Source organism: Simochromis diagramma, unplaced genomic scaffold (genome assembly GCF_900408965.1).
Source record: "Simochromis diagramma unplaced genomic scaffold, fSimDia1.1 OVJJ01000084.1, whole genome shotgun sequence".
Lineage (NCBI taxonomy): Eukaryota > Metazoa > Chordata > Actinopteri > Cichliformes > Cichlidae > Simochromis > Simochromis diagramma.
The window spans coordinates 233,578-377,756 of NW_024386906.1; the positions used below are offsets into that span (position 1 = coordinate 233,578).

General features: G+C 43.2%; 3 protein-coding genes and 2 long non-coding RNA genes across 7 annotated transcripts; 2 read left to right on the top strand and 3 right to left on the bottom strand.

Moving 5' to 3' along the window:
* Positions 1–19,044: 19,044 nt before the first annotated feature.
* On the bottom strand, positions 19,045–25,192 carry LOC120735528. The gene is made up of 5 exons (XR_005696293.1): positions 23,486–25,192; positions 21,176–21,277; positions 20,459–21,100; positions 20,224–20,367; positions 19,045–20,005 (listed from the first exon to the last, which is right to left on the bottom strand). It is a non-coding gene; the product is annotated as an uncharacterized LOC120735528 (long non-coding RNA).
* Positions 25,193–29,689: 4,497 nt separating this feature from the next.
* On the top strand, positions 29,690–43,843 carry nod1 (nucleotide-binding oligomerization domain containing 1). Of its 3 annotated transcripts, XM_040034902.1 has the most exons (13): positions 29,690–29,867; positions 29,978–30,061; positions 32,155–32,353; positions 32,788–32,962; positions 35,043–36,855; positions 36,927–37,010; positions 38,980–39,063; positions 39,169–39,252; positions 39,529–39,612; positions 39,708–39,791; positions 39,984–40,067; positions 40,171–40,254; positions 42,208–43,843. In XM_040034902.1, the coding sequence occupies exons 3-13, from the start codon at positions 32,177–32,179 to the stop codon at positions 42,278–42,280; spliced, it is 2,826 nt and encodes a 941-aa protein (XP_039890836.1). In that variant the 5' UTR covers positions 29,690–29,867; positions 29,978–30,061; positions 32,155–32,176; the 3' UTR covers positions 42,281–43,843. The 3 variants fall into 3 exon arrangements, with proteins under 3 accessions (XP_039890836.1, XP_039890838.1, XP_039890837.1); XM_040034904.1 differs by lacking the exon at positions 29,978–30,061; XM_040034903.1 differs by lacking the exon at positions 29,690–29,867 and having other exon boundaries at positions 29,874–30,061.
* Positions 43,844–44,965: 1,122 nt separating this feature from the next.
* znrf2b (zinc and ring finger 2b) lies at positions 44,966–92,949 on the bottom strand. The gene is made up of 5 exons (XM_040034905.1): positions 91,983–92,949; positions 64,885–64,980; positions 50,495–50,600; positions 48,612–48,685; positions 44,966–48,537 (listed from the first exon to the last, which is right to left on the bottom strand). The coding sequence occupies exons 1-4, from the start codon at positions 92,371–92,373 to the stop codon at positions 48,628–48,630; spliced, it is 651 nt and encodes a 216-aa protein (XP_039890839.1). The 5' UTR covers positions 92,374–92,949; the 3' UTR covers positions 44,966–48,537; positions 48,612–48,627.
* Positions 92,950–130,116: 37,167 nt separating this feature from the next.
* On the bottom strand, positions 130,117–133,126 carry LOC120735527. Its single transcript, XM_040034917.1, has 3 exons — positions 132,759–133,126; positions 130,821–131,102; positions 130,117–130,716 (listed from the first exon to the last, which is right to left on the bottom strand). Exons 2-3 carry the CDS (start codon positions 130,893–130,895, stop codon positions 130,117–130,119), a joined length of 675 nt encoding a protein of 224 aa, XP_039890851.1. The 5' UTR covers positions 130,896–131,102; positions 132,759–133,126.
* Positions 133,127–137,213: 4,087 nt separating this feature from the next.
* LOC120735512 lies at positions 137,214–141,094 on the top strand. The gene is made up of 2 exons (XR_005696285.1): positions 137,214–138,292; positions 139,552–141,094. It is a non-coding gene; the product is annotated as an uncharacterized LOC120735512 (long non-coding RNA).
* Positions 141,095–144,179: the final 3,085 nt, after the last annotated feature.

Sequence of the window (144,179 nt, forward strand, 5' to 3'; positions counted from 1 at the left end):
CGTTTTTTTTAAAAGCCGAGAAATGCGCCGTATTTGATAGCTTGCTGTGAGACCTCACACCGAGCACATCTACTGCGGGTGTGGTGCCTGTTATCGGACCCGGAGTTAGCAACATCCCCCAAAAAACACGAAGAGGAGAGTCCTGGCCCCGAGCCCTGCCAGTGTAGCAGAAATGATGAGGATGATGATGCAGCAGCAGCCGTTCTTCTCTGTAGCTTAATGTTGTTCGTGTGTGATTTACGTTGAGTAGGCTAACCACGTTATTACATTAATGCAGGTAAGGTGAACTAGCAAACATCATCATAGCTACATGCGGCTGTCTTCTTGTTTGATGGCAGATGCTCCCTTCACCCTGGCCAAAAAGGCTAAAATGACCAAAGAAAAAGTGGAAAACAGTTAAACATGAGAGGTTTTTGGACAAAGTTTGTGTTTTTTCCATTGTTTAAGCACTGCTTCCAGCCAAGAGTGATACCATATATGCCCCATAGCTGCAGAAAAGGCTAACATTGTTATCTTTTTACAAAAAAACAGCTGAACATGAGAGGTTTTTGGACCAATTTTGTGTTCTCCATTCTTTAAGCACCGGTTTGAGCACCGTTTAAGCACCGACACCGTTTCAAAAGTACCGATTTGGCACCGGTATCGGATAAAAACCTAAACGATACCCATCCCGGGTACAGGCATCTTTGTTAGCCAGGGGTGCAGGTCTGAGTGGTGGTGTTATATATGATCTGCCACACCGCAGGTCCTTTTGAGGACCTGAGAAATGGTCAACCAGCGGCAGCTCAGGGTTAGTTGACCTCTTACAGTGACCACAGGAGCCCCTTAAGCAACTATGTCCCAAATGTGGTCTTTCGCTGGGCCTGACAACCTTGTCGGTTTGAGAACCCCAGATTATTGTTTTCAAATCAGGCCTTCCTTCCTTCGGATGCGCTTTTCGCTTGAGTGCCAGTTTCACACAATTAGCAACTACATGGCAGGCTTGTGGCAGAAGAAACAGTTTGGCCCTAGATCTTAAAACCACAACTGCATTAGCCTTGTTAGCTGGCCCACTGCTAGCTTTCCAAGATGTATTATAGTGAGAAGGGATGTCACGTTCTACAGCATTTGTTTTTTATGAGTTAGGGTAAACTCATCTGCCAGAGTGGCAGCCTGCTGTAAAGTGGAAACCCTTTGATCACTTAAATAAAGAGCAATACACTCAGGAACTGCACTCTTAAAGTCCTCCACCAGCATAAGCTTACGTAACTACACCACATTGTTAACCTGGCTTGCAGAACACCATCTATCAAAGAGCTTCGCCTTCTCCCTAGCAAAGTCAAGGTAGGACTGACCCTGTGCCAACTCCAAACCTCGAATATGCCACCTATAGGCTTCGGGTACAAGTTCATAGGCTTTGAGGACAGCACCTTTAATAAGCTAGGCAGTCATCCCCAGACAGACTAGAACAAGCTTCCTGAGCCTTACCTGTAAATTTACACAGCAACATCACCCCCCACATGTCTTGAGGCCACTGTAATGCAGTTGCTATGCTTTCAAACACACTGAAGAAGCTCTCAACACTGGATTCACAGAAAACTGGAACCAGGTGGATGTTATTACTTACAAACGAGCCTCTGGACACCTGTTCACCAACAGCTGTAGGTCCAGCACTCGTCGGCTCCAGCTGATTCAACTTGAACGCCATTTCAGCCTCAAGAAAACCACCGCACACCTGTGCCAACTCTCTCACAGGTTAGCCAACAATTAATGTTCTCACCCGTGTGAACACCTGTGAGCATGAGCGTGCTGTTAATCATTCATGTGTTTTATATTCTATACTATACAGTCAGACTTCATTGAAACGGCAAGATTGATCTTATTCACGTTTTGGGGATCCTGTTCTAACTCCTGTCCCAGCTAGGATCTCCTTCCTCTATGATGGGTCATCAGATACTTTTTCTTACTGTAGACCCATTGTAATGTTTTATAGTAGATAGAAAATAAAGAGAACTTTTCTGTCATTTAGTTGTTTATCTTTCACTTAATTACTTTGCTAAAGCATGAACAGCCATAAGAGAAGGTCATGCTGTAACACTTAAGAAACAGTTAAAATCCAAAATGTTTCTCTCCTGGCATTCAACAGCTGTCAAACCTTTTTGTAAACCTCGAAGTCATTTTCATCTTTATTTGCATTTCTGCTCTTATTCACAAACACTTTGTTATTTGACCTCCATCAGTTTCCAGTTTCTGTAATAGATCTGTCCTTCTGATGGCCTTGTGAGGATTATCACCACTTCTGGTTTAACTCTCCTTGCCTCTGATGGCCCTCAGGCTTTTATTCGAGGCTTTGTCTTGTCTCTCCTGACATCTTCAAGTCTTCCTGAAGCCTTTTTGCCATCAGTTTCAATCTGTATCCTTCTCACTAACTTCTCCTCCCCATATTCTCTTCACGTATTATGTCAGTCTGTCTTTAACGTTGAGCTGCAGCTAATGTCATGTGACTTATTTTTCTTAGAGTTGTTTCTCCCTGCCACGGTATGACTGGTCTTATTTTTTGGCGGAGGGACTCCACTTTGCTCTGTAGCTTCATCAGACTTCAATCAACAGCTACTTCCTTACTTACATCTTTTCTTCTCAACTCTTATCAGTCACTCAATGTTTAAATTCTTAGTATTTTTTAAAAACTGCTTCTCAGGTGGGGTATCAGCCCCTAAATGATGCTCAGATCACACTTTTGGAATAGATGCTGCTATTTCTGCAACCAGATTTCCTCAATATTTAATGACTGAGCTGCTGGTCATCATCAAGCTATTTGTCCTACATCAGTTTTGACTCTGATGTCATATTTTTACCTCAAGTCCTGATAAGTCATGACATGGAGCTGGTGGTGGTAACAAACTCTTTTCCATTTTTATCCACATTTCTGTTCGTCTTTACAAAAACTTTGTTCTCTAAACTTTGTATAATAGCCTCTCCTGGCCTCCAATTACCTCTGAGCCTTATTACAGGCTCTCTTCTTATCTCTCTTTATGGACTGATAGCTCTCAAGCCTTTGTTTCATTGCTGACTTCATTACTATACTCCAGTCATTGTCTTGCCCACCTTGTGTGAGCTAATCAGCTCCCATTCCATATACTTTAAATCTCACTGCTCTTCTGTCATCCTGCCTGTCAGACTCTCGTTTGTGTAACCTTTGTCTCACCGCTTTCCCTCAGAGCTCCATCCAAGCCTCCATCTTCATCTCTGGGGGAGTCCCATCCTAAATCCTATCACTGCTGGGATCCTGTTGTGATTTGTCCTGCTAGAAGGTGAACCTCCGTCCCAGTCTCAAGTCTTTCACAGAGTCCAAGAGGCTTTCTTCCAAGATTGTCCTGTATTTGGCTCCATCCATCTTCCCATCAACTCTGACCAGCTTCCCTGTCCCTGCTGAAGAGAAGCACCCCCAGAGCATGATGCTGCCACCACCATATCTGACAGTGGGGATGGTGTGTTCAGAGTGATGTGCAGTGTTAGTTTTCCGCCACACATGGCGTTTTGCATTTTGGCCAAAAAGTTCCATTTTGGTCTATTTAAGACAGCACAACTGATCAGATGAGAAGTCAGCTCACCTGATCAGTTGTGCTGCCGATGTGGGCTTTGCCTGGGCGGGGTTGGGTCTGGGCGTGGCAGTCCTTTTAATTTTTGATCCACTGAGTTTTGTAACTTACTTGGCCACTGGTAATATAAAGAAAAATCTTTATATTGGTATTCTGGTTTATTGCCAGTTTACAGGACGGTCCTTTGGGCCTTTGATGACCTTGAGTCTGCTTTCCCTACAAAAACAGAAGAAAAAAAATTAAATCTTCAACAGTTATTAACAGTAGAAAATGTGAAGGCTAATTTCAACAAACTACTGAATTAAAATCAGTTCATTAATATAATATAGCTATAATATAGCACCAAATAACAACAACAGTCCCCTAAAGGCACTTTATATTGTAAAGTAAAGACCCTACAACAGGCTAAACCCATAGAGAAAGAAACAAAACAATAATTAGATGACCTGTTAATGAGCAAGCACTTGATGACAGTGGGAAGGAAAAAAATCCCAGAAGAGGAGGAAAACAGAACAGAAGACACACTATGAAAGAGAACTCTATTAAATTTTCCAATATTAGAGACTGCATTACCCACCATGCCTTTCACGTATTATTCAAAGGTGCTTAAAGACACCCTGTCACTCACACTTTGATGGTTCCGGTCTGACTCAGGTGACTCCTGCTCAGGTGATGTGGCTAAATGAAGTTGAGCCAGTCTTTCTTCCAGACAGCTCACTGTACCTGCAAACACAAATCACTAACCATCAGCAAACCCAACACTTTACTCTCAGCTACTACTTTATAACACTATTTTTCTGCATTCAAACTCACCAAATCGATCGATAATTCCGCACGGACCATCTGCAGCCTGTCTCATTTGCTTTCAAAGTGAAAGACCTAGCTAATGCGTGATAGTGGTCCGATGCCTGGAAGGCAGGACTAATATTGCTTCTAAACAAATGAAACTATTAACACCAAATGTGATCCACTCTCTAACTTTAGAGAGAGGATCAGAGAGAGAATCACATTTCGCTTTTCAAAATAAATATTTTTTCAAAATAAAAGAGTGAAAATGCATTTATACAAATAAAAAGATTTGTACAAATCATTTATATGAATAAAAAGAATAAAAAGAGCCGTTTGACGATAAAGTTCAAGTCCTCACTCGAAGAAAACTGAGGAAGGGCCTTGGAAATCTGGACCAGGGTGCCTAGGGTCCTAAGGCTGTAGGTTATATACTATTAATTAAAACTTTCCAATCACCAACTTCTCACTGTTTGTAGATGCTGACGGATTCCTACAGCAAACTGTAAAACACCAAAATCAAGATGTTTTTGATAGATGATGTACTCAGTGTTGAAGGGGGCTATGTGAATGGGAAGGTTACTGCCAAATGACTTGTACAAAGCTCATGCAGGGTCAACCTAAGAAATGACATGGGGCTGCCTCGCCTTGGAGTTGACTTTGGACTTCTGAAATCCAAGAAGTCCAACAAATCTTGATATTAATCTTCCAAATGCAAAATTGAATATGAAACAACCCCAGATGAAGGGACATATATCAGGCCCAAGGGTTAGTGCTCCAAAGGTGGAACTCAACATGCCCAAAGTAACAATGCACAGCAGCATCTGAGATCTTCAGGTCTTAGTATTGATGATCCTTCATTGTATTTCCAAACACCCTCACGATCTCTGGAGAACCGCCTCTTCCTCGTCCCTGTCGTTGGTCCAGGGTTGTGAGGGCGGGGGGACAGCGCTCCACGCTGACACTGGCACATATGATGCGTCTTCAAGCCAGTTTTCAAACGTGGAGGAATCGTGGATGAATCTCGGGAGTCAGAAGATCGCCCAGAGTCAGGGTTCACACGAAGGATATCAGTGTGCTGGATTGAGGGCTTATGTATTGTGTTGGGCGTAATAAAGCGCTGTTACTCAGACATCACATTCACACCGCCCTTTTCTTCGATGTTGAATAGTGACCACTGTGAAAAGTTCTAATGTACATAAAGTTTGTCTTTTTCTCAATCTAATTGTTTTTTCATAAAAACATGATTATTGAACAATAAACAAAATGAGATTAAATATTTTATTTGAGCAAGCAGACAGGCACCAACAGAGCCGTGTGAATAATCACCACATAACGCAAGCTATGCAGCTTTAAAAAGGTTGCCTGTTGTCCTTTTTCCCCACTTTTCCAGGTATCTTTATATCCACATCAAGTTTCATGTTTTTTTTTAATGTTTATCTTCAGTTTCCCCGGTTTGGGTTATTGTTTAGCTTCACCTTTGCCTTTGTTTTTTAATCTTTTATCATCCTCAATAAATGGCTTATGGAGCCCCGCAGGGGACATGGAAGAAAAAAAAAATTAAGACGGACTTTTGCGAGATCTTGCAAAACTAACTCGGGATCTCGCAAAACTTTTGCGAGATCTCGCAAAAGTTTTAGCCGCCAGCTCGAAGCCGACCGGGAGGTCGAGGCACGATGTGCCAGGAAAGCGGTGTTCCCCCCGGCTGTAGTAGGTCTCGACCTCCCGTTAGCTTCGAGATGGTGGGTGTCAGATCTCCGAAAACGTTGGAGCACTTTTGCAAATATGTGATGTCTTGTAAACCGAGCAGATATCTGACGTTTACACAACTACATTCATGCCTCAAAATATCTTAAAAGTGTATTTTTTGACCCAGAAAGAGTAATATTACAACTAAGTAGCTGCCGCCATTGTTGGAATTCAACTTTTGCGAGATCTTGCAAAAGTTTTGCGAGATCCCGAGTTTGTTTTGCAAGATCTCGCAAAGGTCCGTCTTAATTTTCTTTTCTCCCATGTCCCCTGCGGGGCTCCGTAATGGCTCGCTTTCTGTTAACATTTACGTTTTTTTTCCATGTTCCTTGGTGTCTGCATTTTGGGTCCACTCCTCAAAATCATACAGTGTGCTGCTGCTACTGTGACAGATCAGGGAGGGGCGGGCATCTGCCGGCACCAGTTTGGGTGAGAGAAGGAAGACAGAACAAAAGACATGCTGTGAGAGCCAGAGATGAATAAATAGTATGATGAAGTGTACCCAGAGGTTGCCCTTTGTTCAAAATTAAAGTCTACAAATCAATGACATCACACTGGCCTATGTTTATATACAGTCTATGATTACATGCCATTGAGATCTTAGAGCTGCCGTATGCAAAGCTGCAGCTTTAGAATTTAGGCTCTAATCCTTTTTTTCTTCCTTTGCTTTTCTCAGCCATATGTTTTTTTTCTCCCTTCATTTCCTCTTATTGTCCCTTTACATACTCTTTGCCTCGCTCCAGTCTATTGCCAGAATAGCACACCGAGCTTCAAGGAGAGTGAAATGAACGCCATCGCCATCACCTCTCTCTTTCTCGTCCCTGTCAGTACTCTTGCTGCAACCTTTTGGATTAACTGAAGTCTTTTCAAGGTGTTTTTATGACAACCTGATAATAATGAATTACAGTAGTCCAGCCTAGAAGTAACATATGCATGAACTAGTTCTTCAGCATCACTCTGAGACAGGATAAAGCAGTGCTACATACTTGTTTAATATGTGCATTAAAGGACATTTCCTGGTCAAAAATGACTCAGTTTCCTCACAGTGTTACTGGAGGCCAAGGTAATGCCATCCAGAGTAAGAATCTGTGTGAAGAGGACTCTCCATTTACATGAACAAATTGGAGACTGTTAGATAGATATGATTCAAACCACTGCAGCGCAGTACCTGTAATACCTACAGCGTGCTCTAATCGCTCTAATATGATCTTATGGTCGACAGTATCGAACGCTGCACTGAGGTCTAGCAGGACAAGCACAGAGATGAGTCCACTGTCAGAGGCCATAAGAAGATCATTTGTAACCTTCACTAAAGCTGTTTCTGTGCTGTGATGAGCTCTGAAACCTGACTGAAACTCTTCAAATAAACCATTCCTCTGCAGATGATCTGTTAGCTGTTTGACAACTACTCTTTCAAGGATGTTTGATATAAAGTAAGGTTGGAGATTGGCCTATAATTAGCTAAGACTGCTGGGTCTAGAGATGCTTTTTGAGTAAAGGTTTAACTACTGCCAGCTTGAAGGCCTGTGGTACATAGCTGATCATTAGAGATAGGTTGATTATATTTAAGAGTGAAGCATTAATTAATGCCTCTCCGTGAATCGCTACCTTATCGTGGTGGAGGGGTTTGTGTGTCCCAGGGATCCCAGGGGCTATGTTGTCTGGGGACTTTTGCCCCCTGGTAGGGTCTCCCATGGCAAATTGGTCCTGGGTGAGGGACCAGACAAAGAGCAACTCAGAAGACCCTTATGAGAAAAACATCGAGGGAACAGTTTACCCTGCCCGGGATAGTTTGTGCCCCCCCTTTCCCTGTTAATGCCCTACCTGGCCCCCTGGCAACACTTTGCTAGACCCGCCCCTGCACAGTCACCAGCTGTCAGCTACTTAGAAAAGGATCCTGGTGTTAATTATCTCTCAGAAACAGTTCATAACTTCAACTCAACTCATCCATGTCACCTAAAAGGTAAACCTGTTTCTCCATCACCTGTTCAGCTCTGATGATTCAGTAAGGACATCTCCTGGTTTCATCTTCATGTTTCCCTCTCACCACATATCCAAACTGACATCATGACCAGCAGCTTTACAGCTGTGGCTCCAGCAAACATCAGCTGATACTAGAAATTACTATTAAATAAATTCTAACAACAGCTGATCAAGCTTAAACGTGCTGCTGTTGTTTAGCGCGACATCCGCTGGTTTCCTCTTTCTGGCACAAAGTGGACGATAAATAAACAAGAGAGAAAAGCTGATCAATCAGCTGATCATTGATCAGTTTCATGATTAAAGTAGTAACAGGAGAGGGAGGGGGAGAGAATGAAAGAAGAAGAGGCAGCTGTGTGGTGTAAACACAGAATAACTCCAGCTTTGTGCCTTTTTCATTGTAGCTGAAGTCCGGGACAAACTGTTCCTTTTCACCTCAATGAGAAACGCGTAATAATTTCTCTGAATACCAGACGATTCCGTTTTTTACGGGACGGTTGGCAACTCTAGTAATTAACCTTATGAACAAAATAAAGTTCAACATCAGTAACATCATAGCACCACCCAGCTGTGTAGAAACTCTGTCATGCTAGCTAGCACGCAGTACGAAAAAGTCAGCACAACGAAAATAAACTCCACCTAAACTTGGTTCATATCTGACCCAGAGAGACTGCAGGTCATAACTTCTTACCTGAAGTTCAGTTCACCTGACACACTCGGACGGGCGGCCGCTTCGGGTCTCTCCTCCTCCTGCGTCCCCTTTCCCTCCTCCACCTGCTGGCCTCCACCACTTGCTAATGTTATTGAATCTGTGGAAGCTCCGCAATAGCCACCACACGAAGTAACAAATAACGAGCCTATCTAAATCCCAGTAACGACTAACGCGTTCCTGATTGTGGCATAATAACTAGTTACCGTACTCGTTACCACAATAATAACGTAGTTACTGTAACGCGTTACTTAATAACGCGTTAGTCCCAACACTGCATTTAACCCTTGTGCGCCCTGGACCAAAAAAAAAAAAAAGCGGGGGGGGGGGGGGGGGGGGGGGTCACGCAGACCCCGGCAGCGCAGACCCAGGTCTCGTCGCGAAACAGGGCTCCGGTTCGCGGTGGGGGCAGATGGGGGTCAGGCGGACCCCTGGCTATGTATGGTTTTCCAAGATGGCGGCGCGTGCACACGCAGCGGCTTCTCTCTCTCCCAAACAAACTACTTTTTCGTGTTTTTCGTCCTGTAAGTTGCAGTGTTTTTGTAAGACTTTGTCGCGTCTATCTGTGTGCAAGCGAGGATATGCCCGAACACTTCTTCTCGACATCGGCAGAAACAAACCTTTTAAGTTAAACTCTGTGGACACCGAGAAGCTGAAAGATCTGGGTCTGCTCCGAAGGCCTACTAAATCACCGACCCCCACTCCCGCACTTCGCCCACAATGGATGCGCCTCAAGCGGTGTGAGAGGAAGCAGAAGAGGGGTAAGCGCGGTGGCATCCGAGCTAGGCTAGCGGCTAGCCCACACAAACCCGCCATCCCCTCTATCGTTCTGGCCAACGTACGCTCGCTAGAAAATAAACTGGACGACATCCGACTGCTACGTTCATCTCAAAGGAATGTAAAGGACTGCTGTGCTTTTGTGTTCCCGGAAACATGGCTCAGCGACAGTGTCCCGGACCGCGCCATTCAGCTCGACCAGCTAACATGCTACCGTGCTGACAGAGTCATCGTCGCGGGAGGTAAGACCCGCGGGGGAGGACTTTGTGTTTACATCAATGATGCCTGGTGTCGCGATGCTGTTGCGGTCTGCAAACACTGCTCACCAGTGTTGGAGTTAATGGTTATTAAGTGCCGGCCATTCTATCTACCGAGGGAATATACAGCCATACTACTGTGCGCTGTGTACATCCCTCCCTCCTCCAATGTCAACAACAGGAATGAGGCACTGAATGAACTGTACCAGCACATCAGTGAGCAGCAGACAGCCCATCCTGATGCTTTTCTCATCCTGGCTGGGGATTTCAATCATGCAGACTTAAAGTGCGTGTTTCCAAAAATACAACAACACATTGACTTTCCAACAAGGGGAAATAACACACTGGACTTTGTTTACACCACCCAGAGAGGAGCTTACAAAGCTTTTCCCCTCCCCCACCTCGGCGCCTCAGACCATATCACTGTCATGCTAATGCCTGCCTACAGACCGCTCGTTAAAGTCACCAAACCGGTTCGTAAGCAGATAAAAGTGTGGCCAGAAGGGTCTTCAGAGGCTTTACGGGACTGCTTCAACACCACAGACTGGAACATGTTTAAGCAGGCTGCCACCTATAACAACACCACTGACCTCCAGGAGTACGCAGAGTCTGTTACTGCCTACATCAACAAGTGTATTGAGGATGTAACAGTCACGAAAACCATAACTGTCCGGGCCAATCAAAAACCATGGATGACAGGAGAGGTCTACAGGCTGCTGAAAGCTCGGAATGTTGCCTTCAGAGATGGAGACGAGGCAAGCCTGAGGACAGCTAGGGCCAACCTTTCCCGTGGCATCAGAGAGGCTAAGAGACAGTACTCCAGGAAAATATCGCATCACTTCAAAGACAGCAGAGACTCACGGAGCCTGTGGCGGGGCATTCAGACCATCACAGATTACAAGCCCCCACCACAGACCTGTGATAGCACTATCCCCCTGCTGAACGAGCTGAACACTTTCTTTGCTCGCTTTGAAGTCCAAAACAGCACCACTGCACAGAAGACCCCACCCCCTCCTGGTGACCAGGTGATGACCCTGTCCCCGGACAGCGTGAGGAGATCCCTCAGCAGGATCAATGCACGTAAAGCTCCGGGTCCTGACAACATTCCTGGTCGTGTACTGAGAGACTGTGCAGTGGAACTCACTGATGTCTTCACAGACATCTTCAACATATCACTCATCCAGGCTGTCGTCCCCACATGTTTTAAAGCCACCACAATCATTCCGGTTCCAAAAAAGTCATCTCCCTCCTGCTTTAATGACTACCGTCCGGTTGCACTTACTCCCATCCTGATGAAGTGCTTCGAACGACTAGTCATGCAACACATCAAGACTGTCCTGCCCCCCTCCCTGGATCCCTTCCAGTTTGCGTATCGGCCCAACCGCTCAACCGATGATGCCATCTCCACTGCACTCCACTCAGCACTCACACACCTGGACAATAAAGACTCATATGTTCGAATGCTGTTCATAGATTTCAGTTCAGCATTCAACACTATAATCCCCCAACAGCTCACCCAAAAACTGGTCCAGCTGGGGCTCAACACCTCACTGTGCAACTGGCTGTTGGATTTCCTCACCGGAAGACCTCAAACAGTACGGGTTGGCAGTAACACATCCAGCACCATCATTTTAAACACGGGGGCCCCGCAGGGATGTGTGCTGAGCCCCCTCCTCTTCACTCTGCTGACCCATGACTGTACTCCATCATACAGCTCCAACCTCTTCATCAAGTTTGCGGACGACACAACGGTGGTGGGTCTCATTAGCAACAGGGATGAGACCGACTACAGAAGTGAGGTGAGACGCCTGGCCACGTGGTGTGCTGACAACAATCTCTCTCTGAATGTGGAGAAGACAAAGGAGATTGTTGTGGACTTCAGGAGAATGCACACCCAACATGCTCCTCTGACCATTGACGGAGCGTCTGTGGAGAGAGTGAGCAGCACCAAGTTCTTGGGTGTGCACATCACAGAGGATCTCTCCTGGACGTACAACACCACAGCACTGGCCAAGAAATCACAGCAGCGTCTCTTCTTTCTCCGCAAACTAAGAAGAGCAGGAGCACCAGCCCCCATCATGCACACTTTCTACAGAGGCACCATCGAGAGCATCCTGTCGAGCTGCATCACTGTGTGGTTTGGAGCCTGCAATGCGTCCTGTCATAGAACCCTCCAACGCATAGTGAGAGCTGCAGAGAGGATCATTGGTGTCTCTCTCCCCTCCCTCCAGGACATTTACAGCACCCGTCTCACTAAAAAAGCCCTTTGCATAGCGGCTGATCCCACGCACCCAATGCAAAGCTTCTTCAAGCTGCTGCCGTCGGGGAGGAGACTGTGGAGTCTCCAGGCCAGGACCAGCAGGCTGAAGGACAGCTTCATCCATCAGGCTGTCAGGAAGCTTAACTCCCTCCCGATTCTGCCCCCTCTCCCCTCTCTCCTCCACGGTCTCACTGAACTCTGTCACACACACTCACACACACACACTCTCTGACTCACTCACTGGCCTGCACCAGTTACCAGTCACTTTGTGGAGCATTGGACTGCCATTACCTCATAAGACTTTGTTGTTACACTATCTCTTACCGTACATTACTATATCTCCATTTGCACTATTTGCCTATTTGCACTACTCTGCCTGGTTTGCACTCAATGTCATTTACCCTTATATTGTATATTGTATAGCTTTCTTGTTATATGTAAAATTGTATTATATTATTTAATTTTATTTAATTTTTTTTTACTTTAAAATATTTTACTTGCATTTTTAATCACTCTTATATTTAAATGTTCATTTTCTATTTTATCTAGGGATTGAGAGTAACGAAGTTTCTATTCTCTGTATGTCCTGTACATGTGGCAGAATTGACAATAAAGTTGACTTTGACTTTGACTTTGACTATAGCGGGTCTCGTCACAGCGTCGGACAAAGGCACCTAATTGGTTGTAACCCTCCATCGATCGCGTAAATTACGATGGCAAACCTTGGGGTCTGGAGGGATCCCAAAGCGCCACGGCAACAACTCTCAACTTCACATCATCATCATCATCATCGTCGTCGTCGTCTCCTTCTCGGCAGTGTTCGCGTAAACGGGCCTAAGTGAGGACCTCGGACTCTCCCTGCCTCCTAGTCCTCCTTCCTCCTTCTGCTCCGTTCTCCTGCTCCTCGCAGGAGAGTGCTTAGCCTTATGGGCCTCGGGTTACGCGTAAACCAGCCTTCGCGAGGACCGGGGGTGCTTTCTACTCCGTGGGTACACTGTGACCCCTTAGTAATCGCGATGGGGTATTTCGCAACCCCAATGCACATTCGTAAGTTACGATGGCAAACACTGGGGTATGGAGGGACCCCGAAACGTCGGAGAAAACAACTCAACTTCACATCATCATCATCATCGTCTCCTTCTCGAGAGTGTTCGCGTAAACCAGCCTAAGTGAGGACCTCGGACTCTCCCTGCCTCCCCGTCCTCCTTCCTCCTTCTGCTCCGTTCTCCTGCTCCTCGCAGGGGAGGGCTTAGCCGGACGGGCCCCGGGTTACGCGTAAACCGGCCTAAGCGAGGACTTCGGACTCTCACAGCCTCCCCGTCCTCCTACCTCCTTCTGCTCCGTTCTCCTGCTCCTCGCAGGGGAGGGCTTAGCCGGACGGGCCCCGGGTTATGCGTAAACCGGCCTAAGTGAGGACCTCGGACTCTCACAGCCTCCTAGTTCTCCATCCTCCTTCTGCTCCGTTCTCCTGTTCCTCGCAGGCAAGCGCTTAGCCGAATGGGCCCCGAGTTATGCTTAAACCGGCCTTCATGAGGACCGGGGGTGCTCTCTGCTCCGTGGGTACACTGTGACCCCTTTGTAATCGCGATGGGGTAATTCGCAACCCCAATGCACATTCGTAAGTTACGATGGCAAACACTGGGGTCTGGAGGGACCCCGAACTGCCGGAGCAAACAACTCTCAACTTCACATCATCATCATCATCATCATTATCAATGTCTCCTTCTCGGCAGTGTTCGCATAAACCGGCCTAAGTGAGGACCTCGGACTCTCCCTGCCTCCCCGTCCTGCGACCTCCTTCTGCTCAGTTCTCCTGCTCCTCGCAGGTGAGCGCTTTGCCGGATGGGCCTTGGGTTACGCGTAAATGGGCCTAAGTGATGACCTTGGGCTCTCCATTGCTCCTTCTCCATTGTCCTCCTGCGCCTCGCTAGTGAAAGAGCAGCTGCTTGGCCTGCCTATTACGTGAACACCGCCCTCCAGTTGGACCTCAGGCTCTCCGTGCCTCCTCGTCCTCCTTGCTCCCTCTACATCCTTGTCACGCTCCTCGCTAGAGTACGCTTAGGTTTGCAGAGGGTGGGTTTCGCGAACACCCCCTTCGGTGAAGACCTTGGGATCTCCGTTGCTCCCCGTCTTCCTTGCCCCCTCTACATCGTTCTCATGCTCCTCGCTAGCGTACGCTTAGGTCTCCGGAGGGCTGGTTTCGCGAACACCCCCTTCGGTGAGGACCTCGGGCTCTCCGTTGCTCCTCGTACTCCTTACTCCCTCTCTACTGTTGTCATGCGCCTCGCTAGTGAAAGAGAAGCTGTTTGGCCTGCCTATTACGCTAACACCGCCCTCCATTTGGACTTCAGACACTCCTTGCCTCCTCCTCATCCTTGCTCCCTCTACATCGTTCTCAAGCGCCTCGGTAGCGTAGGCTTAGGTCTGTGGAGGGCGGGTTACGCACAGCCCTCCATTTGGACCTCGGACCCTCGCTCTCACGGGCCCCGCTGGCGAGCCCTTAGCTTTGGGGAGGGTGAGTTTTGCGAACATCACCGTCTGTGAGGAACCCAGTACCTCCCACACACACACACACACACACACACACACACACAGGAGGCAGTGAGGAGTAGAAGGAGGTTGTTGCTACGCCTGCGTCGCGAAACCAGGGCTCATTGTGTGTGCGCCCGGAGCAGCTACGGGGGAAATACGTTCCTTGAATGTGCCTTAATTTCACCTCTTTTTTCTTTCTTCTTTTCTTAGCTTACTGAAAATGTTGGCGACCAAAGGCCGGATCCAGGGATGTGTGCTGCTTGTGCTACTGGCGTTATGTGGGCAAACTGCTCGCTGTCAACATCGATACAAAGGTAAAGTGCAATCCCAGGGTTGTGTGCTGCTTGTGGTACTCGCTTTATGTGGACAAACTGCTTGCTGTCAACATCAATACAAAGATAACAAAAGAATAGCCTAGTGTAACGTAGTGTTTTATGGGGTTTTTTTTTTCTGGAATGATTCAAATGTTACCATCATTTCCCCAACCCCGCAGGCTCTGCGACCCGTGAAGAACTGAGACTCCTTCTGGTCGATAAAACAGGATTGGGAAAGAGTGCGTCCGGAAACACCATCCTGGGGGATGCGAACGCTTTCAAAGAAGACGTTTTGCCCGAGTCTGTCACCGACGGCTGTCTCAGAAAAGAGGCAGAGGGCAAAGATGGAAGAAATATCGCTGTGATTGACACTCTGGGGCTGTCTTCTGGATGAAATAGATGAAATGGTGGATTTCAGTGGAGGAAACCACTACACCGACGAGATGTATAAGGCGGCCCAGAAGAAACTCGAAGGAGAAAGGCTGAAGAGGAGAAAGGAGGAAGAACAAAGAAAAAGGGAAGAAGAGGAGAGGATCGAATTGAAGGAGCGGTGTAAATTCTTCCGCCTCGCTTCCCTGGGATTATTTGGCGCAGGAGCGTACTTTACATCTTATGTTCTCATGGGGCTCGGTGGAGCCCTTGGATAGTCTCAGTTAAATTGTACACTGTCAATGTTCGCTTAGCTAAACCCACCCCGTTTCTCCTTGTTAAACTATGAAGGCTGAGTTTCATTTCACTTGTTTTCTAGGATTTCTAGTTCCAGTGCAGTCTATGTACTTACTTACTTACTCACTGAATGTTTGCCTATGCTGTAGCTGTTCTATGAAGTCGCTATAAAACAACAAAAAAAAATAGAAAAAGATGGACTCTGCACCCCTAAGTCGCGACGAGGAGGACCGTTCCTCGGACGGTACAACTGACAGTTCCTCGGAAGAGGGGGAGATACTGTCCGACGCGGAGTGTGATGCGGCGGCGGCGGGCGAGCGGCAAGACGCCAAGCTTGACGGTTGGGCGTCTTTTTTACTCGTCGATACCGTGAAAACTGCAGTGTATCACCTACTCGACCTAGTGATCGACGAGTACCGCACCGAATCGTGCAACGGGTGCAAGACCAATCACCCCAGCCAGAGACAACACGAGTGTCTGCGAGTCTTGGACGATGACTTTTACGCTGAACATTATTACAGCATCAGGAAAAGACTCCTCACGCCTCGTTTCATTCCTTCCATTCAACGTCTCCTGATCGCCCGCAACATGGAAGCGGACGACGTCAAGGTCGGCACCGTGGCTGAGACGCTGTTGCATGAGCTGAAATCGGCGAGGAAAATCTTCGACGCCATCACCGAGGCCTATGACAAACTGGTGGGAGAGGATGTGGTGAAAATCGGCCAGCTGCGGCTGGTCACAGAGTGTTACAAAGGAGATTGCTGAGATTCGTTTGTCACGAAAGGCTGATTCTTTCAACGCACGCATCCTACGGTGACATTTTTATCATGTATTCACAGCCACCGGAGGCGCTGTACAGCACCGAGCGCCTGAAACACGGACAGTTTGTTGATATTGTAATCAAAAATACAGCCCCGGGGGGGAGGGGGGCGTTTTAAAAACACCCCCCCCCCTATTGCGGATGTCCCTAAATGGTATGGCCTGGATAGGTCATCATTTCCCTCTGTGGCTGCCACTCCCGTTTCAATTTTTCTCCTAGTTTCGGGCAGGCTCTATGACGTTCGTCCACAGGAGGCGCTGTACAGCACCGAGCGCCTGAAACACGGACAGTTTGTTGATATCTTTTCATGTAAACCTTTTTTTTTTTCATGTAAACCTGTTCTTGACATATCTACTGAGATTCGTTTGTCTTGAAAGGCTGATTCAACCCCGTTGTTGACTTTTATTTTGCCTTCCAGATTAGACTCACGATACAACTGAGGCAATTTCAAATAAAATAAAATAAAACTCAGAAGCGTCTGTGTGCTGTATTCTTCTTCTTCTTCTTCTTCTTCTTATTATTATTATTATTATGCTTCATTTTCATGTACTGGGGTATCAATGACCCCCACGCTGCCGCAGCAGCTTCTGTGCGTGGCCCCCAAGTGCTACGTTTTCTTTCCCGATCCCCTGACGAAACCCATTAGAATCGCTCTGGGGCACTCGACGACCCCAAATGATCGTTCTGGGTTTTTTTTTTTCATTTCACCTGTCTCTACTGAGGGTGGGGTACTCTGGGACCCCCGGGGTCTGGGGCTGCCCCGAAGGGGAGCACAAGGGTTAACAGCGGCCTCCCATGGACGAACGTGATAGAGCCTGCCTGAAACTAGGAGAAAAATTGAAACGGGAGTGGCATTCAGGGAGGGAAACGTGGGTGTACGGGGCGCGGGAGCCAACCCTGATGCGCGGCCTGTGAAATGCGACCCAGGGGTACTCTGGGACCCCCGGGGTCCGGAGCTGCCCCGAAGGGGAGCACAAGGGTTAAGTCATGTTTTTGTTGGTTTTTAGTTTGTTTTTTTGTCTGTTTGGGAGCTGACACAGTCTCAATGGAGATGGGGTGTTAGGGGGATAACAGGAGGAGAGAAGCTGCAGAGGTGTGTGAGACTGCAACTGATTGGGGAGGGGACCAGAGAAAACTACAGAGTCTGACATTGTTTTGGCAAAGTTACACACTGATTCAATATTGATTTTAGTGACATCTGATTGATGTAACCGGGTGTCATTATTGCTGATGTGAATTATACTTTTACTGAATTCAGGTTTACCCTCAGTGTCGCCTGCTCTGGCCCCTGGAAGACAATTGACTATGGTTGCTGCTGTCTTCACGTGTCTCAGAACGGAATCAGCAATTACCAGAGTTTGATCCCTGGCGGGTGTGTCGCCGAGTGGAGGAAACAGTTAGACACATGAACACGTTGGTGGTGTTCCAGGGCTTCTGTTTAAGACTATGCTCCCTCCTCACCGTCACCCAGCCATCATGTTTTCCCATCTGCTCAGGATAACCTGCTGGGGGACAGTTAGCAGGGCCTACGCCACCTTCCGCTGCTCCTGCTACAGGGGCCTGACCAGCTACAGGGTTTCCAAGGGTGGGATTTCGAGTGTCCAATTCAGCGATCCAGGCCTCCAGAGCTGCATAAAGGCTACATTTATTACAAGTATCATTACTGCTCATTTAAAAAAACAGAAAGCATAACTCTTCTTCAGAGTCGGAGCAGTCTTCCACAATAATTGGGTTTGACATATCAGGTTAAATAAAGACTGCTGAGGAGCAAGCATGGCTTGGGTCCATCTCAGAGCTCACCCTTGCAGCAGGATAACCATGAAAGAAATTTTGCACAGTCTGAGGAATAAATTCTCCTTTGTTGATGAAACACTGGGAAACACTGTGAGGAAACCTCCGTTCTTTTCACTGGTAAAAACTTCAGGGGCCTCTCCAGAGGTACAACCTCCCTGAGCTGTGCTGCTGACCATGCCCATCGTTTTATGACCACAGTATACTCATCTTATAACAGATGTCAATCCAGCAGATTATCTTTGGCATGTGGTGGACCAGGAGATTTGCAACATGGATGCACAGCCGACAAATCTGAAGCAACTGTGTGATGCTATCATGTCAATATGAAACTGAATCTGTGAGGAATGTTTCCAGGTCTTTGTTGAATCTGCGCCACAAAGAATTAAGGCAGTTCTGAAGGTGAAAGAAGGTCCAAAACAGTACTGGCAACTAATGAAGTGGCCAGTGACTGTATTTAGTGTCTAGATGTTTTTTCAGTATTTTATTCACTTAATAGCAGGACAGAATACCACATGACTGTGGCCTTGTGTTATACCCTCTCTGCTGCAGTGATGCTGCAGACAAACACAAACATCGTGATTAGACATTCAAGAAGAGCCTCTTGAAGATGAAGGTCTGTGTCTCTTGACCTAAACACATAATCCAGTTAAATCTGATTTATGTTCATCAATGCCCCTCACACTGTAACTTAAAGTAATAAATTGGTTACTGATTAATTACAGAAGTATATTTGTGAACTTAAAGATGTAAGCCTTGGACCATCGAGATGAAATGTGGTTGGGAAACGTAACAAGCATTAATAAAACTTCATCAGTAGCTCAAGCAAGACCTCAAAACCTTCGATCACCACGGGTGGTTAGCAGACTGTGGTTGTACCATGCAGCCTAACAACATGCAGTAAATTGCAGGTTAAAGCAGTCTGCTTGCTCGTTGTTAAACGAGGGAAGGGAACTAATGTGTCTGTCACATTACCCTTTTGTCCCATTTCATCTCAGGACTCGATTAAATTGCTGCTCACTTTCTACAGTACTTAAAACTGATCAGTAGGACCTGAAACTGCAAACATTCAAACATTCAGGCCAAGTAAGAATCAGCGGGTGAACGTATTAATCTTCTAAAAGTTCCTGACCAGGAGGTTAAACTCATACAAATTAGCTTCACCCAGGCTCATGAAAACATTTCCCTGCTTACAGATAGCAGATCATTTGTGCCACTAAGGTTTATATTTGAGCTTCTTGTTCACACAGAACAATTTTTCTTCATTTTTTTTAACGATTACCAAAGTCTGTGAATCCCCAAATTGTGCAGTTGTTCTTTTTGCTCCCCCTGAGGTCACTTTCACCATGTGACAAAAACAACACCCCGCTGTACACACTCGGGCCACCAGCAACTTTCTAAATCCTCAATAAAAAGCTGACAGGTTGCAATGATGTTCCAAATAACTTATTAAGAAAAAAAAACTAAAGAGACAGAAACTATATCTCCTAGTTTGAAATGAAGCAATAAAAACATGTATAAAACATCACAAACTGTAATATTATACAAATGCTTACGTCCTGATTGCAATGGAGACATCTTCCAGTGACAGCCTTCATCCGTGTGAGTGTGAGGAGGCTCCTAAACCCACCGACACAGAAGTGCATGTTCACAACTCCCTCTGTGCAGGCGGTGTCAGGACCCTCCTCACCCTGGGTGAAGAGGGGTGGTGCTGTGGCCAGTCAGGCATGAAGTGCTGAGAGTGGATCTTTGGTCCTCTGTGCAGCTCTGTCCACTCTCAGCTGCCCTGCAAAGCAATAACACAAGAAAGACGTAATTTTAACACAAAACAGCATTTCCATAGTAGGTAGCTGCAGCATGTTGTTAAAAAGCTATTTTAAACTCAACATATACACACAATAAATAAACTTAAACCTACAGTACTGTAGGACGATGATTTATACCAGCTTTTGGAAGGATTTAGTCTTCAAGACAGTTTGTAGCTAATGTGAGGTGATAACTTACATAGCTGGAACACAGCACCACTCTCCAGTTTGTCATTTGGTCATCCATCCTTCTCATTGGGTTGGGGTAAGGCTGTCTTCTGGGTGGAGCATCTCTCTGTGTTAGCGCCGTCTAGAATGCTGGGAGAGGACAAGTGTAAAGCACCTGAAGACAAAAAGACAGAGACAAAAGGATGAATTCACAGATCACTGATTTGTTCAATTTACTTTTCTTCTGTTATGTGTTTTTACCTTACCTCTGATCCCTGAGCCACAGGCTATACCTTATGTAAAAACAAGAGACTACAGTCAGTTCACAACATCATCTTTAAACCTTTTCTACTTATTTGTGTTGACATTAAGTACGGACTTACCTTTGTCCTGCATGGTGAGCTAGAGCTTGAGAAAAAATATGTAAGTCATTTCAACAGTTACCTGTGATATTAACAAAAATAGAAGTAACAACACCTAAAACACTACCTTACAGTCACACAGGCAATGTCACATATTAAGAAAAAAACAATACATTTCACATGTGTTAGTTAATATTCTTTAAAATATTCTTAGTTAGCTGTGTTACAAACATCACAAGACACAAAGGCTTAACTTAAACATTACAAAGTTAATTAAAAAGTAAAGCATATTTACAAGAAGCTGTCCTCAAAGCAAGAAAGTGTCTTACAAACACTGCAAGACGCAAAGGCCAACTTAGACGTTTAAAGTTTAAAAACAAGTTCTAACATTACCTATTCAGAGTCAGTGTCATCAAGTGAAAGGTTAAAAGGCCTTTCCCAGAAGCGTCTGACACCAAAAGAACCTGATGATGTTGAAGGGCCACAGAACGTGTCACCACTTACCTTGCACCTCTTCAGTGCAGATGTCTTCTCTGCTTCTCTTTGCTGAGGAGGTGAGAACTGAGGTTGAAGGAGAAGCTTCGTGAGAAGAGGGGGAGGATGAGAGAAGGATATACTCACCATAACTGACACTCTGGGTATCAGTGTCCTGTTCTTCATCAGAAGAGATGGTTCTCGGGAGACTGTCATCCAGGATCCTGATGACTTCAGGAAGGCCTTCTTCTGCAGGACGTTCAACCACGTAGTCAAGACGACATGTGAGGAAACAAGTTTAAAATAACATTAGGAATGTGATAAACACCAAGTGCTAAAGGAACAGAGCTACATCTGTTAGTTTCAGCAGATGATGAGAGAAAAGCATTTTAGGCTACATTTATGTCAGACTGAATGACACAAGTTTGACTTCATTTGACCTGGAAGGAGGGGTCAGAGGTCAGATGTAACATGATATTTTAAATCTTTACACAGTACCATTATATATTGACCACAGACTTCACACTTTTAAGAATCATAGCTTCTAAATTATAAAGGTTTTTGTTCATTTTTGACCAATAATAAAGTTAACCTTGAAGAAGATGTAAGCTAAATTTACATAACCCCACTCTACACCCCTACAAAGTTGGATCAGGGTTAATTCAATTTTTTTCAGCTATGATGTTTACAAAAAAATAACAGGCAAGCAAAAGTTACTAAAAACATAACCTCCTTGGCAGAAGTAAAAATTGCAAACACAAAGCTGTGCAGGTATGTCTCAAAACCATGGTCAAGCAAAAAACAAACAAATAAAAACTCTTAACACAAAATCTGCATTATTAGGAATGTGCACAAGGACTGTATCTGCCATAAGGACAGATACATGAAATCTTTTTACCACATGCTATCCCTGTGTAATACAATATATCTGTCTGCTATATAATAAGATATATTATAAAGTAATACCATAACATAAGGTCTTAATACCATTATTACTACTCTACTATGATTACTGTTTTCATATTCTTTTTTATATTCTTTTATTTTTATTATTTTTTATCATCACGTTTTGTAGCAGGGAAAAAGTTATAGTTTATTTCAATAAAGCCTTTGATCCGGAGAAGAACAGGATGTTAGGAGAAGACCGGGATCTGGTGTGTTTACACCTGTGTGTTCTGACGTCATGACATCCTGAAGATGCTGTTACCACAGAGACTGATTTTGGAGCATTTCACAAATTTTTGTCCATTAAGCTATTTTTAACCATTCACGTGATATAACTATATAAATGGAGCTCACCGCAATCTAATTTACAGTTAATTTATGATCATTTACACTTACTGCCTTTGTCAGCCTTTATGTAGCATGTATACTAACCACGTAGGTATAGGTATATCCAGAAATAAACACAGATATTAGAAAGCAGCAAATCACTCAAGCAAACATCTGGTGACTAACATTAGCATATAGCTCATGCTAATATTACATCTTCACATTTTTCTTTTCAAAGCTAACAATAACTTAACGCTCTCGCTACTCACCATGCTTTTAACCAGTTATATGCTAGCAATGACAACATTTAACAAATGTTTTTAAAATGCTAGCCATGCTAATTAGCCTTAGTAATTGCTTGAGGTCTTGTTTCCAGCTCTAGCGGTCATAAGCGAGCCAGCCTTTGGCACGAAAATCAATCTTGTAAAGCTCACTATTAAACTGACAAAAAGCCTTAGAACCTAGAAACTATGATACTTACAAGTTTGCTATGTTTGTGTCATAACATATAGCAAGACCCCATAACAATAACTGACCTTTGACCTCTTCTCAAGATTAATCTTAAGGTTAAAGAAATAATGCTATATAGAGCTATTTTAACACTATGTTTTACTGCCATTGTTTGACAACATATAAGCATAAAGGAAATGGGGATTCTAAATATCAGGTTATTATGACTTCATTAGGTTGACCCCGAAGGAAATTGGGTTAAGGCTGCCGACCTTTGCCAGCGCCGAGTTACCCTCCAACCATACATACATTACACAAACATCACATGGGGAAGACAGGTCAGAGAGGTATAACAATGGAAAATGCACAACATGAGGAGAGACGAGGAGAAACAAATAACTCCCCCCAGACTGAGCTCCAACAGGGAGATCAGTTTGAGAACAGAAAAAAACACCTCTGCACATGTGTGAACATATGTGGCTTAAGTAAGAAAGTAGCCGCTTCTGTCTTCTGTCTAATTTAACTATTTTTTTAAAATAAATTATTATTATTATTAACAAACAGGAAAAATGTAAGTAAACACATTTTCTTTTGGCAATTCACCGATCCAGTAAAAGAAAATGTAAGTTGTGTGGACAACAACGTGCCCAATTACAGCTTATGTCTTAACTTAATGTGATTCGCTTGAGCACAGCCTTTTTGCTAAAATAAATGTACAGGTTTCATTTAACTTACCTCTACATGGTTGCGCAGGTTTGATGTGGAATTTTTAAAAGCTGCTAACTCGGTCTCTCTGGCAAACACAGCTTGCACTGCATAATAAAGCTGCTGCCTTTCTTGCACTTGAAGCCGAAATGGTCCCTTAAACACGACCAGGGGTTCACATCGGTTTCCTCGAGTTCAGGGTCAGCAGAATTCGACGGGGCTTCTTTTTTCGCTGGATCCGTACCACCGATGTCAGACTCATCTTTATCGTGACCCAACGCCAATTTGTTCTACTACCCATCATTCCCTGCAGTATTTCCGAAGCGCAATGTTGGTTTTTTTGTTTGTTCTTTTAATTTACTCAGTAACGTGTGTGATTGAAAATGTAGCGAAGTACAATACTTTTTAAAAAAAAATATACTTAAGTAAAAGTAAAATTACCGACTTGAAAAATGACTTTAAAAAGTACAAACACACACAAAAAAAAACTACTCAATTACAGTAACGCAAGTAAATGTAATTCATTACTTTCCACCTTTGGTGATTGGCCACACCTGAAGACCACGACACACCTGCAGCTGATCAGCCTGATCGGAGGAGCTACTTGAGGATGTGGTGGAGCTCTCTCCGACGCGGGATCATTGCGTGGCTTCACGTTAGTCTCTTGACCAGTTGCCTAGTTTAAGTCTGCTGCATTATGGTGTGTCTGACGGCTGCCTCTCTGTTATTTTCCCAGGAGTAGCGGGAAGATGAGAGGGCAGTGAGCACGGGGTGCTCATCACTGAGGAGCGGAGACAGGAACACTAGCTCTGGGAAGAGGACACGTCACGGGAGTCGGGAGTGCACAGAGGATTTATTGTTATTTTCCTTATCGCTGTAAACAAACGCACTGCTTATTCACAGAGCTCCGCGCCTGGGTGCTCCTCCCTCACACCCCCACGGTTTGCCCTGGCAAACTGTGACAACAACACTGTCCATTAGAGACACATGAATGAAATGCAGTGTCAATAAAAACACTGATTTTTTTCATATTCTTCAATGATCTTTATTTGAAAATGTAATATTTTTACATCTGAATAAACTTTTGGGCATTACGCTGACTGATGGATGGACCATGAATGCTTCCTCATCCTTCTTGTCATGCACCGTGGAAGTGTCTGAGGAGCTTTTCCACTTGGAATCGGGATTCTGTGTCCACACTTCCCAGGTGGAGTTTCCAGCCTCTCACCTGGGCCTCATCTGCAAACAATCAGCAGGAGGGCTTCTTAAACCGGCGCTGCCTGCTACTCCTCGCCAGTTTGTTCTGCCATCTCCAGTGGTAACTAAGCTTCACCTCTGCTCCAATTCTCACTTGCTCCTTCCCTGTGTTTAACCTTGTTTTCCCTGTGTTTAGATCTCTTCTGCAAGCATACTCATCCTACCCTCAAACTCCCTTACTCGTCCAGCAACAACAACTCCCTCTGTTGCAGAATTCCCGTTGGATTGTTCCATCAGGAGCCAGGTGTTCAGTCTCTCGATAGCTTTTCCTCTGGTTCCTGCTCTCTGCTGACACTCCTAGCTCGAGCCACGTTCTCCATTCCCTCTCTTTAAACAAAGTCTTATAAATAGTTTAACCATGTGCATTGAATCTGCATTTGGGTCTAAGCCTTCTATGGAGGGAAGAAATCATCACAGTGACATCTATTCCATTTTCAACTCAATTCAATTTTATTTATACAGCGCCAAATCACGGCAACAATCACCTCAAGACGCTTTATATTGTAAGGTATACTTACAAAGAAAAACCCAACAATCATATGACCCCCTATTAGCAAGCACTTTGGCGACAGTGGGAAGGAAAAACTCCCTTTTAACAGGAAGAAACCTCCAGCAGAACCAGGCTCAGGGAGGGGCGGCCATCTGCTGCGATCGGTTGGGGTGAGAGAAGGAAGACAGGATAAAGACATGCTGTGGAAGAGAGACAGAGGTTAATAACAAGTAAGATTCAGCAGAGGTCTATTTACACATAGTGGGTGAAGAAGAAACACCCAGTGCATCATGGGAATCCCCCAGCAGCCTAATGCTGGGCATACACTGTGCAATTTTTGGCCCCTTTTTGAGACGATTTTTCAGTCATGTGACCGTTTTGGGGATCGGCCCGAGTTAATCATGTGTTGTGCGTCGTATACATGGGGTAACGAGAAGCGATTAACACCTCCCAATCAACAATCGTTTGGTCGTAAGAAAATCAAACCTGTTTGAAATCCTGTCGGCCGTTGTGAGGGTGTCACCGCAGCGTCTCACACTGCGCACGCACAAACACAGAAATGAAAGTGAAAAGATGGAGCTACACGGATGTGATCTGGACACAAGCGATGGAGGTTTGTAGAACTTTGGCAAGCTCGTCCGAACCTTTTCGATGTGGCCTCACAAAATTATGGACTGATTCTTATACAGCGCTTTTCTACTCTCCCGGAGTACTCAAAGCACTCTATACAACACGCCTCATTCACCCAATCACACCCATTCTCACAAACACTGTCTCTATACTTAGTGCTTTCTAACTACATTCACACTCCAATGGATGTATCAGAAAGCAACTTGGGGTTAGTATCTTGCTCAAGGATACTTGACGTGCTGACTGGAGGAGCCAGGGATCGAACCACCAACCAGTCAGTAGGTGACCTGCTCTACCTCCTGAGCTACAGCCACCCCAATTATCACGACCGCAACAACCGTGAAAATAGTGTAAAATTTTGTGTCATAACCTTCATGCTATGGACGCACAGTGTGAGCACTCAGGTCGCACAGAGCAGCGGGCCGTATAGTGTGAGACCCTGCATCGTGACCTACTACTCACCCCTGAGTCAATCATACAGTCTGAGCAGGAGCTGAATAACGCGACTGTACAAATTGCACAGTGTATAACCAGCTTATTGCAGCATAACTGAGGGAGGAATCAGGGTCACCTGAGTAGGCCATCAGCCTACTAAAAGGACAGAAAAAACCCATCGAAATAGTGATAGTAGTCATCACAGGTGCTGGTGGACTCATTTGAACACCTCCGAAATTTGCAAACATGCAAGTATTCCTCTTCTTCCTCAAAGTCCTCTCGGGAACGCTTCCTCGAGCCTCCAGTTTCATGGTTGTCAAGCTCTTCCTGCGCATCTTCAAAACGTTCATCACTGCTGCTCTCAGAGTGATCGTACACAGTTGAGCTGGTCCCTGAATCAGAGTTTGCAAGCCTGGAATTTTTGCTATCACGCTCTTCTTCATCTACATCTTCCTCTCTGGACCTTTTCGTGGATCCAACAGCCAGCGGCCCTTCTTCTGTTACCTGCTGATTGATGTCCTCATCAGCAATATTACCAAAACAGCCCTCGCTATCAGTGTCACAAGCAGAAAAGAAGTCAGAGTCATCATCAGAAAACTCCTCGCTCCATCTGATTCTTTTGTTTGGTTCCACATCTTCTTCATCCATCTCTCTAGACCTCCTCCTGGATACAGCCGGCTGAGGATCCTCTTCTGGGATGTACTGGTGAACATCCACACAGTCTTCAAATGCCTCATCAGAATCCTCATTTTCAACGCCAACAACAACAACAGCATTGTGATCATCATGCAGTTCATTGTTGTCAACATTGGCATTATTGTCTCTCACATTAATATTTTGAATGTTGACATTGTCGTTGTCAAAGTCAGTGTCAGTGTAATCATCATATCGTTCCTCTAATAATCTAATGGCTCATTCAGCCTCCAAAAAATTATAGAGAGCAAGACAAAGATTGTTCAGGAAGCCAAAGAGTCCACCTGTCACGACTGGGGCCGCAGCCGTGTGAAGTGTAGAAAGGAGGACTCAAATGCAGCACTTATTCAGATGTGAGGGTGGTTTATTAAGAATACTGAACATAAAGTGGGGATGGCAAAACAGAACTAAGGATAAACTAAACTGGGAGAAACTAAACCAAAGAGTAGCAAACCTGAACACGCAGGGAGGACATGCAGAAATGCAGGGTGACACAGAGGATGACCACAGACGACGCGACAAGGAACAGAGGCAAACACACACTATAAATACACAGAGGGACACTTGGAAATCACACACAGGTGGGAGACACAGCTGGACCTGATTAACCTGACGAGACAGGGGAACACTAACACCAGGGACCAACAGAGGGAGCACAAACCCAGAAACCCAGTATCTAAAATCCCAAAACACAAACCATCCCAAAACAGCCCACACAGAATAATGAAAATAATAACAATAAATACACCAAACACAAAATCACTGAGTCACGGACTCAGGATCATGACACCACCAATAGGTTCATAAGCTGGTTCCTGATCTCCACTTGGAAACATTTCTGGGTTAACCTGTCGGCCTGTAAGGTCATTTAATCTTTTAATGAGCATTCATAAATATCTGCTGAAAATCCGTTTTTCATCAATTCCAAGACTGAGTACATGTGCTTATACCATTACGGTTATTTTGTGATCCATCTCCTGTCCTCCAATAGCCAAACCCATCTGTTCTCTGATTGGATAGTTAAATTTGTGATTGACATGACATTGGCCAATCAAATGAAAGAAGAAAAATAGGGTCAAATTTCATAGCTGTACCTTGAAACTTGAGTGCAGAGTTTCACACGTATTTTTTGGCTAAGTCCACACAGAAATCTTTTTACACATACAAATCCTGATTTACAAGTACAAAATATTTATGACCACAATTTGAGCCCATACAATGTCCAAAGATTGAGCGGTGACCCCGACATCCTCGCGCTTAAATCCGCGCATACTGGAGGACAGACCTGTGCAGGACGGCGGCCCTCTCCTGGTCTGTGACGTTTCCACCAGCCGCCCTCGCCCGGTAGTTCCCGTTTTATGGCGTCGTCGTTTTTTTTGACTCGGTACATGCTCTCTCTCATCCGGGGGTCCGGGCCTCTGTTAAACTGGTCAGCTCTAAGTTTGTTTGCCCGAGCCTTCACAAATCGGTGAAGGAATGGGCGGTGGCGTGCATTCCATGCCAGCTCGCGAAGGTTCATAAACACACCAAGGCACCCCTGGAGCCGTTCTTCATCATCATTCATGTGCATGTTGTTCGTTCGTTTTAGTTCGTTTTAGAGCTTTGGTCAGCTATGGACTGGGGGCCAAGGTCCACCACACAACCGCATACAACCCGTAAGCTAATGTGAGCGGTTCCACAGGTCGCCCCCCAGGAGCATCCCCCCAACCGCCAGCGTTTCAAATTCCTCCTGCCTTTCCTGCTCGCCTACACCAGCCTCGTTCACAGGATGGACCTTCCTCTGCCAGTTCTCTCCCTCACAGGTTCAGTTGTTCTGGCCGTTTGCTTAGGCCCACACTGAGACCTCTCCTGTCATCTTTACATACCTCCACAATATTATTATAATTTATTATAATTATTACCATAAGTTAGAAGTTGTTGATGAATCACTGAGGATGTTACTCTTGAACTGCAGAATAATTTACCAATTCTATTCAGAATCACAGTCCAGAATGCTCATCACATTAATCCTGACACACTGCTCTCTCTTCCACCAGCTACCTTTACATGTTAAAAGTATGATGGAAGCAGGAGTAAGGCGAGTCGGCTCACAGTCAGGGTGTGTTTTCCTCCTCTCAGACTGTGCGCGCAGGTGACGATGAGTAACGGCGGCCACATGGGGGCGCTTTATCAACCTGCTGTGGTGGGTAGCTTGGTCAAAATAGTGTTTCCGATGTGACTTCGCTGTGATAATCAGATGTCTGAACGCACTTTTCCTTTACTAAATATTTATTTTTATTGGGCGATCCGAGTTTACTGAAAAACACGAGGAGGCAGAGAGGAGAACGCCCAGGACCAACCACGCGCCTGAGAGGACGGCGACAGTGATAGTTGTAGTTAATCAAATTAGCAGGCCTGTTATAAAAGAAGCCCCACTTCAACTTCAGCTGATATGCAATACAATACATTGGTCATAGTGTTGACTCTTATTCAAGTTGTAACACATTTATTTCATTTTAAAGATTTTAAACTGGGGCTTATTTACACATGGATTTATGGATTTATGCATTCATTCATAGATACACTTACACGACGTGTGCAAGGTGTACCACCACCCCGTCACCTCTCCTCCAGCAATTGGATAAGAGAATTAAAAATAGAGAGAGATGGGTGGACATACTAACGTGCAGGGCTCCACAGCTTTAGCGGGACCTTGAACGCAGCACGCATAGGTTGAGAAACCCCGTGAAGAAATGACGCATCCATTCACAGCGCTTTTACTTCCTGCATCTGTGGCTACAGCTGATGCTTTCTAAGGGGCGCGGCACAGGCACTAACTGTAGCCTAATGGGCTGTCGTGCATTTTAACAGAAGTTTTAGTTTTCTTTTCTAACCCGGCTGTAACTTTGGTGTGGACCCAGCACAATGGTAGGATTCATTTATGGTTCTGTACCTACGATACCGTCCAGTACGGCTAACTTTTCTGTGGGCTGCAATGAACTTCGGAGACATCATTTTTTCTTATTGGCACCTTTCAGGTGCTCTTTAACAGGGTCAGCACGGCTGAGGGAAGAGAGGTAGAGGCTAAGCGTTCATGCCAGTTACGGACTCTTCTTCACTAGGTTGGTATTTCCGTAAACAAAACAGAGCCATTCCAGGATTGAGGGTAAAAGCGGGAAAATACGCCCGAATGTTGTGTTACTTTGTGACTAAAGATGCGAAAGATATTTGTAGCACGAACTTCGGAAGTGATAAATCTGTAAACCGCGTTTGAAGAGCTGCAGGTCAGACAAGTTCTTGCCAGCCTTTGTGTGTTTACAGTATTTGTGAAATGCAGCCACCGGTACTCATGCACTGTGTTTCAGACCGAGCTCAGAGATGCAGGCTGCTCACGTGTGGTCAGAATCGGAAAGTTACCCCGCAAACGGTAACCTGCAGGGAACGGCCCCTTGCACGCGCGCACGCACACACACGCACACATTTTTAAAAACCTTTTTGCGTTTACGTGGACGAGGAATACAGAGTTCATCACACACCGTCAGAGGTATGAGCCTTTTTCCACGTCACGCTGTGGCCACGTTATTGTTTACATGGGATGAATTGCAGAATAGCAGATAGAGACAAAATACTGTTAATCTGACTGTCTGCAGGTTTACACGCAGTTACTGTCCCTCCATTTACAAAGGCAGAGGCGTCACGGTGGGATTATTTTACGTGTAGTTGTTTTTTCTGTGTAATAATATTCAACATTGCTATCAAATCAAAAAATGCCTCTCTGTGCAAAATGGGTTTAAAAACATAAACAGCTGTGGGATCCTGTTTGTCCGTGATTTGAAGAGCCCAGCGCTGCTCCCGACGCAGGGGAAACCAGTCCTGCAGGGAGACCTACCTCAGCACCTGTGCAGGTGAAGCCAAAGGGAAGATTTTCTTCACCATGTTTTCTAGTCTTTGGCTTAGAATGAAGTTGGTTTGGAAACATATTCAGCGACGCTTCATCTCCTGCTTTGCGTTTCTGTGGGCGCCCCGTGCTAGCAGTGTCCAAGCGTCCCCCCCCCCCCCCCTTTTCATCCGGCGCCCCCCTGCCATGGCTCTGCGCCCCACACTTTGGGAAGGTCTGGGTTACAGTGTCTGTATCTCTGTGATGACATTGGCAGATGCTGATGTTTTTTTTTCTTTTAGCTAATTTTCTTTTAGGTGACATTTTTTATGAAAAACAAACAAATACATGTTACAAAAACATTTTAGGACAGACAAAAACACAACCAGCTGATCCAGCAGAGTTGGCTGGAGCATAAACCAGGAAATAAATAACTACACATAACATGTCTGAGTAATCTGTGTGTTTGGAAGAAAAAAATAGCCAATGTCTGCAATATCCTTTGATACCAATGTTTGATTTTTAATCTTAAAGACACTTTATTGATTGGCCTGTAATTTAACCTGCTGATGTAATGATATTTTAGTATATATTTGATATTTTGGTGTATCCCTTGCTGAATTAACAGTTAGTTGACTGGCCAAAAAGGGGTAAAGTTAAAAAAAAAAAATAAAAAAAAAAAAATAGTGATAGGTGATGAACTGGTTCATAGTAATCTGGGTTTAGTAATGTCCTTTCTGTGCTGTAGTTTGGTGTGTATGGTGCAGACCACAGCTTTTGACAGATAAGGACTAAAGAAAACAAGCAATTTGGCATATTTTGACTTGGATTTCTTTTCTACACACAGAAAAAATCAGTCATCAGACTTTATTGATATTGAAAAGGGCAATTAGTCTGAACTGTTAAAGTGCTCTGAACACAGCTTTAAAAGAAAGGAGCCAATAAAACAGTCCTTACATTCACACAAAGGTTCGGCTGAAAGCACGAACGAGACCCTGCTGTTTGTACTCGAGCAATTTTGTAACTAAATTGTCATCAGTTTCAAATGATAAGAAGTGAACCTGTGTGAGTCCTGTTGCTCACTTTGTCCATTTGATTTAGCAAAAATCGTGTCACAGTGGTTACATGGTTAGCACGTGTTCCAAACACGAAGGGTGATGACAGGGTTCAAGAAATATCTGGGACGGCTGTGTCAGGAAGGGCATCGGGTGTGACCATCTGTGTCATGTGCAAGTCACAAAGGTGACCCCCTTGAGAATAAGGAAGGAGAAGAAAGAAACTTTCCATGTGATGTTGAAATGCTGTCAGCAGTGTCGTTTCTGATCTTTTGTTCCACAGAGCTGACTGTTGTCCTGTAAATATGGATCAGATAAAAGAAGCCAGGGTGCCGTGCTCCAGCCTGCTCACCTACCACAGAGAGCTGCTCGTGACCAGGCTGAGGAGCATTCAGTGCATCCTGGACAACCTGTTCACCTGTGGCTTCTTCTGTCAGGAGGATGTTGAGATTGTTCAGCAAACTGCCACCAAGGCTGATCAGGTAGAAAAAAGAAGATCCCAGACAAAAACTGTGCTCAAAAATCTCTGAATACGACTCCTGACTGCCTCACCGAGGAGGTGATGTTTGTGATAGTGTCTGCATGTGTGCGTGTCATCACTCTGTGTGTAAACGTGACAGCTTGAAAAGTTTGGATTGTGTGTTTGTAAAACGCTGTGGAGGGTGAGGTCATGCTAACGACCCACGTCAGCTATCGTCCATCAAGGTCTTCAAGGTCAACTTAGTAATTTATTGGTGGACAGCTATCATTCCTACAGGTGTTGTGTGTTTTGTGAATATATCGAAAGTACTGTATAAAATGACATTTGACCTCTGACCTCTCCTTCAAGGTCAGTAGATTGCATACATACTTCACAATTTAAAAACTTTAAATATAAATTTGAATTTCTTTCATGATTTCTTTTTCTTTTTTTTAGGTGCGCAAAGTCCTGGAGCTGGTCCAGTGCAAAGGGGAGGAGGCCTGTGACTATTTCATCTTCATAATTTATAAAGTATGTGATGCATACATAGACCTGCAGCCATGGCTGGAAGAGATCAACTACAACCCAAGTGAAGATGTAGCAGTGATGAAGGTGGTTAACACTGATCCAAGTAGGTGTCATTATCTTTGACCTCTTTCATACTTTACAGCTCTCACATCTGTAAGAAGTCAGTCTGCTGTTACCAGTTGAGCCGTTATGGTAGAATATAAGAATCTATAACAAGAGTAACAGTATATTTTCTACATGATTATACAGAAAGTGTAGTTATAATTCAAACTGAAATTGTAGAAACCAGCGAGTTTTTTTTGAGTGACTGAAGTTATGTGTAGAGTATGTGGGTGTTTTAAATGAATAACGACAGTAACCATCAGGCTGATGCAGCAGGATTAAAGGAGTCCCTGAGTGTTATTGACTTAAAGCTGTTTTATTTGTTATTTTTCACTTGAACTTGTAGAATTTTTGTTTGTGAGAGCATGAAACATGCGCAGCCTTACCACCTCCTCAAGTCTCAGAATATCTTAAAAGCACTTGAAAAGCAAAATATGTTCAGTATGCAAAGGTCTTAAATGTTAATAGTGATGCCACAATTTCGTGCACATTTCTGCCCACTTCACAGATTTAGATGATGTAACATGCACTGTAAAAGTAAATGATTTAGCTGGACATGAGACAAACGTTGTAAAGCAGCTCTGTCAGCCCTCACAGTTTATTTCTGTGTGGATAAAACAGGGTAACAGATACAGTAAGATAAGCTAGAGTAACTAACGCAGTGGTTAAAGCCAGTATCTAAGAAACAACTAATAACAGAAGGCAACCTGCACTCTGTCGCAAAACAGTATTTGATACAAAATATCCAGACAGTTAGCCATTTTTTAGGTGGGCACACTATTCTTTATGATTTCTTTTCACATTAAACACATTTGGACACATTTGTAACATTTTACCTTATTATTCATTTGAACTGATATCAGTTATCTTTAACTTTTGTTTGTATACTTTCAGGCTTTTGGTCTAAATTTCATGTAAGTTTAACTAAATGTAATTAAGCCACACAAAAGCTTCCCTACCTGGAACCAGTCAACGTCACGCTGCAATTCTCCCTTAAATCATGTGATGACCAATAAAACACGGTGCACTGAAATCATAAAGAACACACTTTTTTTCTCTTTAGAAACCCAGAAGAAATCCCCCGTCTGTAGCTACAGATAACGCACGCACGCACACACACACGCACACACGCACGCACACACACACACACACACGCACACGCACACGCACACACACACACACACACACACACACGCACACGCACACACACACACACAGCAGCGCTGCAAGATGAGCAGTCAGTCTTTATTTAAACGTTTGGAGCTTTCTCACACTGGGCCAGTTGCTCTTGTGTTTTCTTATTTAATCTGATCCACTTTTCTTGCTATTTTTGGTCATTTATGAAACAGCTGAGCAGTGGCGGCACTCGGGCTGTAAACACTCCACTCCCTCAGTTCTCTCTGCTTCACTTTTTTGTAGTTCTTACAAAGAACAACACCTCCTTATAAAACTCTAGATTTCCCCCCATGCTTATGCGTTCTCTACCCCTGTAAACTTGAACACATGGAAAATTGAATAGCTATGTTAGTGCGCATAATTCTTTTTTGCCTTTCTAGAGGAGTTTTGTCTTCTACAGTTAGATTAGAAGATCATAGTATTGCTGTGCTGGGATACCTGCTGTCATTGTGGTAGTGTTGTGAGTTACAGTGCATTTGGAAAGTATTCACAGTGCTTCACTGTGCAATGCTGTCTCAGAGGCCTGAAGATGATTCGTTCACTGGACTTCATGGCTGGCACTGACATGCTTAAACAGACAGCCGTGTGCCAGACCATGCCCAATCAGCTGAATTTACCACGGTGGAAACAGGATGCACCCGAGTGTCATGGAAAAAGTTACACATGTCAAGTTTTGTTTTTTATTTTCAATACATTTGCACCAGTTCTGAGTTTTTTCAGTCATTATGGACTACTGTGTTCAGGAATTTGAGCTGAACTTGACTGGAATTTACTTTGTTATCAGGCTGTAACATGGCAGCATGTGGAACCAGTGAAGTGCTGTGAATCCTGCACAGATGCACTGATCTAGATCTGTTTAAGAATGAGTTCGATCAAAGCTTTGACACTTTTTAATGTGCACTAAGTCAGCAGATACTGTGAGAAGTTAAGACATGACATGAGCCGGGACACCAGCTTCATCATGTCCTATGGCCAGCAAGAGGAGACGCGGCTGGAGGACCTCTACACTGACACTGTGATGGAACTGCTAAATGACTGCAACGAAAGCCTGGGCTTCTTAGAGAGTGTGGACCAGCTCCTGGGAGATCACGCAGCTTTCAACCCCCAAGGTGAAATCATCTACGTAATGGGGGACGCTGGTGTGGGAAAATCCATCCTTCTGCAGAAGCTCCAGAACCTCTGGTCCATAAAAGAGTTGCAGACGGATGCCGTCTTCTTCTTTAAGTTTCGCTGTAGGATGTTCAGCACCTTCAAGGACGCAGAACAAATCTCTCTCAGAGACCTTTTGTTCAAGCACAACTGCTACCCAGATCACGATCCAGACAATGAAGTGTTTGATTACATCCTGCGCTTCCCAGAGAAAGTCGTTTTTACCTTTGACGGCTACGATGAGATTCAGGAGGACGTCGACCTGATGAACCTGCCTGAGGTGGTTTCACCGGAGGATAAGGCCAACCCGCTCCAGCTGCTTATCAGCTTGCTCTGTGGGAAATTACTCAAGGGCTCTCAAAAAGTGCTGACGGCCCGGACAGGGATTGAGATCCAAAGCAGGGTGATCAGAAAGAAGGTGGCTCTGCGTGGGTTCTCCCCAGATCACCTGAAGACTTACACTGATTTGCACTTTAAGGAGCAGGAGCACAGAGAGCTGGTGTCCATTCAGCTGGATGCCAGCCCCCACCTCTGTGGGCTGTGCTCCACCCCGCTGTTCTGCTGGATTGTATTTAAGAGCTTTGGACACCTGCACACAATGCACGACAGCTTTCATCTGCCCGAAACCTGCATCACGCTCACCGACATCTTCCTCCTGCTGTCCGAAGTGTTCCTCAGTCGCTCTGCTACACCTGCTCCGTCTTTGCTGAAGAAAAGCACCCGCTGCACCTCGGAGACGTTCAAAGCAGGGCTCAGGCCTCTTGCTGTGTTTGCCAAGCTGGCGCTGCAGGGAATGGAGAGAGGCAGCTTCATTTCCAGCCAAGAGGAGATCAGTGAGTGTGGTGTGATGGAGGAAGATCTGACTCTCGGCTTTCTCAGACCTGTTAGTGAGGAGGGTGCCAGCGGGAGCTCCGCTACCTTTGAGTTCCTCCACATCACCCTTCAGTCTTTCCTGGCGGCTTTTGCTCTGGTGTTGGACGAGCAGGCTGCTGCCAGCTCCATCCTCAAGTTCTTCACAGAGTGCAGCAGGAGAAGGAAGGTGTCTTGTCTGCCTCTTGATTCCTGCATAAGTAGCTCTTCAAAGCCCAGTGAAAAGAAGCCGTTTGCAACCAACGAACACCTGCAGTTCACTAATCTGTTCCTGTGCGGCCTGCTGTCCAAGAGTCAAAGAGGCTTGATGGGACATCTGGTGTCTCCCGTCTTACTGAAGAAGAAACGGGCCCTGCTGAAGTCGTACCTTTCCACTAGTGTCAAGTTGCACCTGCGTGGCTTACCCCACTACGACGGCCAGGAAGGCAAGAAAGTTCACGTCTTGCCCAACTTCCTGTGGATGCTGAGGTGCATATTCGAGACGGGAAGCAAAGACATTGCTCAGATGACGGCGAAAGGCATCACGGCCGGCTTCATCAAGCTGGGTTACTGTAACGTGTACTCGGGTGACTGCACCGCCCTGAACTTTGTGCTGCAGCACCGTCAGAAAGTCCTGGGGCTCGACATGGATAACAACAACATCAGCGACTATGGGGTGAAGCAGCTCAAGCCTTCCTTTTGCAAGATGACCGTAGTGAGGTGAGTACGGCCGTGCTTTCAAACACGTGCTTCGTTTAACTCTGAGCTCTAATAAAAGTGTTCCCCTGCAGACTGTGTGTGAATCACCTGTCCGACAGCAGCATCGAGATTCTTGCAGAGGAGCTGTGCAAACACAAAGTTGTGGAGGTTTTGGGGTGAGTAAACGTTGTAAAGCCAGTCATTGTCGTAACAACAGACTATATCAGGGTGCTGGATGTGATTACATCAACATTTGGGAGCGACTGATCTGATTTTTGGATCGGTGACACCTCAGTAGCGCCCAGGGGCCCAGTCTGTTCAGTTCAGTTTTACATTGTGTATGTTCACTTCTTCACACTTCAGCAGCAGTGCACTGTTTGCTAATGATGTGGAAGTGCAAACACAGCATGGAGGAATCTGAAAGTAAAGGCTCAGCACTGTCTGCTCTCACTCAGCATTCACACTCTCTCTGATCCAGTTATCTGGGTGGTAGTTGTATAAAGTTATAAACTGATTTGTGTCATTGAGCGAAATAAGTAAGTCAGAAGCGCTCTGTGCTCGACACGTCCTGTTTCACATTGCCAAGGTTCAGAGATGTTACTAAACAACGGGTTGGCTCACTGTGCCTGCAACAGTCTGTAGGTTTTGCTGTTGTGACAGGATTTGTTCAGTGATACATTTAGGATCCACTTCCATGTTCTGCGTTGAACAGGCCACAGTGAATAAATATCCTTGGTTTGGTTTGTAGGCTCTGAGCTCATCACTCCAGCCACGTGTGGCAACAACAACAACTACAACTTTATTTATAGAGCACATTTAAAAACCAACGCTATACCAAAGTGCTTAACAAAAAAGACAGAAAATAGAACATAAATATTATAAGACCAACAAAGTACCAAATATGCTAACAGGTCAGTGTCACTGATACAGGAATAGCATGAAATGCAAATCAAATAAAAACAAAGCAAAAGCACAAAAAAAGATATGTATAAAAGAGAAACAGAGTAAGTCAAGAAATCAGATAGGCAAGGTTAAATAAATAGGTTTCTAACCGTGATTTAAATGATTGGATAGCAGTAGGTTACTCCACAAATCAGGTGCAGCCAAGGCAGACGCACGGTCAGCTCTAGACTTCAGCCGAGATCTTGGCTGCACCAAGAGTAACTGAGTAGATCATCTTAGTGCTCTAACAGGAATATACGATCGAAGGAGTTCAGTAAGGTAGCTCAGCGCTGTGTTGTTGATCATTTTAAAGTAAGCAGCAGTATTTTAATTTAGATTTAATGGGTAGCCAGTGCAGGTTAGCTAGAACAGGCGTAACAGAGGCAAACCTCCCAGCTCCAGTCTGAAGGCGTGCCGCCGCATTTTTGAACAGTTTGCAGTCTGTGAAGAAGAGCAGACTGAAGACCGAAATAAAGGGAATTGCAGTAATCCAGCCCAGAGGTCACAAAGGCCTGAATAAGCTTTTCCAGGTCCTTATGCGGAACGTAATGCCTGGTCTTGGAGATGAGACGCAGTTGGTAGAAACTAGATCTACAGCAGACACTTGTTTATCAAATTTAAAAGAGCTGTGCAGCAACTCGCCCAAATTGCTAACAGTATCAGAGGGAACTGGCAAGCGAACCAAAGGCATCACGAGGTTGGCCGCGAGGAATATTGCTGTCAATCACCACGATTTCAGTTTTCTTATCATTAAAGATAAGAGAGCTCATCACGCAGTAGATCCAGGTGGATGCTGGGATGGTGGAGGGGTTGACGCTGATGCAGGCAGCAGCAGCACTGCTGATGTTTCTGAGGCAGAGTTAGAAAACTGCTCAGTTTGGGCTGGAGTGTTTGGTGTCAGCGAGGACGTTGGTGTTTATATAGACACATATACTTTTACAAACAACTATGGATGTCTTACAGTGTTTGGAATAATGTTTTCATCTTATCTTCTGTAATTCTTTTTATTTGAGGATACTATCCCTCTGTTCAGCACTCCGCCGACACTTGATGTCCTTTAAATGTGCTATAACGCACCGCAGCTTCAGTTGCCTGCATGAAGCAGCTCGCTATGTTATTCCACTTTCTCCAAAACCTGTCTGAATCACTTTTTAAAAAACCAAAAACACACAGTGATTTATATTTTTACATTTGTGTCCTCAGGCTTTACAACAATAACATCACAGATGTTGGAGCCAGGCTTGTTGCTCAGATCATCGAAGAATGCCCCAAACTGCGAGTTCTCAAGTAAGTTAAAAATATCTCCATTTGGGGAAAAAACCAACATACCTTACTAACATTACTAACATTACTAACATTACTAACCTTGAATACTTTGACATTACTTTGTAGGATTGGTAAAAACAAGATCACCAGTGTTGGTGGGAGGCATCTGGCCAACGGCATAAAGAAGAGCTCGTCAATATTCGACGTTGGGTAAGAATTCAGTGTTCATCCAGGAAATTCAGCAAAGTGCTGAGGCGTAAGAAACAAAGTAAAAATGCAGCTTTAATGGTGACAGAGGAAGTTTCTAGCATTTATTCTGAGCGTTTGGGCACAACAGAAATAACCCTGGTGACTGAAACCAGATGTGACAAAGAGAGAAATCCCACCGAGCGGCATTTTTAGCTGTGTTGTTTAGCCCAGCTGCAAACATTTGAGGAAGGACTTGGTAACGAGGTGCCTGATCAGGCTTTCTGTGCATTTTTGCAGGATGTGGGGCAACAGTATCGGCGATGAGGGAGCAGAAGCATTTGGAGAAGCTTTGAGGAACCACCCGAGCCTCACCAACCTCAGGTAGGAAGTTATAAAAACGGCACAAAAATAAAAACGCCCATTCAGACTTACTGATTAAAATCTTTACTCTTTTTTTTTTTTTTTTTGTCTTCTAGTCTGTCGGCCAATTGCATTACATCCAGAGGTGGGCGGGGCCTGGCTGAAGCACTGAAAGAGAACACGGCACTCAGGATATTCTGGTACGTGCAGTCTGTATTATCCCAGTCGACATCAGTAATGTAGGAGAGCTGGGATGCGCCACCTGAACTCGCAGCGCAGCGCTTAAATGCATGGTTGACCTTATGGATGTGGAGCTACGTCAGTGTCAATGCTGCCTCTCCAGAGTGACTACAGTCTCAGGGCTGTGTGCCGTTACTGTTTGTGCTTTTCAGGTTGGTGGAGAATGAAATGACCGATGATGCAGCTCCACACCTGGCTGACATGATTCAGGCAAACACTGGTCTGACCCACCTGTGGTGAGGACAACACAGCATCAGTCTGCACCCCGTTTACACAGCATGGATCGGAGCTCTTACACAGCTCAGTGTCCTTTGTAAGTCACTGCTTGTTTGTCTGCAGGTTAATCAGCAACCGGTTCACTGTGGAAGGGATCAGGCAGCTCGCTGAGGCCCTCGCTCACAACAAAGCACTCAAAGAGATATGGTGAGCATCAGTTCAAATTGACATCTTGGTCTTTTGTTCTCCCCTCAAGGTTATGTCAGACCAAGCAGAGGGTGGGTGATTATTTGAAGTCCAACTTATTCTGGACACAAACTTAAGCTAGTTAGGGACGGATCGGTAACTGTGAGGCTGTTGAATGCTCTGCTATCACTTCCAACATGAACGAAGACAGGAAACTAAACAGCAGTGATGTTTGCAGGGTTACTGAAGTTGGGCTAGCTCAGACCTTCCCAAAGTGTGGGGCCCGCCCCCTAAGGGGGGCGCAGAGCCATTGCAGGGGGGGCGCGGTGTGAAAAGGGGAAAAAAAACAAACAACGCTTGGACACTGCTAGCACGGGGCGCCCACAGAAACACAAAGCAGGAGATGAAGCGTCGCTGAATATGTTTCCAAACCAACTTCATTCTAAGCCAAAGACTAGAAAACATGGTGAAGCAAATCTTCCCTTTGGCTTCACCTGCACAGGTGCCGAGGTAGGTCTCCCTGCAGGACTGGTTTCCCCTGCGTCAGGAGCAGCGCTGGGCTCTTCAAATCACGGACAAACAGGATCCCACAGCTGTTTATGTGTTTAAACCCATTTTGCACAGAGAGGCATTTTTTGATTTGATAGCAATGTTGAATATTATTACACAGGAAAAAACAACTACACGTAAAATAATCCCACCGTGACGCCTCTGCCTTTGTAAATGGAGGGACAGTAACTGCGTGTAAACCTGCAGACAGTCAGATTAACAGTATTTTGTCTCTATCTGCTATTCTGCAATTCATCCCATGTAAACAATAACGTGGCCACAGCGTGACGTGAAAAAGGCTCATACCTTTGACGTTGCGTGACGAACTCTGTATTCCTCGTCCACACGGAAACGCAAAAAAGGAGTTTTAGAAAATCTCCGTTTTCTGTGATTCGAAACGCCGTTTACGTGGACGAAACAGCTGCGTTTTCAAAATCACCCGTGCAGGTGCGGACGCAGCGTAACAGAGTTAGTAGTTTATTTTATTACTGCCTGTCATTTATTGCAGATTACTTGTATTTGCTTAATTATTTACTAAATGTTTGAGCAGTGAAATAAACCACAATGGAGCAAAACATTTTTCATGTAAAACAAAGGGGAGCCCAGCAAAAAAAGTTTGGGAACCACTGACTTAAAGATTGGATATCCCACCTGCTGTGATGGTTTAATGCGGTACAGATGTTTTTATTATCATCATGTCACATCCTGTTTATGACAGTTAAGATAAATAATATTCTTATAAGAAATAAAATTGTCTCATGTACACACTACTGTACTTTAATGCGGGTCATAAGGGTGGTACGTTAGATTTTATGAGGTGGTACTCATTGTGAAAAGTTTGAGAACCACTGATCTGATCATCAGGCGCCTCTACTGTAAGGTAGACCCTACAATAATGGACTAGCACGTAAATAGGCTCAAAGGGTGTAGCTCTGCTGATGGCCCTCATTTCTCTGTTGAAACAGACAGCGAGCGAATAAAATAGAGGAATGAAGCTGTCCCAAGTCATTTCAGGTTCAGTAAAAAAACCCAGGAAATTTCTGCTTTCTTTATTACTGAGGAGGAAGAAAAAACATCATTCAGATGTTCAGCGGAGACAGAATGTATTGATTCATCAGTAAAAGGTCTATTGAGATATTACAGATGATGAATGAAAGAAAAACACAGTATAAGCTAAAGTGTCGGGCCAGTACACGCCACCAGAAGTAACTGGTGGTGGGGACGTGTTGATCTCCTCGATCTGGAGCTGAGCTGGATCCACATTGGACCCAGACTAGCAGGGAGATGCCCTCTACAACACTAGGTCCAGCTTCTCCCCGTCACCCGTCTTTGACAGCATCCACAGAGTGAATTGCAGGTTACGTGGGGCCGTCGTTAACGTTGTCCCTGTGAATGCATGACTGGAGTCTGATTGTATTTCTACAGCGTGAAAGGAAACCGGCTCTCTGAAGAGGAAGAGCAGCAGTTTGTGTCGGAGAAGCGGCTGCGGTTCCACTGACTGGGCACCTCACATGACGCATGCACGGAGCTGAGTGAAGGAGGAAGTGCGCTCGGTCCGTGTGCTGGTGTCAGCAAACGGTTTCACCCGATGCTGCGGGGATAAAGTCGCACCACCTCCATTGTCTGTGTTTGTATTTATTTATTATTCTTAAGCGAAAAACCCAGAATGTTTCTTTTTGAAATCTCTGAACGACATCACCGCGTTTCATTTTGGGGACTTTCCCCTAAAATTTCAACAAGTGTTTCACAGTTTTCCACAAAAGTTAGGAAGTGGGAGCTTAAACAAGAAGTATACAGCATGCTGACTTCCTCACATGCACACCTTGTTTTCTGTGTACTGTAAATGCTCTTTTATATTCATCTTACTGTTACACAAGATGCTGTTTTTCACTTGATGGTGTTTCAAAGGTCTCGAACTCTTTCCTGTGTTCCTGCATAGATGTGACCTAAAGTGTTAAAAGTGTTACAAGAATAAATAAGTGGAGCCCAAACACTACCCGTGAGTGGCAAATGTGTGAATGCGGTTCCTGTGTCGAACACGGGCAAAGACTTTGATTCGACTGTTTCAGACGTGGCCAACACGTCAGTATATCACTACCAACGTGTTTTACACATGGCCTCAAGTCCTTGTGTTGGAATGTTTGTTTAGGAAGAAAACAAAGCAAAATGCTTCATTGTGGTCGATTCAGTTAAAAAACATTGTCCAAGCAGCCGTCTGATTGGTCCAGGTAATCTTTAATAAACAAACAGGCAGCGTGGTCGTTTCAGAGAGCCGGAGCTCCTTACACACAGGTGCCTTGATGTGCATACCAGTGCTGTTCAGTATGAACATTAACCCAGGCTGCTAGCTGCTTGGACCCCACAGGCTAACAGACCTACATGCTGTGAAATCCTGTTTCTATGGATGCACATACAGAAATATTCAAGCTTGCTATGATTCTTTTGTTGTACAGATTGTTTGTCGGGGCTCAGACCCGACAGTTTGCAGATAAAAAGCATGCTGGGACTGTTTCTCTCGGTGCACACTATCAAACACAGCAGCACCCAGCAGCTCAGAGCCTCTCGTTTGATCTTTGAGTGATTTCTTCTTTTTCTTATTGGTTTATTTGTCTCAGCTTTCTGCCACTTACCTGAGTTCAGGTATAAACACACCACACCTTCCCTCAGCAGGCTGTAGTCTGCACCACCACTTACTTTTATTTAGCTTCAGGTTCGTTCTCCTCCCTCGCTCACCATGTGTGGTTTCAAAATGAGAAGATGATGATGATGATGATGGCCAAAATGCTGGGAGCGTCATGAACCCAGCACATTTACCTTGTGCTTCTTCAGACAGTAGAGACCAAATAACTGGATAAAGTCTGAGACAGGACCGTCTCATATATTCACATTAGAACTTGCTTTCCTATGTATCAGTGACAGTTATCTGCTTGCATACTTAGTACTTGCTTTGGTCCTATTTCTATTATCCTCCTCCTATACTCCATCTTACTTGTTAAGCACCTTGGCATACCCTTGGTTTTTAAGTGTGCTTTATAAATAAAGTTTATTATTATTATTATTATTAGAACTGTTTTATTCTTTGGAATAAGCAAAGGTCCAGTATTGATCAGCCTCCATGTGCCTACAGTAATCAATAAGTGCCAGATTTTCTTTTCTTTCTTTCCAGCGAGTTGCAGGCTGTGCAGGGGATTTCTGCCTGCCAGTGCAAACAGGGGAAGCCCCATCGTGATGACCCAAGTTACACAATAATACAAAAAGCCATTGGAGAGAATCTGAGAATCTGAGGCTGGTCACTGAAAGAGTTCACCCAGCTCCCATCATGGTGTGGACTGTCATTTAGCATCTAATGGGGCGTCACTGCAACTAATAACACCTGTCATTAGTTTAACTTTATTAATCCCTCTGTAAGACAGATTTACAGGGCTCTGATTGGATGGCGTTCAGCTGACGTTAGGGTAGATCCTGGCTACAGCCTGGGCTGTGACACACCTCCGTCAGTGTAAATGTATCTAACCATGCAATGAATCCCTCACATATGCTCATATATGAAAGAAGAAGACGTACGTCAACATTATGTCTCAGTTCATCTATACGATCTTTATTGTGGTCTCTTAAAAATTTTGGAACTTTTCTCTTATTTATCTGTGGAGGTCTTTCTCACTAGGAAAGCTGTGAAACGTCAGAAAACAGCCACAGAGTCTGAATCGAGATTAAAGTGTCATCAGAGTATGAAAGGTCACTGACACTGGGTGATTTCGAGTGACGATGGGTGAAATGACAGCTGGTGACTTTGACTCCTCAGCTTGCTCTTGTACCAGCTGTAAAGCAAAGCCAGGCGTGTTTACGCGTGGGTCTGTGGGCTCTGATCAGGAACGAGCCTCACGTGACATTTGCAGGAGCTGTAGTTTTTGGATGTGTGCTGATGTAACCAAAGTCCCATACTGAGCTCAGATATAACGTCATCTCCTGAGGAAGACCACGCCACGTGGCAGAAAGCTCTGGAAATGTTTTGCTACAGAGTTGCAACTATAATTTAACTGCACTCGTAACATGCTCTCATTTAACGCCAGCCTTTCCCGTAAAAGTTCAAGGATTCAGCGTGGTGTCAGAGCCACTGTGGTATTAGAGGTGTCTGTGTTATTGCAAAATCATGGAAATACAAAAACCCACACGGACAGGAGAGTGAAACGTCAGAGTCATCTTTTAAGGCCAGATTTGTTGCACATTTCCTCATAAATTCACAGACAGAAATGAAAAGACAGGCGGCCCTGCTCACAGGAATCAGCTGCACGATCAGTCAGGGGAAAGTGGTTGTAATCTCTTGCAGAATTCAGATCAGAGAGAGATGACGGTACAGTCAAAGCCCCGTGAGATGTCCATCAAGCAGCCACGTGGTCGCTCTGTCGCTACAAACGCACCGATCCTGCCTCCACGCACTGTGCGAAGGGAGCGCGCCACCGGGCTCGGTTAATCTCCGTGTGGCCGTCGGATTTCCAGAATACAGTGTGACGATTCAGCAGTCATGAGTGCGCCGGGGTGGATCCCAAAACTCCAAACGCCCACCAGAGAACCACACTAGCTTCAATACATTCAACAACGACAGTAAAGCAGCTCAGCAGGACTCCCAGCTGACTCACGAGACCTGTGTGTGTTCAGTGAGGGACTGTGTGAAAATGGTCAGTGAGAGGAGGGGCTACAGGGGTCGGCGTGTTCTGCACTTCTGTCATTTGCTCATGAAAACTTTTAATGATGTAAAAAGTTTACATTTCACAGAGTCCAGTGTTTCATCTTAAAAAACGTCATACTTTCACAGAATACACCCCCAACACACACATTACATGTCACGGAAGACACGGTGAACGCAGCAAGAGTCACAATAAAAAGCAAAGTTAGCATGATCATAAAAAACATCATTATAAAATCTTTTCAGCCATTGAATCATTTTTGGGAGATACAAAAACCAAACAAACTGCTGCCTGTGATTCTTTTTACATATTTATATAAGCACAAAATGAATGTTGACTTAGCACAAATCAGTCGGCGTTTGAGGAATGTGTAGGAAAGCAATCATAAAACGTAAACCATGGTTATTCTATTAAAACCATTTTCCCTCCCTCCGCACCGCCATCATTTTCTCACGGTCTCTAAGATCACAGACGACACAGGAACCTTTCATGTCCTGCTTTCATGATAAAAATCTCAAAAATAGTTCAAGATCATAAGTGAGAGCGCACTGCCTCCCAGTGGTGGAGAGCAGCAACTACAGAAACTGCAAAACAAAAAGGATCCTGTCTCTACAGACTAGAAGGCACACATCTAAACAGACATGTTTCTGTCTCCCATTATTCTCATATTTAAAACAATATATTAATGTTTGATTTCAAACACTTTACTATGTAAATAAGTTCAATTACCAAAATGACAAATCTTAAAAAAACCTCTGGTTTGTAGCCAGTCTCCACCTCCATAACACGATGCAGCTTCTGCATGATTTCAAGCATAAAAAGAAAATCCCAAATATCACTTATAACTGCATATTGTTCATTTAATGATGATAATTACAAGATGAGAAACTAGTCACAGAAGCCTGGAGGTCACTGAGTGGCTGCCTGGTGTTGCGAGAGAAAAACGTGTGTTCTCTGATTGGTGGGTGAGTGGTAGTCAGTGGTCACAGAGAGGTACAGGCTGCTGCTGTGGTCACTCGCAGTTTGTATGGAGGTCGCTGACTTGTCTTCAGACATTCACTAACGACTTACGGATCATTTAAAGGTGGCCACGGCAATCTGCTCGCAACCAGAGCAAGTGGAAGGAGGTTTTTGGTGTAGCATCCTCTTTGCAACCCCCAGCAAACGCTCACAGACTGACTGGGCAATCAGGAGGGGGTGCATTTAGTCTTCACAGGCAAAAGAGACTGAGGGAAAAGGATGACAAGTTTCAGGTGTTTTGGAGCTTTGGGATCCACACAAGCCCTGGATCAGTAGATGGGTTTGAACTTAGCTCGTCCTCCAAGGCTGAGCGTGAGCTTGTTGGTGAAATCAGTATCAAGGACTTGACTGGTTCCTCAGTGAGGTCTTCAGGCACACCTAACCCCAAACAGACAGGTCCAGTTAGTCCCTCCAGTTCTGTTTAGCTTACGTTCCCTCAGCCTCAGCACCTGGACTGCTGCATTTGCCAGGATCGAGATCAAGTTGCTGACTCCCAGTGTGACGGTCAGTGCCTGAAAAAGCTTCACAGAGCTCACTGCTTTCCTGGGACCTTTATAGTCCTGCAGCTCCTCACAAGTAAACCGTCTCAGTCTGGTGCAACACTGTACTGTGAGGGCTCGGTTTACCTGCAGCTGCTACGGTTATGATGCAGAAATGAACACGAGCTGACAGAAGTGATAAAAAAAACTGAAGCTCATTTTTACAGGAAGGAACACAAAGCTAAAAACTGAAGGTCTTGAAAGGTTTTCCCACATTGTCTCGTTACCAGATCCCGTCCATGATGGAACGAGACATTATTTATGTCGAGACATATTCTGTTCACACGCTCTTTACCCTGGTGTTGAATAAGCAGGTTCATGCAGGTTCTGCAGCATGCACTGGAGCCGTTTGCAGCCACGTGTACGGCAGCCTGGATGTTATACCTCAAGATCCTGGTGCTTTGCTGGAAAACTACAGACTGACATCTGCTGGTGGGGACAAAGTATTTCAGGTCCTGATGAAGTTGAGTCTGGTCTGTGGAGGTGAACGTGATGCTGAGTCTGAAAGTGAAGCTCCAGCTTTACTAGCAGAGGGTTAAAATCTCCATCCATCCATTTTCTTAACCACGTATCCAAAAGTCGGGCTGTAGCCTTTTCCAGCCAGGAATGTGGGCTAACTTGAGGGAAAGAAGAGACTCGGACGGGGAAGAACTGCTCCCCGTGTGGACGCGGCTGAAGTTGGATAAGCAGTTAAAAAACAGGATGGGTGGATTTTTAATTTAGTCTCATTTTGCCACATGCTGTCGTGTCCCATTGTTCTGGCATGCACAACACTTATCGTGTCACAGAAGTAGCAGCAATGTGCTGCAGTGGGTTTAGGCTGGTGAGTGATGGACTGGGCTCCTGTACCTGTGTGGGCGGGGTCTAAAAAGCACTGATGACTGAGTCTTTGACAGTATTCACAGTTGACTGGCACCGTTTTTGCAGCAGCACTGTCAGCTGCGAGAAGCTGCAGACGCAGACACGCCGTCTCTGGCTTGTTTCTCCTGCTCGGGTAGAATGGCAGTTGTGGTAAGATGGTCCTGGTGGTGGTGGGGGTTGTAGGGCGTTGGGTGGAGGACAGCCGGCTCGGCCGTAGTCTGGACTCCCCTCTGTCCTGGCTGCTGCGTGCCGAGCGTCGCTACAACAAGGCACTGGGAGACACTGATGCTGACGGAGGAGGGGAGGGGGCGAGTCGGAGCGCGTCAGCCAACAGTCTCCCTCCTCCTCCTCCATACTGGTGTACAAACTGCTGACACGCCCCTACCTGCCGTCATGCCCCGAGCGTCAGGGCTGGAGGAGTCTGTCAACTCTGATGCTGAGTGTAGATGTGCAACTTAAACATAAAACACACAAGTTTGTATCCCTGAAGATTGCTTAAATGAGATTTGGCACACTGTGGTACTACATTATTGGGTGGGTGGGTTGTGGGAGGAAGGGTGCTAACTGATCACAGTGGTCATAGAGTCCAGCAGAGTCCCTGAATCCAGGGATTTCATTTTTGCAGATCCCTCTGGGGACGTCTCATGTTCCTGAAATCACAGAAAAGAACCAGATGCTGACATTTAAAAAATACCATCTTTACGTCTGTGGATGTGGATTTTACCTGTGCAATGAAAGCTTTAATCCGATGGATGCTCAGGACAGGACCTGTTCACCTCAAACCACTCGTCGATACAGCTGCAGGAGAGAAAACAAGATGGGAGGAGTCAGTGAGACAGCGTGAGAAGAGCGATGCTGCCCGAGTCATTCCGCCACGATGCACCTCATCAGACTTTACACCTGACCACACCTACGGCTATTTTCACTTGTTCGTGTGGTACAAAGCATTGTTAACACTGGAACATTTACCCGTGCACCTTCTCCCTGGCATTAATAAAGTAAACCTCGTAGAGCTCATGAAGTCCATTTTGCTGCGTCTGGCGACACCTGCTGGTGTGCAGTAGTCTCGTCACATGTACGTGTAGTGGACCGTGTTGGACTTGACCCACTCAGGCTACAGAAAGCACACGTGTTTCCTCTTTCAGAGCACCACAGTGGGGTCTGATGTAATGTATCGAAAATGAAAGAACAAAGCAGTTAAACACTTTCCTCCTTCAAATGATTGGAATTCAAAACATTATTATTAACTATCAGCAAACATGCTTTACATACTTACAATATCCTCATGTATTTATGTATGTAGAGCCACACTTTAAAAGGAACCAAACACCTGTGTCCAGTTCATTACAAACACAGATAGCATTCATATGAAAAACAGCTGAAACAAACGTCCTGTTGGATAGTGAAGCCTCAAAACCTCAGGCTGACGGTTTTCACCACTGCTCTTGGTGCCTTGAAGGCTGATGCAACCCTCGCATCTCATTAGCCAATGAGCGCTCCCCGGTTTATCCTGCTTTCTGACTATAACTTACAAAATGAACCTCATGTTTTCTACAATCTGACCATAAAGTCACCTGGGCAGTGTTTGCTGAGGTCAAACTCGGAGAAGGAGTCACCCATCGCTGGCCTTTAAAGCATTTTAGCATTCATAGGTCAGACCTGTCCATCTTTTAAATACAGTCTTTGCCTGAAACTACTGAAAGCTCAAAGGTGAAGTAATGTTCAGTGGTGTGGGTGCCGTCATATCAAAGGATGTCTGTGTCTGCTGGTCTAAACTTTAAGTTTGTAGCATCTCTGAAAGGGCAGCAGCCAGAAAAGGCCAGATTCATATTCAGTTATTAAAGAAGGACTAAAATTACCACGTGGCTATAAAACTGCAGCCAAGACATGATAAAGTGTGGGGTTGATTTTAAAACAGTGAGCTGATACCAGCTGACAGGCCAGTTCAGTAAATACTGAAGGTAATATCAATAAATCCACTTTAAGCCCAATCTAGGCCCTCTGTGAAATAACGTGACAGCGCCACAGTGTGCATGACTCAAGTGCTCGTCCCTCGCTGTCAGCATGACTGTTCTTTTTAACCCTGAACCTCATTTTTGCATCAGTTTAAACTGACACTGCTGCTTCTTCTTTCTGTTATAGCTGTGTTTGCGTGCTGCTCTCATTTCATGATGAGTGACAAGAGCCACACACCACTATGCAAAACACATCCCTCCTCTGAAGCTCGCTTAGGCTTCAACAGTCAAATCAAGTGGGTATCTTCCAAAGTTAGGAGTGCTCGCTCTTCTGTTTTACCGCCTCTCTGACTGATCTCAGCACAGGAACACTTTTAGGGAGGGAACTAAAGAGGGTTTGTTCAGTGCAGCCAAATATGAGCGTGAGACTGGAATCGGTAAGATCCATAAGAACATCCCAGCATTTCTTTGCCTAATCTTCACAAGTCGTCACTGTGATGGAAATGCAGACAGTGAAGTGGCTGAAGCAAGCTTGTAATTCCTTAAAAAGACCTCCTGGGACTGAACTGTGTCGCTAAGGCCACACCTCAGCTGGGACCACTATACTGCTACTGTACTATTAGATGAAAAGGAAAACAAACGAGGTTCCAACCCTTTATGGTAGATGCAGAGGCAGGGCAGGCGAGCGATGGTGTCTCCCTGTTGCAGCTCCTCCAGGCAGATGGCACATTCTCCTGCATCCCGAGGCAGGACATCCTCTGGAACACACACACACACACACACACACACACACACACACACACACACACACACAGACATGATTGGGATTATAGCATGACTCATAACACAACACACAGCCTCTGTTGGCAAAACAGAGCTGCAGTAAAATCTAGTGTGTTTAAACCAAAGTGACCATGTGATCTTTCTTAATTAGTGGTTGCGTGAGTGTAAAAGCAGAGACGGCGTGCAGGTTTCTGTTGTACTGTAAGTTAGTATTACAGCGCACCCACACATGTCCATACTGGTTCTGACAGTTCAACAATTATATTTACATAAAAATAAAGGTCATCCTGACAAAATTGTTCAGAGATACCGACAGTGGGGACACATTTCAGTGTTTCTGTTTACTAGGTGTGCACGGTGCTACTCTTATATCTCAGTCAGGACCGTTGTGTTTTGGGAAACGCAGCTCTGTCCTTGGTCCTCCCTGTAAGAAGATCTCAGCACAGAACACAGCAGGCATCAGCGGTAATGATATTATTACTGACAGCATTGAAAGAGGTGGAGCTGGGCTGCAAAGTGGCTTGCAGATATGCAACAACTCCTGTTAGGCTAAAACGGCTTAAAAAGCCCAACCTGTGAGGTTTACGCAGGAGGGGATCAGCTGATATGGGCAGGCTCTGGGATCAGCTGATCTGCCGGGACTGCGTGGAGCTCGACTTCATGACCTGTTTGAACTGAAGCGTTGCCTGATTTATCTAACGTACAAACGCATCGTCCATGAGATCACTCCATGTATTCCTTTAAAACTTTTAAGATCTTGACACAAGAAATACGGGAACGCAAACACATGAGAAGGGTTTTTGGTGGCAATCAGAGGCAACATGATTAGGATGTGTGTTGCAGGCTGTTCTGGATGATCGTGATGTGTAGAGAGCTAAAGTCCTACTGTTCAAGCAGCTGAGATTTCTAGATTTCCCTGAATGCAGCACGACTTTGTCAGAAGCATTTAAATCTTTATCTATCAGTGTTTCCACACTCAGTTTTGTACTGTGGGTAGGAGGCCGCCGGATAGCCTCCACCTCTGCTCAGCGCTCCTTACAGTGTGCGAGGTTACTGTGTGTGTGTTCATGCTATGAATAGCATGGGTCCGGCTCTAGAGTGGAACTCAGCATGTGCACCATTAAACCCATCACCTGCAGCAAAACACGCAGTCATTAGGATTGGCCTTATGTAACAGTGGATTAACCCACATAGGCCTGCAAAAGCCTGTTATTATGGGCAGCAGCACATGGCATCCAGCTCAGCTGAGGGCAAAAGCATCTTTAACACACTGACAGTCTGGGCCGGGCAGCCAGTCAGTGAGAGGTTTGTAATACTCATGCAGATGATGTTTGCTTCAGCTGCAGAGGGCCTCTGTCCTGCCCCATCAGTGAGGCCGCTGTCTGTCTGTGCATCCACATGTATGTTTGTCAATTCTGCATACGCACGCAAAAGAGTGTGGGCGAGCATGAGAAACTAAAATCAAAATGCTGGTAGCTGTCAGTTCTCCCTCTCAGACTCCTGGCAGATGACCTTATTGAATCAATTTGAAAATCCTAGAGGATGAGATGATGTCTTTTTGAGTTGTCGGACATCCTGCATTTTCAGACAACTGATATTTGAACTCGTTTAGTAGATGCAACTATGGTTTCAATGTGAAAATCCCACGTCACCTTGTTCCTAAGTTATGATGTTCACAAAGATGGTTTCCACCCAATGAGCTCACATTAATACCCCACCAGGCCTTTACAGGTGAGGGGCAAAATCTGCACACCGTGTCGAATCAAAACCAGTAATCTGTTGTTACCATGCCCCTGGGACTGTGATGCACACGACCCCAAAACAGCTGCCCTTCATGTCATATTCCATTTACTGCTGATAGAGCAGGGCGATATGACCAAAAATATTTATCACGATATACATTTGAAAATTTGTGATGACGATATAACTGACGATATAATTGACACAAAATACTTTACAACTCCACAACTTTATTAGTGCAAAAAAACCATCAGTGTATTTTCACTTAAACAAGCAGCTGTTTTTTATGTGCATTAAAGTTATATAAAAATGTAACAGTGCAAATTCCTCACTGACAGTTTAACCAAAAGGCGTTTCCAGTAGAAACTGGCAGACACATCCTCAGCACAACCATGTATAACATCCACAAAACTTAAAAAGAGGTTATACACACACAATACGGTAATATTATGTTGAAGCACAGTACGTATCACTCCGCGAGGCTCCGCCTACGATAGCCGTAATGCTCCGACAATCCATCGAGCGGTGCGGCTTCGTAGCTTAGCAAAGTCGTACTGAAACATTTGACAGATTTTCGAGCGCCGTGCACATAAAATCGTTTCCAGGTCAGTAAACACAACCAGAGTTCATACATGAGGCACACGGGATTATAAGGAGCTCTGTCGACTTTCAGAAAAATCAAAGGATTGATTTTAAGTGTGCCGTATTTTCCAAACAACGCGGTAATAACGACGGCCTGTTAGCATGCGCTACCAAAAATAGTGCTTTGTTGTGTATCTGACGGACGAAAGCTAAACCAGTTCCACCAGTGAAGCTGCAGCATTTTTACAAACCAGTTCTGGTTCATGGTTTCATTCAACGATCCGCTTTCGTCCTTCTCATTCGCTGCCAAGCTTTTTCCGCCATGTGCGTATGAAAACAAAGGCACTGCGCATGCGCGTTTTACCCATATTCTATCGCCATATTTCATTTTCTTATCGTTGCCCAACATTATACCGGTGTTACCGTGAACGGTATGATATGGCCCAGCCCTAACTGCAGACATACCCTTTGCAAAGAAGTCAAAACTTTCCTCCCAGCTCTTCCTCCTCCAGCATTAACGTCTTTAACTGCAGAACTGTCTATTGTCTTAATATTGGTTTGCACACTAGGATGAACCACAGACTGTATCTAAAGGTTGGAGGCAGCCACCGTGCTATTACCAAGGGGAAATCTCTAGAGCTAAAACATGAGCCGTCGCAGACACAGAACACACCGCAGTTCCTTTAGTGCCACTCAAGAGTGGCTCCTAGAGAGAGTGGGTCTCCACAGTGTTAAAATGCATTAAAAAGCATTAGGGCAAAACAACTAAAACAAGACACGAAAAACACTTTAGCCTCCGAGGATAGTTTCCCCCTCTAACATGCACAAGATCCCCAGTTTGAGACTGTGAGGAAACACAAACCCAGATAAACAAGAGAGCTGTGTGAGGAAGGGCACGCAGAGTAAAATCTGTGCCAAATCAAATACGCAGATCCATCCGCCGTGGCAAGGCCTTGGACAAGAGGAGGTGATCAACAGAGCAGCTTTCACTGCACCTCTGAGCTGCAGCTTCTGTCTGTCGGCGACAGGGATATGTGCCAAACATAACATCACGATATTTCAGAGGATTCTCACAATAAATTTGCTGATATGGGTGTTATTAATTCGACAGCATAAACACAACAGGCTGCCTTGAAATATTTGATAAAAACTTAAAAAATATATATGACACATGTAACTTTTAGTGGAATAGTTTATTCAGCAGTGTATTCAAGTATGAAAATAAAAATTCTACCTCTGTTCTTTGAATTGAAAAAGTCAGCATAAAACATAAATAGTATTACAAAATAAAATCCATCCATCTTCTGCTTATCCGCACCGGGTCACGGGGGCAGCAGCCTAAGCAGAGAAGCTCAGACCTCCCTCTCTCCAGCCACCTCCTCCAGCTTGTCCGGGGGAACACCACGGTGTTCCCAGGCCATCTCTCCAGCGTGCCCTGGGTCTGCCCCGGGGCCTCCTCCCTGTGGGACCTGGAGGCATCCTTGTCAGAGGCCCGAACCACCGGCTCCTACAAAATAAAATCCACTACCGAATCTAAAATGTGTGGTCCTCGGGAAAGTAGCTGGTCTCACGGTTTGAGGCGCACAGCTCCCACCTGCTGTTAACATAGTGCACAGTCAGACTGAGGTAAGGCTCTGTGGTATAGTGTTCTGTTCTGTACCTGCTTTGATATCCAAAATCATTTCCCAAACAGGGAAGTAGCTGCTCTTTTGGGGTTTAAATCTTCGTCTGTAACGCTTCCAGACAGATTTGCCTTCACCTTCACAACTTAAATAACTTTGTGCTGCATGACCCACGTGAGCGCAATCCACTGCTTAATGGGGTGACGTGTTTACGCCATGAAACAGCACATGATGATAGAAGTATATGATGTGAATAATATCATATGGCCCATGCCTACGAGCACTTTCTCTGACAGCGTCATCAGTCTGTCTCACAGCAGGTTAGAAACCAGGACCGAGGTCAACGGAGCATCGCCGGCTTCAGCCAAGCCGCACCTGTCATCTTATAAACATGCAACAGCTGCTGTGCTTGTGCGTCCATGTCTCGAAGCAGCGCCACATACATTTAGGGAGCACAGGTCTGTGTGCATGTGTGTGAAAATAAATAGCAGTTCAAGGCCAAACCCCAGCGTGCAGTGACACGAGGCCTTCACCTTTACTCTGTCTCTGCTGTGCTGCTGCTTTCACAAAGACACACTCACAGCATCAGAGAACAGACTGGTTACACTATCGTTACCTGCACCTGCTTGTGTGTGTTTGTGAGTGTGTGTGACATAATGAAGGGTTGTCCTTGAGCGACCAAAAGCAAACAACTGAAAGGAATATAAACATGCTGATTACAGATCTTCACAGTCATGTGACTGTGTGTGAGTGTGTGGTAAGAGTGGAAAGACCTGAACGGCTTATTATTTTCCTAGAAAGGCCACAAACAGCAGGGAGCGGCTGTGATCACTGAGACAAAACCACACAGGGTAATAAGAAACATGGCAAGCTTAGCAGAGCTGCTTTGCTTTTCTTTACTTTTTGATACACGTGTAATGTCACAACATTAAAATATTCCCTGCTCAGGCTTTAGACCGTGCCTATCACACTGTGATCATTTTAACATCGTATAAAAATGTCATAATAGAATATCACTGCTATAGCAACACCATGCATTTACTTTCCCCAGTCGGTGCAACGAGACAAGCTTGGGCATGTCTGAAAGCAAGAGCCATGTTAGTGCCTAAAAAGGCAGCTTGTTATGACTCTACGCAGCGATCTCCTAAACGCACCAGGCGATGCCACCAGCTAACAGAAAACAGCAGTGAGCAACAACCAGGCCCCGTCTCACAGTATCCCAGTAGATCACCTCGCAGCTTCATCACCATTTTTCTGGCACCTTCCACTGGAAAAAGATCCCAGTGGAGAGATTATATATCTTATCTGGCCTGGGAATGCTTCGAGATCTCCACTTCCTGAGAGCGAGTGATCGTCTGGAATACCCTGCTGCATTTTGAACCCAACTTTGGATCAATGGAAGAAGACGGGTGCATGGACGCATGGCTGTAGGAACAAAGACAGATCGTGTTCATTGTTTGCATTCCTGCGTTAGCTGACAGTGTTCTCCATATTGCAGCAGTCTGCTCAGACAGGGACCATCACATGACTGAGAGACAGGAAGACAGAGAGGAATCAGTCCTAGTAGAACAGGAAGTGGGCTTACTCAAAGAGGAACTCAACTTGGCCTGAAAGCACTCAGCTGAAAGGGAAACACCGAGCAGTGTTGGTATGAGCTGAAATGTGTTCAGACTTAGAGAGAGAAGAAGTGAGAAACAGGCCTTTGTCAAACAAAGACATGGCATGAACACACCAGAGATGCTGCTGCACTACGCTCACTGCGCTTGATGCATGTTAAACGTCACTACTGTCAGGATCCTGAATCAGGAAATGAAAGTGGGTCATCCATGCTGTGAAACGAGTACGAGATGAGGTTTTGTTGTGTGTAAGAAGAATGCTCTTATAAAACAGACACGATCCCTGCTGCTCTCACTACACTTAGGCGTTAGGGCTGGGACAGACTTGCTCACGACCACGATACACATGCACACAGCCAGGGCGGCAGATCACAGAACAGTCTGCGTGATTAACTTCTGATTTTGCATGAAACAAAAATAACTCAGAAGTCTCAATCAAGTCAAATCTCAGCCAAACCGATTTACTCAGGAACAAATAAAAGACTGAAAAAAGCCAAACAATAACATTTTTAAGTTATCTGAGTGACTCATATATCATGTTTAACCTGAGTAGCGAAAGACAGCGGTGGGTTGTAAAACAATTTGCCCGGAGTCCGGTGTTCTCACGGCTCTAGTGACCCTTGACCTCCCGGCTAGCTATCGAGCTGGTGGCTAACAGACGTCTCCGAAAACGTCGGAGCGCTTTTGAAAGTATGTGGTGTCCTGATAAACTGAGCAGATATTTGAGGTTTACACAGCTACATTCTCCATGAAAATATGTTAAACGTTTATTTTGTGACCCAGAAAGAATAATAAGAGTAATATTAAAACTAACCAGCTGCCACCATTGTTGGAAACTGAGCTGGGCTGCGCTATGAATTCTGGGATAGGTTGGGCCACGAAGGACACACCCGACTCATCCTTCAAATCTGGGGAAATGAAGGGTGCATTTTTTGGCTGCATTTGGGGGAGTCTTTGAATTTGGACAGGCTTCATTGTGTCGCTGTGAACTTCCTGTTCATTGTGGCCTACAAATGCGGCCTCCAAAGGATGCGGCCGCTAAATTTAGACACAGCTACGACACCGGACACAGCTTCTTCTTCTTCGGGGTTTAACGGCAGCTGGCATCCTTGTACATGCAGTGCTGCCATCTTCTGTTTCAGTCCGTTATTACACTCTTAAATCCTGCTACTTATTCCTGCGTCTACTATTAAATTAGTCATTGACGATTTTAATAGTCGACGTAATCGTGACTAGATAGAGTAGAAAAGTGCTACATAAGAACCAGTCCATTTACCATTTAAATCCACATCCTGACTAACAGGGTCGGGGAGTAACAGAGTACATGTACCGCTGTTACGCACTTAAAATACAAAATACGAGTAACTGTATTGCGTTACAGTTACCGTTTAAAAAGGTGGTATTCAGAATACAGTTACTTTGCTGAAATAAATGGATTACACAGCAGTCTTTTCCTGTTTCATATGTTCGGCTATGTCCTCTCTATTTTTGGTAATTCCATGCCGGTGGAAACCCAAACAAAACACGCATTAAGAGGCTCAAATGCCCGTGTCCCAATCTCATGGCCCATGTCACCCCTATTTGCGGCCTGCATAATGACGTGAAGAAATATTTTAAAAGAATTATTCACAAAAATTATTTAATATGAAGGCAATAGCAGAGTGTTACAAGCATAGGCCTAAAGCATGTAGCCTGATGGGCAGTGTAGTCCGTGCTGCAGGGAGAATGGACTGTCATACCCGTGATGTGTCTGTGAGCGAGGAGGGAGAAAAAGGAAAAGTACGAGCTGTCATCGAGCAGAAACGGGAGCTGGAAGCATGTAAATATAATAATAACCACTGCAGCCAAGAAGAGAGCCTGACGAGCCCAGTTGTAAGTAAGCTATTAAGACTCGGCTGCACGCTGTGTTCCTGTTTTCCTCTGAAACAATAAGCTCCGTTGCAGCAGCCTTTCAACGCCTCTCTCCATCTCTTGCTAGCAAAGTTGACCCAGACAACAAAGTAAAGCTAGTTTTCAGCTACGAGCCGACACGAACCCGACGTATCAGCCAGAGGTCCCTTTACTACGGTTCAGAGCCGCGGACCTGTTTTATATACGAATAGTTTCTATACGAGATCACTGCAAAAAGTGCAGCCTTACCTAATGTCCACCTACTGTTACTCATTTATATTAAGATTTAAACATCTAGTTGGTGTTGGTGTGGAGAGTAACCTTCAGTAATACTAATAAATCACACAGCAATAGTACATTCACGTAGTTGTAAAAAGCATGCTAATAAATTAAGTAATCCAAAGTATTCGGAATACGTTACTCTTGTTGAGTAACGTAACAGAATACATTACAAAATACATTTTAGGGCATGTAATCTGTAATCTGTAGTCTCTCAAAGTATAATAGGGCTGTGCGATATGACTAAAACCTCATATCCCGATATAAGACATCTATCGCCCGATAACGATATAAATCACAGAAATGTAACATTTTCTGTAAACTCTGTGAATCTCGGGCAGCTCGACCTGCGTGAAGTGTTTCCAGCTGCGCGTCATGTAGCTGGAGTCGAGTGTTTTAACCGATGCATGAAACGATACATTTTTAGACATAAGTTGTAACGGCGCCGTTTTCTTTGTGAGTATTTATTACACGGCGTGCTGCGGGGAGAAGCCTGTTCTAACGTTTGAGTCTAAGGTTTATTTTTTAGCACCTGGCGGCTCTTTTTTACTTCTCATCCGTAAATAATCTGCTCTTTCACGTGATTCAGTTTATTTTGAAAAGTCTCAACAGGATCTTGAGCTTTATTCTGAAAGGTTTATGTGGAACATAAACAAGCGGACACGCGATGGTGTTACCATCGTCGTTGCTAACGACAACACATAAAAACAGGCGCTTGTCCGTCTGTAGTGTGGTTATATTAAATATAAGAGAAAGAGAGAACTTTAAGAAATTAATATAACCACTACAGTGACCATCAGAACCATGAACAAATATTGCCGTAAACAGTTTATTTTGCGACACCACGAAACAAACAATGTGTAAAAAATCTGAAGCGTAAAATGAAACGATAGACGTTTTTATATCGTCATCCGATATATATCGTTATATGGAACAGCCCTGCAGTATAACATTTCATTTATGCAAATCATTGCATTTTGTTTTTATTGACATTTTAAACAGCACTGGCTTTGCATCATGGGGGGGCAGAGCCTTTTTTGTGGATTCCCATGATCCACTCCTTTTTACTGGTATTTTTATAGTGCCTATCAACTCTTAGCTGTGCATGCTTCACTACAAGCCTCATTAGTGCCTTCTATGAAGCAGTCATGAAGCCATTCAGTTCTTAAGTTGTTATTTATTTAAGAACTTTCTATCTCTAATGGATGCACTGGGGTTCGGTATTTTGCCCAAGGACTTTTTGACATAATGACAGTAAGAGCTGACCTCCGACCTCCAAGCCACATATTTCCATCGTTCCTCTTCATTTTGTATTCTGTTGCTGGGCTAACACACAGAGGCAAACACCATTCACACTGGTTGTCAAATGGTGCTATATAAAAAAACTGAAGTGAACTAGAGGTTAAGTCAGTGGTTCCCAAACCTTTTTTGCTAGGCCCCCTTTTGTTTTACAAGAAAAATGTTCTTGTGCAGGTGAAGCCAAAGGGAAGATTTGCTTCATCATATTTTCTAGTCTTTGGCTTGGAAGGAAGTTGGTTTGGAAACATATTCAGCGATGCTTCATCTCCTGCTTTGCATTTGTGTGGGAGCCCCGTCAAAAACCTGTCCATGATGCTAGCAGTGTCCAAGCATTTTACACAAGCTAATGCGTTTTTTTAATTTTCATACCGTGCCCCCCCTGCAATGGCTCTGCGCCCACCCTAGGGGGCGGGCCCCACACTTTGGGAACCTCTGGGTTAAGCGATTAAATGATCATTTAAATGTAGGCAATGCTGTTACATAAAGTGAGTTTTCATGTTTATTTTGGAACAGTAATAAGATCCTCTCAGCTCAGAAAACCAAATTAAGAAATCTTTATCAAAACAGATCACCATTTGCTGACAGTGGCAGCAGAGCACATCTGTCAAATCTGCAGGGAAACATGACTGCATCTTGTAGCTTCCTGTAACTTCACTGTGGGGAGTATTTTACAAGCCCATACTCATGTTTAGCAGAGGAAACAACGAAACATTTCCCCCAGCCACACTAACTGTGGCTGTGATATCCTTAAATACAAAAGAGATCTCTGCTAAATGCAAGGAGAAGCAGCCCTCAGGCAACCACAGCTATGTAGTTTGGGAAATATTACATGAAGATTATACTAAATTTCTCAGACTGCAGGAGGAAGAACCTGTTACATAAGCAGGGAGCTGACTGGCTAATTCATATAAAAGTTTTTTTTAACGTTATACTGATGATCATCTTGAGGATAATTATAAGCCTTCTGGAAGGAAGAGAGTGACGTTATTAAGCTCACATAACTTCAGTTAGGTTCTTTTAGTTATTTCAGTCTGACAGCTCTATTTTGGTTTGGTACAGTTAGTTTAATACATATTTATGTACATGATCATTAGAAGTCAAAGCAAGCATCAGGCTGCAGGAACTCTTGTTTTTTTTATCTATGGGGTGGAAAAGTGACATCTTATAAGCAGCCACCTCAGCTCGGCTTATGCACTTGAATTGTGAGAGGTAAGAAAACAGAATTCAGTTTACTGAATCTGCAGTCTACTGACATCTAGTGGTGACATTTTACGCACTGTAAATTTAAGAATCTCTGGATCTTATTTACGAGTGATGAGAAGCTAGTAGAGAGGTGCTGCATCAGGTAGCTGCTCTGCTCTGTGTTGGTACAGGGCATTGAAGGTGATAACAGTGGGTGGATTATATTCTTAAACTTAGTTACAGCGCTTTCAGAAAGACATCTACTGTGATAAAGTCTACTCTCCACTGCTGTGTAATCAATTATTGTAAATGTAAATGTTATCAGGAAATGATCAGACAGCAGAGGGTTTTCAGGAAACACTGTTAAATGTTCAGTTTCGATGCCATATGTTAAAACAAGATCTAGAGTGTGATTAAAGTGGTGGGTGGGTTCTTTTACAGTTTGAGAGACGCCAATGAGTCTAATAACAGATTAAATGCCATGTTGAGGCTGTCATTCTTAGCATCTACATGGATGTTAAAATCACCCACAATAATTATTTTATCTGAGCTCAGAACTAAATCAGATAAAAAGTCTGAGAAATCAGACAGAAACTCTGTGTAAGGCCCAGGTGGACCATAGATGATAACAAGTAAGACTGGTTTCTGAGTTTCACAGCTGGGGTGGACGAGGCTAAGCATCAGGCTTTCAAATGAATTAAAAGTCTGTCTGGGTCTTTGGTTGATTAATAGGCTGGTGTGAAAAATTGCTGCCACACCGCCCCCTCGGCCTGTGCTTCGAACATGAAGTTCACTTTTGTTGCTTATGGTCATTATAAGAGGCAGACAGTCAGGGCCGTGCAGAGAGGTTTAAAGGGGCGGGTGCTCAAAGTTAAAAAGGGGCACATTGAACCAGGCTGAATAACAACAACACACATTCATCAAGAATCTAATATGGGCAACAAGGCAAAGCAAACGTCGCCGATGTTTTACCTGATGGGTACATGGTAAATGGCCTGCATTTGTATAGCGCTTTTCTAGTCCTTAAGGACCCCAAAACGCTTTACACTACATTCAGTCATTCACACACACAGGCGATAGCAAGCTACATTGTAGCCACAGCTGCCCTGGGGCGCACTGACAGAGGCGAGGCTGCTGGACACTGGCGCCACCGGGCCCTCTGACCACCACCAGTAGGCAAGCATGGGGTTAGTATCTTGCCCAAGGATATTTGGCATGCAGCCAGGAGGCAGCCTGGGATCGAACCACCGACCTTCTGATTAGTGGCTGACCTGCTCTGCCACAAGACCTGAGCTACAGCCACAGTACAATGTTGCTGTTGAGGGGTTGCTGTGGATAGTGCTGGAGGGCAGGGCTGTGTTGATCTGAGACTGTAGACATTAAAAAGTCCACAGGAGAGATGGTAGCTGATTAAACAAGTGTCATGAGATAATAACAAAATGCAAAGATTGGTGACAGCGCTTGGAACCATAAGGCAACAAAAAACTGTGAGAAATAATTTAGGCTCTGCCTGTGAATCACTCTTTGCTTCTCTTCTTCCTTCCATCCCATCATTTCATATATCACTCTCCACTTGCTGTCCATCTGAGAACAAGGCACAACTTGCTATTGCAATAAACTATAATCTAATTATCCACACCTAACAACTCTTGCACTTAATCTATAATAAAATGATGACAGAAAAATGTTATAGCCCTGCCTTTAGTAGCCTCACACAGCTCCTACTGTTTCCTCCTCATGTCCTTACCAGGCACGTCTGGACAATGTTATATCATGAGTAATATTTTTTTTAAAAATCCATCTAAATAAAACACACACATAAAACACAGTGACATTTTAGACCTTCTTCAGAATACTGTATATACTATGGGCATCATGGTGCTGATCCAGAATCCTTACATGTTTATTACTAGAGCTACAATAATAAAGCAATGAGGAGGGGGAAGTAATAAATATGAAATAATGTATTTATGATGATTCCATTTGTTTCACTATCCACTCTGTGCAGGGGCAAAGCTTATTACATTTTTAAACTGTAGAGATACAATAATTTTACTGGTGTAAAATCCAAATTTTGTCTTATTTAAAATATAAATCTAATATAATCTGCTTCTTAATGTATGTTCTTTAAAATACAGCGTGTGTTTTTTTATATATTATAATTATAATAATGCATAATTATGTGGACATGGATATTAGATCGTTGTTTAGTGAAATATAATCCCTCCAGAAAGGCAGGAAATGCTCTGTAACTTCCTTTAAAACTAAATATGTTCCCTAAAACGGTGACAGAGCTACAGACCCATGACAGCCTTACACAGGTAGCCAGCAGCTATGACCAGCACTACTTGTGCAGTTAATAAAAGGACAGGTAATGTTTGTCGCGCTGTTGCACACACAGCACGCTCGTTTGTTTCAGTTCGTCAGTTGCAACAAGACAGCTTACCAACGTGTACGTAATAAGCTGATACTCCTGGGTGCTATACACTACAGTGTGCGCTGTACACCTACTTACTGGTTTTGTCGCATCAGTCTGTGTCTCTGAGTTAACTTGTGTTTCTCCTACAGCTCCGGACCGCAACAAATGCGCGTGCTCTTTGTGAGCTCGTTCCCGGCTCGTAACCAGCGCGTTCTGCCGTCAAGGGCGATCATTGGTTAAATGTGATCATGTGACTGATGCAAGCCAGATCCTTTTATTTAGCAAAACTGTGATTAATAGTTAAATATTATTGTTGATGGGCACAGACAGGACTCCGCACGCACACACACATTAAAAAATAATAATAATAATTTTTTTAAAAAAGTTGCCTCAACAAAAGGGCACTTTGGGCACCCATCAGGAAAGGGGCGGGTGCTCAAGCCCCTCTAGCCCCCCCCCTCTGCACGTGCTTGCAGACAGTAGAATGATGCGGTACGGTAAGTTGGCTGCTAAGTTGTCAAAAGTTGTTAGGCAGTGAGCGTGCTTTGTCAGTGTCACAGTCAGAGCCACCCCTTAGTCATTATATCTGCTGTCAAAACACCGAGATGGCTGATAACGCTCAGGTCAAGGCTTTAAAAACAGGTCTTCACTGACCAGCAGGTAAAATCATGGTGCCTACTTGCATCTTCTAAAATACTCATGAGGCCATAGATCATCTATTATACTGAGCTCTAGGTAGAAACAGAATGTGGCAGAGGCTGAAAAACTGGGCTCAGCCTCAGACGTTAAACGAGGAGCTCAAACACGCACAGGGAACTTGGACGTGAGAGTCATTTAACACACAGAATCTGCTGTAACTACACAACAAACAGGCACGGTTAAACTCAGTTCAAGGCACTTTTGTCTACTTTCAGATTTCCCCTTATTTTGCCTGTACATTGAAGGTAGCCATGAGATTCTATAAAATGGCCTAAACACTCACTGCAGAGCAAATACATGTTTTGATACGACGGTTTTGTGTGCTGAAACTCCAGTGTGAAATCCAAAAGGCTGCCTGCCCAGAAATGGGATGGGTCTACTAAGAACAAGGGTGTCCAACTCCAGGCCTCGCAGGCCAGTGTCCTGCAGGTTTTAGATCTCACCCTGGGTCAGCACTCCTGAGTCAAAAGATTAGTTCATTACCAGGCCTCTGGAGAACTTCAAGACATGTTGAGGAGGTGATTTAGCCATTTAGATCAGCTGTGTTGGATCAAGGACACGTCTAAAACCTGCAGGACACCTGGAGTTGGACACCCTTGTTCTTAGTAGACCCATCCCATTTCTGGGCAGGCAGCCTTTTGGATTTGTCCTTGATCCAACACAGCTGATCTAAATGGCTAAATCACCTCCTCAACATGTCTTGAAGTTCTCCAGAGGCCTGGTAATGAACTAATCTTTTGACTCAGGAGTGCTGACCCAGGGTGAGATCTAAAACCTGCAGGACACCGGCCCTCGAGGCCTGGAGTTGGACACCCCTGACTTAGACCCTTCATAACTGCTTGTTCTTCTTATCTAGGGGGAATTTTGCATTCAGCTACAGCATACTTTCAAATGCTAGTATATGTTGTAAAGGCAATAAAGGAAGTCCTACCATTGTATGTCACTCTGGGTTTAGTTAAACACAACACAAGGTGAAGATCCATCTCATCTGAGGCCAAAAACTTGGAGCACACAGGGCACTTGAAGCCTGGAAGAGAGAAAGACACCAGCAGTGAGTAAAACATGGAAGGTGGAAGATGAGGAAAAACGAATGTGCAACAGCATTAAAGTGGCAAACACTGAGTCTTTTCTTCTCTCCTCACTCAGCACAAGTTGGTGATATGTTGTTGCATTTCATTTCCACTTTGTCCAGTGCTGTGAAAGAGACTGCGAACACTCTTTTTCTGCCCAGACTGGGTAGAATGCATTGCTACAGCCAGTTCTTGACTTTACTGCAAAGAAACCTGCACTAGCAGAAGATTTCACCTAATAACGCATCACCAGACACGTTTCTGCACTAGATGACCAGTGTGTTAGAGCACACTGTGATGGTCGGTGCGCCTGATTATTAAAGAGGGGGTTGTAATCTTTCAGCAGTGACATATAGTTTCATACATTTGATTTATTTCTGTGCACAGACTGCTAGTTTTCATTACATCACTGCTCCCACCCAGGATTTAGTCCAACATAAATTATTGCACAGACATACAGACATCACTGTTAGACTTTTACAGATATTTAAAGGCCATCCTTTACAAACACAGTAATAATACTGAATTGTGGGAGTGACCTGCAAACTGCTTTGCAGGGTTTTTTTCTTGTTATTGCTTTTCAGTTGCTGTACCAGAATGCTGCAGCATCATATTGTGGATGTATGAGTGCTGTTTATCTTTCTCTGAAAACAGAAACAAAGGTTTGATAAGACTGAAGTTTCCTGGCGCGAACACTAAAGCGGTAAGCTGAGAGGAACAGAAATGCTATTTAGAGCTCAGGAGAAAAGCACAGTTACTGTAGGTGATAACTCAACAGATAAATGAGTCGCAAGAGCCACACATGTATTTCAGTAATAACCCCACTTAATAATAATAATAATAATAATAATAATATTGATGGAACAAAACACTATTTGAAATAGCGAGGCCAACTGTTTGTTTGAGCCATGCACCGAAGACATTTGAGTGTGAGATTAAAGGATGTACACGAGGAAAGAGTTGCACACTTTGTGTGATTGGGTGAATGAGGCATGTTGTATACAGCGCTTTGAGTAGAGTAGAAAAGCGCTTTATAAGAATCAGCCCATTTACGATACGAGATTGTTTAATTATTAAGTAGCCCTAAATATCTATTCTCAGTTTAAACTGTGGCTTTCACATGTGACGACGGCATTTGTAATTAAAAAGGGCAGCAAGCTGAGAGAAAAGCTAAAGCTGTGCTGGACTTTCAGCCCTGCTCTGTTTTCCCCAGTGTGAATGTAACACCAACGGAAGTTCAACTGAAGATTGGCTAAACTTCTGTGTAATATCACATGGTACCATGAGATAAGATGGTGCAGAATCAAAGAAATGTTTCTTTATCCATGAAAGTGGTTACATGGTGGCTTGGCAAAAAGCCAAAGGCCAATTAGGAAATGTATATAATTCCCCTCTTGCCCTCTTCAAGCTCGGGTCCTCTGCCGGAGGCCTGGGAGTTTGGGGGTCCTGCGCAGTATCTTAGCTGTTCCTAGGACTGCGCTCTTCTGGACAGAGATCTCACATGTTATTCCAGGGATCTGCTGAAGCCCCTCGCCCAGCCTGAGGGTCACTACCCCGAGTTCTCCGATTACCACGGGGACCACTGTCACCTTCATCCTCCACATCTTCTCAGGTTCTTCTGTCAGCCCTTGGTATACAGGACTTTCCTAACTCTCTGCAGGTATTTGGTGGTTGCAGCTTTCCTAGCAGCCTGTTCGTGGTTCCCATTTGCCTGTGGGATTCCCAGGTACTTGTAGCTGTCCTCAGTGTCTGCAATGTTGCCTTCTGGTAGTTCGATCCCCTCACTTCTGCCTACCTTTCCTCGCTTTGTTACCATCCAACTACACTTCTCCAGTGTGAATGACATCCAATGCCATTGCTGTAGGTCCTAGTGGTGTGCATGCGGGAATCGATGTCTCGGGTATGGGCAGCTTGCAGGTTCCCTTAGTACTGCCTTGCTCTTGGCCTCTAGTCTCCTTCTCCGTGGGGGGTACTCCTCCTTGTGGCTGTTCATCTTGTAGCCATTCATCACTGCTGCCATAGTGTAGATCAGCTGATTAGTCTCAGTGATGGTTGCAGTAAGGATTGTCTGTGATGCTGCATTCACATCTTCTAGTAGACCTTCAGAGAGTACGTCACGTAGCCTTGGTAATTGGCTACGGAGGGTCCAGGTTTCCAGCTTCGCCATGAGCCTATCTTTCAGTACTTGGGACTTGGTACCCAATCTCGAGTGGGGGTGATATTATCACCCCCCCTAACCTGATGTCCTTGCTCCCCCTTGCTGTAGCATTTGTGTTGCCCCTCAATGATCTGAATGTTGGAACACAGTGTTTTGCGGTCGGTCTCTGGGCACAGAAGATTCCAGAGTTGATGGGATTATTTTTATGTGGTGTATACAAATGCCCGGTGACTTCTGCTGCAATCAAACTTCCCCTCTGGGACAAATAAATGTCATTTATGTGCAATATGTGAACTGTATAGCAGTGACAGCAGTGTTTGCACACAGACAGCCATGGATTCAATCACTAAATGTATTAATAAATGATTAATCAGAGACAGTTGGAGGCAGAAATTACATAAATTATGCTGCATACTGTACATCACACTCCCCACATCCAGTAATTATCCCTTTGTTCCGACGTCCATCACAATCTTGCTGTCACAATCTCAGTGGAGACAGCAAATTCTGCAGTTTCCTGTCACATTGCAGATTTCCTCCTCCACTATCCATCAGCAGTTCTGCAGCAGGGGGCAGAGTGTGACATATCACAGCCAGGTGTGTGTGTGTTTGGAGCTTCCTACAATGTTAAAATCTGTCCAAAGGATAAATGGATTAAGGCAGGCAAAAAAAACCACTGTTTTTCTGACCTCACAACACATGCACAGTGTCATCTTTTAAGACCTGCTGGCCATATGCTGACAATTAGGCATGTACAGTCTAGGTGTGTCTATCTGAAATGGAGAAATGCGGATGGATCCAGCTCTGCACGGCTCCACCGCTCATTCTGAAAAATGCTCAAAGCCCGAGCTGAGCCCTCCCTGTGAGGCTGCGATGACTCATCCGCTAGTCTATATGGGCTGCTCTCTCCACTACATTAAATTGCTGCACATGTCCTCGTGCGTGTCTTTCTGAGGTCATACCTGCTGTTGGTCGCATTAAAACTCTCAAACAATATGCCTCCTAGTATGAGTCGCACACACTGAAATAATGACACGAGTGTTATTTATAACCCCGTCCGATCTGCATCTTTTACTTTCCTGTAAAGTGCTGCAGTCAACAAAGTCACATGATGTGAAACATCTGTTTCCTCCAGATAGGAAGTTTGAAATTTCTGAATTCCCCAAAACAAACCAGAAGAGAAGTAGAATTTACATATATATATGTATATATGAAAAATCATCATCATCATTCTGATAAAAGGGTGTAAAACAGCTCTAACACGTTGTTTCTGCGTGCTGCTCCTGCTTAAAGCCACAGCACAACACTGCTGTAATAAGGATGCCTGTAAATGTTAGTTTGTATGCTTTTTTCTTTCACTATCGTACGATATGTTCGACTGCTTTCTCTGATGAAACCCTCAAACTTCAGCTACTTTTCCTCTTTAGTTCAAATAAGACTGGATGACTTTGATCTTGAACACCCCCCACTGTGAAATATTTTACAGTGGACCCATTAGGCTTTACCTTTTTTGTTACTTTCACAGAGGTGGATGTTCATATTAAACATGGCAACATTTCAAATAATAAAGCCAGTGTACAATAATCCCTGTGAGCTCAGGCTTCACTGTTTTTTCTACTCTTGACTCTCTGTGATGTCAGAGAGAGGATAGCCTTAATCAGCTTTGTGTATCTTCTGTTATAAAGTCCTGATCTGTTACTAGTGTTTATTTAAAAGGTTGCATTTGTCACTGTGAGGAAGCTGCTTTATATTTAAGGCAACATCAGGCTTGACAGAAAAAATGCTCAAATAACTTTAAATAAATCCACCCAAGAGTCTTTATTTTCTGAATTTGTGCATTTACCTTATTGACTTAATAGATTTGCTCTTGTGTTATCACAGCTCAGTGTTTCTCCTGTAGCTGCTCTCCCTCATGTATGTGAGGTGAAATATGCCAGGTGAGGTCAAAACCCGACCAAATGTTAAGTTACACTGGCTGCAGTTAAGGTGTTGTCAGAGCTTTGCAGTTGTGTCATTTGACTTGACCACAAACATGCAGCGGCTTGCAAAAGTATTCGGCCCCCTTGAACTTTCCCACATTTTGTCACATTACAGCCACAAACATGAATCAGTTTTATTGGAATTCCACGTGAAAGACCAACACAAAGTGGTGCACACGTGAGAAGTGGAACGGAAATCAGACATGATTCCAAACATTTTTTACAAATAAATAACTGCAAAGTGGGGTGTGTGCATAATTATTCAGCCCCCTGAGTCAATGCTTTGTAGAACCAGCTTTTGCTGCAGTTCCAGCTGCCAGTCTTTTAGGGTCTGTCTCTACCAGCTTTGCACATCTACAGACTGAAATCTTTGCCCATTCTTCTTTGCAAAACAGCTCCAGCTCAGTCAGATTAGATGCACAGCGTTCGTGAACAGCAGTTTTCAGATCTTGCCACAGATTCTGGATTGGATTTAGATCTGGACTTTGACTGGGCCGTTCTAATATATGGATATGTTTTGTTTTAAACCATCCCATTGTTTCCTGGCTTTATGTTTAGGGTCGTTGTCCTGCTGGAAGGTGAACCTCCGCCCCCGTCTCAAGTCTTTCGCAGACTCCAAGAGGTTTTCTTCCAAGACTGCCCTGTATTTGGCTCCATCCATCTTCCCATCAACTCTGACCAGCTTCCCTGTCCCTGCTGAAGAGAAGCACCCCCAGAGCATGATGCTGCCACCACCATATCTGACAGTGGGGATGGTGTGTTCAGAGTGATGTGCAGTGTTAGTTTTCCTCCACACACAGCGTTTTGCATTTTGGTCTCATCTGACCAGAGCAGCTTCTTCCACATGTTTGCTGTGTCCCCCACATGGCTTGTGGCAAACTGCAAACGGGACTTCTTATGGTTTTCTGTTAACAATGGCTTTCTTCTTGCCACTCTTCCATAAAGGCCAACTTTGTGCAGTGCACGACTAATAGTTGTCCTGTGGACAGATTCCCCCACCTGAGCTGTAGATCTCTGCAGCTCGTCCAGAGTCACCATGGGCCTCTTGGCTGCATTTCTGATCAGCGCTCTCCTTGTTGGGCCTGTGAGTTTAGGTGGACGGCCTTGTCTTGGCAGGTTTACAGTTGTGCCATACTCCTTCCATTTCTGAATGATGGCTTGAACAGTGCTCCGTGGGATGTTCAAGGCTTGGGAAATCTTTTTGTAGCCTAAGCCTGCTTTAAATTTCTCAATAACTTTATCCCTGACCTGTCTGGTGTGTTCTTTGGACTGCGATGTCTATGTGCAACTGACTGCACTCAGACTAAAGGGGGCTGAATAATTACACACACCCCACTTTGCAGTTATTTATTTGTAAAAAATGTTTGGAATCATGTCTGATTTTCGTTCCACTTCTCACGTGTGCACCACTTTGTGTTGGTCTTTCATGTGGAATTCCAATAACATTGATTCATGTTTGTGGCTGTAATGAGACAAAATGTGGGAAAGTTCAAGGGGGCCGAATACATTTGCAAGGCGCTGTATAAAGTAAAAGCTGTTATTTTCTGCTGATCCTTATCTATTAGCTTCCTTCCCACTAACAACTGCTGTGTGACATTATGGTGGGCATTCCAGCTGTGACCCCTGAAGCTGTTGTTTTGTTTGTTGGCACAGGCCAATCAAAAAACTAAGTTTTAAGGGGAGAGAAGCTCAAACTGCTTTTTTGAGGCAGGGAATGAATTCTGCGGTTTTATTACTGTACGTGGAAATGAACTTAGTATGTCTCCTTTTATTATTTCATTATATGGACAATGCTCCTGTGGACACATTTGCAAAGAGGACATGTAAAGGCATATAACGCTACCTATGATACAACTTTCAAACTTTTATGTGCATGTATATTTGTCCAACTAACCATCTAGCACTGCACGGCTCTCTTAAGCTCACCTGCCAAAGTCTTTCAATCAGGTTGAGGTCTGGCCTTTGACTGAGCCACTGTAACACCTTGATAGCTTGTTTGTGGATCACTGTCCTGCTGCCTAACCCAGTTTGGTCAAGCTTTAGCTTTTGGACAGATGGCCTCACATTTGGGTCTAGAAAAGTTTGGCATACAGTTGATGGTCAACTCACTGACTGCAAGTTGCCCAGGTCATAAATCCTTACCCCTGCACCACCATGGTCTACACCTGGTATGAGGGCTTTGTGTTGTTTGTTGTCTCTAATTGTGACGCTCTGCCTTATAACCAAATAGCTCAACACATAAAACTCATTGGTATAAAAAGATAAAAATGTGAAATTGGGGTAATGACATTCATAGCATCCTTTCTTAGATCACCACATGTAAATATGAGCACTGGAAGTATCCTTGGGCAAGATGCTCTCTCATCCTCTCTCCAAGTTTTCTCTCAATCTTTTTCTCCAATGCATCCATCAGAGTATGAATGTGTATGAAGGTTAGCTAGAAAGGGCTTAAACAGAAAAATGAGGTAAGCTTTATAAACAGCTTTGGGTGCTCAGGTAGAGTAGGACCATATCTATGTATTTTTTTACCCAGCACCTGAGCTGACAACTGTATACAAATATCTGCAATGGTCAACAGGTTAGCCTTTTTCACTGAAATAGTTATGAGTCTCATGGTATAAAAGAAAAGGTTAAATGGCAACAAAAGTCGCAGGCTCCTGCGCTTCATAATAAAGACATAAATGGTATCTAGTGACAGAGTTTTATTTGCAGAAACACAAAAAGAATCTGCTTTCCTGACGCACATAAAGGTAAATAAATGTAAAATAAAGGGCAACCTCTCTTCACGTCACCATTCTCTGGGCTCACTGACACACCTACAAGAATAAAGCAAACAGGACTGATATTAATTAGCCTGTTAACCTGCTTAAATATTTTCAGGACACACCACTGTAAATAATGTATTTATATTTGTAAATGTCCACATTTAGTGTTTAGTGAATTAAAATTAGCAGGTTGAAAAGGGCTAAAAGCAGTATGTTAAAATGCATCAGATAAAACTGGGTTTGTGCCTTACTCACGTCACCCTTGCTGGTTTTAGTTGCCACTACATGAGCTCACCTCATGTCATATCATTTGGAGAAGGACCTGCTCTAGCCGTTTCTCACATTTTGTGTGTTTCTTGGTGTTAGGTTGTGTGAATTTGATGAATACAGTGTTACAGATGACACTAGCTCATTGTTTTTAACAACTGTTAGTTTTGCTGTGCTCACCGTTCTTTTGATAGAAATTTGTTAACAGCCAACTTCCCTCAGTTGCTTTATTTCATATGATTTTGCTTTCTTAGAGAAAGACATGAGTCACAGTGCACATCAGCATGTCGGCTAGAATAAATTCATAACACCTAAAAGCCAGTCCAGCTCCGGATGGACTAAACCAACCTGGGTAAAAATGAGTGTCTCCACTACTTCTTGGAATTAAAGTTCATTTACACGACTGATTTATTGCGGAAACTTCATTATGACACTAATTACTTTGAAATGAAAATTGAAAACAAAACCAAATTTTTCATTCTAGGCTTGCAAGGGCCCTTCCCACCATTGGGGCCCCGGGTAATCAGTTCCACTTTTGTCGCCACTTTAATGTTATGAAGGCTTGTGGTGAGTGAGGGAGCAGACTGGACTGAAGTCCAAAGACTACCATGAAAAGCTGCGAGCCAGCAGCTTCTTGGCTACAGACTCAAAACTTCACGCACTGTTACCCAGAATGCTTCACACTTTTGACTATATAAGCACCATATCTTTGTTCCCATCTAATCTGCTGTTTGGAGAGCATCCCTGAGCCCTGTGTTCATTACCCACTGTCCTTAACTCGGCTCTCCTGCAGTCCCTGTGTCAGCACATCTTGCACACCATGCTATTAAAAGGGATTTATGAATCGGCATTTTATTGATCACTTCACTGATTGTCCAACCGGTGTGGCTGCACTTCAGTAGCCCAGCTCATTGTACACAAACGCCTTCCATGAATCCATCAGCATATGCATGAACACCACTGCTCACAATCCTTTTAATATTAACGTCAGGTTTTCCAGAGCTAGGCAGATTCTTAAGCTGAGAACTGGCAGGGATAAGTAACTGGTAATCAATCATGACCAAGTAAATCCCCTTTGTCTTTTTTCACTGCTCTTCTTTGCCACCTGAACTGACAGTTTGGGGAATGAGGCCAGCATACAGATTCATAAATACATAGAACCTAAGGCTCGTGAACCAAGGCCAGAGAAAAGGTCTGCACTCGATAGTTTGATTTGGATCCACTGAGGTGTTGTACACAGGCAAGATTACAAAAATGGTTTGTTTAAACACTTATGGGCCCGGCTGTACAACACAGAGACCGCTCTCTAACATCACTCTGTGATCACAAGCAGCCTGAATTCCACAGAGATTACAAACTTTAAATTAGCTTTTTTTTTATTTTTGCTTTTTATGGACACAGTTGCAAAACTGTTTGACTGCACCATGAATTTTGGTGAGTTAACTTGCACAGAAAGTGCATTTCAGGGAACGAGCAGCAATTACAAAAACAAAAAGGAAGGAAACAATATTAGCCTTGTGAGATCCTTCATGCTGTTAACATTAATACGGATCTAGTTGCACTGACATATGATAATCACCTGCTGTTTTGCCCATCTCCTCATTGCAGTAACCATCAGTAATGGAAACATACTTGACTGAAATAATACTTCTGCATGAATCAATAATGAAATAACTGAATGAGGAACTTACGCCGGCTCCAAGTAACAAAGTAGCTACAGACAGTCTGCATAAGACAGGCTTTGATTCTCTCTTGGCCAACAAATACTTAGATCGTTTGAAACCTTGGGTTTATGTCTGTGGAAGTTCTCAGTCATCCAGGTGATGATAGCATAAGCGCTTGGAAAGAAGACATTTCATCTTTCATCCGAGCAGCTTTTTCCCGTTCTCAAACCAAATGGTGGAGAGTCCCTGTTATATAAGGGAACTGTCCTTAACAGGGTCATTAACCCATATTGATCATGTACCACCTGCACCAGGGTCATCGATCACCTGAGAGGTGAAATGTCTTGAAGAAAATACAGTCGTTCCTTAGACTTCGGGGTTTAGGTATTTAAAACATGCAGAACACTAAAAATAAATTGATGTGATCGGGGAGTCTAAATGTTTCAAAGTACGTATGTGGATCTAGATAAAATGCACGGGAGTCCCCTCCTGAGACAGAAAGCTGTGAGGGAGCAGAGCTGTACTGATGCTGGACACCACTGAGGGTCATTCTTTTGATAGTTGGGCTGAAGAATTGTTGACCCATTGATGTATATATAGTTCATGTTACTGGCACTTTCACTCCAAGGCAGAGGGTAAAAAAGGAAGTGATTGGAATATAGAGAAGAGTGGGCAGGAGAGAGCAGCAACAACAGGGGTATAAATAAACATGCTTGCTGAGGAAAGAGCTGGATGTAGTGGAGACGATGCGAGGCAGTGCTCCTGTCTAACGCAGCACTGCCTTCTTGTTACGTCAGCCTGAGTCTTTCTGTCCTCCCCTCAGTAAATATTAGTATCACACGCAAACACAGAGCACGAGGAGGACTTGGCGTCGGGTCACCGTGTAAAACCGTGGTCAGGTTCTTTTTGCTCAACTATTGTTGACTTGATTTGGCTAGCTTTGACGATAGCAAGCAACCTGGAGTTAGCCAGCTAGCTGGATTACGCTAGATGAATCTGGCAGAGTTAGTTGGTTAGTTAGAGTTAGCAGATTGAAAATGGCCAACTACGTTACCAGATCGGCCCTGGAAGTTTGGATGAACTAGCTGAGCTTTAATACCGTATGTTGTTATGTGAGATAGCTTCTGTGTTGGCTTACACGCTGCATTGAGCTAACATCAGCCAGCAGACAGACGGGTCAGAACACTGAAACTGTTGTCACAATGAAACAACTAAATAAAGTTCTCTAAACCAGCTCATACAGCCTGTTAGGAGGAGATTCTGCGTCATAAAGAACCATTACATGTATGTGAAACAGCAAAAAAGAAGCTCTTTAGAGGTCAGCATCTTAATAAAAGTAAGTGACTGCTTCATAGATGGAGTACTGAATGGCTGTACTTATTTCCCATCTTGTGAATACATGCAGTATTTGCGAGCACCTGAGACTGTCTTATCTGTCACAAACACACCACCACTACCATAAACCTCTGTGGGCTTTAAGGGGCTTTCCGCTGTTTCCACTTACAAGTCAAAGTGTGAGGAAAGGTTTCAGCAGGTGCTGTGTGCCGTTAATCATCTGCCCTCTGAGATCAGCAGATGGACTGCCCTCAGAATAACAGCATGAGGGGGGGTTAAAAGAACAACAGTGGCAAACACTGTCTCTTTATGCTTCACATGTGGAAGGAGTATGAGGGGAGAACCGTGTGTACTAGAAGAACAAGACGGTTAAAAGCCACTTTCATTTTCTCTGTGATTTCCCTTCACACACTATCAGATGCAGTATAGACTGTATAAATCATGAGCAGTAAGATATAAGATCATCTTCACTGTCACTGTTGCAGGAGCAACGAAAAACTGTTCAGCCACATAAATCCAAAATGTAGACCAAGAACAATATAACACAGTGCAAAGTGGAGTCGGTGGAGTGTACACTACCTGCTCTACTACAGTCACAATGTTCCCAGGTCCACCACGGATATGTTTCTGAGAAATCACTGCCACTCCAAAGAGAACTCGAAGAACAATGAACCTCTGATTTGCATTTATCGAGTAGCCAGAAACGTCACCCTAAGTTAACATTCAGTATTTAGAGGACTATGCATCAGCTTAGAGATTACAGGTTGTTCATCTACTCAAGGTGAAAGGACAACACTGTGAAGCAGTACACCCATATCAATGATCTTCAGTGAAACACTCGTACCAGTATTATAAATATATTCCTCTAATCTATCCACACTGCACAGCTGTGCACAGATGTGGCAGTTTCACACACACGATGTTGCATATTTCTCCTGTTTGTACAATAAAATCTATTTTCCACGTGTTGGACTTTAAAGTTAAATGTGTGGTTCTTTTATGTGTGTTTAATAAAGGCTGGCAAACACTGCGAATACTCTAAGCTCTGGAACCGTGGATGGTTGTGCTGACAGAATAGGCTGTTACTGACAACGAAACAAGTTTTATTCCATGTTGAACCATAGCCTTGATTAATGTGATTAGTCACCTGAGTTTATTTATTATTAAATATTAACATGGCTGCTGTAAAACAGATCTATTGGCTGGTCACAGATGTACTGCTGACATGCAGTGATATGAAAACGTTTCTTTGCTTTACTGAAGGAAAAAGTTGAATTTACTTGGGTCGTAGACTATGGATCATGAAAATGAAACAAACAAAAACATTACTACTCTGGTCAATCTGTGATAATATTGCAGGTTGATAACACAGCAGAGACATCTAATATATTATCCTGGTTGAGGAATAAACCTATTGTTAGTGAAACAATAAGTCCGATTATTAAGGTCATCACTTTATAGTTAAATAGATGACAAAGTAAATGAATCTGTTTGTCAAAGACTCCACTGTGAAATAACAGGGCATAGGGTTACATTCATTATAACAGTTTCCTTTCAGTTTCTCTTTATGTGCAGTTTGCCTCTCTGAGTAAAATAAAACAAAGAGTCTGTGTGCATGATGCGACTCAAATGTGGCTATTCTGGGGTTTTTGGCCTTTAAGTGCTCGTCTTCATGCAGCAGGAGGTACGTTGAGGTACAATGGGCAGAGATTGCAGGATCGGCACCTGTCCAGCTGACACCTGCCTATTTATCGAACAAGATGGCGAGGAGGTGCAGAATCTCTGCAGGAAGAAGAGGCTCGGACATTTACAAAATATACTGATGTGGGGTTTGGTCACGCTACCATGCTGCTGTGGAAAAAAATGTCTTGCTATTGCAAATGTTTGAAGATTTCAAGAAAAGTTAACCTGCCTAAGCTGAATGACAGAATGAGGCATGTTTTCTGAAACCCTTTGTGTGTTCAAGCAGAGCAGCAAGTCCTCTGCCCGTTACAGTGTGACTAGAATCATTGGAAAGTGTTCTGAATGGTGGAGACGTTTACACCCAAACTACAAAAATGTTACAAGTTTGTTCAGGAGAAACTGAGTAACATAGCTCTTTATCCCACTGTGGTTGCTCTTTCTAGGTACAAAGTTCTTCATGTAGGCCAGCTTTAAACACCGAGCGGTTAGCAGCTGCTAATCCCAGTGACTAAAGTCTCAGCCAGCATTTCTAACTAGAGAATTTAGGAAAGGCAATACATTGCTCCAAAGTACCCCAGCTCTGCAGCCAGAACTATGCTGTATTTGGACATATTTAAATATTTTCAGTCAGGTAATGAGTTTTGCTGTTCAACACAACCAAATGCCAGGATGCAAATAGTCACTGAAACGTATAAAAAAAGCAGAACTCCACACAGAATTCAAGGTCTGTGAGAAATCAGCTGCGTGCAAAACAAAGGTTACAAAGTCTAATGTTAGTTTGTCCAGTAGTTCTTCACAGAGGTCACAGCTTGAAGCCAGCCAGACGAAACCTTATGTCACATCTCACAAGAATCCAGCTGCTTTCTAAGTATATGGTACTAAGCTAACGGTATAGATTTCTGGTACTATGAAGCCCTTTTTGTGAACGACATGACTAACAATCAATCAAATCATGTCAATAATAATAATATGTAATTTTATATGTAATTGTAGCACAAACTTGCTCTGACTCTTCATTTTGAAGCCTTAACATTAGTGTTTTGGCTTCTGCTTGATTTTTGGATCCAGAAGTTCCCATATTTACACCAGAAGGGGGGAAAGTGCCAAGTTATCAGCTAACAGTCACAAGGACAGACCCTTCTAAAAATGAGACCGTTATGACTCTTATCATTGTGGAGATTACAAATTATACAAAATCACTGCTGGAGTCAACCACTTCAACACGAGATGATACCTTAAACTTCCAGATGTTTATTTCATCAAGGTTTCAGTTCAAGAGTCTCCTGGATAAGAGTGTGGAGAAACTCCTCGTCCTGTGGACATTTTACAGCGTAAAGGTCAGCAGGAAACCCAATCCAAGCTTCACAACACCTTTTTACAAACCTGTGGCTGACGTCACATCCATGCAGTTAATCACCAAAACACATCTGCTGCTGTATTCAGATGAAGGCGCAGATTAAGAAAGCAGGTTAAGTAGCTGATAGCTTATCTCTTCAAGGTAGATTTCTGCTAACCTGGACTGACTTGACCACAGAACTGAGCCCCTGTGATGTGTAATCATCTGAACCCTCATGCTGGCATGTTAAACATTTCTCCAGAAAGACACAATATTATCGATCTCGGGAGCAGAGAGTGTGTAGGACTTAGATCACCGTGTCCTTGTGCATGAATAATGACAGCAAGGATGGAAAAAGATGACTGTCAGGGACTGGTCTGTGTCTGCAGGGGTTTCTCTGTCAGCTCCAATCTGGCTTTAGGTCTTTGCAGAAAACAGATGAGCAACAAATGGCCTGACTCTCTTTGTCATGGTGCGGCCATGAACACTGAGGCAAGTGAGGTCTGCAGTTTGGATGATGTTCTGGGGTCTTTTGTGAACCACTGTTCCATGTTTTTGGCATTTGTAGATAACGGCTCCCACTGTGGTTCACTGGAGTCCCACAGCTTTAGAAACGACTCTGTAACCTTTTCAGTAATGAATCCTACCACTACTTCATTAGATCTGTGTAGTTTTTACATGGATCGAACCTGGTGGGAAACAATGTCTAAATCTAAGCAGGTAGTGAAAGCCACAGTTCAAAGCACACAGGACCTGATGGGAGGCAGTTCAGGGTCTCCTGGCCGAAGGTCTTATTGTCCTCTTTAGGACAACAAGACCTTCATCCCTCTGCAGCTAATGATGTCCCAGCAAGTGCATCAGGCCACTGACAGCAAAGGAGACTTTGTGTACAACAGCAAGACAGGAGGCTTCTGTCAACACGAATCATTGCTGGTTCCCAGAATAAGAATGTGATGTCCTATTAGAGGGATTTCTTCAGGTAACCTATTTACAGAGTCAGCAGCATTGTGAGTGGACATCAGCTGGATCGTAAGCACATCTGAAAATATTAAGTAAACCCGAAATGAAATGACTTCATTAGGAATCACCAAACATCAAAGAATCTTAGATTGATTGAAAGCACCTCCTCCTCACAGTCGTCACGGCAACTTCTGATTTCTGTCATGTTTAGATTCTCTGAACTTTAACTACAAACAAATCAAAAAACACTTTGATCACATTTTATAACCACTGATCTTACCGGTCAGAATGTGACTAAAGTGACTCTCAGTGTTGCACAGGAGCGCAGAGATACTGTGCTGTTTAACCAGGTCACACAGGGACCAATGCTGCATGTGCTGTTTGCAGTCGGGCCCGCTGTAACAATGCACCCGTTTCATTTTAGCACTTGTTGTGGATTCACAGCTACAAAGTCGTCCCTGCTCTACTTAATATCTAGAAAGATCCAAAGTTTCTTCTTTAAAATGTTATAAAAATCAGCCTGTGTTGATATGCAGAGATCTGACTAATGTGTCTTGCGGTTGTTAGACCAAATTTAAAAGACAAAGTGAATCATTTATCGGAACAATGCTGCAGAGGTGAGACTGGCTCTTATAGGTTTTTGCAGACATACAAATGCACTGTCTATGCACTGTGGACAGTAGCTGGCATTTCTATTATTGTAAAGAGACAGGTAGAGAAGCAAAGAATTTACAACCCCGTGCAATATTTAAGACCTTTGACCCCACTATAATTGCTTTTCACTGGCATACAGGAAGAAGCAGGAGAATAGCCGAGTTGGAGATGGGATATCTTTGATTGCCCACATAAAAGTCTCTCAAAGGTCCTAAAATCCAATTTCTCCACCTGGTCACAGTCCAGTCAGTATCTGCATGAAGCTAGAGATTGGTACAATTCAGAACTGTGCCTCTCTGCTGCCAAGCATTTTATCAAACTGATTGAGAGTTATAGCCACACTATAATCAATAGGTGGCCATTTCCTTCATGAGTTTACAGCTTGCACATAGTGAGAGAAATTCTACAGATGCCTCAAACTATATAGGTACGCACTACGACTATGTCAGGATGTCTCTGGACACACTGAGTGCAACCACTTTCAGCAATAAGGTGTTTTTCTCTAATTTGATATAATGTCGAGTTCTGGACCTTTCTATGGCAGCGTTACTGCACACAAGCGAGTGCACTCCTAGTGCCAGTCCTAAGCCCGGATAAATGGGAAGGGTTGTGCCAGTAAGGGTGTAAAACAATGACCAGTGCGGATCATAAAGAATGACATTTCCACATTGGATTGGTTTGAGCCCAGGTTTACAACAACCACCTCTGGTGCTGTTGGTTTACAGGTTAACGGTAGAAACTGTGCTAGTGTTGGCAGACAGGGAAGGGATAGTGGATATACTGGCCAAAGGATACTGAAGATGCAGCTATGAGACAGGAGGAAAAGAGGAGGACCACAGAAGACGTTCATGTTTGTAGTAAGAAAGGACGTGCGGAGGTTTAGTGTGACAGAAGAGGATGCTAGGGACAGAGTGAGATGAGACAGCTGATCCGGTCTGAAGAGAACAGCCAAAAGAAGAACAAGTAGCAGCAGCCTAATGATGGCGTGGAACAACTGTCCAGAACTGCTGTAGAGATGGAGCATACCTGGTGGCTTCTTTCTCTGTCTTTGCTGCTTCAGGAACTCTTACACACAAGAAGGGAACCTGAAGCCATGCACATATAAACGCCCTCCTGTATCAAGTCTGTGTCGACCAACAATGGACCTGTGCTAAGAACAACAACAAAACTCAACACAAAAAGGAGCATTGCAAAAGTGTGTGAGCATGTATGTGTGTGTGTGTGTGTGTGTGTGTGTGTGTGCGTGTGCGTGTTTGGGGGTGCGTTTGTGTGACCTCCTGCTCACCAAAAGGGTCATAAAGGCAGGAAGTTTACTAAACAAGAAAACAGAAGCCTCACATAGGCTGTGCCTGTAATAAAACACTACAGCCTCCCCACCATTCTACAGGCTGGGGAGGGCAATAGAAACAGGAGTGTCTTTGATCATACAGTTTGAACCAAGACTTACAAATTTAAGTAACACAATGACAACATTTAACAATTTCAACCTAACAGTGGTAAAATCACACCAATAGTCACCTCAAGGCAGGTTATATTGTAAGACTCAACAATACAGAGAAAATCAGACGACCCCTACGAGCAAACACTCGGTGAAAGTGGGATGAACAGAACCAGGTTCAGGGTGGGGCAGCCGTGCTGCAATAGCTCTGACAGACAGGATAATAGTTTCTAATGATTGATAACATCAGCCTGCCAATAAATCTGTTGGGCTCTAAAAGTTAACAATGTTCATGCTCAGGATACTCAGACGAGTAAGGCTAATGCTGTTAAGGTGAAGTAAAAGTCCGACAAGGTGCCCGTGCTGGTGGTGACAGAGGATGGGGGGAAACATGTTGTGGGGACAGGAGAATACACCCAATACATCAAAACAAAGACTCTGAGACATGTTAGTGAAGTGGAATAACAGGAGCTTTGTAGTTGGAGGAGAATGACAGAGGACAAAATGGGCAATGCAATCCGTGTAGGTCACAAGTAGTATCTCATATTTCACGGCTCTGTGTAGCTGGAATATGAATATTGTTATTTTCTTACTCCCATAAAACCTGCATCTGCATCAGCCCCAAAATGCCACAAACCAGCGCATTAAATGCCACTGACAGATGCTGCTGGTGTGTCGGATATCAATGTGTTCTTTGGGCGTACCCAAGTAATACTGGACGTTATACAGACTTAACACACAGACAACCACAAAACAAACAACCACAGCCATGATTCTAGTTTAAGGTACTCTGCATATTGTTAAATGAAGTGTGTGTAAATGTGTGTGAGGCACCCTGTTTGATGAAAACTGTACATGTATATGAACTATATGAAGAAATTTACAAACTGACATCAGGAAAAATAAAATGCTCAAATTGTAAAGATTATGACTTTGATATTTATTATTCATGTAGCAGCTGTTTAGTCATTTTATGGTAAAATGGATTCTGTCGTTATATTTTGGTATCGTTTTTGAGTTGAGAAGAATAAAAGGATATTTCACATTAAACACACGAGTCATTAAATGTACCAGTGTTGTGTACTAAGCACAGATTAATTTAAGGATTTTTGAGCAAAGGGTGCATCAGGTTGTAACTGTAACGTATATTTAAAGAGTTACAGTGAAAGGAAACACCTGTAAATGGTAGTATTCACATTTTACTATTACAGAAAGGTCCGTTAATGGTACTCCTGGCAGAAAGTTACAGGACTTTTTGAAAAATAATTTGTAAAAACAAATATTTCTTTCTTTTTTTTTCTTTTTGCAGTGAGGATTTTAATATATAACTGAATCAGCCGCACAGAAGTTCTCAGTCAGTAGTTGTGCTGTGGTTTGTGAAAAATGACCGCTGCTCGTTGGAATCGAGAACCTTACATGCACTGGATAGTTTGAGCCATATCATATCATCTGTGACAATACACATTTTTAAATAGCATAAAAATGTCAAATTATTATGTCATATGGCTTTGCACTCCCTAGTGCGCTCAACAACAACACAAGTCTGGGCATGTCTGAGAGCCAAGTATCAGCTTGAGTACCTAAAAGGGAGCGATCAACAGCCTCCAACAAAGCCCAGCAAAACATGCAAAGTATTTTACCTTTAGGTGGAAACAACAAACACGTTTGACCACTTCAGGCAAAAACACAGTGACGAGTAAAACCAGGATACGAAGGAGACGCTAGCAGCTGGTGAGATGCAACCAAAATGTAAACACATGACCAAACACCGCTGGAACCCCCGCTAGCTGCGCTCCACATCACAGGAGGAGCAAAGGGTGGATGGAAATGACTGACAAACAGGACTTTAAGCAGCTGGTTAAGAAGCTTCACCCAAGACAACATCCCAGGTAGAAACCCATTTTTAGTGTTATTATGAGACAATATTGTGCAGATCCTGCAAAAATAGAAGATTATTTTATTTTAGCTATTGTTAAATGTTAAGCAGCTACTGCTGCTGGCACCTGGTTCAATCAGACTCAAACTTCAGATTAAAGTGCAATCACTAAAAGTAGCTTATTGGGAAAAGAAGGATGCACATAAAGGCTGCTCTCTGGGAGCGTCAATAAAACGTGTGCTTCACCTGAGACCAGGCTGGAATATGCAGATTTGCTGGTAGGTGTTTCAGCTGGGATCCACTCTAATCTCTTTTCCACTAGAACCTCCTCAGCTGTTATGGCCGCTTTCCATTAAAACTGAGTAGCTCATGTGTGCGTGAGGTCATTATAGCAATGTGCCTGTGATGAGGCTGTGCGATATGTCCAAAGTCTCATATCCCGATATGAGACATCTATCGCCCGATAATGATATAAATCACAAACATGTAACATTTTCTGTAAACTCTGTGAATCTCGGGCAGCTCGACCTGCGTGAAGTGTTTCCAGCTGCGCGTCATGTAGCTGGAGTCGAGTGTTTTAACCGATGCATGAAACGACACATTTTTAGACAGAAGTTGTAACGGCGCCGTTTTCTTTGTGAGTATTTATTACACGGCGTGCTGCGGGGAAAAGCCTGTTCTAACGTCTAAGTCTAAGGTTTATTTTTTAGCACCTGGCGGCTCTTTTTTACTTCTCATCCATAAATACTCTGCATCTTTCACGTGATTCGGTTTATTTTGAAAAGTCTCAACAGGATCTTGAGCTTTATTGTGAAAGGTTTATGTGGAAATGGTTTTACCGTCGTTGTTGCCAACGACAACGCATAAAAACAGGCTCTTGTCCGTCTGTAGTGTGGTTATATTAAATATAAGAGAAAGAGAGAACTTTAAGAAATTAATAATAACTACAGTGACATCAGAACCATGAACAAATGTTGCCGTAAACAGTTTATTTTGCGACACCACGAAACAAACGGTAGCGTAAAATGAAACGACAGACGTTTTTATATCGTCATCCGATATATATCGTTATATCGAACAGCCCTAGCCTGTGACATCTTTGTATGCAACACAAACACACAACAAAGCAGGAGCTCGAGGCGATGGCATACATGCTGCTTGGACCACAGTGTTGACTTTCTGCAGCTGTTTCCCTTGTTGCCGGGTTTCAAAAATGGCGGTTCTGATTTCTGTAAAGAAATCACTCTCATGAATCATCGACTGACGCTGCGTACTGGCCAATCGGTGGCATGCAGTCTCTTGAGGTCACATTTCTGGATCGCCTTGGAACCCCAGCTGAGTAGGCTGGTACTACCACTTAATGCAAACCCTGAAAAAACTGAGTTGAGCTGAGCAGAGCAGGTACTGAAAAAAAAAAAAGAGCATATGTGGCAGCTTTTATCTGCTTGCTTGGATTGGCAGAAAGAGGCTCCATTACTGACTGATCCCACTTTAAAGGTTTTCTGCAGGAACACAAATAATGTCAGAATGCTGCGTGGTGTTTGTAATCGGGGCAGGAATCAGCCACTTAAATTCACAAACTATTACACCACACAGTCTGGGACAAAAAACAAACACGGGTCACTACACAACAGCTAACTTCTACCTCCATAGCACAAGTATTCACAAAGTGCAATTCCATACAACATCTAGGCAATGTCGTACTCTAGTCCTCACCCCGACGGCTTTTAGGGGTGAATATGCTATTCAGGCAAATGCCAATTAGCAAAGATGTTATGAATGCAGCTTGCTAACCAAGATTGACAGCATTATCAAATTTAATTTTTAATATCTAATCTCACCCACTGGCCCAACAGTGACATTCCAAAATACAGGGGCCAAAACCATCGGCTCGTTTCATAGTGCCACGGCAGCTATGTCCATCTTTTATATACAGTCTGTGGTTCTGACACTAAGAAACAAACCGTCCGTTTGTGTTTGAGACAAACAGCATGAATGTGTTATGCTGCTCATCAGACCACGTTATTTAAAGCTCTCTTCCTCAATTGCATTACATTTCTGTCAGCGTTGCATACTCTTCAGCAAAAACAGACTCTTCCACACAGTTTTTGGCTTGAGTGTGGCAAAGCTGCTCTGCTGCATATCCACCAGTCTGTTCTTTAAATGAAGATCCAGCACCTTTAATAAAGCCATCATGCCACCTGCTAACACAGCCTGCAGACAAGTTTAAATGTGTGTGTATGTGTGTGCACACTACTGATCCATGCATGCGGCCATCATAGAAGAAGGATACTGAACGAGCCAAGTTAATTATTACACTCCTGTCTGCTGACTCACACTCGCACTAACAACCTGTGCACACAACCTGACACGTGTGTGTGGTGCTCGGTGCATGAATGTGTTTGTTTTAGTAAACACGCTCACATGCACTCACATACAGCGCCAAAATAATAAAGACTAAAGGTACTACGAAAAATGTACCGAAATGGTAAATGTTTGGTTCACAGGTTTTACAGATACTGTACCGTTTGTTTCGCTCCTCCCGCTCACAGACAAATTCAAGTAGGAAGTCGGTGGGAAGGCGGGTTGGCTCAGACTCATTTAAAATGAGCCAAGCCTGTGCAGAAAGCAATGATCACCACAGTGTGTGTGCTGTTTTTCTTTCTCTTCGACTTTCTTCTATTTTGAACAAAAACCTGCGAGTCCAAATAAATCAGTTCAAATTCTCTGATACATGAACATGTTCTCCCTGTGGAGGATAATGAGGGAGTTCTTTCTTTAACAGGTTCAATCTGCTCCTGTGATGTAGGTCTGATTGCTGCTCTGAATGAACTGCAGGTAAACACCACAGCATGTTATGCAAAGCCCACATGTCATCCACTCACATCATGCAACAATCACCTCCTCTTTCCTAATAACTGAAATATACGATCGCAGTCTGAAGCACTGATGCAGACACAGCTGGTAGTAGGTGTAGGTAGGGGCGGTGAGACAGCCTCCAAGTTCGATCACGATCACCAGCTTGCTGGCGTATCCTCCTGGTTGGACCTGACAGCGATTCTACCTCAGTGGATGAAACAAGTTTCCATCTTTAACGTGAACAATTTTCTTCCATATTGTGCACAAATCTTTGTGCTTTGTTGGAAGTTCTTGGAGTAGTTTAATAATTCATCAGAGCCACTGCTGACTGACATGCATGGACTTGTCTGCTATCTGTTTGTGTTTGTGCATCCAGAGAACGTAAACACATGGTCACTCTGTAATTAATATATTGATAAGAAACTTTTATATCATGTAAAAGTTTATATTCAGTATTATGGATGAAATGATATGGAACAGCGCTAACTTGCAGTAGAAATTTCAATGCAGACACGACAGGTTTCAAAGAAGTGTTTCTCTGCTTCCTGCCATGAAATCTCCCAGTCTTTGCACCACTACAGGAAGGATGTGTACTATTCTTCCAGAGGATATTCCTCCATTTGGTCTTTTCATGAAGAGCACTGTCAAACACAATGACCCAAAACCTCCTGATTCAGTTCATTCAGTACCCTGGCATTATGACTCTCAGCATTTCCATCCTCAGCACATTGGTCAATGGATGGAGAGACAGAGTGGCATGCTGTCTTGAGGATAAAAAGCCTTTGTCAAAGCTAAAGCTTAGAATGGTGCTATGTGTCAAAAGTTGAGGGAGTCTCGTGTAAAAAGATATGCTTCTTGTATTACTACGAATGTGTGAAGTTGCGGTGTTTTATCTCTTGGTTTATTTGATAATAATTTATGCATATAGATATGTTTCATACCTTGTAAACATTTGATAGCTCCCATTCACTAACAGATCGGCAACTTAAAGAAGATGGAAACGTATAATCTGTGAACACTCTCCTCGTATTTATCTGTTTAATGCAGACTTTTCCAACGGTAACATTAATATTATCGTTCATGTTTAGATATAAAATCATCCATCATGTTGTCCACCTGCTGCTTACAGTCTCAGGTAAATTCTTGGATCCAGTGTTTAAAAACAGCCTCGACCATAACTGCTGTCTCTTTAAATATTATTGCAACACACTTTTAATATGCTTATAATGTGATTACTAACTCTACTATTAATCAGATTAAATAATAATCAATAATATTATTATTAAATAGAGTCTGATAGGTGGAACCACCATGTGGATGGATCAGCTGACAGCAGGTTTACCAGCATTAGTGTAAATGTCAGTGACAAATGTGCCAACGCCAGGCTTTCAGACAGTAACGTGTCCACAGGAGGGGTTGTTTTCTGACACTGTCAAATTCAGTTGCTCAGTTTTTCCTCTTTCAAATCAAATAAAAACATTGATTTACATTAAAGGCTGTTATAATCAGATTGTTTAAAGTGAGTCTGATCATTTCCACCTCCATATTTTTTTTACTTGGACTACACTAAAACGCTTGGCCTTTAGTCTGAAATAGCAGGATTGTTACTGACCCGTCCAGATCCAAAATACACACTGTACCTTTGTACTGGTAGCAGTGTAAACATTCTCTAGATGTTGAAGTGCAGATTTGTTTCATTCAGTTTGATTTATATAGTGTCAAATCAAAACAAGGGTTACCTCAAGGTACTTTATACTGTAAGGTAAAGACTCTACAACTAGGGCTGAGCCATATCATACCGTTCACGGTAATACCAGTACAATGTTAGGCAACGATAAGAAAATAAAATATCGCAATAGAATATGAGTAAAACGCACATGGCCGAAAAAGCATGGCGGCAACGGAGAATGAGAAGGGGGAAAGCGGATCGTTGAGTGAAATGAAATGATGTGCTACGTGATTGCTAGCGACACAGCTATGTTAGCATAACATAAACAGTGAAGCTGGAGGATGAATGCTAACTTTTTTCCACTTGATAAAAGTTAACGTGAGGGTTCCTGATGGTTAGAGACAAATACAGTCGCATGGCAGGATGCTGTAAACAGACCAAACTTCAGTCAGGAGAACAACTGAGATAATCCATCCACAATACGAGGTTAGTCATTCATATACTGCAACAACATGGGAACAGAGCAGCTGTGATAGAATACAGCATTAATGAATCAATGGTACAGAAGTGGAGGAAGCAAGAAGAATGAGCTGAGTAAAGTTTGATTTATCTGACTGCTTTGTTTCTTGTGTCTTATAATCCCGTGCACCTTATGGTCCGAAAAATACGTATTTGACTTTTTTATTTGGCACACTGCAGTTTAATGTTGCAAAGCAGCTCTTTTTAACGTCAGTGGATATTATACATGGTTATGCTCAGGACGTGTCAGCCCATTTCTACTGGAAATGCCTTTTGGTTAAACTTTCAGCAAGGAATTTGCATTTGCACTGTTAAATGTTTATATAGCTTTAATTGACATAAAAAACAGCTGCTTGTTTAAGTGAAAATAAATGGATGGGTTTTTTTGCGCTAGTAAAGTTGTGGAGTTGTATTTTGTCTCGCATCAATTACATCGTCAGTTATATCGTTATCGCAAAGTTTCAAATATATATCGTGATAAAATATTTTTGGCCATATCACCCTGCTCTATCTACAATAATACTGAGTAAATGCCCACCTCCTATGAACAAGCACCTGGCAACAGTGGGAAGAAAAAACTCCCTTTTAACAGGAAAAACCTCCAGAAGAACCACTCAGGGAGGGGCGGGGCCATCTGCTGTGATCAGCTGAGGGGAATAAACAGCACAAAAGACACCCTGTGGAAAAGTGTCAGAGATGAATAATAATGATAAAATGCAAAGTGTTGCACAAAGACAGAGAGTGGAAAGCAACAGTTGCACCTGGATCAAACGATACCTGCGAGTTTTATCACATCGGTTTTTCCCTCCGTTTCAGAGGTGATAAGAATGAAACCAATGAAATGTTGGCATGCTTCAGCTTCTACAAACTGTCAGGGTCCAACAAGTTGCAGTGTTGTTTTTGCCCTCCGGGGCTCAGCGCTCATTACGTGACTCACCAGCCGAATCATCTGAACACTTCTGAGCAGCACACCACAAACATCTATTTCACCGACAGGATCTATTTTGACTGTTAAACATACACAGCAGCAATGATTTAAGCTGCATGAACTTAACATGCATTGATCTGCTTATATCACTGACGTTAAACTTTCCGGCTCTCAGTGTCAACCACGTTATTACTTCCTCCTTGGCCTTTTTCAGTCCAACATTTCTGACCTCACACACACACAAGACGACAAGCCAGCATGTGGTGAGTAGTCCTGAGGCAGAGGTCTTTTATCAGAGCATTTGCAGCCGGAGCCCCCGGGCCTGCCTGAGGACACGAGACCGGCTGAGGCTGGGACTTCTTTTAAATATCTTCTTAAAAGGTACTTTTATCAGACAGATGAATGATTTTATTTTACTTGAGGTTATTTTCGCCTGGATTGGTTTGATCTGTTTGATCTTCAGATTCTGTGAGCGTGCTTAAGCTATAGATTATAAAATGATCAGATCAAGGCATAAAACCTGTCACTGTTCTGACAGACAGCAAACAGAACAGCAAACGCTAGTAAATAAATATAAAAATGATGCCTTCTGGAAACTGTCCAGCCTGAACCGCCTGCTGCTAAATACTCTCCAGGAGAAGGGCAATGCATCTCAAATGGCTCTATTGTCTTCCCCGAATGAACTCAGCGTTTCTGTCTTCCTTCTGTGAACAGACACAAGCACACACACTCACTGTGCTCGTGCTGGATGACGTGCTGCGCCATGTGAATCGTTTTCACCGAGAGCATCACCCAGCCGATCCTCACCTGCGCTGACGATCAGCTCCCAGACCGACTCCCTCTGTGCCACATGCCGAGCTGTGTATCTGACCTCTGCCCCAGTTCCCCGATCAATCTCAGGTCACGAAGCATTAGAGCGCTTGAAGATTAGTCACTACAGCCCTCACAGCAGATCAATGAAACCAAGAAGAGCACATTCACAAGGAGGCTCGCACTGTTTATCTTAGCACTTGGCTCAAATGAGTCATCATCACCATCACACATTATTTGTTATTAAAGCCAGCAGGAGCCGCTCACTCAGGGGCCAGCATCTTCATGAAGCTAAGCTAGGCTGTGGATCGCTTTTTGATCATTTTTCTATTATCACTGTAACAACGTCGAGCTTAGAATAAGGCGCCGTTTTACCTCATAAAACCATTAACGCTGACACTGTTCAGAGAACTGCAGTCAGCTTTCTAACTTGTGCTCAGTCATAACTGTGACACAAACACAAGACTGTTCAGAAACATATTTGGCAGTGAAGTTACAGCTGGGTGACCAACTTCCTCCATGTTGGCCCTTACAGTAAAAGAAAATGCTAGCTGCACAGTTTGATGTGTGCCACGGATCACATTAACTAGTCTTAACAAGTCGTTTGGGAAGCTGGTCAGATCACCGCAGACAGTTTAGAAGGTGAACACAGAAATGGCAAAAAGCAGCACTTTTTTAATGGCCACACAGTCAAATACCTGCGGTTTAACAGCACCGCTGAGAAAACAGTGGTTGGCCGTGACCTTTGGAAACACCTTCCAGAGCCTCAAACTTTGATTTTGTATCATTCTGAATAAAAAGTTGTAATTTTTTTGTAGAGCTGGGCAGAGCATAAACGAGTAAATAAATAACTGCAATCACGGGCATAACTTCATGGCTATTACAAATGTTAGGCAAATATGTTTATGGTTTGTGTGTCTGTGTGCTTCATGTGTCTGACAGAAAGAGAAGAAGACACCCAACGTATCGGAATACTGAAATGGTATCGCTCTTAAAACCCCTGTATTAGTCTGGCCCAACATCGCCAGCTTTAACCAGCATTCCCAACCCTGGTCCAAAACACCCATGACTGACATGTAATCAGCCAATAAATGTCCACCCCTCCCTCCTCACATGGCAAGCAGCTTTAGGCTTCCTAACTGGACATCACTAACCAGTGGGTGACATCTTGATGGCTACACACATACTTAGCTAGTCTGCAGGTATCTGCTGATGGTTTCTAATGTTAGCTGATAATGGGAGGATTTAGTTGGCAGGCTTCACATTCACAGGCACCACTGACAATACTGGGTAACGACTTGTGACTGACACACAATAAGCCCATCTCTGATAATTCTTCCTCACTCTAATGACGACCACTTAATGTTCCACCTGACCGTAACTTTTGGATTCACCTGTTCATCGCATATTTACTCTAACTGGAATCAAACCTTTGAATGCATCTTTTTCATTCATTACAAACATTCAATACTGAAGACTCAACAGTAACACCAGAGGAACAGTTTGTAACATCAATGCAGCTCAATTAATGTCATCATTTATTATTATTAGGGCAAAATATTGCTCCTGTCACTTATAATTGAAAGATAACTGCGTAGCGGCTTTACCAAGACAGATGTGGGCATTTATTTGAGTCTTGCTTCTAGAGCGACTGCAAAAGTAACCAAACAAACGTGTTTTATTTGAGCTTCACATTCACTTAGACCTGCTCCACGTTTAGTCTGATCGTTTTTCTTGGAAGGAGCTGACCTCTGGTTTTCGTTAATCTTGTAAAGTTTCGATGAGGTAACAAACACGGTGTGTGTTCACCGGTGATCCGGTGACTGCCTCTGCGATCATTTGACTCTCCCTCGGATTGAGGAGCACCTTGGCATAACGCTAACTGGCCCACATCAGTTATGCTTCGTGTAGTACCAGCTGACTGTAATACTACGTTTCTAGCGATCAATGAACCCTGTTTGATTACCACTGCCCCCCGTCCTAACCTCTCCGCTGTACCCTGCTGTAAACAGCCGTGCGTCAGCGTCACCGCAGCAGCGGAGCGGCTCTGCGCTCTTACCTCCGAACAGATGAGGCGAAAGGTGTGCTGGTAATGATCCAATCAACAGCCGGGGAACTTCTTGCCCTCCGCCCGAGCGCTCCCTGTCCGCCGCCTCCTCTGGGCTGCTGCCGCCGGACTCCGGGGAGCTGTAGCCCCCGCCGCTGTTGGGAATGTTAATGCCAGAGTGGGGTCTTAAACTCGAGCCCCCAACAGACCTGGCCCTGGCTCCGATCTGCTGGCTGGTGCTGGGTCCGGAGGCTCCGGACGCACCGTGGTACCTCGCCCCCCGGGCGGCAGTCCTGCCAGCGCTGCTGCCGGACGTGCTGGAGGGCAGGTCCGAGCCGGAGTAGGCTCTGGTCCGTCCGTTAGCAGCTGGGTTAGCAGTGGGGCTGCTCTGCTTTGCCCCCATGTTAACCTCTGATTCGGCTATGAAATATTAACGAGGCGCTGTGCGAGCTCGCTGCGGGACAGTACGCCAGATTTCCGCCCGAGGCAGATGGCTTTACAGGACACAGGTCCTGGAAGAAGAGAAAAGCACACCAAACTCCGCGTCGCTACGATACCATCGAGAATCGACAACTGCCAGTTGGTGAAAAGTTAAAGCGGCCGCGCGTGACCAAAGCTGGGGATGTGCGGAAAAGTTTAGCAGACGTCACCATTGTATTCCGTCAGTAACGGTTCTAGAGGCTGTGCTGCAGGTGAGAACGTGGGTCCTTCCTTGTGCGCTGAGCCGCTCCTGGTGACCCGCTGTGCTCCGGCCGCTGGGTCGTCCTCAGTACCCCCTCCGCCATGGCTCCCGAGCCGCGTGAAGCAGTGAAGAGTGGCGCTCCTCACACCCCCCTGCCTCACAACACATTGCTCAGTAGAAGGAAGTGATGGAGGAGAAAGTCCTGCACTGAACCGTTTTAGCGGCGGCGGCAAGGAGACTTGCTGCGCAGGCTAGCTGCCAAGCTAGGCAGGCTCACGGGGACTTCCGCCCAGAAGTTTCAAAATAAAGCCTTTGCCGAGTTTAACTCCCCACTGCACATCACAGAGGCACCAGGCACCAAAGCCTCTTTAGCAGTAGTTTAATGTTATTAAATAGCTGTTTCACAAAGTGGCAATTTATGCATTTATATAAGTAAGCACAAATAATAATATACATTTCAGATATCTCAAATAAAAGTACTTCTTATTCAGAATCACACAAGTTATGTTATAATGACTGATTAGTTAATGTAAAACTCTAATGTTGATTTTACATGCTGTATATACTTCTGAGTAGCGTTATCTGTAACACTATAGACTAAGTGTATCAAAAAGAATCATCCGATTTCAAGAGGTGCTTACATACAGAACTTACAATGTCCGCAAGCGCTCGATGTATCCCCCTCTGGACACACAGCATATGTCCAAACTTAGAACTTTTGAGAGCATGTCAGGAGTCACTGCAGCCACCGCTGTTGTTATGCTACCTACCGGCAACCATGTGAAACTCACAGATCCCCTCTTTCTCAAAGAACATATTTAGATTCATCAGTGGAATTAAAGTTATATTTCACAACTGGTCCTTTCCATCCTCATCTCTTGGTTTGGGGCAAACTAACAGGAACTCACTAGAAGCAGAGAATCCTGAAGTTCATCAGAGATGACGGCAGATGATGGCATTTTTTCAGAGATAGAGTCAGAGTGCAACAAAATGAGAGTTTTGCCTACTTTTGTAACCTGCTTAAATGGGCATGTGGCACGTGTCATGTTGTGGTTTTTTGTGCCCCCTTTTGTTAACATCCTTATCAAATGGTTTAGCATATGCTTCAACGTTTGTTCAGAAAATGCATGATAACACTATCAGGTTTATCCAGCTGTTTTTTTTTACTTTGCCGATGAACTAAGGGGACTTGAAAAAAAACTATTTCTGCTTGAAATGTTACTTTCCTCATTATCTATTTCCAAGTTTCTTATGTTTATGACTCAGTAATTCAGTTAAATAAGCCAGGGTTGTATTTTATTAGACTGAATTCCAGACAAAGACATGAATTTTGATATGTGGCAAGTTGAAGCGTTTACTGTTTATTTCACACTGAGCCTTGTTTTCACACCAAACAACTCATCTTCATGTCACTTGCAATGTGTGCTATAATGCAGAGAAAGTAAAATATGCAACGTAGCTCTAAAGCATATACTCGCCTTTCCAGCACTTCACACCATAAAGCCTGAAAGACCCTTAAATTACATTACATTACAATCTAGTTAGTAACATACAACATATTAAGCACACATTTAATGTGAATATAGTGTTGTCTTCTGTAAGAGTCATGTACACTCGGCACTTACAGTTTCACATCACATAATGAAATTGTTGTGATTTCTGACCCTTCATTGATCCTGGATGAAGGGGCGTAGCTGCCTTTTGTGTCAGGTGTGCACTAGGCCTGATCAGATTCACCCAACTAGATCAAAGTGATGTTTCTACTACAGGTGAAATACCCGAGACTCCATAATCTGGTTTTAGAACTGAACAATTGTCTTCAATGAGAGGTGAAATGTGTTCACAAGTGAAAGGAAGCCCGGTTTACAACATTCAGAAAATAAGTGCTACAGTTTTGGTGAGTGAAATTCTAGAATTTTACTGGCCGGTTACTTAAGCTGCATCCACATTGGAAGTGATGAGACACTTGGTGGTTCTTTGTGTCCGGGGGTGGGCGTCCAGGTACACACCGGCTCACTCCTTGGCGGCCGTTTATCGGGGCCTGGAGCCTGGGGCTCGCTCGGGCCACTTCGGAGGTGGGGTGCCCCCGGCCTCTCGGCCTGGGGCTCGGTCACTCAGGCACAGCTGGCTGCCGGCGGAGCTCACGGGCGCGTCACTGCAACTCCCCCTGATTTCTGCTCCGTGGCTGCTGAGTGAGCCCTCATCTGGGACTCTCCTCAGCTCTTTCTGGGACGGTGGCGCGGCTGCCCCTCTGTTGGTCTTCCTTGGTCTCTTGTGTTCTGGGGGCCTCTGGATGTCTGGAGTTTGATCTCCTCCATACCTGCTTCATGCCCTGGAGGACGGGGCTGTGGCCCCCCCACACCCTCTAGCAGATCATTACATGAAGGAACCTTTTAAAAATAAGCGCGTCCATGCTCACAGGTGTACACACGGGTGATCACACCCACAAACTACACCCTTTTTGGCTCCTACCTCAAAGCACACTGTGTTCTGTTGATCTTATGTGCTGCACAATAATGTTTAATATTTAGTATTTACTGTCATATTCCCATATATCATTGTGATGTTGTTTATTCTATTACTCTTGTTCTCTTCTGCTTGTTTTCTTTTTTTCTTTCTCAACAGGTGATCCAGGTGATCGATATATGCATTTTTTTTCTCTGCCCATTCTGTTGGTTTTTGTTTTTTGCCCTTCTCCCCCGTCCCTCTTCTCAGCTGTTTCTCTTTCCCTCTTTCTTTCTCCCCTTCTTTCCCCCAGTCAAGTCTGTCCCGTATTCAGTAAGTGAAAATAAAATAAACAATAAAAGGTGAATCAAATGGACCATTATGGCAAGGCTGGGTCAATTTGGTAAAGTAAATCCGTTGGGCATCTTTCTTTGCCTTTAGACAATAATTCTGATGCAAAAGAGCCAAACGGGACAGGCAAAAGGAAAAAAAAAAAAAAAAAAAGGAAGTGATGAGACAATAAAAATAAAAGCTTCAGCAAAATAACTGCAGGTAAAGGGAATAAAGTGGCACCAAAGAAGCCAACTTTTCCCAGCTTCCAGGTGTGTGATTGAAGCAACTACGAATGAGGGTGACATACACCGCTGATCGACATATGACCTGGTAGTAAATACATTAGAAGGTTACCTAGGCAACCGGAGCCTGGGAACTCTGTAAGCGACTGAGGGATGTGTGTCTGTGTGAGGCGTCCACACAGGTTTTGGGTGCAGCTTGTGAACTAAGATTGGCAGCGTTAAATAAACTTAGTTTGGTACCCTATTGTCTAAATAGGGTCACAGCAGTCACACAACATGCTGTCAGCCAAACCATGAATGATAATGATTTCAAATCTAGAGGTCACAGTCATGCGAGTGATGTCATGGTGGCTACATTGATCTTTTTCCCCACATGATTTCACCTGCAGACTTTAAAAGACGTGACCTTGTGAAATCGTGACAGGGAACTCGTTCCTCTTTTGATGTGACTGTGTGTGTTAGACAATTTTACCTGTTTTATTGTTGTCATTTTGAATGTGGAGGTTAGTGTTTATGTTGTATCACTGACTTCTCCTGAGGCTTTTTCATCGTGGCCTTTCTCAGCTTCCATGCACAGCTGACCGGGAGTGGCATTTTGGCACAGCACACAGACACATACCAGTGAAATTAGATGCAAGGAGCAGGACACTCTATACAGCATCCTCTAAATAACCACGAAGGATCTCTGTTGGGTGGTTGATGGAAAAAACGGTTGTTGTTTGAGTTTCTTTCTATTGTAGGGTCTTTGTCTTATAGTGCAAAGTGCCTTGAGGTGACTGATGTTGTAAATTCGGAGGTTATAGTTCTATGAGAGTATAACTGTTAGTGTGTGTGTAGATAAAATTGAAATACACTGCTAAAAAAATCACAACAACAAAAAAGAAGGGGACACTTGAATAATCTTAGTTTTTAGTTTGATTTTGAATCCGGCCCTAAAGGGACTGAAGCTCATCTGATGTGTGATTTAACTGTTTTTTTCTAGCAGTATATACTCAGTGCCAGGTAATTCTACCTGGATACACTATTTGCAGTTCTTCTGGCTAGTTTGAATGAAATAGTATTGATTGTACTTACTTTGAGTTATCAGTATTCTTTGCCTGGATATTAAGAAGTAAAGTGGTGCATCTTTGATTTTCCTAAGCAGAGAGCATTTATCTAATGGCAGGTGCAAAGACTAAAAGTTCATGTTTGACTTAATGTGGCTAAGCTGTGCTCATTATTTCCCTTTGTGTGTTTGCTAGAAACACGCCTAAGCTGAGACTCATGTAGTGATTAAAACGCATTTTACTATAATTTAAAGCTAATTTGACAAATCCCTTCTGCACATGCCAAATAAAAAAGTCAGAAGCTATAAGGCGTTCTTCTTTTATTATTGCTGTTGTTGTTGTGATCGTTATTTCTAAGGTTATTTTACATGTTTAAATGTTCTTAAGAAAAGTTAACTTATCAAATTCTAAAGACATATTTGCAGCATTATTATACAGTGTGCAAATCTGCCCAATATACTACAGTATGTGATGTTGTGCATGTGTGCTATCTGCTGAGCTATCAGCTGTCAATTAAAGAGATTAAATCAGCCAGCTGAGACTGAATCTTCTGCTTTAGTGAAATAATACAGCACACACGTCATAGCAGTGTCATCTTTGCTTAAGACTTTATGTATTAGTCGGTACATGTACTAAACATTTCCCATATTACAGTGTAAACAGTCACACGACACTATGACACTTCCACAGAATAAGAACTACAGAACTGTTTATAGGCATAACACGCGGAAGTGGTGCTTTTATTTTGAAAACCAATGGGCTTGTTTTGGGTCTGACGGCGTAAACAAAAGAAGGCTTTAATAAATTTAGGACTAACACGTCGGGCGACGTCAGCAGCAGCGCAGCAACGTCATTAACAACCTGAGAGTGTCGTGGTACATTTATGGTCTTCCTTGTGAATCCCTCGTTCACGTTTGCAGCAGCATGCAGGTGGTGTTTGCCACTGAGACGCTTTTTCTGTAATTAGCTTGCTTCATGTCAGCCCTCACAGCTCTCACTGTACAGAGATACAATTAGACTGTGGTCATAGCGCAGAAACAGTCGTGTGTCATACAATTTAAGTTATTTGCCAGGAATTACCTGCAGATGTTCAGGAACGTAAACCTGCGGAAGCAAAGTGAAAACACAAAGATTCAAGAGCAGGCAGATATATAAGTTCATACAGGCTCCTTTAAAAATGCATTAGAGTATTTATTATTTACATTCAAATAATTTATAGCACAGGAGTGTCAAACACATGACCCACAGGCTAAAGAAATGAACAAAAACACTTCTGTTCCTGGTGTGGTCAAGCTAGCATTACTACAGTGGAGTAAGTTTGTTTTTTGTACTTCTTGATTTTAATAGTTTGAATCACAAAAATGAAAACAGAAATAAAATGAATACCATACACTCTTACATTGTGCTTGCACAGATTAAGCTGAGCTGTACAGTGAGTTTGATACTCCTGGTTTAAAGGAACCTTCCAGGTTATTTTGACATGGCAGTAGATATGGTGGCTCTTGGTCTTGCTGAATTTTGCACCGAGAAAGCAATCAGTCCCTCTGTTTCATTTCAGATCAACCCTGCGAACTTTAAAAGCCACGCTGAATGGAAACAAACCAGAATTATCCGTTGACTTCCTGTCTTTGAGATGATTGGTGATCAGGGTGCATGCATGCAACAGTGTTTTGGATAAAACGACATTCTGTTTGTTGACATTTGATTCAGCGCCGGACGTTAACATTTACCACGAATGACTAAGTGTAGTTCGTTCAAGCTGCATGGTGACATGATCGTGTGATAGTAAGTGATGTTGGCTCATTGCAGGAAGGTCGGCCGGGGATCCTTCTGTGTGGCGTTTCCATTTTCTCCTCTTGGGTCCTCTGGCTTCATCACAATTCAAAGACATATGTGTTCGGCTAGTTGGTGCTAGTATGGCTGCGGCTGTGAGTGGTTGTCTCTGTGTGTTCGCCCTGAGACAGTCTGGGAACCTGTTCAGTAGAGGTGGGAATCACCATACAACTCGCGATACGATATTATCACAATACTTAACGCACGATACGATATTATTGCGATTTTTTAAAAAATATTTTGCGATATTTAAATTCTGCATGCAACCATCTGGTACAATTATAGCTATTCTGAACTATGCAATTTATGAAAACTATGCAGCCCATTCAGCAACTGAAGAATTTGAAAGTAAATTTAAAAAATATATAATTTTACATTAAATAAAAAAGTTTAAAACTTAATAAAAATTAAACATGTCTTAAATTAAAATAAGTAAACTGTCATGTTTATTGCTGCCAAAAGAAAAAGTTAAACACATTTGGACAGTGAAGGAATGTCAGGATTCTTGCTCAGAAAAAGGATCAACATGCTCTGAAGTCAACATGCTCTGACTCCAGAGCATGTTGACTTCAGAGAAAAAATTGTTTGTAACAAAATATCGATTTCTGCTGTCCCTGTATCGATACATTATTAGCAAACAAAATATCACGATACTACACAGTATCGATTTTTTCCCCCACCCCTACTGTTCAGGGTGTACCCTGCCACGCTCCCTGTTACAGCTGTCGGGATTGTGGATGGTCGTGTTTATATTGTGACACTTTGTTCTCTTCAGCCTGTTTCTTCATGCCGTTTCTCAGCTTCCGTGCAGAGCTGACAGCGCACAGACACATACCAGTGACATTAGAGCAGGAAGGAGAGGAATGGCACAAACTATACATCCTCTAAACAACCATAAAGGATCTCTGTTGGGTGGTCGATGGAAAAAAGGTTGTTGTTTGGCAGTGTATAGTTCTATTGCACTATAACTGACTGTGTGTAGATAAAATTGAAATGAATTGAAACATGCTGTTAAGACACCAAAAAAAGGGAATAATCTTAACTCTGACTTTTCATATGATTTTGATTCCAGACAGTTGATTCTGGTTTCCACTGAAACGGAGCAACATATGTTGAGTCTCGGGTAATTCTACCAGGATACAGCGTTTGCAGTTGTTCTGATTGGTTTCAGTTGAACTGAAAGCAGAAGAGCTGTGCAAAGATTCGACTTCCCTTCAAGTGCTTGTTTTGTGTGGTTGACAGTGCTGCGGTTTGTTTTCGAGAGACCTAAACCACCAAATGAATGTAAATGTAATGGTGGCGAGTGCATCTTCTGAAAACACATTAGGGGCGATTTGTTGAGGTTTTCTGAAAGCCTCGAGTGTCGAATATGCTTCTGCCCACAACAGCGGTCTCTTTATGCACAGAGCATGGAAGGTGAGTCATGTTTTCAACCTCAACCGCATTAATCCTCTTAATCAATAGGCCGGACCGACGGTTGATCAGTGGCCACAGCATCCATCTCCACCTGCATAATGAAGAGGAGGATGAGGAAGTGTAGCAGCCATGCAGCAAATTGCCGTAATGGGATTGTTTCCATAAACTGTCAGGGTAGTAGTATTATTGTGCTCCAAGCTAAACATGTGTTAAAAATGTTATGGATCAAGCATGCCTATGCACATATGCACACCATGTTCCATTTATGAATCGCACTCCATATAGAAATGTGCACACGTGGATCACATCCCATTCTTTACCTGATAATGCACCAGATTAATGTTGATGCACACTGCAGTGATGCACTATGTGGTACTGTACAAATTAGACTGTATATAGAAGGTGGGTGTCGCTTATGTAAAGCTAAATTGGAAGTGTGTTAAACCTGCAGCGTTTCTATTGGCCAGCATGGTTGTAGAGGGATGTACAGCCCTCAGTTCTCTGGATCTATGACCTCAGAAATACTTTGCTGATGAGTTCAGGGGTTCAAGTCTTGGTGATTAAACCTTAAAATTGATTTTACAGGATAAAGCGAGTTGTATTTAGAGGTGGACACAGCTGTGGACCGATGGTGATTTTTCGTTTTTATGGGCCAATGTTTTTGTTTTGGTACAAACAATGAAAAGTGGTGGATTGGCCAATTGGTCGTGATCGACATGGGATGCACCCTCCCTCTTGCTTGGGCAATGCTCTGAAAGCTGTCGTATCACAGACAAACAGAAGAAGAAAACGAGGTGAAAAGGAACAGTTTGTCCCGGACTTCAGCTACAATGAAAAAGACACAAAGCTGGAGTTATTCTGTGTCTTTGCTGCACAGCTGCCTCTTCTCCTCTTCTCATTCTCTCCCCTCCCTCTCCTGTTGCTATTCAATCATGAAACTGATCGGCTTTTCTCTTTTTCTTTTTTCTTTTTTTTTGCCTGTCCCGTTTGGCTCTTTTGCCATCAGAATTATTGTCTAAAGGCAAAGAAAGATGCCCAACGGATTTACTTTACCAAATTGACCATCCCAGCCTTGCCGTAATGGTCCATTTGATTCACCTTTTATTGTTTATTTTATTTTCACTTGCTGAATACGGGACAGACTTGACTGGGGGAAAGAAGGGGAGAAAGAAAGAGGGAAAGAGAAACAGCTGAGAAGAGGGACGGGGGAGAAGGGCAAAAAACAAAAACCAACAGAACGAGCAGAAAAAAAAATGCATATATCGATCACCTGGATCACCTGTTGAGAAAGAAAAAAGAAAACAAGCAGAAGAGAACAAGAGTAATAGAATAAACGGGAAGCGGGAAGAGGGAGGCAGCTGGAGATGGGGAGGGAAGGAAGGGAGGGGCAAGTGACCCCTCCCTGGGGCCAGCTCCCCCGCTGACCCCAGTAGGCACCCCCATACTCCGCGACCCGCCAGGGAAAGGGGGCCCAGGCCCATCCAGACCGGGGCCCAGTGCAGCAGCGCCCCCCGGCCCCACAGAGCCCGGGACAGTCCACCCAACCCCACCACAGAGAAAACTGCACCCACCCCACCATCCACTCATCTTCCAGACTACATGAGACAATAGACGCCCAGGCTGAGTTCTTCCTCCACCTCTCCTGTATCTCCCCCTCCTGCAGAGAGATTTCCTGAAGAGAGGAAAGCTCCTGCAAGATGTGACAATCTCCCCCACCAGTTGAAGAGCCCCCCAGGTGGCTCGACGCACCGGCGGCACCCTGCGCCAGGGCCGGGCCCCCATGCACCCACCCACCCACAACCCCGGCAACACACCAACCAGGACCCAAGCCCCCGAGGCCCAGCCAGGGCCCCAGCCCAGAGACGGAGCGCCCCCAGAACCTCACGCCCATCCCGGACCCACCCAGGGGCAGCCAGGCTACCAGGTCAGTAACCCACGTCCGTCAGCACAGACCCTCCCCTAGCCCCGCTGCACGCAGCCACGAGGAAACAGTCACCCGAGAGCCAACAGAGCCCCTAACCGGACATGACCGCTACCCCGGGTTGAGCCCCCCAAGGAAGATGCCTCCGGGGAACCCCCCCGACGCCCTAAGCCTGTCCCTACCCCCACACCAATCACAACAGTGAAGGCGGGACCAAACTATGACCCCCCACCCCCACTAGGTGATGGAGCTGATCAAAGGAGCCCAGAGCAATTGATCTGATGTGGTGGCAGAGGCTGTATCAAGACTAATGTAATCTAATAGATAATTTCTATATTGGTTAGAATTAAGATTGTTTTTATTTTTCCAGTTCATGAGGACTGTTTTCTTGGCTATGCATAGGGCAGTGAAAACCATATGGGCTGATCGGCTTTTCTCTCTAGTTTGTTCATCGTCCACTTTGTGCCAGAAAGAGGAAACCAGCGGATGTCGCGTTAAACAACAGCGGCACGTTTAAGCTTGATCAGCTGTTGTTAGAATTTATTTAATATTACTTTCTAGTATCAGCTGATGTTTGCTGGAGCCACAGCTGTAAAGCTGCTGGTCATGATGTCGGTTTGGATATGTGGTGAGAGGGAAACATGAAGATGAAACCAGGAGATGTCCTTACTGAACCATCAGAGCTGAACAGGTGATGGAGAAACAGGTTTACCTTTTAGGTGACATGAATGAGTTGAAGTTATGAACTGTTTCTGAGAGACAAATAACACCAGGATCCTTTTCTAAGTAGCTGACAGCTGGTGACTGTGCAGGGGCGGGTCTAGCAAATATATCAAATATTATCTGAAACTTAAAACCAAAGTGTTTATCTGTAAAATGTATAGAAATCATACATATACCAACAAGACTGTACATCACTGTCACAACAGTGTTTGTTATCATTCAAAGGCTTTATGGCTTTAATACCTGGTGGGCCGGTCTCTGGTCAAAATGCCCGGGCCGATGTTTTGTCCCAGTGCAGCCCTGGGGGTGGGTCTACCTTCAGATTAAGAAAGTTGCTGCTGTATCATCGTTCCTGGTTTCTAACCACCAAAATGTCAAAGGACTCAACTCAAGGCTTCCTCACGAAAGTTATTTTGTAACTGAAGGCATGAAACAGCATGTGTGATCACCTGTACCACTGATAGACTAGTTACAAAGTCTAGGCTTCAATAAAAACACTTGTTGGAATATTGAGACCATCACATTTTTGCTTTATCAGTGGACTAATTGGCTAATTTTCTCTTTCAGTGATTTTAACAGGTGCAAATACAAATGGCAATGCAATGGAAGGACTGCTACCAGTAGGGAAGTTTCTGGAAAAGAGTTTTCCTTGAAAGAATGGTTGAAAACCTCCATCCTTTCTCATTTTAGAATGAGTCAGGGTCTGGTTTGCACTCCCAAAGGACACTTTTACATCGGACCAGACAAACAGGATACAAAGCTGTTGTGTAAACAGATTTCTTTCAGTGTATAAAGTGACAATAAGCAGTATTTCAGCCTGACCTTTTCCAAGAAAACAACAATAGAGGTGGAAGGTTTCAGGATTCCAATAATGGCTGTATTGTGTTAAAACTGCCGTTTTTTATTTGGTTCTTATTATGCAGAAACAGAAAATTCTCAAGAGTTCACAAACTTTTAGGGTAGAATGTGTCACGTTGGTACAGTGATGTTCAGCTGTAGCATTTGCTAATCTAAGGTTTCCCTTACTTACAGACCAAGGCGTTTCACAGTAACAGTAAAAGCCTTCCCTCCCCAAATGTCCAGGGCTGCCACCATCACCAGCAGCAAACCTCCTGGAAACTGTTCTGGAGTCAGTCATCCTGTTTTGTTACTTCCATATATGAATGTGATGCTGTGCCTACATGATCCAGTACAGCTGTCACAACTCTTTTATTCCTCTCTGTATATTCTAACCCACACCTTAAACACACACACACACACACGTTTTAATACTTAACAAATATGCACTTTTTTAAAGAGTATACATGCATTAATAGAGTGCAGCATCCATGCTGAATGGAAAAATCATGGCCTAATGGTGTGTGAATGGAGCCGTGGAATCCAAATATTTGCGTCTCCACTGATGATAAGCATTTGGAACAGAAAGAAAAGTAGGATCAAGGTATCAGGAAGACATTAAATAACCCAGCGTTTCATCATATGGAGCGGTGTGGAAGCGGGTTTCTGTGAATCCTCACATCCGTGTGATCCTATCTGCTCTTTGACTGAACCGAGCAGCAACGCTTCGAGATCGTGAAGCGAGTGCAGATACCTCTTTTCAAATCTTTCACCTAATCAGGAACAGAGCGCAACTTTACTGAGGCAGGAATTTCAAGTTGCATCACACAACAGCACAACATTGCATCATTCATGCATCACACAATGGAAGCCTTTGTCTCCGCTGGGAGTTAAAGTGAAATCTGTGCTGTATTGTGATTCTTATTGTTGATGTTCCTAGAATAAAACTGAGCAGGCACTTTTGTATTACTTACCCCTGCTGGCCTAAAGAAGACACTGCAGCTCACCCAGCAGCAGTCTTTCTAAAGCAGCAGTACTTCTAATCCTTTACCTGATCAAATCTCACCTCATTTAAACTCTTACCAGGGAATGAAAGCATTCACGCTGGCAATTAGATGCAATTTGTTTGTGATAATTTGGAGATTTACTGTGATAAATGGGTGAAAACTGAAAATCTGTTACTGCCTAAAAACACAGGATTTCACTTTAAACAGAAATTCACATTCAGTGTTTACATTCAGAGTCCAGGCAGAACTTCATGGATTTGAAACAATTGCTGCAAAACAGCGATTGAGCTGCAAAATGACAAAATGAGCTCACTTTGATGGAGGAAATCCGACCAGTTGAGTTGAATCCACTATTGCAAAGATTGCAGATGATATCGGCTTATTAACACACACTGACTCCAATGAATTACAACATTTTGCAAGCAATTTCCTGCAACTTTTTGGTCCACTCCACAACAGCCTGCAATCTAACGTGAAAATAATTCAGTTCAGTCACCGGACAACCACATATTTTTCCCAGTTTCAAGAAGGTTGCTGTTTTATTTATACTTTAGCCATAAAGTAGACAAAGGCCTTGGTGCTTCCAGGTTCGGCTGGGATTTGTTTCATACTGACAGTCAAAGTGGAAAAAAAGATAAACCTGCACTTCAAATTGTTGAGGGTGAAGTCAGCACATAGTGCTACCACTTATTTCACTCCTGTGTTTCTGTGAAAACTTGCAATTTTGATTTTATATATGAATCCCCACTCCTGTGTCACCACAGCATCAAACTGATGTGAACCAAAGTGGAGCTAAAGGTTGGGTTATATAATCGAAATACTCTAAATCGATTCATGTCACCTTTGAGTTAAAAGAAAAAAAGGAAGCACATTTTCTTTTCTTCTTTTCTGTTTTTGACAGTTGTAATCCAAAGTATTAAAACAGGTACCCTCTCCACCACCCGTACCCATGTCTTCTCCTGCAGCTGCGTCCTCTCACAGGTCCAGCCTGAGGACAAAGTCTCAGACAGGAAGAAAAACATCCTCCAGGCTCCAGCCAGTAATCGTGGAGACAATGCCAGAGAGAGCAGACAACACCTGAATGCAGCTCATCCAGCCAGTGTGGAAATATCTCCTCGAGGCTATGAGAATCTCCTGAGCACAGTCAGTGGAAATGTGCGTGCTATACTTTAAGTCACCACCAGGTGGCAGTGTTGCTTTAATTAAAACAAGCTTGAAGACTGGCACGAAACAAAAGAATGCCTCCGTCTGTGTTTAGCCATGCCCCAGTGACAAAGTACAGTAGCACACCAGTTACTGCTAAGCATCTGTCACCGTGGTGATGGTGTTATTGTGTGCAGCAGCGAGAGTCAAACACAACGCACACAGTGCACGGCTTCCACTCAAATCAACAAAACGGCTGTGCGGTCTCTATTATTCTAAAATGATTTCACGTCCATATTCATGGAAAACTGACTCTTAAACCTACAAATGAAAGCAGTGCAACAGCATCATATGACATTCACTACAGAGCATGTTGGCAGCATGGTGATGAGCACTGCTGCCTCACAGCAAGAAGCTCCCGAGTTTGATTCCACCCCTGGCCAGGGGGAGTTTGCATGCTCTCCCTGTGTTTGTGTGGGTTCTCTCCAGGTGCTTCCTCCCACAGTCCACAGACATGCAGTTAGTGGGCTGTGTGCTTAATTGGTCACTCCACATTGCTAAATTGTGAGTGTGAATGGCTGTCTGTCTCTATGTGTTACCCTGCAACAGACTGGTGACCAAGTCTGTCAATGCCAGGATGCACCCTGCCTCTGGGATAGGCTCCAGCCCCCCGCCTCCCCACAACCCTGACAAGCACAAGCAGAAGAGAATGGATGGATACACATTTCTGAGGTTTTGATAAGGCTTTTAGCTAGACAACCTATCTGTCCTTTGCTTTTAGGCTACACATGCATTAATGTGCCGTTCAGTTTCTAGTTGTTTCAGGAGACCAGTTTGGGTAAGAGGCTGGGTAATATTAAAGCTCTTTTGAAAATAAATAGTTCCCGACTTTGGAATAAATAAAATGTACCTTATCATATCTTATGTATGTGTCCGCGTTTATATCTCCAAGCTGACTGTTGTTGTGATTTAGCACTATATAAATAAATCTGACAATGACACACATGCATGGTTATAATATATATACAAATAAATAAATTGTTTTTGCCTTTATGTGTTATTCATTTTTTCCTTTTTCTAAACTCTCTTAAAAACAATTTCATTTTGGGGTTTCTTCTTTGGACTCGTGCTAAATAAGCAGTTTCACAAGATACAACATGTTATCCTGCAAATTATGTTTCTTACATATAATTGTTTTTTGAATAATATGCTAACGGCAAAAACAACATTTAAAAATGTGTAAAAAATCGAACATGTCCTGGTAATATCAGCTGGTACATAATCTCACTCTTTTTCTTTACGTTCATGACCAGTTACATTCTCACTGAAGCTATCAAGACTGTGAATGAACACGTATGAAATTATGTAGTAAACAAAAACTTGTGAAATAACTCAGAACATGTTCTATATTTTAGATTCTTCCACGTAGCCGCCCTTTGCTTTGATTGCTGCTTCACACACTCTTCATTCTCTCCATGAGCTTCATGAGGTCGTCACCTGAAACAGTTTTCCAACAGTCTTGAAGGAGTTCCCAGAGAAGCCGAGCACTCGTTGGTCCTTTTGCCTTCACTCTGCGCTCCATCTCATCCCAAACCATCTCCATTCTGTTTAGGTCAGGTGACTGTGGAGGCCAGGCCATGGTGCAGCACTCCATCACTCTCCTTGTTGGTGAAACAGCCCTTACACGGCCTGACGGTGTGTTTGGGGTCATTGTCCTGTTGAAAAATAAATGCGGGTCCAACTAAACACAAACGGGTTGGGATGGCCTGATGCTGCAGGATGCTGTGGTAGCCATGCTGGTTCAGTGTGCCTCCAATTTTGAATAAATCCCCATCGGTGTCACCAGCACAGCACCCCCACACCATCACACCTCCTCCTCCATGCTTCACAGTGGGAGCATTCACCTTTTCTGTGTCGCACAAAGACACAGTGAGAGGAACCAAAGATCTCAAATTTGGACTCAGACCAAAGCACAGATTTTCTAATGTCCATCCTTCTGTTTCTTGGCCCAAACGAATCTTTTCTGCTTGTTGCTTTTCCTTAGTCGTGGTTTCTTAGCATCTGATTGACCATAAAGGCCTGATTCACACAGTCTCCTCTGAACAGCTGATGTAGAGATGTGTCTGCTACTGGAGCTCTGTGTGGCATTGATCTGGGCTCTAATCTGAGCTGCTGTTAGCTTGCAGTTTCTGAGGCTGGTGACTCGGATGAATGCATCCTCAGCAGCAGAGGCGACTCTTGGTCTTTTTGTGTGGCGTCCTCATGTGAGACAGTTTCATTGTAGCACTTGTTGGTTTTTGCGACTGCACTTGGGGACACATTTAAAGTTTTAGGAATTTTCTAGACTGACCGACCCTCAGCTCTCAATGTAATGTCAGACTGTCATTTCTCTTTACTTAGCTGGTTGGTTCTTGCCATAAAATGAATTCTGACAGGCACACTTGTGACGTGAAACCATTCCAGTGGTATAGCAGGTATAAAAGTAGGTATAAAGTGTTATAGCATCGCATTGCTACAGACACTGCTCCAGTGCAGTCTGATCCCTCACACTGTTTGTTGCGGCTACTCCAACCAATGGCCGCGGCAGGCTAAACATGAGGACCCTGATGACGCGCAACAATAAACGCACAGAACACTTCTGTATCATTTGCTTCTTTATTTCCACATGCAACCGTCCAAACCACAAATCAGCACATGGGATTAACTACTAAACAAACGCACAGATAGCACAAACAAATAACTGCAACTCGTCAATAACTGTACTAACTATTATGTCCAATTACAACCTGGTCTATGGCATTAATTAGTGCACAACTATACAAACACCATCAAGTTACAGTCAAATATATCAAATCATTCAAATTGTGCTCACGTTGCGCTCAAGTTGCGCTCAAGTTGCGGTCAACAGAAAGTTTTGCCTCGTGCTCACCCTACCTTCTGCTCATCACATCAGGTGCTGTGAACAGGTGAGTGCAACCACATTTATTATCTACCACACCCATGAGACACGCCCAACACCCATACACCAATATAGTGAGTCCATTTAAACCAACCCACTTCAGACGGGAACCACTCATATGGCTCCTACACTGTTCTTATAAGCAACACTTGAGCCCTCTGCCCCTTGACTGCATTTAGAAAATCTGTCCATGAAAAAATGAACAGAACCAGTAAAAAGGGTGAAGTCCAGTACCACAGGACACGCCAAGACCAAAATGTCATCTCCAAGTCCACAGAGCACATGCAGACCGGTTGGACAAACTTCCTGTATCCTCAAGTATTCACGAGAGGATAAAGAGCTGGTCCAAGATTAAAACCAGATTATTCCTCCTTTTCCTCTCCGACTCAGAGGCATGTTAAACTTCTTCCATCTACATATTTGCTGGGGTCCGTTTGGGGTCTTGTTTGCAGAGACTTTAGATGAAAATGCATCAAATGTGCATGAGCCCCGCGAGGCCTTCAGGTGCACTTCAGCTAGACCTCATTAACATTAACAAAATGACTGCTGGTCTTTTGTGCCTGCAGCTGCATATGCAAGTGAGTGCGCTTAATGTGCAGAGGCTTGTTCCCAGTACTCTGGTATAGCTCAACACGAGCAGGTAGATCTGGAATGCGTTTGTCTTCTCAGTGAGATTTTGTCACATCTCTTTCTTTCTGCCTCTTGTGTTCAGATTCACTCACTCCAGAGACCTTTGTGTACATTTTGAGAGTGACATGTACTGACCCCTTCATTCCTTTGGTCCTCACCTCTAAACCGATAATGACTGATGGATCGGATAAGGGACAAGGAAAATCATCAAATTAATCCTATTGATAGAATAATGATGATTTGGGCTTATTTTTCTCAGAACCTGAGAAACTTGAACTCATTGAGTCAACTATGAACTCAAGTACCTGTATACCATGCGTCCAACAGCTAAAGCTTGGCTGAAACATTGTCGTGCAACACGATGATGGTAATGAGCTCAGCAGTAAATCTGTAACAGAACTGCTAAAGAACAAAAAAGAATGAAACTTCGTTTTTAAAGGCACCGCTCAGAGTCCTGTGAAAACTGTATTTTTTGATTGAACCCCAAACCGCGGTCGCACAAACTTCTTGATCTCTCTCTCGTTTTCACTCTTATGTTCAACATTTGCTGAACACTTGTTGGGAAGATGGTTTTGCTCTTACATAACTTGCTGCCATCAATTTTGATTCATATCGTTTCTCTTCGCCTGTTTCTTATGAGCTTTGGTCGACACCTGACATGCAAGCTGTGAGGAGGTGGTCCCACAGAACTATCATGACCATAAATACCAGCAGGGCAGAGTAAAGCTGCTGCACATATCCATGCTCTGAATTACTAGATGTTAGACCCAATGCAATATACTCTTTCTTAAAATTTTCCAACAGTCTAGCTAAACCACCAGTGGACACTGCAATGATTGGGTGTGTCGATTGATCAGCTGCTCCTGGGTCTCACTTAAAAAAAGAAAAACTATATACCAATAATCAATATCCGGTCGTAAAGTCTGACGTCACTAGCCGTGTCTGGACCTAAACTCCGCTGCAGGTCCATATATCAAATGATCACTATGGCATTACTGAGAGTTGAAAAACTGTCTAAAGTCTTTCATCTTTAATAAAATGATCAGCGTTCTGCTCTACCAGGTGTAACAATTGAGTTTAACATCCAGGCATCCATGAAAACGGAATTTATGACATTTAACAGAGTTAGAAGTTAGCAGGAAGTTAGCTCGCTAGCTTCTATCTAAATACAATATAGCATGTCCTGACTGCGGGGTTTTGGAAACAAATTCAAACGTACAGCTCTGTTATCACTTCCAGCATAAATGAAGACAGAAAACTAAACAGCAGTGACGTTTGTAGGGTTACTGAAGTTGGGCTAGCTGGTATATAATGATGTGCTACGTGACCGCTAGCGACACAGCTATGTTAGCATAATATAAACAAGCTAACTTTTTTTTCCACTCGATAAAAGTTAACGTGAGTGTTCTCGGTGGTCAGGAACAAATGTAATCGCATGGCAGGATGCTGTAAAAGGACCAAACTTCAGCCAGGAGAACAACTGAGATAATCCATCCACAACACGAGGTTAGTCATTCATATACTGCTGCATGGGCTGGGCTGTAGTTACAGCCTAAGGTTTTAAAAACTGAGCTTAAATAAATGATTAGCGGTAATAAAAGCCGAGGGAGGTCAACAGTGATCACTGACTGTTTTAGGAGCTTTTTGAGATCAAATAGAAGAAAATACAAAACATTAAACATGTTAACAACACAAAAGCCATATTAAACGCAGACTACTTTAGGCCCGGAAGTAGGATTCATCATGTCATCACTTAATGACCGGATTATGTTTCTTGGCGAGGACCAATCAGCTGACAGATACAGCTGCAGGAATCTGGTGACCAGAGTGGAGCAGCTATGTCCGGCTATCTGAAATGACCACTGATTGACCCTCGGTAATAAAGCAACGCCGCCTCTGTGCGCGCCGCTCCGATCGCTCTGCATTCCAGACAAAAACTTGAAAAGAAGGGAAAAAATGCACTTAATTAATTGCCTGACATATTATCCAGTCTTTCTTCCAGCCAATTTGGTGGGAGATGTCAATCAGGTGGATTAGGCTTGTTTTTCTCTTAGCCTTGTGCTGACAGTGGAAAATGATTAAAAGGAGAGATTACGTGACAGCAAATTTGTGTTGATATCATTAAACTTTCATCACGGACTGGGTTTAAAGCTCTAAATTGCTTATTAACTCAGCTTTTTGTGGCTGTTCGCCTATCAACACTTCAAATGAGCCAGATATCAGAGCAGCTTCTCCCCCCACCAAACCCATCAGACTAGCTGCTCTTATTCTATAGTGGATGCATCCTTTGTATGATGACGAGCGGGAAAATATGGTCACGCTGAGAAAGATTGAGTATGTTATTTATTCAGGTCAAGGTGCAGCTAACTCTTCTCCTTTCATGTTTAAGTCATTTCTCCACCCTGTGCTGGGTTATTTCAAACTTTGAAGCATAAGATATGAAAAAAAAGTTTGCAGATCTTCCTTCGTTGCTGCTCTGTTGCACCATAATCTTTCTGAAGGTCAGTGAACCTCCGGGTCTGTGATACAGATATCACAGCAGATCCACTTTTCCTTTAGTGGTGTGATGGAGCCGCCTGTGAATCAATAACACTGTGTGTGTTACATCAATAAGATCAAATAACAGTGCGCACGCACACACACACACACACACACACACACACACACACACACACACGTTTCTGACATAGTTTGGCAGATGTGTTACAATATAAAGAATATGAGCACTTTCAAATTATTTAAACTCCATATTTATTTTGAAAGGTTACAAAAAGCAGAAATCCTGAACCAGAAATTTGATTGTTCAGTGTTTACGGCTGAGTTGCGTCACTTCTTCTTTGAGCAATACTGCAAGTATTTTAGAACTGAGGAGACCAATTGCTGCAGTTTTGTAATCCAAATGTTTCCCATTCGTGCTTCAAACAGGATCGCTCAGCAGGCGAGGAGCTACTTTGTCACAGCCTGTGATAAAACACCAGTGGGTGATGGTTTGGACTACAGACACCTTCTACAGAGCTATTAGCATTATCCTGCTGAAATAAGCAAGACCTTCCCTTTAAAGATGAAGAGGTTATCTGGATGGGAGTATAATGTTGCTCCAAAATGTCATATTCACTATGACTTTTCTTCATATTTCACACATTGCCGAATCTTCTGGGTTTATTGCAGTAAGGTGTTACGGTTCGACGTGGGGGACTTAAGCGCAGGACTCCAGAATCTGCTGTACACGAGAATTTATTTACAGAATCCACCAGGTGTATATACAGGAAGTGCAGGGCAGTGCTATATACAACAAAGTGAGGGACGGGGCCCTGGGGAAATCCAAAGGGGTAGTCACTCGTTCTCCAACTCTCCACACTCATGACCGCAGATCCACTCTTCACACAAAGATTCACACAGGGAAGATATCCAGGAGGTCTGTAGACGAGGAAACGAGATTTAATTACAAAGTTCACAATAGACTCTTGACTTAGCTGTGCTGTAGTTTGACTCTCACTGACACGTGGCAGACAACGATCCAGCGAAGACCAGCAGTCTCCTCCTGGCTTAAATGCTGATCACCTTGATGGGCATCAGGTGTGTTCCCCTTCCGAGGGCGTGAACCCACAATGAGTTCTGCCCCGGCGACAGAGAGAGAAAGCGAGAGGGAGAAAAAGGTAGAAATGGCCGATCAGCTGATCCCCCAGGCCGTGACATAAGGAGGTCAATCATCGCATCAGACTCCTCACCAGCAACGTCAGACTGCCTGCTAAGAATCTCGATATTATGTTTTGACCAGTATTTGAATTTTAGATCTGTCATGTCTGGCGAGGCAGAGGGCATGGCGTGAGGAGATTGAGGATCCAAATGCAGGCACACGGAGACAAGGGTGGATGATAACCAGAAACGAGCCTTTATTGCCAGCTGTACAAAAACTACAAACAGGAGGAACTGAGGAAACTGACCGAAGCCTAGACTGGGAAAACTAAACGTATAACCTGGAGACCATAAGCAAGGGACGAGGAACCAGGAAACAGGGAAACGTAGGGGCAGCACGGAGGAAGACACGCAGACGGTCCGAGGGAGGCGGAGAAGCACACACTATGAATACACAGCTGTGACTAATCAGACATAATGAGACAGCAAAACTCAAAACACTGAACACAGGACATGAGACTATCAAAGTAAAACAGGAAATACACAAACGTAGAAACATGGATGACGAGAGGTAACACGAGGGAAACAAAGGAGGCACAGAAACAGCTAGAAATCATAACCAATAACCAGAACTTAACTAAAGTGATGAATTATTTAATATTCATTGCTTTAGTTAAGTTTAGACTCCATGACAGAACCTAACATCTCACTGCTCATCCAGCTTCATCCCCATCATCTAATTAATCAACTGGCAGCAGCTGATTGAATTTGGACATGTAGACATGGATGCTGAAGTTCAGTTCAGGACAAAAATGTCTTGCTGATGTCAGAGGTTAGAAGAGACTGTCCAGAATGCTTTGAGCTGATAAGAGGGCAACAGTAACTCATATATAACCACGTGCTGCAACCCTTTGTGAGCACAGTGTACACATTTTCTGATAGCTGCTTGTAGCAGGATAATGCACCGTCACAAAGCTCAGATTATTCATTTCAAGTGACTGGACATCATCTAGTTCACAAAGGTATATCTCTGTATAAGTATATTACAAAAAAACACCAATTATATATCTGCCTGAAAGGAAAACTAGGATATGGAATATATAAGCTAAAAACAAGCCCTGGGTAACACACCCAACAATCGTCCCCTTTAATGTGAAAAGAAGAACACGGCAGCTTTGTGAGAGCGAGATGGGATGTGAGAGTTTCCCATGCTTTGCAGCTTCCTCTCAAGGATTCTGGTTTAGCTTGAAATTTTATCTCCAAATGTCACAAACACAGCTATTATCCACTGCGCTCCGTGTCCTCGCCCACTTTCAGCTTGTTCAAAAGCTGGTTTGTAGCATGAAATTCAAAAACGAGTGGATACTTTCCTGAGCAACTCCAACATTTCATAGCTAACATCTTGGTTTAATTTGCAACCACAAAGTTTGCAAATCAAATTCTTGGTTTTGATATATGTTAAACTGCTTTTTGGATAGAAGGTCTTTTTATTTATATACACGAGTTTTTCTCTGGTATCTTACAGGCTGGAAAAATCTAATTGTTAGCAAAAAAACAAACAGAACTGTTAGCAGCCTTGTAAGAAAAAAGCAACGTCAGCATTTTGCATCACATCTGGCTGGACTTTAATGACACTCGCAGACATGCTTTTGACTTTTGTAATGTACTGGAGCTTTTTCCCAGCTGATCTGAGGAATCGAGTCTTGAAATATATTTTCTGTTTCAGTTTTAGAGTAGTACGATTTAGAAAAAGAAAGTCAGTCAGAAATAAAATACATACATGTGAGACCATGACAGGCATGACCTCAGTTCCACATATATACTTAGACATACATAAATATACATTCCTATTTATTTATTCATGCTGCATTTTGAATTTTACATTGTGCTTTCAAAATCTGACAGAATTGTACAAAAATAAAGTATTCATGAAACGATCACACTAGGTGGTGGAGGAGAAGCTTGTTGCTGATGGGAGAAGTGATGTGCCGCCTACGGTATGAAAGCCTATTGCTACCATAGACTGGATGTAAAGGTGGATGTCATCCTTGGGTTTCTGGAGCCACTTTGAAACTTCAGCCTCAGGATTTTCGCTGCCCCCATGAGAGCTTTTGGAGCCAGAGGAGACCATATTTAGACTGGAGGGCCGACTGCTGAGATATCAGCTGGCAAACTTCATCCATAAGTGTTTTGTTATGATGAAAAGACTGATTAAAGGTTAGAATTTCATCCATCAAAAGTGAAACAGGGACGTCTTGGTTGATGTGATCATAACAGGTAAAATCCTCCAGAATGCACCAACAGCACAGAGACGTCTGTTTTAGTGGGAGTGAGGCCCAGCAGACAGCGATCAGCTGCAACTCCCAGTGACAGCACCTGGTGAAGTAAAGCCCTCTGACTGACAGACTTTGAGCCTTACCAATCAGGAGACAAAGACAAAATACTACCCATACAAATGTTATGAACGGCAGCCTATCAACAAAGGCCAGAATCATGTTTGGGCCAAGATGGAAACATTTACTTTGGCATTTTAACAAGTCTGTAAAGACTGACGTCCTTTTGGCCATTAGAGGTACTGCAGATTTACACACCTGAGCACAGCCTCCTTCCTAAACGTGGTTCCTTTCATTATACGTTTCATGTTTAGCTTTCGCCTTATGCTCCTCCTCTGTATGTTCATTGTACTGATCCAGCCTCACCGGGTCCACCAGTGCTGGGATTATTACAAATGTCACTGTACCATGTCTTTGTTTTCTTTTTCAGAAGTCACCTGAGCTGTCTGCAGGTATGAGCATGTGTTAAACACAGTCCTTCTTTTTGTCGTTCTGAATCCATATGAAAAACATCATTTTATTGTTTCCCATAGGAGAAAAAAATCTTAGATTAAGCATCTGCTTCCTAATCTGTCTGAAAACAGACAGTATTAAACATCAAACTAAAACACAGTGAATAGCAGCGTAGGCACATTAATAAACCCCTACAGGTCCTGTAGGCTAGTTTCTATGACGACCTAATTGAAGCACTTGTATGCATAACGTATACGTTTGTGTCTATAATGGTGCTAAATATAAACTAAATTGAAAACAACATGATGGCAGTGAAAGAGAAAAAATGAAGTCTTTATAAGGTTAGAATTACAGCCAGGCTAAACTGCTGCACGGAGCCAACGTGAACTGCCTTTAATTTCATTCATGTTATCCTAACTTTCCTAACTTGCAATTAACTCTGTATGGGAACACACAGTGTTTGGTGAGCTAAGCCTGCAGGCTGTCCATCCTACACCATGGGAACATCTCTCTGCCTTTGTTTGGACTGTCAACACATCATGTCATAATTTACTTATGACAAGAGTTCCTGTGCACAGAAGTTCCCCTGGTGTAGGCTACAGGCCCCAGCACTCACACACACACAGAAACACTATCACAGCTGGAGGTGGGAAAACCTGCAGGTTCATCCTGAGGAACATAATACAACACCAGGGACAGGAACGGAAACTGCGCTCCCGTAGAGCCACTATTGTCCTCTGAAACATGAGAGAGAGCAATGGGGAGCGTTCATGAGAACAGCAGTGATACAGCTCTGAGGTTAACAGTGATCACTAATTACATCTCACTAACAGAACAAGGCTGGACGACTGAGCTCCATGTGGAACCTAGATTACTTTCACATTTAGCAGAAAAGCACATCAGACTCACGACAGCACCCGAATGAAAGCATCGACGTGTGTGCAGTGAACTCGCTCACTGTGTTCATGTAATCACATGCATCATTACTGTTGCCACAGTTTTGCTTTCATTCACTTTTCACTCTTGTTCACTTTGTATCAGTGAACCTACCATAATTCATTTTTACACTTTTTCCTCATTTCCTGAGCTCGGTGTGTAAAATATGCATCTGCACAACAACCACGCCTACCCCTTTTCCTATATATATAGAGAGAGAGAGAATATGCACACCTTTGACGTAATTCCCACGCTTCAAAATATTTCTTGTTAATCTTTTGCAAACACACAGTTTAACCAGTTTATGTTGCAGGTAGGGTAAGAGGTGGGGTACTCTTTGGCCAATCAGCAGCCGAACGCTGATGATTTCATAGTTAAATGCTCTGCTGGGATTCACTGGTTCCTGGCATTATTGTGGCTGCCACTGTGACATGTACCACCAGGGACATGTTTATGGGGTAGGCTACAGTGGACGTTGCCCAGTTAGCCACTGGCAGGTGAGAGTGGGAACGGTAAGTCAGCAGGTAGGTTGAATCCGTGTGCATCCATTGGCAGCTTTTGTTTTGGGACCCTACTTGTAGTTTTCCATATGGATGAAGCAAAGTACGCAACACCAAAAGCAAACAGTTACACAAACAAACGTTTCAGCTTCAGCTTATGACACACACTCAACTTGTGTCGCCCACATTAACCTCACAGTCTGTACGTTGACTTTCTCCCACAGTGATTCTGAAATGTGCACACAGCTGTCTGTCTCTGTGTTAGCCTTTGAAAGACTGATGACCTGTCCAGGACTGTCCCAGCTTACCTTTTGTCCTACGTCAGCTGTCACTGTGTCTGCACATTAGGCCCAAGATTTCCAATGATAGTGAAGAGGGTAGCTGGATAATGATTTGGGGGGAAATGCTGTGTTATTTATTTATTTTCGATAAACCACAGAGTTCTGAAAGCCACCGCAGTGAATACTGGAAAGTCCAGTTGTTGCTATTTGAGTCACTTCCTGGCTGTTGTTGTGCAAAGCCAAGACTCCCAATCTGTAACGTTGGCTCCTCACGTGCTGCATCACATACAGAAAGTTTGCGCAGGTTTTCAGTCAAACATTTATTATATTATTTCTACTAGGTCAGCTGGTATGAAAACTATAAACCGGACTCAGCTTCCAACTTCATGCTGCTAACATGGTCATTCCTGACATGGCGTGTTCTTGGGGTCAAAGTCTGAACGCTTGTTGCATTTCAGAATAAAAGCAGATGAGAGGAAATGTGCGAGTTTACAGCACAAAACACTGAAGGTATAATAATAAGTTACTGCAAGCTGTTCGTGTGACTACATCACAAATCTAAATCCATACGTGTATGTTTCTCACTCTGTGTTGCAGCACATCGCAGTGAGAACAATACCACAGTTTCTGGCTGTGAAGCTGTGTCGTGTGACAGTTCTGCAATGTATTATGGATGCAGTGAAAACACCTGCTAAAGGCAAGTATGTATGTGTGTTTAGTGTCAGCGATCAGTGGGAGAAAAGTGAGCACTGCCTTTTCTGTGACAGAGATTGGCTGAGGGCAGGAACTTTGCCAAGTGTGCCCTGTCTCATTTACATGCATAGATGGCATGGCATTAGCATAGTAACAGCCCCCCCAAAAAAGCTCAGAGAACTAACGGGAGATATTTGGCAGCTGATACTCAGGGCCCAATTACAATCGTTCGCCTGCATTCTCCTTTACTCAGGGGCTTTCTCATCTCACAGCCCTGCGCTCTGCTCGGCACAGTGGGCCTATCTTCAAACTGTCAGCCTGTTTAGAGCTGGAGATTGGTGTGTGTGTCTGTGTGTGTCTGTGGATGTGTGTGTGTGAGAGAGTGAAGAAACAGACTAGCTCTGCACTAATGAGGACAGGGACAGAGACAGCTAGAATCCTCTCTGCTGCCTTGCCTGCAGGATGGAGGAATGTAAATAAGCTCTCCATATTCTGACTAAACAGGCGCGCTGGAGTCCTGGAAGCTGTTCCTCCGAGGAGGCGAAGAAACAGGTTGGACCTATCATGTAGAACCAGCCTTCAGTTCATGCAAACTGCTCACTGCTTCCAATGAACAACAGAGTGAAGCGGTGAACAATCAGCCCAACAGACGGTCAGTTCACTTTAGTTTGGCGCCACCATCACGTGTGTCAAATGGGCTTGTTGAAACATAAAGACAAATGTTAACTAAAAGGGTCACATTATTTTGTCTAAATGTGTACCTGTTGTAATATCTCGAACCACCCAGATGGAGGGGAAATCACTGTGATAATGCCAAGAACACAACACACTGCTAAACAACACACAAATTAACATACAGCAGCAAACTTTGTTGCAGTGTCTCAGATCCATAGACTGTACATAAAGACTGCTCTGTGGTGCAGAGGTACAAGACAGACTTTTATTTCCTGTTTTTCTGTGGAATTGATAAGAATTCTTCCATTATTGCGATCAGTCATCAGTTCGATTCCTTATCTATTCTCTAATCGATTCTCATCGGCTCCACTTTAAGTCAACCAGAACTAAGCAGGATATCAATGACATTATTTTCATTTAGGTTATTTGCATGTTGTGTGTCAGCAAATATTTGAGTGTGTTGGAGGCACTTCCTCTCTTTTTTGTGATCAGTGTTGGGGTCGTTCCTCAAAAAAAGTAATATATTACACTTTTAAGAACACTTTCCTTAAAAGTAATGCAGTACATTACTTAATCAGTACCAAGAGAAAGTATTTTGTTATAGTGCTTGTTACTTCTGTGTTTCTCCATAAAATGACCTGAAACACATCATCTCATAATTACCATTTAACAACGTAAACCTATAGGCTACAGTCAGCACACCATCACAAATGCCTATACTGATGAGGACACATTGTGCAGGATGATCTCTTAGTGTTTAGGTATGAACACAAAGCTGATCGCACAAAGCAAAGATGGAAACCAGCACAGAGAGATTCCTGTTAAAGGGGAGATTTTCTTTCCCTTTGTCACTAAGTGCTTGCTCATAACGGGTCGTCTGATTGTTGGGATTCTTGGGAACTGTGTGGTGAGTTAGTTAGTGTGTGTGTTACACCCTGAAAAGGGGCTGAAAAGGGGATAAGTCAATGACAACGTTCAGACACGATGCTTCTGTTTCAGCAGCTTCATTGCTTCAGAAATATAAACATACATACAAAAGTATTAACAACGATGTACAGTCTCTGTTAGTTGTAAGAGGATATATCTCAAGACTGTTTTCTTTCCTTTCCTTTAAGTTACAGATTAAATTGGATGTAAGAATTTACAAAAGCAGCTTATGAATCAATAAACAAACTTAGATCATTAAACTGAAATGTACAGAAAATAAACAAAATATTCATATAAAAATACTAATAGGCATTTGTCCCTTCACACAAAATAAACATGTTCTTCGTCCAGATCAAATGCAAAATGCACACAATGTTTCAGACACAGTCTGGCACGATAATGCTCCATGCTAGCCACCAACAGAGCGCTTAGCTTAGCTTGCTGCTTACAGCTTATCCTACAACACAGTTAACACAGGTCATCTAAATATTCCTAGTATCCTCTTGGTACATTTGGAAACACGGTCAGTGCAGCTCAACATACATATTTGTAAAGTCCAAAAGCAGAATTGCTCAATTCAGGGTTCATACGCCTTTTTCAGGGTCAAATCCAAGCACTTTTCAAGCACTTTCAAGGTGCCTTTTCAAACTTTTCCAGCACATCCCCCCTCCCCGCCCCCCCAAAAAAGAAGCATGCATGTTTCAATTCACATCACCTCAGTAAGACCATGTGAAAATGAAGACAAATCATCCAAGGTGAACTTAAACACCTTTGTTTAAGGAAACGTCGCCTTATATACATCGTGTATAAACTCAAAATGCACATTTCACTTAAAAATTAAGATGTGAAAATGTGAACAAATCAACTTGTTAGAGATATTCATCTCCTGTTGAACCCCCCCCCCAAAAAAAAAAAGAATAAACAAGTCTTCTTATCAGATACTGATGCTTCTTTCCTGTGTGACAAAAAATAGGAGACAGATGTTTGTTTGTTTTTTAAGTTAATTCCCAATAAAACTGTTTTACTGCTAACTGCATTGCTGTCTGTATTATTGCTGAAGTCCTGAACGTCACCTTTAAAGTGTTTGTGCTAATAACATCATGTACAGTCAGACAGGCATGGAGAACAGCACTGACTGGGAGGCTTTGAACAGATCACATAGTTCAGTTCAACATATAAGACTTTAAGGATGCACAAGCATCTACTTAAAATCTATTTAATTTATCATCTGTGATATTATTATGTACAAATCCAGTGTATTTTGTTCATCTGCCTTAAACAAACAGGCAGCCCTAAAGTATGAAATATTCATGTACAAATACACATATAAATGTGTGTACTGTCTGAGTGTGAGCTTGAAGACATTTATAATGTTTAAGTAGTTTAATGTGTCGGTGCTGACCAGAAACACATTTTGAATGAAAGCCGGGGAGCTTTGGTCGCACAGAAACAAGTGGCTATTCTTTGTGACCATATGGATCACTCATATTACCATTATTTCACCCAAAGGCACCAAGTTAATACTCAAAAAAGCTGCAACAATACACACAAATATAAACAGTACTTGGTGACAGCTTTGCTTTTAGCCTCTAACCCTCTGGGGTCCAGGGTGTAACTGGCTGTTTATGACTACTTTTGATTTGGCCTCTATTTCACCTTTAAAAACTGTTTATCTTGCCAATCTGTTATTTACTCATTTTGACAAACTGTATCAGCACAATTTATCTAAATTCAGACAAAATTTAAAATACGAGTAGAAAGTGATATTTTTGACTGTAAAAACCACACGCATGTTTAACGAATCATTTTCACCGTTGCTTTTTTGCAGCAACTGTGACGTTCACTAGTAGAACTGACACACAAAACAAAACAACAACTACAAACTAACTACACAAGACAACACACTAACTTGAGACTCCAAACACGGTAAACCTCACAAATCTCTCACGTATCAAAACTGTCTCTCTCTCTCGCCGGTCACTCCTAAAACTTCCCCCTCTTCCCAAGCAACCAGATGCCACATGTTGCCATATCATTTTTGATTGGTCGACATGGTACATTTTTCCACCAATAGTGAAGGAGTGTTTTTTCTTTTTCTTTTTTCACTCACAAGCAAAGCATGTTTGCTAGCGCTCTCCTTAGAAAACGGCGTTTTAACCGTTTCTACCCGGAGTAAACGCCACTGTTTTATTAAAAACAAAAAACATTGGCCTATCAACACAATTTAAAAACTGTTACATAGTTTGAAGTCCGCACGTTCAACCCAAGTTGAAATGGAGACTCTGGGTCCGTCGACCCCAGAGGGTTAACCAGAAAGCCTTAAGTTGGCTAGTTATGTATCGGGCTAATGTTTAAAGCTCTCACTTGAGTAAATTAACTCATATCACTGCTAAGTAATGTTAGCTAAGTTCACAGCATATTCCATAATAGCGCTGCCATACTGCATCACACTCAGTGCACTTCAATCATTTCTCCAGCCAGTTTGATAGCAAAATAATAATCCTAATTTTAAAAAATAGCATGTGTAACGTACACGTACTGGAAAATTATTTACTAGGACTCACCTATCATGCGACTGGAGAGTGCAAACTCTGCCATTGTCGTTTTCCATCAAACACTCATTAAAACGGCGACCTACAGGTATGTTAGCGCACTCATCACCAACTGGCCGAGGGCCTCAGAGCAAAAGAGAAAAGGGATTCCTGTAAACAGCGGTGCCTCGTTTATCGCGGGTGTTATGTTCTAAAAATAACCAGCGATAGGTGAAATCAAGTAGCCAATTTTGTTTTTTGACGGTGCAAAACGTTTCGTGGACATCGTGGACATACAGTACTGCACTTCAGAGTCTCACTGCTAGCGATCGATGCAGCGATTCTGTACTGTACAGGAGAGACGTCATGGAGGAGATCGTCTGCAGCGATCAGGGCGCAGGACACAATGTGACGTAAAAAATAAGCATGCAAACTTGCACTAAAAAATCCGCGAAACAGCGAGGTGAAAGGTGAACCGCGTTATAGCGAGGGACCGCTGTAATTTTGAAGGTAAGTCACAACATACCCTTCGTACATACTAATGTATAGAAACCATTACAATCATTCATTTTTGTGTGGCTTTTTTCACAGTTTGTTAACATGCTGTGTAGGTGTGTACTTGACTAGCTGATCTCGACATAACGGGGGAACATCTGGTTTGACTATTCTTCACCTGTAGTTTGAATGCTGAACATTTGCCTGTTTAAATCATGAGACCAGTCACTATACAGAGATGTGCTTCTGCATGTGGACGATGTGTCTTCTGCTGCAGTGATGCAGTTCTGCTTGTGTTGAGTGATGTAAACAACTGATCGATCTAAACTCTTTAAACGTCAAAACTGATCATTAGATTTTTTATGACACAGCAGCGGTGAGTGTTCCCACCTTCTGCTCTTTGTAACTTAACGCCATCTTTCCGTTTTCCAGTTTTGGACATGATGTTGGAGTATATCTTTGCAGTAGCGATTGACCGCAAAGTAAAGCTACCGGAAATGTACAACCCTACATCCGGTCTCAAACCAGGAAGTTAGCATTGTCTCGTGCACGGGGTCGAATGAGGCATCGTGGCCAGAGCTCCCTCTTCTGGCAACGGCAGGCATAACTAATCAATCATGATCACTAAATCACATGGATTATTCCCCAGGCTCGACAAGTAGACCACAGATTGAATTTTACACAGGTTGTAGTCACATTAAGGATTGTTATCCGGTTGAACATAGTCATGAACTCTTTTAACTATTTTAGCCGGTGTTACATTACGTCTCTTAATGGGACTTCTTTTACGCTTGTTTATACATTTACATATTTGAAATAAATTGAATAATACATTGGGTAACTTTTAACCACAACTTTTTACTCCATTATGAACTTCAACTAATAATCAATCTATCACATATGAACCCGTCACCTGATTTATTTTTATATTAAATTCAGTGTAAACCTCATCTCATGTAGTCCTACAGCTATCTCAAACAGCTAGAGAGATTTTGAAGGGCTGTAAGCAACATATTGATTGAACGTGTTTGGCATACTGTAGCACTCCATCACAGACCACAATCACAAAAACATTAGATCTCCTCCACCCGAGCATCTGACTGCAGATGGAATTCGAGCAAGCAGCAGGGTGGTGCTGTGGGGTAAGTCAGAATCAGCTTGTCTGGGTCATATGCTGTATCTTCTTCATCTCCATTTGAACAGCACGACGAGCTCCCTGCAGCTCTACTGAGTAGAGAAATGACTGAGTCACCTGGGATCTCAGTAAAGAACAGAGAGAGAAGCTCCCAGAGGGCTGCAGGTCAATATCATAACACACAACTGCTCCTATTTACACACGATTGCCTGAAGGCTACAACCAACTGACCTAGAAAGAGAAAGCTGGAACAAAAGACTGGAAAAAACATACTGAGTGGTATACCACTGCTCTATTATAATTAAACCATGAGCTAGTGTAAAAGCAAGCGCACGCCCACTGGACAATTAATGTTCAGTGTTTTGACGAGCAGAGGCTCGAATGCAGGCGTGGATTAAAAAAGTGAAAGAAGTCACCTGTTCTTTTTGTCACATTTTGCCCTTCTTTGTGTCTGCGGTGCAGCCATATTTAACCATATTATTTAATACAGATAGCCAGGACATTTCAGTGTATCTAACACCTCACATGAATATACTGTACATGTGGTGAAATCTCATAGTTTTGCAGCTCTCCATCACAATGAATGTAAAACAATACCTGACTTAAATCTGTCGTTCGCTGTCTGTGGGCTGAGCTGCATTGTTTTTATTTTGGCTTGTAATTTCAGATCTCTTCCTCTTTACAAGTCGTGTTCTGACACAACTGAATACATCGAAGTCTCTAGGTTGAGGATCGGGTTGTCAGCTTCATTAAATAGTTGTGGTGTGTTAGCGGGAAAAACTGTTGTTGCAAATCTTCAGTTTTATTTTGGTAATTTCCCAACGCAGCAGTGGTCATCTGTTAGATTACTCTGGGAGTTTCAAACCAAACTTCTCATTTTAATGGATTTTCATTTTTTTTAGACAAAAAGTACAAATGTTGGATTAACTATTAGATATTAGCCATTAAACATGGCCTAATGTTCCCATGAACTATTTTTACACAAAAAGCCTATAAAAAAGTATAAATAAATCCAGAAATAAATTCGAGATTCAGGCCAAGACAACGCAGTTACACTCGTTCTGCTTATCGATCTATTTAAATCCTTTCAATCGATCATTCATCGCAGTATGATTCAGTGTTCTCCCCCTTGGTTTATACACTGTAAAAAGAATAACCCTATTCAAATTAAAAAAAATGATGTCCAATTGTCACATCCAAAATATTTGGCTTCATAGAATCCAAATTGAGTCACTTGATATGACCTGATACTTTTATGTTGATATAAACAATATTACTAGACTTGACTGAAACTTTAAATTTTGCATTGATCCAAATTGATTTTTTTTACATAGAACCATATTTTAATTATTGAACCAAGCTAATATATTGAAATTCAACCAACCTAATGTATTCACATCGAACCAAATTAACATGAACTAATATGTTTGTGTTGAAGCCAGGTAATTGATTTACATATATTCAAACTATATTTTTTACATTTCATTTTATTTCAGTTCAAAAATGCTCTGCATTTCCTATAAAAAACAAGACAGTTGGCCAACCAATTATTTCAAAATTATTTATTGTTCCAAACCATTTTAACTATAATCAATAGAGAGGATTAGTAATATACAGATTTAGTGCTGCGGCAGAAATGATTAGAGAAATGTTTGTTTTATAAAACCTGCAATCTTTTTAGAACTGGTATAAAACCTGCAACCTGTCTAAAACTGGCATAAAACCATTATAAAAACTATTTTTAAACCAATTTGCAAGTACTCAAAAATGTTTATATGTGCACTGTGCCTGTACAATGTAAAAAAAAAATAAAAATCTACACATGTATCAATGAAATCAACTTAAATCTCCCTTTCAAATGGGTGTTCTTATAATTTTTGAATGTAGAATACCACTGCAGGCCAACCAAGCAAAATAACCAAGCACACATGCACATGCATGTGCACATATGCACACATGCATGCAAACACACTACTGTGCAGTGTTAAGTTCACAATTAAGTTTGCGAATCTTAGAGGTCATCTTGTTAAAGTCAAGCTCCATCATAATCTTTTGAAGAGCCTCAAAGGTGAACCTGAATCCTCGTGGATATTCCATATTAAGAGCATAACAGAGTCCAAAGACCATTGCCACTCCAGCTGCCACAGAAGGCAACTCATTCAGGACTTCCACACCATCAATGATTATCCCGATGTCTCGAGGCTGATGTAGGAGGCTTGAGTTGTCCCTGAAGACGAAGAGTGCCATGGTGGTACTCTGCAGCTCTTCCTCAGCTTCATCTGTCTGGGATATCTTGAGGTAAAATATGGAACAAAATGTACAAGTGAAGAACTGAAGTCTGGCACACCTGATAAATCTTTGACCATAATAAACTACTATTTTGATAGTTGTTTGGTCACAGACTATTAGAACAATTATTTGACTAATCAGATTGTGAATTGCATAATCATTCAATTAAATCAATGGTGGAACATTTTCATAAATGTTCCACAAAGCCCAAGGAAAAAAAGAAAACAATACAGAACCCTAAGATATTAACTTGATGAGTTGATTAATCGTTGCTGTCCTACATTAATCACTGCATTTAATAGCAGAGTTGTCAAATTTACATCAAGAGACTGCATCTCATGTAGAGACAGAACAGATATGGACATACCATGTATTCTTTTATCAAGTCCTCAACACATCAGCAAGGTGAATGAGAGGATAATGAGGGAGGGTCTAGATTATTATGAAATGTTTAAAAAGGATGTGCAGTGTAAATGCAAAATGATACCTGTTCAGATTAAATGAAAATGTATGCTTCAGCCATGGAATGGATGGAGCAATCTGTGGTTCTGAAAGCATACAGAAAAAAAAGAATAATGTTACTTCTCTATAAAACACATAACACAGAAAAACCAAGAAATACGTAACATGACATACACATCCTTATAAAAAGCTAGTACTATAATTTGATTTAGGTTTACCAAACAGTCTACAGACCAGCCATTAGCGACTAAGTTTGGCATAGGGTCAATTTTTTGCTGATAAAACTAAAATTTCTTCAGAAAATGCACATTTTTCCGAGCCGCGCCTGAAAGTCAATTGAAGGAATTAGTCTTATGTCATTGATCTTATATGCTGGCGTGTTATTTCTGTCTCTAAATCATGCACATTAATAATTATCTTTTGCGCTCGGTGTACACACACATAACACACAGATATTTATATGAAGAGAGACAGAGACAAACGTGCGTGCACAAACACAAGCTTGTGTCTAGAAACCGCGAGCTCACCAGAAAAACTCAAACGAAGCGGAGCACGGAGTTATACTATGAATGTTATGAACTATGAACTTATGCTAGCTAGCTGTATCCACCACCGATGCATCGTGGTAACGCTAGCTAGTTAGTATACTGGTAAAAAACGGCTTTTTGCCTAACTTGCATTCCCGACTGTGATGGTCGGTTGCTGGTAACCAGTTCTAACGTCGCGCCGGATAGCTAGCTAGCTTGTAGCTAGCAGCTACAATCATGCAAAAATTGGGGGTGGCTGTCGACCCAGCTTAAATGGGGTTATTTTCTGCAATTTTGGCAATGCAAATTATAAAAGCTTTTGTAACACACTTGGCTTTACTTACGTTTATTTTCAGATGAAATTAATCAAAGATGTGACACGATGTTTCCAGCAGCCATGCAGAATAAAAATGGGTCCCGGTCTATTTCTGGTGGGCGTGTTCAAGTGCAAATCACTTTGACTCAAATTAAAGATATTATCTGTTCAACATGAAAAGAAATATATGTTTTGAGAGAAATCAAAAACTTTGCGTTGTGTCCTTTGTACAGATATTTAGTTTCATCCAAATCAAAAGTGGTATTTTAAAATGCAAAAAGAAAGGGTTTCACAATCAAATCAATGATTTTATTCTGTTTTGAATGGCACTTATTAGATTGAATGAATGACTGCATGTTAGACTTTTTTCAGTGTATAAATGTTACTTCCTCCTTATGCTTGGGGTATCTCTCTGTAAATCCTTTCTTTTTGTGAATGCAGGATGGCATATACAGCATGCAGCTCTGCTATTAACAAAATTAGCAAATAGTGAATTACCCTATAGCAGCTAGATAGCGCTACATGAGCCTGAAGGCGCTTTATATTGTAAGATAGACCCTACAATAATACATACAACAATCATATGACCCCCTATGAGCAAGCACTTTGGCGACAGTGGGAAGGAAAAACTCCACGTGCTTTGGTCTTGCCTACCTAAAGTGCATTGCTGCAGAAGGCAGGATTGCATAGAGTCCCATGTAAGCTTTATTCTTTACATGACTTTATATGGAATTTTTACTGCTTTGGCATAACAAGAGGAAAATCTCCTAACAGAAGAGATGCAAGGCCATTTAGCATGTGGCTAAATGCCCCATAAGCTAGCTCAACCTCAAGTGGCGTGATGGTGATTAAGAGGATGTCACGACATTTTTCCAATAGTTCTCTAATCCCATATGGAAAAGAAATAGAAAAAACTTATAAAAGACTTGCATCAGATGTGGCCTACTTCATATAGTGAATCATAGAAGGCTTATGTGATCTACTCATGAAAGTGGCCACTTTCATATATTGTTTTAGTATCCAAAACATACAAGTTTCATTTATATAATTTTTCAAGGGATCTTATATCTGTTTTCACTCTTGTATGCTTTTCATAAAAGTTTCACACACGACAGATACAAACTTTATAAGATTTATAGATATCTTTTCCTGCGGGATGTCAGAGGACATTTCTGAACAATGCCTAATAATATATTTAATTAAATGATAACAAAGCTGCTCTTCTTTTAAACTACAAGGATACAGACCAATATCTTTTAGGTACCAGAGCATAAATACACGTGAAATAAATATTTATTTAAAGATTTTCTTTTCTGTTTAATGTACATACAGACTGTTGCTTAATATGATTAAGTTAGTTCTGAAATGTTTAACAGGTCTTTTTAACGCTGACCAACAAAGTGATTGATCTTGTGGAATCCTTGGACCATCTTCAAGTGATCTCACGTTGTGTTTTTGGTTTCTCACTTCCATCTTTGCCAAGTGGTGCTAATACACACACTCTGGTATGTTATAAATCAGTGGCGTTAACCATCATCCCACAAGACAGGCACAAAAAAGCTTATAAGCCCATATACTCTATCTGCTGTATGTGGATTGGAGTTCTATGCATTTATAGTAAAAATCAGTGATTAACATGTAAACATAGTTTCCAGTAAATTGCTGCATTTTTCCTTTGGCCTGCCCCACATACAAATTACAGAAACAAGAGGACGTTTAGTCTTCCACTGCTGTCTAAAGATCACTGGTATGATTAGGAACAGATCATATTTTATCTAGAGCTGGGCTTTGGCCTCTCTCTGTCACATGTGTTCATAATTAGCCGGGAGACGAAAGTCCGGCTGTGGTCAGCCTATGGGGAGGGAAACCGCGAGTTCATGATCTTTAACGGATTAAAGCTGCATCTTGGGAGAAGTTTATATGTGTGTGTGTGTGTCTGTGTGCATGTGTGTCTGTGTGTGTATATGCGTGTCTGTGTCTGTATGTGTGTGTCTGTGTGTGTCTGTGTGTATTTGTGACAGAGAGAGAGAGAGAAGGAGTGAGACAAGGAAGCTCCCATCTGTTTCTACATCACATTTTTAGGTCTTGCAGTCTATACTGCACCTCATCACAGAGGGTATAATTTAAAAGACAGACACACACACACAGACACACACACAGTTATTTAGCATGTTCAGTCATACATGCTAAATAACTGACTACAAATAGTATAAGTCAATACAGTTTTTATTTTTATTTTTTTTTTTACAGCCGCTAGGACACATTTCTCAATACTTGCAAAACTCTTCACACAATCCTCCTAACTGACCTTCAGCTTGGCAAAGCAGTTCATTTCACATTCAAAATGCACTACAACTACCAAAACACTTTATTCGGGTCTCAAATAAACTCATTCTTCCAGAACACTAGCAAAGGTTGACAGCCGACAAACACACTTTGTGACCCACAGAACAATGACCTAAAAAACACTAACAACATGTAGCATTACACAGTGTTTTCTTGTGTAAAACAAGGACACATCTCTGTTTATAATTTCAATATATGTTACTGGAATGAATCAGACATCATGCAGAATTCGTTAATATTTGTTTCTGTATTTTTATTTTTTTGCACTAAGTAATCCCAAAATACAAGAATTTGTATACACACCATCCACTGATACACATACAATAGTAATGCTATTCTACTCTGTCTTCTCCATTTGGCCACAGGTTCTCAGCCACATCACATCTTATGTCATCTAGGGCAACACACCTAGGAAATAATCTTCTGGCATGCCAGATCCATCCCTGGCAATCTGCTGCTGATATCTGCAGGCGTCCAGCATTCGTTGCATCCAGGAGGGACATTTGATCATGTGGATGATGGTCGTAAACCTTCCACCTTCCACCGAGGAAAAGAATTCCTCTATGGGGTTGAGGAATGGAGAGTAAGGTGGGAGGAAAAGAGACTCCATTCTGGGATGGGCTGCAAACCACTCGGTGACTGCACGGGAGTGATGAAATGCCACATTGTCCCATACAGTTATAAATGTTGGCTGATTCCTTCTCTCCGCATCCCTTTCCTCACCTAGCACAACCCTTCCATAGAGATCATGCAGGAACGCAAGGAGCCGTTCAGTGTTGTATGGCCCAATCAGTGGTCTGTGTAGCAGCGGTCCATCAGTGGATGTTGCTGCGCACATTGTGATGTTGGCACCCCTCTGGCCCGGGACGTTCACTGTGGCGCTCTTCCCAATCACATTCCTCCCTCGTCGCCGTGCTTTGGCCAAGTTGAAACCTGCCTCATCCACAAAGATGAAAATGTGGTGTGTTTGCCTGCCTTCAATCTCCATGACTCTCTAACATAAATCCACAGGGCAACATAAGCTGTTACAGTAGTAAATTTGTAAAAGTTGTCTTTGGTTTTGTTCAAAAACAGATCTGTATTTTATTGTGATCTTACCTGGACATACTGGTTCCTGAGTTGCTTGACATGTTCAGAGTTCCTCTCAAAAGGCACAGTGTACAACTGTTTCATCCTGACCTGATGTTTTTCAGGACTCTAGAAATTGTTGTTATGCTTACACTGTGAATATTTGCAAAAGTAACGTTGTCTGCCAAGACTCTGTGTCTAATTTCAGTGAGTTTTATCCCATTGTTTCTGATGACCATATCAACAATGGCAGTTTCCTGCACATCAGTGAACATCCGTCCTCTCCCTCCTGTGTGAGGTAACCGTTCAGTCCTAAGCTGGGGTCCGTTCTTCGTACCTTGCTTACTACATCCAAGATCAAATCATCGCGCTAACTTTGAGCTCGCTATTCCGGTTCTCCGAACACACCTGTTGTTGACGATTAGTACAGCTGGATGAAGTGATGTGAGATCACTGGGTGGCTTAAAAGGGGCTACGCATCGATAGTAGAAACATTGATCGGCAACCCTTTGATTGGTCGGCGAAAATGTCGAAGGAGCGCGCTCGGTATTTTTCGGCAGCAGAGCAAGAACTCTTGATTGAGGGATTTCAGGAGTTTCAGAGTTTAATCAGAACGCAAGGGAACACTGCAAAGGCTGCAAAAGCAAGGAGAGAGGGCTGGCAGAAAGTTGCTGACAAATTAAACTCGTAAGTAATTTAATAATAATAATAATAATAATAATAATAATAATAATAATAATAATAATAATAATAATGGAGTGGATTGATATAGCGCTTTTCAAGGCACCCAAAGCGCTTTACAATGCCACTATTCAGTCACTCTCACATTCACACACTGGTGGAGGCAGCTACAGTTGTAGCCACAGCTGCCCTGGGGCAGACTGACAGAAGCCAGGCTGCCATATCACGCCATCGGCCCCTCTGGCCAACACCAGTAGGCGGTAGGGTAAATTTATTATATTACACTATATTATATTATATTATAGGCCTATTACATTATATCCTCTTTCACATTAGAGCCACAACAGGACCCACTAGAACATGGGAACAAGTAAAAGTGAAATATAAGAATATTCTACAGAATGGTAATATTTATCTCTTATATTGCTTTTAGTCTCTTGAAAAGAGACCCTGAAATAATCTGTTTGTTTGTTCATAACAGCAACCAAGAAAAGGGCAGAGCAAAAAAAGACAGGTGGTGGTCCTGCACCCCCTCGTCAACAAGTTGGTTAAGTAAATAATACCCTCACGGGAAAAATCGATATCTCTCAATGAGCACACTGTCGCGCTGAGCTAAAGGATCCTGTCTATCCCGCAATATACGCTGAATCTGAAAACTCTCCTTATCAATCTTGCACCTTCCGCAATGGGTGGCTCGCGTATACGGACAGGACATGGCTGCGACAGGCTTCCCAAATCCACCTTCGCTTTTATAGCCGTGGTCTCCCATCTTGATTACCTGAAGTAATTTACAATTACTACTCTGAAATATGAATTACATCTGAAATAATCAAATACATGGAATAGAATGATTAATAGTACATTTCCCTTTTTTTAGGAAATGACCTGTATGTATCTGTGTGAAATCAATAAAAGGATCAAGTACTGCATTACCTTTAGTTACATTGATAATATTTATTTATGGTAAAACAGTGGTAAAATATCGCTGTTGCTTTCGTATAAATGAAGCGGACATACCTGAGTGGCCGCGATCTAATCCTGTTTACATAAAGTAAACCTGCTCCCGAGCAGGTTTACGCTTACGGCTCTGTTGCTATGACAGCAAGTCCCGGATGAGCTTCGGAGAACCGAACGATCCAAGATCACGCGAAATCGTCAACAATCAAATCCAGCTAACTTACTTAGCGAGGTACGAAGAACGGGCCCCAGAAATGCAACAACAATTACACAGAAGCTTATTTACTTCTGAAATGTGCAAATGCCCTGCAGAATACCTTTACCTGTTACCTGTTGGTTTGCCGGAAAACTCTAACAATAGATGCCACTGTAGAGCGTTGCAGATTTGGCTGCACTCTCTGACCAGCCTCTCTCATTGAGTGACCATGATTTACTACATGATCAATTACAGTAGCTCTGATCTCATCTGAGACTACAGCTCTCGATCTTCCTCTTATTCTTCTTCCACCACGCATACGTATTCCTCGCCCCCTCCCAGCCACTCTTCTTCCTCTTTCAGCCACTTCTCCATTTCTGGCTGGGTCCATGTTCACATCACAAAACAAACCTATTCAGCAGTTGTCTCCTTTTGTAATGAAATTGAAGGAGTAACACCTGTGTAGATGTTCATCTACAATGAGAATCAGCTGTGGCTGGTTACAGTTTTTTCTGAATGCTTAAACCCTAACTGTGATTCCTGTAGCACAATCTCTAAAACTATTCAGACTTATAGCAAAACCACTCACTGAGTTTGCAAAACTAAAAGCACAAAAACTGCTTTGCACTCAGTTTGCAATTTTGTAACACACACTTTGCAAAACTGTAGGCACAATTCACTGCACAACACTCAATTACCAAATTTCCAACACACTCCTAGCAAAAGTATACACATGTATGGCTATCATTAACACTATTTTGCCAACTGTCTGGCACACTTTCACATGTGAATACTTTTTTAGATAATTAGTTCACTTGGCAATCAGCCTAAGCACTATGATACAGGTAAGCTGTGTGTGCGGAGTACAATGGAGGGAGCAGAAAGAGTGAGAAGTAGAGGAGGCCGAGGAAGAGGACGTGGAGGTGAAGAAGTAGGATGAAGAGGACGACAAGGACAAGGAGGAGCAAGAGGAAGACGAGGAGGGGGGAGAGGAAGATGAGGAGGGGGGAGAGGAAGGGTAGGAAGAGTAAGAAATAGAATTGCTGATGACATCAGAGCTACAATAGTGGACCATGTAATCAACCGTGGAATGACCCTGAGGGTAGCTGGCCAACGGGTCCAGCCTAACTCGAGCCGCTACACTGTAGCAAGCATCATAAGGACATCTTGAAATGAGAATCGGTTAGTACAGTCACTTCGCACTAAGACTTGTAGCACTGCCATATGCCAATGAGAAACACACCAATACCATAGATGTGAAAATACTGAAATTGTTACTTTACAGAATTGCTAGATGACCAGATGCTGGGGGCAGAGGAAGCATGTTCACTGCAGACCAAGTAACCCATATAGTCATTATGGCGATTGCAAATAATCCTATACTTGGAAATAAACACTTGTGTTTGTTTTGATGTGTGTGAATAAACAGCAGTACTTGAAGTTTGGATCCCTCTATGCTTATGGATCTATGACAGAAGTATGAGCTCAAACTGACATAGCCTACCTTGTGCACAGAGAAAGCAAAAGCCAGATGTGTTTTGTATTCATACCATCAGTGTGCAGTTGGCGCATTGTGTGCTTAGTAGATGATGGCTTGTGTGTACTGTTTGATACGGAAACACCATTTTTACAAAGGTGTGAAGAGTTACAGTTTTTTACAGCCGCTAGGACACATTTCACAATACTTAGGTCACTTTTGCAAAACTCTTCACACAATCCTCCTAACTGACCGTCAGCTTGGCAAAGCAGTTCATTTCACATTCAAAATGCACTACAACTACCAAAACACTTTATTCGGGTCTCAAATAAACTCATTCTTCCAGAACACTAGCAAAGGTTGACAGCCGACAAACACACTTTGTGACCCACAAAACAATGACCTAAAAAACACTAACAACATGTAGCGTTACACAGTGTTTCCTTGTGTAAAACAAGGACACATCTCTGTTTATAATTTCAATATATGTTACTGGAATGAATCAGACATCATGCAGAATTCGTCAATATTTGTTTATGTATTTTTATTTTTTTGCACTAAGTAATCCCAAAATACAAGAATTTGTATACACACCATCCACTGATACACATACAATAGTAATGCTAATCTACTCGGTCTTCTCCATTTGGCCACAGGTTCTCATCCACATCACATCTTATGTCATCTAGGGCAATACACCTAGGAAATAATCTTCTGGCTGCCAGAATTGAAGGAGTTGAAAAATTGAAGCAGTAACACCCGTGTAGATGTTCATCTACAATGAGAATCAGCTGTGGCTGGTTAAACTGCATTTTTAGATTTAAAATATGTTTCAATAAAATATTGCTGTTGGATTTTGCTGTCTTTTTGCTGTCTTTTTGCATTGTGTTATTGTTTTGGCCATAAGTTTAACAGTTTTGAAAACAGTATGTAAGCACATGCAAAATGTCCTGTACGTACAAAGATTTTTGGCAGTTGTTGTGTCTGAGTGAGAAGATAATTCATGAAATTTGAGAGATGTAGTCATTGAATGCATTTTGTGCCAAAACAATGATAACTGGTCCTCAGTTTAGACTTCTGTTGTGCTCACTGTGTGAGGAGTTTTGCAAAAGTGACCTAAGTATTGAGAAATGTGTCCTAGCGTCTGTAAAAAACTGTAATCTAAAGGAGTACTGGGATGTTAAGGTGTTGGGCTACTGTTTCCTTGAGTTGTCTTTTTATTTTGCTTCACATTGTTTCAATAATGGACACACAACACCACACTATCACAGCACCCTGCTCTTCAATCCTAGTCCTTGGAAAGAATCATGGTTGGTTACTCAAGAGAATTCGCTTTGCTCCTCCAATAGAAATGCAGCTTGAGGGATCAGTGCTTGTTACAGGCGCACTTGAGCTCAGACAGATCACGATCGAGTCCTGAAAATGAAGAGATGCCAAAAACTGCAGTTCCCGGAGTGGCCACTTGAGGCTGGCTCCACGAGTGAGTGAACCATGTGGTTCATGAAATAACCATGTTGACAGTGTCATGGTGATCTGAAACAAATCAGCCTGTGATGCTATGGCACCTTCCATTTACACAGGTCATCTTAACACAGTGAAGGGCAGAATGCCCTCATCTCTAAGGTTCAAGCTGACGATGAAGTTAGAGCCCAGAACCTTCTTACAGTAAGTGCTGACCGCTACACCACTCTTGGTTCAGACCAAATATTCAGTTTTTCTGTTTTTACTACAAGTGAAGGCTACACTAGCCCAGCGCTACACTGATACTTTCTTGTAAAACACTGCCACCTATTGATTAAAATCTAAATAAATCTTAGCACATGACCCCATTATTGTCATTAAACAATGCTACGATAACCTCTTAGTTTCATGTTCACATGGAAGCCATCAGGGTGAAATATTAATTACTTGGGCACCAAGTGGGCAGAATTTCATTGAAAGTCATGACAATGAATTTAAGTTGGCTGAGTATCGGCTAAAAACCCACATATGATTAGTAACATGAATCCCTGATTTGAAGCCTTTGTGGTCTACCTCAGAGAATACCCTTATGTGTTTTTGTTGGTGCCATAAAAGTTCTTTTATCATTAAAAATTTAATTTTGATCTTAATCCACATCATAAAACCTTTAAAGTCCACCAGACGCAGGATTAGAGCTACTATTTAAGATTGTATCTGTCACGGTTCTGGGTCCGTTGGACCCAGTGTTTTGAGTTTGTTGTGTTTTGATTTAAGTTTGCATCAGGGATTGTGTTCTTGTCTCTTGTTGTGTTGATGATGATGATTATTTGAGTTTCATGTTTAAGGAATTGTTCTCGGTTGTATCTCACGTTTAGTTTAGTTCAGGTTCCATGTGTCATTCTGTCTGTCTCTCAGTGTCAGGTCTGCGTCTTGGTGTGGTGTTCTGAGTTTCCTGTTTTATTGTGAAGGTCTGTGTCATATGTGAGTGTGCTCAGTTTACGTTTCCCCTATTCAGTCAGCTCAGATTCCTCCCAGCTGTGTTGCCCTCCTGTCTCTCATCCCCTGATTACTGGTGTGTGTATTTAAGCCCTGTGTGTTCTCCTGCCTGTTCGTCTGTATAACGCTGTGTCAGTCTGTTATCCTGTTCCTTAGTCTGCGGCTCTCTGCTCTGCTCTCCGTTTTGTAGAACTTCAGGTTTGCTCTTTAGTTTCTCCCAGTTTAGGTTTATCATTACTCATGCTTCATTGCCTGTTTTTGCCACTGCCACCGTGTAAATAAACTTCACTCGTATCATCAGTTTGCTGCATTTTGGGTCCTCCTTTTCCTCCACTCCACACGGCTCACTCCGCCAGCCGTGACAGTATCCAGTTCAGAACATCAAGTGGAAAATCTTTCAACAGAGAAACTAAACCCAAAATGTGAGAGACTTCATTTGTCTCTTCATTGTGCTGTATGTTGCAGATTTAAACCTTTAGATTGACCCAGTGGGTTGTGTAATATTAGCAGATATGAGCCAAACATGAAATTACAGCCGTGGGTGTATCTGATCCCAGTGCAGATTAAATTTCTAGTGTCAGGGTTTGCGTGAACAGCCCAAATAAATGAAAAATTTGATATCACTTTGTTTCTTGTTTAACATATGTAGGTGGTGTTTTGGAAGGGAACACGTGGTATCAATTTCCTACAGCCTGCAAGAGGGTGACTGAAATGCATCCTGTCTGCGTTGGTGACACGGAGCTGCATTGTTGAGCTAAAACAGATGAAGGAAAAGCCTCCTCGATGTAATGCAAGGCTGGTTTGTGTTGCAACCCTGAAGGTCCAGAGTCAGAACTGACAGTGGGCATCAGAAGACAGAGGAGTGCCTGCAGGGATGCAGCCGTCTGGGATTACTGGGTGAGAGAGTCAGCGTATCATATTGCCATTTTCTTGCTGCTTTCCTTATTACTTTCTCCAAACCAGAGCTGCTTCAACAGGAAACACTGAGGTCTCTGACTCGTATCTGTTTCAAAAAAGTATTAGACTGAAGTTTCATATGAAAAACTTCAGATGGCCTGGTTTCTTTAACTGTGTTAGTTTACTGCTGAGAGACTTTCAGCTCAAAGTTTGGGCTATTAGAGTTGGAAGGACTTGGAACTTTGAAAGTCACCGACAAAGCAGAAGAAATGAGAGGAAGGAAAACTAGTTTTGACCTCCTGATTTCTTCTTTTTGTGCGTGTGTGTATCTCATACTAAACATGAAAACGGCAGCTTTGGTTAACACAAGAAACAAGTTTAAAATGATAACTATGTATTGAAGAAAGACAGGGTATCTAATACCACCTGGGCCTGTGTGAAGAGTGTAAATCTAAGAAGCAATCCAAACTGCACTGAGAACCGGTTGCAGCTGGGCAAGACACCGAGGCCTGATTACAGCCAGCCTTGTTCAGGCAAATGCTCATGAAATTGAACATTTACATAAACATAAAGTTGCTGCAAAACATTCAGAAGAAATTCCAGAGGAGATGTTTGAATCAATGTGCGAAGGATTATGAAACTCTTTCTACGGCTTTGGGAATCCACAGATCCACACTGTGATACATTAGCTACAAATGGGAAAGATGGTGAATAAGACAGCAGGCACCATCCAAAAGTCCTCAGAGTGCATGATCATTCATCAAGCAAGAAGACTGAAGAAAAGACTGGTCTCAGCTGGAAGAGTGGAGCGGTGAAAGCTGCTGCTAACAAAGAACAGTAAGGATCTTTTGACTGCTTTCATGACTCTCAAACATTGTTGAGAATCTTCTATGGAAAGATGAGTTAAGGTTGAACTGTTTGAAAGACAGAAGCAGAGTCCCATTAGACCTAAAGTCAACCGTGGAAGTGTAACGTTGCAGGGTCTAGTCTTTATTAAGTCTTTATTAAAGCTTAAAAACAACAGAGTTATGCAACTACAAGGTGCAGCTAAGAGTAAGTCTGCTGCTAAATGTGGACCTAACAGTTCAGAGTAAAACTACAGACTGAGTGTGTCGTGAAAAAACCGACACAAAACTCTGACAGAGTTGACATCAAACGACGATGAACCGGTCCTGATGTCTACAAACAAGAAAAGGAAGAAATTGAGATTTCTCACTTCTCACCAGGAGGCAGCAGCAGGGAGGAGTTGAAGCTGGATCACGACTGCTTTCGCAACATCAGTGGGGCAGTTCAAGTTCTTGTTAGGAGATTTGAGACCACATCTGAGCAGGTATACCTGCTATCTCTATAGAGCAGGGGTGTCCATCTCCAGGCTTCGAGGGCCGGGGTCCTACACGTTTTAGATGTCACCCTGGGTCAACACACCTGAATCAAATGATTAGTTCATTACCAGGCCTCTGGAGAACTACAAGACATGTTGAGGAGGTGATTTAGCCATTTAAATCAGCTGTGTTGGATCAAAGTCACATGTAAAACCTGCAGGACACCGGCCCTCGAGGCCTGGAGTTCGACACCTTTGAGGCAAAGGAATCATTTTAGGAAACCGACTGAGATATCGTAACGTCTAGCTGTATATCTGAAGGAAAACAGGATTAGTTTATTTGCATGTGCAGAGTACCAGTGCACGCTCTGAGCCACAGCGCACGTGTTGCCAGATGCAGTGGTCTGATTGGTCAGATCTGTTTCTCCACCAAACTGGAAAAAAGTCGGAAAGAACAAATGCCCCAAATTTTTACAGTGAAGTGAGGCGGTCAGTGTGAACAGCTGCATTAAAAGTTGATGAGTTTAAAAAATATTTTTAACACAAGATTTGCATAGAGAGGTTTTCTTGTGTCTGTGGTTTTTGTTGGAACATAGAGCTTAGTTGTATTTCTGTGTGCGAGTTAGAGCTAGCACAGATCTACATACACAGATCCCTGGGCGACTCCACAGTTGAATACTGACAGAGGAGAGGAATGGTCAGTAGCACAAAAGCAAAAAAAATGTATGATTTGACTTGAATGATCCCAGTGTTGCATCCTTTCCAAATTTTATAGGCCACCGTATCAGATGCTGCAGGTCAACAATGGCACCGGCTCCAGCGTGAGCAGTTCGAACATCATTCGTCACACTGATGAGCGAAGCCCTGAGAAAGATGTTTGAAACAAGACTGAAAACGTTCATCGATGCTGTTGTGCCATTCGTAATGCTTCAAGTTTTGCTATAAAGGGTGATTTTGAAACTTTGGTGAAACTTCTAAACCGTGTTGACCAGCTGAGCTGACGCCTGCTGCAGCTGATGGTAAATGAGCCACTCTGACCGTCACCCTGCTTCCTGCACCGACTCTTTCCATTCAGTGAGTTGGGCGAGGGTGCCGGCTTTCGCTTTCTAGCACAAACCTGAAGCTACTTCAACTTTCCAGGTAATTTACAAGCTTTACCCCAGTTCCCCCTTTTCTGACTGCAGAGCTTTGAATTAATTAACTACTCTGAACCTATATTGGCTTTTATGAAACGCTCTTACGAGATTTCAACATCCTCTTTGAAACGAGGAGCGCTGGGATTTCAGTCGGGAACGCTATGATCCGGAAGAAGACGACTCAGTAGGAAAAGCAATTTACTCACCACCAGTCACAGCAGTGTGTGGCAGATCACAGCTTCGTTTATTAGGACCTTTCTTTTTGGAAACACAAAATGATACACATAGCATTTTTAATGTCTCGAGACAAACACTGGTGAGGCCGGCGCACACAGGCTGAGCTGACAGGAATCCAACATCTTAGGCTCTTACTCTGCATGTAATTGCACACTTCTTGAAGACCCTCCAACTTTGTTTGTGTGAGAACTGGCCGAGTGTGCTCTCGCAGGCTGCTAATGAGCAGACATGGGGATATGGTGCTAATACTGACTATGTGGAGCGACACACACATTTGTCTCCTCTCTCTGGGCTACCTATCAGAGGCACCGAGTAATGTAAATAGCAGGAAACCTGCTGTGTTTTGTAACTTGCCAGTGAAGCCTCATGTTTAACCACAGCCAAAGAACAGGTGGTACATCGCAGCCAGCAAAAGTAGTTATGGTAACATTAGATAAGATGCATGCTGTGAGTTTCTGTATGATGGGTGCAAATTTGCAGTCTTTTCTAATTATCACAATGTGGCCGAGCCCAGGGGGAACCAGCAGAGAGGATGCAGATGACAGCAGGAAATGCATAATAAGCCAGTGTCCAGGATTTAGAGGTTTAAATGTAGCTGTGCAAACGTTTTCATTTAGCCTTTCAACCAACACTTGCCACTTCACCGCTCTTCTGTCTGCTAAAGTGATTGTAATAGTATCTGGTCCACATACATTGACTTCTACTCACCAAATGTAAAGGTAAAGTCATCCTGTTATCTCAGGTGATGTTGACACAAAAGTGGTGTAGATGCTTCCTACAGTGAATAGCGTGTAACATTGTAGCAATACTGATGTTTTGGAGCAGTGATAACTGCCTGTAAGAATGTGAAGCTGCATGCTAACGCTTGAAAAGGCTCCAAAGTGCTGAATAAACCGAGTGACCAAATATTACCTTCCTTTCACTCCACTGCTGGGTGAATTCTTTTTTTATTTAAACCAGCCATATTGTGTGGGCTCTGCACACAAGCACAGGAATCCTCCAGTGCAGACCACCCTGCACAGACCACGAGACCACTAATATAATAACCATTTGTATGGCTCTGCTTTCTTTTAGCTTGTATAATCTACTCCAAACAACAAGGGCAAGTGTGATGCCAAATATTTATACCAAAGTATGATAGCCCCACAAATCCGCTCAGCAGTGATCTAAAACTTAGCAGACACACTAAAACACACATGCAGGCTTAATGGAAATCAAATGCTAAAGTGAGTCCAAAAGGCACTCAGTTCCATGACAAACAAAGAAAGAGGAAAAACTTTTCTTTTAAAAGCTGATTCGATGTGAAACCACAGCAGGGCTGAAAAGCAGTTTTGTAAATAGGTATCTATAGAGCAAAATAAAACGTCTGCTTTAGTAAGTAACAGCAGATGCTTGGATCGACTGTAACGGCAAAACAGTGTCTCAAAATCTGATTTGTGTTTCGGGTATCACGTTTGTTAGCATGACTTCATAAAAACACTTCAGTCAAGGTAATATTTTACCATTGTTTGGTATCAAAACTATTTTAAAGTGTGTTTGGGTACCCCCACTTTGCACTGTGGCGAGCTGCAGTTGATGGCACAGGAGAAAACATACTGTAACTTTATGACATCACAGTAGTTTCTGATGTGAAACCTGATGAAACTAAAATATTTTCACCCACAACAAAAGAATAAACATGAAGTTTCAGGTTGTAACCTTTCACTTAGTCGGTCACTAAGATGGATTCAGTGTCTCTCTGCAGCAGCGACACTTGGCATCTGACAAACACGACACATTATGCTATGTGATGAGCACACGTTGGGTCTTTATGTTTATTTGCTTTGAATTTTTGGTTTGCTTAAAGTCTGTGACTTAAACAGCAGATTCTGTAAGTTTGAAATCTCATCCAGAATGATGTGCTACATTATCAAGGATCACAGGGAATATTTTATCCCCTACCTCCCCCTGTAAAGTTAATTCCATCCAAATAGGGCTTAAGACGTGTAATAACTATGCCAAAAGCCTGCGAATAAAGAGGGTGAGGAGTGTGAGGAAAAGCCCAGTGTAGCTCATTAACTTGACTTCTTCTTCTTCTTCTTCTTCTTCGCTAAAGCAGGTCTTCCTGCTCAGTAATCAGACTTTAGACTTTCCAGCCCTGTGCTCACTGTGCTCAGAGAGCTTCCAGTTTTCTGGAGCTGCAGGGCTCAGTTCACCTTGACAGGCCAGCCCCAGAGAGAAGATCTGGGTTCAGAGCTGAGGAGGCAAATACTGCAAAGGTGTGGAAGACAGAGGGCCAATGAGTTGAAAGAGCTGGAGAGGAGGGGTAAAATAAAGAGGTGGAGTGAAGCTTTGGCTTGCATTTGACAGCTGGCAGGCTTAAGAGAAATACAATACACCGATGGGAAGACCACAGAGGGGAAGGGATATGTGGATGGTATAAAATGAAGTTTAATGAGTGTGAGCGGGGCGGGTTTGTTTGAACAAGAATTGTATGCTCGTGTAAAAAATATGCACACGCAATAAGCGAGATTGTAGCTGGATAACGGGATACAGAGATACTTGTCATGAAATTTACATGACCACACAGAACTGGCATCCACGGCAGGCTGGCTCAGCGCTGCATGCCCTGACACACCTTTGAAGTCTGAGCTCAGCTTTTTCCTCACCACTGGAACATCTCCCAGTCTCTTTTACACACACACACATACGCACACACACACACGCACACACACACGTCATCTGCACACCGCAGTCAACACTGTCTCCCTACACAGGCCTCACATAGGCGTAGTGGGAAGTGAAAGAGCAGTGAGCGCTGCTCTGCACTGAGACGTCAAACGCATTAATCCTGCAGCAGCTCGGTCTGCTGTGCATGGCTAATCATTGCAGTTTATTATCCATCTGCAGTGCCGTCTGCACTCCGAGCTTCAGCAGTCATTAAAGAACCCTGCTTCATGATCTCAGTGGAGTTTAATTTGAACTGAAGATGCGACTGCTAGTCTGTAATTATATGAATAATAAAGACTATGTCTACACTGTGAAATGCTGCACTTTTTCACGATGGTGTGCTTTCCCCTTGATTTCTCACAGGACTGGTGATTTTGTTGCTTCTGCGTCCACTCACAGAATCATTAGTAGAAGTGGGTGTTAGACTCATGAGAACGCTGAGATTCACAGATTCACACCCAGTAAAAGCTTCACAGAATCAAGCTGGATACTATTCTGTCAAGTTTTTGACCTATCTTCCCTTTATCCATCCGTTTCTTCCCTGCTTTTCCAATGTAGGAGCGCTGTGGGGCTGGAACCTCTCCTGGCTGTCAGGGTGAGAGGCGGGTTAGACTCTGGACAAGTCTCGAGTCCTGTTTGCTTTCTCTTCTGTCTTGATTTATCACACTAAAAACCAAGCATCTCACTACAGTATCACTGCTTCGTGCCACTGGTCTACAATTTTCATTCTGCTGCAGTAGCTGTCATCCACGGACTCAGACTCCTTGTCTAATATCGCTAACATTGTTTGGTATGCATTTTTAAGCCATCAGAAAGTGTACACATTCCATATATTCATATATAAAAATATATAAAGTTTTTGCATGCTATGTTACATTTTACTACCTGTACTTGCATCAATAATCCCATATCTGTGTCTGTGAGCTCCGTCTGTAGAGCTTAACCACACAGCTGATATTACCACAGTCCTGGGTCTGGTGACTCAGTGTTATTCCCTGGGTTTGGTTCTCTTGATTGTTTTCTGCTCATGTTATATTTGTAGTTCTAGTCTTTGCTTTCGGTCCCTGTGGTCTACGTTTCATGTCCAGTCACTGTTGTCTCCATGTTTGTGATTCTCCTGTGTCCAGACTATGTTCCCTCTGTTTCAAGAAGTTGAAACCAAGCACACCATTGTTTTTCTTGTGACATTACCAATAAGTTTGATGTGTCACATGGCCCTCTTCCTATTGAAAAAACAAAAGTTGTATCCAAGATGGCCGACTTCTAAATGGCCACCATGGTCACCACCCATCTTGAGGAGTTTGCCCCCTCACATATACTA

Excerpts from the sequence above, each read along its gene's own strand:
- znrf2b (XM_040034905.1), bottom strand. The coding sequence starts at position 92,373 with ATGGGGGCAAAGCAGAGCAGCCCCACTGCTAACCCAGCTGCTAACGGA. Across the intron at positions 64,981-91,982 it reads TTCGCCTCATCTGTTCGGAG|GCTTCAAGTGCCCTGTGTGC; the intron begins GTAAGAGCGCAG and ends TCTCTCTTCCAG. Across the intron at positions 48,686-50,494 it reads CTCTGCATCTACCATAAAGG|CTGTATCGACGAGTGGTTTG; the intron begins GTTGGAACCTCG and ends TCTCTCCTGCAG.
- nod1 (XM_040034902.1), top strand. The coding sequence starts at position 32,177 with ATGGATCAGATAAAAGAAGCCAGGGTGCCGTGCTCCAGCCTGCTCACC. Across the intron at positions 32,354-32,787 it reads CTGCCACCAAGGCTGATCAG|GTGCGCAAAGTCCTGGAGCT; the intron begins GTAGAAAAAAGA and ends TCTTTTTTTTAG. Across the intron at positions 37,011-38,979 it reads AAAGTTGTGGAGGTTTTGGG|GCTTTACAACAATAACATCA; the intron begins GTGAGTAAACGT and ends TTGTGTCCTCAG.
- LOC120735527 (XM_040034917.1), bottom strand. The coding sequence starts at position 130,895 with ATGAAACAGTTGTACACTGTGCCTTTTGAGAGGAACTCTGAACATGTC. Across the intron at positions 130,717-130,820 it reads TCAGGAACCAGTATGTCCAG|AGAGTCATGGAGATTGAAGG; the intron begins GTAAGATCACAA and ends GATTTATGTTAG.